At 42.3% G+C, this 121,896-nt stretch overlaps 3 protein-coding genes across 10 annotated transcripts in view; 1 reads left to right on the top strand and 2 right to left on the bottom strand.

Moving 5' to 3' along the window:
• Positions 1-280: 280 nt before the first annotated feature.
• nfyc (nuclear transcription factor Y, gamma) lies at positions 281-58,034 on the bottom strand. 8 transcript variants are annotated; one of them, XM_060942861.1, is made up of 11 exons: positions 57,930-58,034; positions 26,746-26,855; positions 24,978-25,049; positions 24,351-24,464; positions 19,704-19,799; positions 16,971-17,162; positions 11,586-11,657; positions 10,560-10,721; positions 8,798-8,905; positions 6,932-6,991; positions 281-1,476 (listed from the first exon to the last, which is right to left on the bottom strand). In XM_060942861.1, exons 2-11 carry the CDS (start codon positions 26,842-26,844, stop codon positions 1,354-1,356), a joined length of 1,098 nt encoding a protein of 365 aa, XP_060798844.1. In that variant the 5' UTR covers positions 26,845-26,855; positions 57,930-58,034; the 3' UTR covers positions 281-1,353. The 8 variants fall into 8 exon arrangements, with proteins under 8 accessions (XP_060798844.1, XP_060798849.1, XP_060798851.1 ...); XM_060942866.1 differs by having other exon boundaries at positions 24,978-25,046; XM_060942868.1 differs by lacking the exon at positions 57,930-58,034 and adding an exon at positions 33,201-33,330.
• A 9,551-nt stretch (positions 58,035-67,585) lies between these two features.
• Positions 67,586-88,370, bottom strand: si:ch211-13c6.2 (uncharacterized protein LOC100000125 homolog). The gene is made up of 13 exons (XM_060942860.1): positions 87,910-88,370; positions 87,640-87,708; positions 78,933-78,957; positions 76,654-76,740; positions 76,312-76,460; positions 76,049-76,165; positions 72,975-73,017; positions 72,078-72,849; positions 70,941-71,004; positions 70,770-70,832; positions 70,513-70,614; positions 70,108-70,423; positions 67,586-68,477 (listed from the first exon to the last, which is right to left on the bottom strand). The coding sequence occupies exons 1-13, from the start codon at positions 87,967-87,969 to the stop codon at positions 68,275-68,277; spliced, it is 2,070 nt and encodes a 689-aa protein (XP_060798843.1). The 5' UTR covers positions 87,970-88,370; the 3' UTR covers positions 67,586-68,274.
• A 26,887-nt stretch (positions 88,371-115,257) lies between these two features.
• Positions 115,258-121,896, top strand: part of trioa (trio Rho guanine nucleotide exchange factor a) — a 319,083-nt gene continuing 312,444 nt past the window's right edge. Inside the window, 1 exon segment of the mRNA XM_060942859.1 lies at positions 115,258-115,409. Coding sequence (XP_060798842.1) covers positions 115,280-115,409 — 130 coding nt within the window. The 5' untranslated portion in view covers positions 115,258-115,279.

The following is a 121,896-nucleotide window of genomic DNA, read 5'->3' as shown; positions in this document are numbered from 1 at the left end:
TGAAAAGACAAATACCACCAGAATGACCCTCTAAATATACACTTGACATTTTAAGTTGCAGCAAAAGAAATGAAACGTTTATGAGAGGAACTGAATCCATTCTGTGGCGTTTGCTTTTACTACAGCGCACTTTGTCTTTTTTAAAAAGGAAAAAAAAGTCAATGTACCTATAGATTACATACTAGACTGAAAATAGCAATTCCTTGACAATTAAAGAAAGGCACAATTTGTATTCCCTAATACGTATACAGAACATGGAGAGAAGGAGAACGAGAAAGAATAGTTTCATGTCTGGTCCCTCGAGAGACTTTAATGCACAATATCAAACACAACGGATACACAAACCATTAGACTCATACACCCTTTATCACCCCCCCCCCACACACACACACACATTTTGCATGTAGAAAACCCAACAGTAAGAAGCCCTTTCAACAATAATCACATCATCAAATTGCAGGTCTATACAATACAAGTAACTAATAAAATTGAAGTAATATGATTAAAATTGAATTTCAGAGTTATCATACAAACTACAGAGACCAACATGTACAAGATGTGTGGATTATGGCTTTAGCATTAAGTCTTGAATTGTACAAGAGACATGATCGACAAATTAGGGCTTAACAGAAACTTGAGCCAGGACAGACATTTTTATTCAGAACCACATAAATCTCAGAGACAGGGTTCTCCCCAGACCTCCCACAAGGCAGAAGAGCCTTCAAACAAACATTGATCAGACCACTGTCACCAATACATGCTCAAAGTACACTGCACGGAAGACTGGACCATTTAGAGTCTTTATACTTGGATCAGATCAACAGGGATCACTTGTACCCAAGTATCTAAAGAATTCCACTACATAAAGATGAGATGGTGTGAGTTACGTGATCATATAACCACATCAGTTTGGCTCTGAACACAATGTTCCCACCAACAGATCGGGAAAAACACAGCAACTTTGCTGACTGGCTACTTTGTAACCTTAATAATTAAAAAAAAATGCATTTAGAATAATGTGTTGTTTGGCTGAAGACAGGAAAGTGTTGTTCAGTGTCATGATGGGATAAACGTGTGTGTTGCCAGACATTGTGGTGGGAGCAGAGTGACAAAATCATCTGTATAATTTTTTTTTAAACTGCAGTCAGGGAAAAGTACGAGTTGTATCAAAGCTCTAAGGCTAAGTGCAGTTCAGCCATGTTGGCATTGCATATGGCTGTGCACAATAAACAAAATGGCGCCGTGTGTGGGTGCTGACAGTGGTGTGGTAGGGATCCCGCTGGTTGAGCTGGTCTGGAGCAGCGTGGTTATGGTGCAGTCAGTGCCTGGGCGTCAGGGAGGAAGTGCTGCGCATCAGTCAGCGCTGACCTGCGTGCTGACCTGGCCATCAGCTGTCTGGCTCGTTGACTGGATGAACATGGGCTGAGTTAGTTCCTGACCCGCTGGCATAGTCACCTGCTGGATCTGATACAACTGCTGCAGGGCCGAGAGAAGGGACAAAAGAAACCAGAGGATATAAAGCGACAGACATACGCAGTATCTCTATAATAAAACAGTGTAATATAACACACAGACAAAGCACAGTGCACAAATGAAGTGCTGTACGCAAGCAGGAACTACAGACGTGAGTGGAAAAGGTATAGTAAATTATTTGTCAAATAAGGAGTGTTTTGCGCGGCAATTACACTATAATAACTTCATAAAAGGTCAAACTAATCATGACTATTCCTTCAGCCTTAACCACCAGAGACATCAAATGATTTGTTCAAATCGCGTATTTTAGCTACCAGCCGCTATGGAGAGAAACAGGATTAACCAATAAGGATCACGCATTTGCCCCTCATTTCTGTTTAAAAGTCTGCTAGTTACACTCTGAGCAAAGGGATATCAAGGTGACAGGCAATAAAGTACTGGAGGTTTACAGCAGAAAAAGCAACGTAGATTTGGTTTTCAAAATTAATACCATTTTCAGTAAAACCATCAAAGGTATTTTATTTCCTGTGTCTATTACTGTTACCAACATGGCAAGACTGACTGTAGATCATCTCTTACATAACTAAATCACAAAGAAGCGGGACAGTTTCTTTAAACTCGATCTCTCCTTGTGCCCAAAATAATTCTTACCAATCCAGCCTGCTCCTGCAGATACGCTACCAATGGGCTACTTGCCCGACATTTCCACATTATACACTGCCAGGCCAAAAAAAAGTTGCCATTTTAATTTAAATAAGCAAACACTTAAGAGCCTCCGATTGGATATATCTCCAAGTGGATACTGCAGTGATTGTGTTTCAGCTCACAGCAAGTCTTTTAACCTTAAACTGATGCAGTGAGTAGCTTCTCATTTCTTAAAACAAAACATGTCAGAAGGTGTATCCTGTGGCTGTGAAAAAGATTTTACTGTGTTTCAGAAGGGGCAAGTTATCAGCCTACATTAAGTAAAGAAAACGACTAAGGAGCTTGCTGAAATGACTGGAATTGAGTTAAGAACTGTCCAACGCAGACTGACGGGTGCGTCAGGTTAAGAAGGGACACACATGAATCGATGACCTGAATCATCCGATTCACCAGCTCACCAGACTCTTGACCTTAAACCCATTGAAATGCGATGGAGAAGACTTTACAGAGTGGTTCGACTCGTCCGTCATCAACACAAGATCTCGGTGAAAAATTAACGAAGCTCTGGACAGAGTTAAATATTGTGACGCTGCATAAAGTTGTCACAGCAAATGCACACTACTCAAAGCTAAAAGCGGTCCAACAAAATATTAGTGTGCATGACCTTTGTTGGCCAGACAGTGTACTTAGAACAGTTCCTGTGTTTCTGGGTCATTCACCACAGTCGTAATCACAGTATTTTAAAGTCCGGTATATGCAAGAGCTCCCAAACAAAAGGTCAATGACATTCAATAGATATGCAAAAAGCAAGCTAGAGAAAGGTTTTAAACATCATAAATACACTACACTATGAAAATAAGAAAATATACATTAACAGAAACAAACAGCCAAACTCATACAGTTCACTGGAAAGTAGCTTGTGCTCTTGCTAATGGGATACCAACCATAGTGTTTGTTTCCAGACACATACATATGTGTTATTTACCAGCTGAGAGGTCCGTATCGTGAAATACCGTGACCGAGGTCTTGAAAGTACTGAGCAAGGCCCTCTGGGCCGAGGTCAGTATTCAAGGCCGAGGTCACGGTGTTTCACCATACGGACCGACCTTAAGCTGGTAAATAATACATTTATTGTTTCTTACAAAATTCTAACAGAAAACGAGAGTACCCGAAAGGGAAAACCGAGCCGAGCCGCCATTTTGAATCCTCATTCACGGCTGTAATGCAAATGGCTTCCTCCTCAGTATACAAGTGCACTTCCATGGCAGGGGGAAAAAAAAAACTACATTTTGCCACCTATGTAGTCCCCTATTTATACAAAATTGAGTCATTCAGGATTCAGCCATGTTTTTGCTCAGCATTAGCAAGTTAGAGGTTTTTAGCTTTCTCCTGCAATGTTTTCTTTTTTTTTCTTCTTCCTCAGGGTAGTAAAACTCGCTTTTGCTGTGAACACTGTCGTTATCGCTATCCATGCTGTAAAAATAATGCTATTTTGAATCCTCATTCACGGCTGTAATGCAAGTGGCTTCCTCCTCAGTATACAAGTGCACTTCCATGGCAGGAAAAAAAAAAAAACACTACATTTTGCCGCCTATGTAGTCCCCTATTTATACAAAATTGAGTCATTCAGGATTCAGCCATGTTTTTGCTCGGTGTTTTTGCTTGACCAAAGTTATACAGTATTATGACCTTTATATTGCATAAATAAAGCCATTTGGTGAAACTTTGAAGAAGAGATTGTACTGGTTCAAAGTTTTTACCTAACATAATATTATGTATTAGGATAACATGGTCCAAAATGGGTCTCATTAACTAATGAGATCAAACTGTTAGCAAGTTAGAGGTTTTTAGCTTTCTCCTGAAATGTTTTTTTTATTTTGTCTTCCTCAGGGTAGTAAAACTCACTTTCGCTGTGAACACTGTTGTTATCGCTATCCATGCTGTAAAATTAATGCTATTTTGAATCCTCATTCACGGCTGTAATGCAAATTGCTTCCTCCTCAGTATACAAGTGCACTTCCATGGCAGGAAAAGGGAAAAAAAAAAAACAACTACGTTTTGCCGCCTATGTCGTCCCCTATTTATACAAATAGGAGTCATTCAGGATTCAGCCATGTTTTTGCTCGGTGTTAGCAAATTACAGGTTTTTAGCTTTCTCCTGAAATGTTTTCTTTTATTTCTTCTTCCTCAGGGCAGTAAAACTCGCTTTTGCTGTGAACACTGTCGTTATCACTATCCATGCTGTAAAATTAATGCTATTCTCCTGAGAAATGCTGGCAAAAATTGATAAGATTTTTGATAATCTTATAAATAAATCTTGTAAAAAAAAAAGATAAATGTTGACAAAAAAAATGCTACTATGTTTGCTGTTGCTGTGAACGAGCGAGTCGCCAGAGGTCCATAACTGGGGTCCGTATCGTAGGATATGGACCCACTCACCAGCCAATCAGAGCACAGGATTTGGACCATGAAAAAAAAATAAATTAAATTATTACGTGTAATTTTCTCTGACAATTTATCCCATCTGTCTTTTTTTTTTTAAACCCATATACTATAAAGGTAAATACTACTAATTCTATAATAATAAGTTAATTTTGCTAGCTATTTATTATCCTGTGCCTTCCTCTCCCACACACTGGGTTGCGGGGTTTGAATATTGTAGCTGTTCCATAGCCCTGAGGGCAAGTGGCCCACTGAGACTGCAGCATTTCAAATGTCTTCTAACTGTTATGTGCAGGGCTGAGGATATTTTTTGAAAAAGATGTAAGGTACTGTCGTTCCTAATCTACAGCGTATTGTAAATGAACCTTTAATTTCAGGTTATGTTCCAGACTACTTTGTCTTGATCCAAAAACTGGCCTTGAAACAAGTACGTTATGAATCAGAAAGTTTTCTATGAAATAAGATTTTAAAGACAGTTGCTGCTGTTCAGCTGTTCTCTGTGCACTCTAACTGATCATCATTGGAAAAAAAAATACTGTCTGTATTTTGCAAAAAAACAACACTGGTCTTATAAGAGAATTAAATGACATTTTCATGCATGCGGACACTTTCGGATATTGTTCAAACCTACTGCAGCCTTTGATAGAAGCATTATGAGTAGGTTGTTGGTCAGTGGGTTGGCATTTAGCAGATAGCTCTAATTGCTCCTCATTTAGCTAAGAGCATGTTCTCTGTTTCTGTTGGGGATAAGGTGCTTTTTCTCATTGCCCTTACCTGTGGAGTGCCTCAGGGATCTATTCTTGGCCTCATTTTATTTTCATTCCATATGCTTCCCATGTGTGGTTTAACTCAGCATTTTAATGGGTCATTTCAGATTTATTCTGGCACACAGCTGTAGGTTACTTGTCAGTAAAAATGCAACAATTTCAGTAGCTTAGCCAATCTAACATGTTTTTAGCCATTAATAACTGGATGTCTTAAATTTCTAGCCTTAGTCCTTGTAAACTGGCTCAAATGCTAATTCTAGGGAATTGCAGGTAGCATTATTTTTGATCCGTCTTTGAATTTTGAGTGCATCACTCCAATCCCCATCTCCCTTTACAGCATACCAATGAAGTTTAGGGTTCGTTTTAAAAAGCACTGGTGCTGACATACCACGCATTAAACAGAGAAACTCCTGAATATATTTCTGAATTGCTGTCAGCTTGTAATCATGTGAGGTCTTTTAGCTATTCCAAACATGGGCTTTTTTCTCTCTCCCACACAGTCTAAGCTAAAAATTAAAGGGAAAAGAGCATGCGTCATCCGCGCCCCTACACTTTGGAACAGATTCTATTGTGACTTCTGTGTCCAAATGATATGGTATTTTACAACAGGGTTATGCTGGTACATAAGAATCACCAAGTGAGAGTTATCTGCTATTCTCAGTAAAGTAAAGCATCGACACCCTTAACTTTATTTGGATGTGCTTGCCACTACTTGTGCCCATCACTTGAAATGAGGAGTAGTTAAAAAAAAAAAAAAAAGTTATAAATATACGAGGAGTAAGAAATTCAATAACATGAAAAGTAAACAAATAGAAACCAGATACAACAGAACATGCTGACCTGCTATGGATTAGCAAATAAAAATAAACAAGAGTCATCAGGAGATGACGTATTGCCCCCCCGGCCCCCACTCCAAATTTTCCTAAGTTGACTTGGTTCTCATCTCATCTCATCATCTCTAGCCGCTTTATCCTGTTCTACAGTGTCGCAGGCAAGCTGGAGCCTATCCCAGCTGACTACGGGCGAAAGGCGGGGTACACCCTGGACAAGTCGCCAGGTCATCACAGGGCTGACACATAGACACAGACAACCATTCACACTCACATTCACACCTACGGTCAATTTAGAGTCACCAGTTAACCTAACCTGCATGTCTTTGGACTGTGGGGGAAACCGGAGCACCCGGAGGAAACCCACGCGGACACGGGGAGAACATGCAAACTCCGCACAGAAAGGCCCTCGCCAGCCACGGGGCTCAAACCCAGGACCTTCTTGCTGTGAGGTGACAGCGCTAACCACTACACCACCGTGCCGCCCAAGTTAACTTGGTTGCCATGGAAATACAGAAAAAAAAAAAAAACAGAAATCCCAAAATATCAAAAAGGCACAACTCCTCTAGTCACTTAACATAATTACCAGGTTTCATGAAAAAAATTCCTAACCCTTTTTGGATTATGCTCCGGAAACTAAAATGTTTACAGATGGACAGACAGACAGCTATATCCCCCCCCCGTGTTATATGCTGAGGGACAAAAGTTGAAATACTATGTATATCATGGAAGAGCGTGAAATTGTGTAATCGTTTGACTCTGCACCTTCCTTACCTGACCATCAGTGAACTGGTTGAACTGCTGCTGGCCTTGCTGCACTTCTGTCTGTGATACCTGCCAGCAGATAGAGCAAAATGCACATCATGACCCTGCACATCTGCTCTGTGTGAAAGGCATCCAAATGAAAATGACACTGCCCTGTTTAAGTATTCGTACTACAACACCGATTCCAAAAAAGTTGGGACAAAGTACAAATCGTAAATAAAAATGGAATACAATAATTTACAAATCTCAAAAACTGATATTGTATTCACAATAGAACATAGACAACATATCAAATGTCGAAAGTGAGACATTTTGAAATTTCATGCCAAATATTGACTCATTTGAAATTTCATGACAGCAACACATCTCAAAAAAGTTGGGACAGGGGCAATAAGAGGCTGGAAAAGTTAAAGGTACAAAAAAGGAACAGCTGGAGGACCAAATTGCAACTCATTAGGTCAATTGGCAATAGGTCATTAACATGACTGGGTATAAAAAGAGCATCTTGGAGTGGCAGCGGCTCTCAGAAGTAAAGATGGGAAGAGGATCACCAATCCCCCTAATTCTGTGCTGACAAATAGTGGAGCAATATCAGAAAGGAGTTCGACAGTGTAAAATTGCAGAGTTTGAAATATCATCATCTACAGTGCATAATATCATCAAAAGATTCAGAGAATCTGGAAGAATCTCTGTGCATAAGGGTCAAGGCCGGAAAACCATACCGGGTGCCCGTGATCTTCGGGCCCTTAGACGGCACTGCATCACATACAGGCATGCTTCTGTACTGGAAATCACAAAATGGGCTCAGGAATATTTCCAGAGAACATTATCTGTGAATACAATTTACCGTGCCATCCGCCGTTGCCAGCTAAAACTCTATAGTTCAAAGAAGAAGCCGTATCTAAACATGATCCAGAAGCGCAGACGTCTTCTCTGGGCCAAGACTCATTTAAAATGGACTGTGGCAAAGTGGAAAACTGTTCTGTGGTCAGACGAATCAAAATTTGAAGTTCTTTATGGAAATCAGGGACGCCGTGTCATTCAGACTAAAGAGGAGAAGGACGACCCAAGTTGTTATCAGCGCTCAGTTCAGAAGCCTGCATCTCTGATGGTATGGGGTTGCATTAGTGTGTGTGGCATGTGCAGCTTACACATCTGGAAAGACACCATCAATGCTGAAAGGTATATCCAGGTTCTAGAGCAACATATGCTCCCATCCGGACGACGTCTCTTTCAGGGAAGACCTTGCATTTTCCAACATGACAATGCCAAACCACATACTGCATCAATTACAGCATCATGGCTGCGTAGAAGAAGGGTCCGGGTACTGAACTGGCCAGCCTGCAGTCCAGATCTTTCACCCACAGAAAACATTTGGCGCATCATAAAACGGAAGATACGACAAAAAAGACCCAAGACGGTTGAGCAACTAGAATCCTACATTAGACAAGAATGGGTTAACATTCCTATCCCTAAACTTGAGCAACTTGTCTCCTCAGTCCCCAGACATTTACAGACTGTTGTAAAGAGAAAAGGGGATGTCTCACAGTGGTAAACATGGCCTTGTCCCAACTTTGAGATGTGTTGTTGTCATGAAATTTAAAGTCACCTAATTTTTCTCTTTAAATGATACATTTTCTCACTTTAAACATTTGATATGTCATCTATGTTCTATTCTGAATAAAATATGGAATTTTGAAACTTCCACATCATTGCATTCCGTTTTTATTTACAATTTGTACTTTGTCCCAACTTTTTTGGAATCAGGGTTGTAGTTATAAAACACAAAAATCAAGCAGGAGGAATGATAAAACAGCTGTTTTGACTGATACTACCACGGTTCCATCGGCAGATCATTTAATTTGTGGTTTTTACCTGCTGAGTGTTGGTTGCGAGTGTCTGTATTTGTCCTTGAACGACTTGTGCTCCTGAAACTGGCTGAGCCAGACGGATATACTGCAGGCCTCCGGCGTTCAGCTGCACCTGTGGCAACACCACCACAAGGAGGAGACAGTGAGCACACTCAATTACCTTCAAGTAACCTGCATCATGGTTTGTTAGCGTCTAGATCAATACACACAGACCATTATAGAATTCTTGGCTTATATACATGGACACACCAAATTCTAGGCTCATCAACAAAAATACTGACCATGTCTAATTCTAGGCTAACACACATGGGGCTTGTGAGACTCAAGGCTACACATGGCACATACACATGGGTCATATAGAGATCTAGATTAATAGTGTCAATACATGGGCCATGTGGGATTCTAGGCTAATACACATGAGAGATGTAAAAAAGTCTTTGCTAGTATTTTTCCCCCAAAATATTTCCACGTAACCTGAACCACAAATGAACATATGAGAAGTGACAATTGATATTAAAATTACCATAATGTGAAGCTTAACAAGTGGCTAATATTAGTTGAGCATGTTCGCCAAGCATTCAGCCACTTTTTTTTTATTAAATCTTAAAAATGTTAGTCTAAAAACACCCTGTAAATGTCACTATTAAACAACTACACACACACACTCAATATATTAGCTGCATGAGCCTCACTTTGCCAGATAACCTCAATTATTTTTAAATCCTGTCTTCATTTACATATTTTGCCAATGATCCACCTCTTTTGATGGAACAGAAATTTATTTCTGGGTTTGTCTCGACTGGTTCACGCTATTCTAAATAAAGTGTACCGTATACATGAACACCGATTCCATTCAGGCCATTATCTGGATTATTAGGCTGCATGTTAATAACACACCTAAACATCACAGAAACATTTGACTGAGGTGGGGAAAATGCATAAGCAATAATAGTAGTCGTAATGGAAATATGGTGACAAATGATTCTCCGTCTCATAATGACGGACACTATATTTAGGTTGTTTTGGGGTTTTTTCTTCCTCTCTCTCTCTCTCTACAGAATATTCACATTATAGCAGCTGACAAAATTACAGAATGTCACTTTTCCTCACCTGACCTTTTGCAAGTGAGAATTTTAGGACTGGGTATTTGAATGGCAAAGAGCTTAAAGACACTAGGATAATTCACATTATTCTATCCACATTCACTGGATATGAGCAATTGCGTGCTCTGATTGGCTACTCTACTACTAGGCTATCAGCTCATATACAGTGAGTAGAGAAAAACAAAATGTCGGCGCATGTTGCTGAACCAACTGAGGATGAAATAAAAACTACTTGAAAACAAAATCTCAAAATTACAAAAAAAGTGCACCAAAATATGGAATAAAGTATTTGATGGTCAGAACGTTTTGTTTTTTCAAGAATTATTATCAGAACATTTTTCACAAATTGCTACTGCCATTTCACTCGTTTGTTTACATTCCAAGCGGAAATGATTTTGTCGGACGTTTTGTATAAAGTTTTTATTTATTGAATTTGCAAAAAAATTAAAGTAAAAATGCTCAGTTTCTCAAAAATCCAGTGAATGTGAATAGAATAAAAAAAAAAGTTAATCCACTCAATCTCGTCATACATGGATTACAGCCAACTCGGTACTGTGTGCCTCGTCGGCTATCAGCTCGTGTATGACTTGATTTCGTGGAATAACTGTTAAAATATCAGTCATCACATTATCTGTGAGATAATCACAGTAGTGCAGCTCTTACAGGGATCTGCTGAATCTCTCCTGTGTTGGTGATGATCTGCTGCATGACCTGCATGGTCTGGCCGGCTGGTTGAGCTGCCTGGGTCTGAGCCTGGCCCTGCGCAGCCGCCTGCACTATCTGCACCTGCTGGCCCTCGCCCACCTGCATGGTCACTGGAGCGCTCTAGAACAGACAGAGTGGGAAGAAATAAGCGAGGCGGTGAGAAGTGTTAAGGTTCTCAGCAATGACGTTTCGCCCTGGGCAAAAGCACCCTATTCCTGTCTGATGGTTTTCTTTCAGCAGTGGTACTAAAACTTACAGTGCACATCACCTCACATCATCCTATGTTCTAGACAGACCTCTGAGAACCACAAGAAATTGATCCAAGCAATAAGAAAGAGGAGTGGGGCAAGGCTGTGACCTCTGACCTCTTGCAGCAAGCAGAGAAACCTGGGTGCTAAATCACCTAGGCATGAAAGGCGATCAGCCAAGTCTTCAGGGAAGGACATCCGATACACAAGAACAATTTATTCAGCAGCCTGGCATTATCTGCCTGCCCTGACCTCCATCAGTTGAAAAGTAGATGAACTATGGATACAGGTATTTACAGTGGGATCACTTCATGTCTTGGGGAATCCTGCCATTATTAATGCACTGATCAGCTTTCTCTTGGTTTACACTGATGTGATATTATGGAGCCTTTTAAACATAATATCCATGAATGTATTAATGGTGAACCACAAAACAAAATTTCCATTTGTGATCAAATATTAGGTGATACAGATTAGCCAATGACTGCCATGAAATACATCAAGAGAGAGGATTGGAAATGCATCCAACCCAAACTGATACCAACCCCAGCATTTCAGGTCAATATCAACCTGACACCAGTAGGCTGTATGAGATCGGTTCATTCCTATAATCTCATATAATAAATTATTGAGCTTTACACAATTTAATAAGGAGTCAAACAGCATGACCCTTAGTTAAAAAGCAGGTGCTACATTAGGGATAGACAAGATGCAGTTTGGGGTCTGAGTAGTTTACCGTAATGGGGGTAGCCTGTGATTGAGCTACCTGCACCTGCTGTAGCTGCTGCATGGTGGTCCCCTGCAACACCTGAGGATGAACACATGGCAAGAGGAAGAGAAAGAGAGACGGAGTGAGACAGAAAAGCTTGATCAAACAATACGTACATGCACAGCAAATGGTAAGTGACAGAGCATAAGAAGCAGGAACACAAAATGCTGAAGCATAGCGGACAATGGGTAGAACATGGAAATAAATAAATAAATAAAATGTCGTTTGTAAGCTCATGAATAATGGCCAATAAACAGCAATTTTGATTAAAGTGGTGCACTTGTCACAACTGAAGAGAGACTGAGCAAGCTGTGGGGGGGGGGGGGGGGGGGGGTTTAAAAAAAAAACAGTAACACAGAAATACCATGCTTTGTTCTTTCTCCATCCTCAGGGTCAAAACCACAGCAACAGACCACAGGCAGATCACACAAACAGCTGTGACTGAAATTTCTATACTTCCTTTTTTATTTATCATGTTTATTTCAGACATTTAAAATGCAGACACGAATTGAAATCCTGACATTATAATTAACTGCATCTTCACTTTGTTTAAACATCATGAATGTCACAAAAAAATTGCATACTTGTGTGTCTATATGGCTTTAAGCATTTTGTTTTCGTGATCAACTTTGATTTAAACAAGCCATGATGTCAGTTCACTAATCTAACCAGATCTATACACACTCCTTGGGGGCAGCCATGACCTGAAGGTTAGAGAAGCAGGCTTGGGCCCAAAAGGTCACCAGTTCAATTCCTGGGAAAAATGTGAGGGGAGTTGAGTGAATGAACAGCACTTTCCCCTCTCTCTGTATCATGGCTGACGTGCCCTTGAGCAAGGCACCCAACCCCCAACTGCTCCCCAGGCACTGTAGCATAGCTGCCCACTGCTTTGGGTATGTGTGTGTGCTCATTGCTCACTTGCGTGCATACATGTGTTCATTGCTTCAGATGGGTGAAATGTAGAGGAGGAATTTCACTGTGCTTGAGCGTACATGTGACAAAAATAAAGGCTTCTTCTTCTTTCTGATCTCATGTCCTGTAGCTAGTCTCTGGTCTGATGAGCCACGTTCAGCTAAATAATTTACATAAAATGTATGTGACTGAATACTTCACTCTCAGCCCTGCTAAATAGTCCCACTAAAGCAAGTAAGGGATCATACAGTGGTAGCACTGTCATAGGTAATACTCTGAAAATATGGCACCACATTAGGCGATACATAAAAGCACCCTGCACTTATCTGGATAGCCCAATATGCAAAAATCATGCCTTTTCCCCTGGTCTAAGTGACTCTGTGTTTTTAATGTGGCAACAGAGGGGTATTAATGATTTGAACGCCTTATATGTTGATGGTACATTTGCCTCTTTTGCCCAACTTCAGAGTTTATACAGTATTCCTATGTCAAATCTCTTCAGATATTTTCAAATACGTGAATTCACAAGAAAGCACATACCCAACTATCAGAATATCCTCCGCCATGAAACCCTTGACATCATCAAATTTAACCCTCTCAGTCGAGGGTCTGTATCTTACTTTTATAAAGCCTTGCTTGCACTATCACATACAGATACCTCTGGCCATAGACAGGCCTGGACCCTGGAATTGAACGAAGAAATAAGGGAGGTGTTCTGGGACCAGTGTCTGGCTAATGTAAATGATTGTTCAGTTAACACTGGACATACACTACCGCTCAAAAGTTTGGGGTCACTTTGAAATGTCCTTATTTTTGAAAGAAAAGCACTGTTCTTTTCAATGAAGATCACTTTAAACTAATCAGAAATGCACTCTATACATTGCTAATGTGGTAAATGACTATTCTAGCTGCAAATGTCTGGTTTTTGGTGCAATATCTCCATAGGTGTATAGAGGCCCATTTCCAGCAACTCTCACTCCAGTGTTCTAATGGTACAATGTGTTTGCTCATTGCCTCAGAAGGCTAATGGATGATTAGAAAACCCTTGTACAATCATGTTAGCACAGCTGAAAACAGTTGAGCTCTTTAGAGAAGCTATAAAACTGACCTTCCTTTGAGCAGATTGAGTTTCTGGAGCATCACATTTGTGGGGTCGATTAAATGCTCAAAATGGCCAGAAAAATGTCTTGACTATATTTTCTATTCATTTTACAACTTATGGTGGTAAATAAAAGTGTGACTTTTCATGGAAAACAAAATTGTCTGGGTGACCCCAAACTTTTGAACGGTAGTATAACCTCATACAGTTTAATACCATACACCGTCTATATTATTGTAAGATGAAGATTCACAGGTTTGCCCCAACATCACCTCTCTGTAACAGGTCTAAGATTGCTGAGGGGACACTTGCCCACACCTTTTGGTCTTGCACCAAGTTGTCCTCTTACTGGACTGATATTTTTCATTGCTACTCTAGGGCCTATAGAGATCTTGTATGTGACGTCACAGCCGATCCAGATTGTGACAGACGCCATCTTGTTGGTCAAACGCCATATTTCCGCCTTCTACCTTTTCTTCTGGAAAACCCTACTATATACAATTCTACTACAACGGCTGCGGCTACAAGCTCTCCCTACCTGTGCACGTTTTTTATGTTTTTTGTGTGTATTTTTGCGTGTTGTTCGTCTGTACCGGACTTCAATATCCACTACAACCGTATGGACTTACTGGACATTGGTTTCCAGCAGAAAATGACGGTTTGTAGCGATTTCCATCGCATGCACAACATTCCGGACGAGATAGCGAGACCAGCGGGGTCTCCGTGGATTGTTATCAGGTCTGGCAGGCGAAGGAGGCGGCGTCGGAAGCGGAAGCAAAAGCGAGGCTGCAGGCAGAGCCGGCCTGTTGACTAAGCTCAGAAAACAGCCACTCAAATCTCCACTGCCAAGCCTCTACCTCTCCAACGCCAGATCCATGGTAAACAAGACAGACAATTTGGAATTACAGCTGGAATTACCTTATTCTATAATCGGCTGGTCAGTGCTATACTAGATACTACTGATATATCTAGTATCAGTACTAGTAATACTTAAGTGACTTACCCGTCCAGTGAGGATTGTTATTTCCTTGTTGACAAGATGCCACATCTGAGGGCGGCTGACAAATCCTGAATTTCTGTAAAGATAACTGTCCAGAGATTTATAAGCACGCAGTGCTTCACCACTGAACAGCGAGGGAAAGTTAATGAGGTAATTATACACGTCTGGGTATTCCACCTCCGGCAGTTCAATATCCACCGACACGGTCGTGAAAACTCCGTCCGGTAATCGATAAGGGTCACTAATCTGTAGGTCGTTTATTTTAGACATATATCTAATTATCTGTTCATTAGAAAAATGAGCCGTGTAGTCCGTCGGTTGAAATTGATCCATTTTGTATACGAGTGCAGCAGTATTCAGCGGTGTTTTTTACCGACAAGATGGCGGCTGTTTACATTCCGGTCACGTGACTGCAAGATCTCTATAGGAAGACTTGGTCCCCAAGTCCTCTTGTAGCTGTCTTATATGGGATGGGTGCTTTACCTTTGTCTAACACTTATGAGGCTCAAGCTGTATCTGTGGGAATGGTTGTGGCAAGAAAAATCATACTGCGTATGTGGACAAGTGACTCTGCACCGACTTATGAGATGTGGCTGAGGGAAATGGGGAATGTTTTGCATCTTGAAAAAATTAGATACAATGATAGACTAAGGCTTTTCAATAAGATCTGGGATCCTTTACTGATGTTTATTAATGGTGAAGACTGACTCACTCCTACTGCTGTACACGTCTCTGTGTGTCAATTTTAATTTTTGCTCTGTCTGTAAACCGTGATATTGGTTTTTTTTTTTATTTATTTATGGGGTTTTTTTGTCATGTGAATGTGCTTTGTTTATACTATAGTTAAATAATAAAAATATACATTAAAAAAAATTTGTGTGATTGGTTAAGCTGAAACAGAGGATCTGCTCTGCCATTTTGGTTAATTTTTTTTTTTTTTAGAAAAGCCGAGTTGCTGAACTACAGAATTTTTTTTTCCTATATTCATCAGTTTTGCTGCAGTATTTTTTCAAACGAAATTCTTCGCTGGTTCTGCATCTGGACCAGTCTGTCAACTGACGACGCCTGACGTATAACCTGTATGAACTTGGCACTTAACTTTTTGAATATACCTGCTTAAAACAGATCGTAACCAAAATGTTTTACTATAATTAATTCTGCAATAAAACTGCTTCATATCGATGCGTCTTTGTAGTGCACAGGACGGCTACAACGAAGCTCATTCAAAGACTGATCTGCAAACTTAGCATGCACATTTCTTGTGAAGAAAGAGCTAGAGACAAGCTCCTGTTCTTTTCTCCATTACTTTTTCCCTGTGCATTCATCTCACCACCACCACCTGTGATGCCTCCCTTCTATGTCCCTCCCTGTCATGCTCTGTTGCTTGTTCTTCGCTGTCCCAAGAAGGCAAATGAAAGCACTGTTCACATCTCTGACCACTCAGCGAAAAGCAGGCATGCTGAAACACCGCTGACCCTTACACAGAGAAGAAGGTCCAGCGCTGAGAAAGACAGCAGAGTGTGAGAGAAAGTGTCTGGAAAAGATCCTGAATAAAGAGGAGTAGCTCAAGAGGGCACAAAGTGAAAGTTCAAGCAAACAGGGACAGTAAGAAAGATAAGTAGTGAGTGAATAGAACTGAATTAGGTTAATGATGAGGACTGAAAGAGAACAGGAGACTAAAAGATGTGAAAAGGATCGGCAAAGTACTTGAGGGGGGACACTGTGTAAGTGAGAATGGGGAAGGGAGAAAGAGTGAGTGTGTGTGTGTGAGAGAGAAAGATTCAGATACAGTGCCAAAAAGAAAGTGTATAAGACTACAGAGAATAAAGAGAGAAAACGACAGGAGAAGGGGCACAGAGTTCACATTCTGAGACTGGACTGATGTTACACGGGGGCGGATAAGAAGGTGACTGGGTTCCACACTTCTCATCTGATAGGAAAGTGTGAATGACACCACTCAGCATCCACTGTTAAAGTGTGGATCAAGTAATCAAAGTGGACTGAGCCCAAGTGCAGGGCCTTGTTTTGCGTGCGCGCCCTACTAGCATGGTAAAGTTTCAGGTACTTGTGTATCTGTCTGAGCTATAAGACCGAGGCAAACTCTGAAGCGTCACCTCAACTGAAAAAGCCACTAACACACAGCAATGTCCTAAATGTTCTCCACCTGCTCACAGGTAACTCAAGTGGTCAAATGCCATCTCAAGTCATCTTTGTTGAAACAAAAATGTGATCCCAGTGCAAATGTGACTGTATGTTGTTTCTGATAAGGGTAAGGTTATTGTCGAGTGTGTACACAGGAAGGAAAAGGTTGCACTGGTGTGTGTGCGCACGCGCATGTTACCTGGCCCTGCTGAGGCTGGGCAATGATTATTTGGCCCGGTTGGAGGGTGGTGGCAGCGGCGGCGGCGGCGGCAGGTGTAGCCACCTGCTGGCCTTGCTGCTGCCCCTGCACCTGTACAGCACCGGGCTGCTGTGCCAGCGTGAAGTAGTACTGCACTGGTTCTGTCGAGGCAACCGACTGACGCACCTCCTCCTACACACACACACACACACACACACACACACACACACACACACACACACATACATATATATGAATAAGGCCTATCACTAGGTTACATCTCCATAAATTATTTTAAACACTGTAATACTAGAGGCTGACCTCAAATAAATAAGTAATAGGAAAGGGCTAGGTAGAGTAATGCGAGATTTCATGCTGTGAACCAACAGGAGCTGCACTAGGCTTGTGCAATATGACGATGTACTGTAACTGTCCCTACATCAACTGCCATGATATCCAGTGACACTGTCTCCGATTAAACTACTTAACCTTAAAGCAAAAGGTATTCTGGAATTTAATTATTTTTACCTGGAAAAACACATGCTAACAATTTTTTTTGCCCTTATTTTTGAATTTACGACTAGCCTGTGCAAACGGCATGTCAAATGTGCCACAATATCAGTTTGAACGTCATCTGTTGTGGGAAAAATTACAACCCATTGACATCACTATCAAGGCAAGGTCACCGGGGCCATACTTGTGTTGGAAAGTCGTTGATAGGAGGATGAATCCACTAGTTGTGGTGATAAGTTTTTTCCATAGCAAAACTTAAGTACATACCTGTGTGTCTGTGTGCCACCAGAACTACATAAAAGATCCTTTAGAACCTAATTCAATCTAAAAATGGTGACAGATGAAAATACTCAATGTTCTCATGTTAAAGAACTGTTCGGGAGAAGAATGATCAGCTTTAGTTTTTATTGAGTGTGACTTTGGAGTCATTATTTATAAAAGTGTGTTTTTTGGTATTCAAGATACATCAGTCTATTCAAAGTTATATAAAAGGTTTTTTTATACACACACACACACACACACACACACACACAAGTTTGGACACACCATCTAATTCAATGGTTTTTCTTTATTTTTATTAATTAAAAGTCACTTCATGCCTTAAAGTAACGATGGATGTTGCTTCTCTTTACTTAGTTGAGCAGTTCTTGGCATAATAATGATTACTGCAGTTGTGGAACAGGGCTATTTACTGTATTTTTATTATTTACTATTCGATCTCAAACGCATTAAGGTGGCAAGAAATTGCGCTAATTAACTTTTGACAAGGCACAGCTGTTAATAGAAAAGCATTCCAGGTGACTACTTCATGAAGCTGGTTAAGATAACGCCAATAGTGTGCAAAACATCAAGATAAACGCTGGCTACTTTGAAGAATCTCAAATCTCATCTCATCTCATTATCTCTAGCCGCTTTATCCTGTTCTACAGGGTCGCAGGCAAGCTGGAGCCTATCCCAGCTGACTACGGGCGAAAGGCGGGGTACACCCTGGACAAGTCGCCAGGTCATCACAGGGCTGACACATAGACACAGACAACCATTCACACTCACATTCACACCTACGGTCAATTTAGAGCCACCAGTTAACCTAACCTGCATGTCTTTGGACTGTGGGGGAAACCGGAGCACCCGGAGGAAACCCACGCGGACACGGGGAGAACATGCAAACTCCGCACAGAAAGGCCCTCGCCGGCCGCTGGGCTCGAACCCGGACCTTCTTGCTGTGAGGCGACAGCGCCAACCACTACACCACCGTGCCGCCCAGAATCTCAAATATGAAGCATATTTTGTTTAACACTTTTTTTGTTCGCCACAATTATTCCATACATTTCCCATATGTTATTTCATAGTTTAGATGGCTTCAGTATTGTTCTACAATGTAGAAAATAAGTGAAAATCCAGAAAAACCTATGAATGAGAAAGTGTGTCCAATCACTGTGACGTCCCAGGTGTTTAAACGTAAACCATCTGCTGACACTCGGAGCCATTCAATGGATTTATAGAAAATTTGTCAGCTAATTTTTTTTTTTAATGTTGCAGACAATTAAATCACAAGAAAGGAAAAATCACTCACACAAGCCTGTTCTGCACCACTAGCTAGTCATTACCAACACTTCCCTTTGCTTCATAGAGCTATGCAAAATGCAAAACATACAAAACAAAGAACATTATTACAAAGCAAACCAAAAATATTTCATTTTAAAAAAAAAGGATGGCGGGTTTATAATGAGAAAGCGAAGATTAATTTGTGAGAAAGAGCGTAAACACCCCTCTCCCAGCTTTGTAATGTCACAGCTGAGAGTGTAGGATGTTTACACACCTGCTCACGTGCAAACATGACAGTGGCACCAGGAACTGTCTGATAACATCAGCCATGCTAATCAGAGATAAAACAGCAAGCTGTGGCCTATGCACGCTAAATTTGAGCTGCAGTTGAGGAGAAGTCTCCTGAGGAAACACGTGATCTGGAGGTCAGTGTGGCGATTTAGTATTTATGGCAATGATGGCGTGGACGGTCAGTGGAAGCAGGACGCTGCAAACATCCGACTGAAAGCCTTCACTGGCCTTACACCTAGCTTCCAGTCAAGGATGTTTACAGCACCTCCAAACTCCCAGCAGTGGTGTTGCATAGAGCTCTTCTTCCTCAGGATCATACAGGCAGTCACTTGGTTTCTTTGAGGATTTTACTTCAATAATAAAACACTTTTCCTGGGTTCCCACCTGTCGTTTGGGTGGCTTAAGGTCATCTCTTGGGACAATGTCAATGAGGAAGTCAAACTGGTCAAACTTGGTGATTGCCATGGCTATGTCATTCCTCTGATAAAGAAAGAAGGAAGAAAAAAATGAAATAAATACATAAATACACTCAATCTGATTAAGGTAATAGCAATTTGTAACAAAGGACAGCATCATTGCATGTACTAGTTCTAAAGGAGAAATAAAATCGAGCTAATAAGAATAGAATGCAACTAATATAGAGCTGGCAATATGATGATGTAATATTAATTACACTTTCAGAGATATCAGAGTTATCATGCATATAACAACACGGACTGATTACATGGATAAACAATATAGCAATGAGCTGATTGGACGATGTTTTTGCACCGAATGTGTCATTTCCCATGCTAATTAAATTTTTTTTAGAAATTAAACAAAATTTAAAAAAAAAAAACAGAAACAAGTACATATACAGCAATCAGACATAGCATCAGCGTAGGAAATGGGTGCCCGCCCCACCGCGGTCAGTTTGCAGCAAGGGCAGAATGAATTTATAAGTTGCCAGCCCCACGGGCGGTCCCTCTTTGAGGGGGTTCATCGTTCGCTCGATATTTCATCATATTGAAGGACTTTTCAAGACATTTTCACTAGATTCTGTTGGTTTGTTTACCAACGCGGGCGCGGCCATATTGTTTTCGCTTAGAAATAAAACGAGCTTTCTGATTGGCTGAACCTCCGAAGCAACAGCCAATCAGACAGCTCGATACACACAGCTCAGTGAAATTCACCCCAAGTCTCCCCAAGTCACATCCATGTCTGTGACTTTGAAAACGAACGAGCCAGCTAGCATACTACAGAGAGTGGGTTAGGGGTTGAAGGGTACATAATGTGCAGGATAGGGTACAAAGATAGCAGCGCTAACACCACATTATTTTTTGTTGTCAAATCAAACATAGGTCACATATACATTTATATACATAAACACCAGTAATAAATCATAAAACTAAATTGAATATATAAAATTACATGCATGATACAACATTACATGCACTGCCTCTTTTACAATTTTTCAAAAATTATGCGATATTACGGCGGATTAGAGTTGAAATCGGGGCAGGCAACTTTTGAGCAAGGCAGGCAACTTTTCAGAGTTGCCTGCCCTGTGGTCTGGCTGATATTTTCCATGAATTTCCTACACTGATAGCATTAAAACTACTGACAGGTGAAGTGAAGATCATTGATCTTGTTACAACGGCACCCGTCAAAGGCTGGAATATATTAAGCCTAGGTCACAACCGGACGTACGATTTTTTGGCCGTGCGATTTTTGGCGTTTCCCAAATCGCTGCGGTTTTTTTTTTGTTCATGGAGAAAGACGCGCGTTGGCCGTAAGTTTGTCTTGCAACCTGAAAAAAACGTAAGCGCCCGTAGAGTTTGTTTGACATGACAAAGAACCTCTGCGGCCGGTCTGCGGCTCGAAAATCAGCACGTCACACGCGCGCTCTTGTGCGTTTCACGCGCGCTCTCCGTGTGTTTCTTGCGTTTTTTGCATGTAGACCGGCCGTAGGAGCACGTACGGCCGGTTGTGACCGAGGCTTTAGGCAGCAAGCGAACAGTCAGTTCTCAAAGTTGATGTGTTGGAAAAAGAAAAAATGGGCAAGCGTAAAGGAAGTGAGCGATTTTGACAAGGGCCAAATTGTGATAGACAACTGGGTCAGAGCGTCTCCAAAACGGTGTCAGAACACACTGTGCATCGCAGCTTTCTGCGCATGAGGCTGTGCAGCCACAGTCTGCTCAGAGCCCCCCGTCTACTGCCACTGTATCAACCAAATATGGTCCAAGGAAGGACAACTGGCGACAGAGTCATGGGAGCCCAAGTCTCACTGATGCACGTGAGGTGCATAGACTAACCCGTCTGGCCTGATCCCACAGAAGAGCTACTGTAGCACAAATTGCTGAAAGTTAATGCTGGCTATGACAGAAAGATGTCAGGACAGACAGTGCATCGCAGCTTTCTGGGTATGGGGCTGAGGAGCCACAGTCTGATCAGAGTGCTCATGCTGACCCCTGTCTACTACCGAAAGCATCGACAGTGGGCACATGAGCATCAGAACTGGACCATGGAGCAACGGAAGGAGGCCTGGTCTGCTGAATCACGTTTTTTTTTTTTAAACATCATGTGGCTGGCCAGGTGCATGCGTGTCACTTACCTGAAGAACAGATGGCACCAGGATGCACTATGTGAAGAACGCAAGTTGACGGAGGCAGTGTGTTGCAATGTTCTGCTGAGAAACCTTGGGTTCTGGCATTCATGTGGATGTTCCTTTGACATGTACTGCCTATATAAAACATCGCTGCAGACCAACTACACACCCCTTCGTAGCAATGGTATTCCCTAATAGCAGTGGCCTCTTTCAGCAGGATAACGTGCCTTGCCACACTGCAAAAGTTGTTCAGGAATAGTTTGAGGAACATCATAGGAGTTCAAGGTGTTGACTTGGTCTCCAAACTCCTCAGATCTCAAACCAATCAAATATCTGTGTGATGTGCCAGACAAACAAGTCCAATCAATGGAGGCCCCGCCTCACAACTTGCAGGACTTAAAGGCTACTGTCTTGGTGTCGGATACCACGGCGTGCCTTCAGACGTCTTGTGGAGTCCATGCCTCAAAGAATCAGAGCTGTTTTGGTGGCACTAGGGGGACAGACACCACATTAGGCAGGTGGTTTTAATGCTGTGGCTGATCGGTGTATTCATAGTACAGTAATGATGTTTTATTTTTTGCCACGGGAGCATATTTCAGGCGAGATGTGGTACGGTGCGACTAGTAATAATCTGAAGCCTTTTCAGCTTCAAGGCTGTAACAGACCACCCCCACCACTTTTCCATGTGGTACTTTCCACAGGATACTAGCTGCCAAGACCATCTCCCCATTGTCACCCCTCACACATCGGCAGCTATTTTAAGCCTTGTGATTAATATATGGTTACTAAGGGTCATATCCTCGCAGTTGTTCTAGTGATGAGCGTCGTCAGGGTGACCCTGATTGACGCGAGGCCTTCACAAAGGCCAGTGCTGCAAACACACCGCCATAGCAACAGGAGTCAACACATGACAAAATTTACATACTCGGTGATGGTGTCCTTGATGTTACAGGTTCTGCCAAACTCAAAATTCTCCAAGCTTTATTGCAAAGGGCATCGATCCATCAAAGAAATAATTATCTTTCCAGACCAATAAATTTGAATATGAATGAGAAATGTGTAGACGATATTAGATTGGTAAAGTAGTGAATAGCAGAGTGACGAATCAATTTTTTATGTCTCAAAAATCTCTCTTGTTGAGAAATCTTGCTGCCTTTAAGCTTATTTGAAGTAGGGATGGCGAAAACTAAAAAAAAATCTTGACCGACCACCGAGCCTCATTAGCCGGTTAAAGTCGGTTAACCTATGAGTTTAAACAGGGATGCAAACGGCGCGCCTTTTTCACGGCTCGTGCAGATCCGATTTTTTTTTTTGGGGGGGGGGGGGGGGGGGGGGGCATTGGAGTGTCTGAATAATTTCATCAGAGTAAATTCTGTATTAAAATTACTACATAAGCAAATGCCGTTACAGTCCATGAAAAAGCCGTGAAAAAGTCGGCATCTGCGCCTTTAGTTTGTGTGGAGAGATATGATCTGCAATAACATGCATTGTTGGCTACAGACCGAAACATACTTTCAGAATGCACTGGCCAAGGCAGGACTAAACTCCATGTGCCTTCTAATAATAATTTAAAAAAAAACAAACAGAATAGTAATTTGTAAGCTAAAAAGCCTGTGTCTACACTTTTTTTCTTTCGCAGAGTGGCAGCTGTGTTCAACTGGGGCGGGACATGACTGAATGGGTGTTTCTGATTTGTCAGCTGTCTTTAACTGGGGCGGAAGGGCGGGACATGACTGAATGGGTGTTTCTGATTTGTCAGCTGTCTTTAACTGGGGCGGGAGGGCGGGACATGACTGAATGGGTGTTTCTGATTTGTCAGCTGTCTTTAACTGGGGCGGGAGGGCGGGACATGACTGAATGGGTGTTTCTGATTTGTCAGCTGTCTTTAACTGGGGCGGGAGGGCGGGACATGACTGAATGGGTGTTTCTGATTTGTCAGCTGTCGTCCTTACACCGCATGGCATGGCCCAAGTGTTTACAACACGGAATTCCAGGTTCTCCGCTCCAAAATCGGCAGCTTCAAAACGATTTTTTTTTTTTTTTTTTTCACCGACAACCAAAAAAAATTAACCGGTTGACGTTGATTCGGTCAACCACCGGTCAAACGGTCATTGGTTAACATCCCTAATTTGAAGTGATGGAACTGAGCAGACTTGGGCCGTGCAAGACTCAAATCTAGCGCTCCTTCCAGAACAGAAACTCTTTCACACGTTTGTGGCAGAGATGCACACATGCATTTACATATAAAGAAGCACAAGGTTTGTGTAACAGGTCTAACTGGCTCATATAAAAGTTACGGGAAGCAAGTGATTCTTCCATGCGGCCACAACTCAGGGTCAGCGTTCAAACTGGTAATATGATGATAGAGCCCTGACGTAGCAATGATCAGAATCCAATAGGTGATGGTAGGATCAGAGAAGAGAGGTTAAAGGTCAGCGGCTCACCTGTAGCGTGCGCCGTTTGTTGTCCTCGGTGTGAATCCAGGCTCTCAGAGTGAGCTCTGTGATGAAGATCTGAGCTGCTTTGGCAAACAGCACTGGAGCCTCAGCACTAATCATCTACAGTGGGTTGGCATGGAGAGGGTTAAATGATGAGCAGGCACATACACAAATTCTCATGGTCAGTGCACTTTTTGCACACGCGCACACACACACAAATAAGGCTGAACCACAGTGTGTCTCAAGGTCTTTTCTCATGTCAGTGACGTGGAGTTCTTAATTGCCTTGGCTTTCTGTTCCAGTTTAACCTTCTTTCCACTCTAAGCTTTGGTTTATTTTAAGCGTGTGAACACCACTCTAAATGAATGCATGCTTCCCACACAGGTCTAGCTGTAACTACAAAACAGTGCCACATAACGCGCACTCGACTGTGCAACAGGACAGGTCAAATAAGACAGGACTGAAGTAGAAGTGAAAGAATGGAAGGAAAGAAAGATTCCTCTCTATGTGCGCACACGCGCGATACTTTTATTCCAGAGGAATGGTGGAATGCAGGGTATGAGGAGGACATGGCTTAGGTGAGTGAATGTGACAGAACAGTGCCAGCTCGATCACTGATCCTGTCACTCTTACCTTTACGTCCTCGTCCAGCTTCATGATTTTCTTAATGCGAGCAAGTGGAAGCTCCTGCACGCGAAAATCCTTCTGAAACAGAGCGGGAGTGTGTCACAACAGGATTATTTACACTGAAACCTATTCAACAAAAGTAAACATCCACAGATATGCACTAACGAATACTGATTTACACACGTGTTGGACAAACAACTCCGAAGTCTAAAAAAAAAAAAAAAATTCGCTTTCCACCGGAGCACGGCGTCTACCATCAGAAATCATACAAGGGTTCTGAATAAAACAAGGTGTATTCTAGGGGTGTGTTCAAAATATCGATACAGGGATACATCGTCGCGGGCCTCTTCACGATACACGCATCGATACGGAGGCGTCAGTATCGATATTTCACGTGCAACAAACAGTTAGTTTATCAAGTTTCTGAAAACTGCATCTGACAACTGCTCCTTGTTATGCAATGCGCATTTCGACCGCACAAGGCGGTAGCGCCGTAAGCGGCAGCACTGCTAACAGTAGAAGTGAACACACACACACACACACACACACAACATGTACGAAGACAGTGAAGAGAAAATATTTTCGCCCCCAGCCAAATTCAAGGCACGGATTTGGGAGCATTTTGGATTTACCAAACAACAGGTAAAGGCGGACCTGGACATGACACACGCAGTATGCAAACACTGCCGAATGAAAGTTAAGTACTGTGGCAATACTACAAATCTGCACCTCCACATGACCCGACATCACGCTAGCATTTCGCAAGTAAAGGCCATGTTTTAAGTTTACTTTTATCAAAGCCATCTTTTTTTGCACTACAGCCTTGTTAAGGCCATGTTTTAAGTTTACTTTTTTCAAAGGCAGCTTTATTTCTGCACTACAGCCTTGTTAAGGTCATGTCTTACATGCACTACAGTGTAACTGTTGCTCTACAGCAAAATAAAAAAAAAAATAACATTTGGGTATACACATGTCTGTTTTCTTAAAAATGTATGTTAAGTAATGTGAAATATCGGGATACGTATCGCCTTGAAGACCATGTATCGGGATGCACATGTATCGCAATACGTATCGTATCGTGATGTGTATCGTATCGCGAGGTTGTTGGCAATACCCACCCCTAGTGTATTCAATGAGGAAAAAGCTGTATGTTGGGATTGCTTGGATTAACTTTCATTTTCTTGTTTGACTACTTCCACTAAACAGCGTGATACAAAACGGTCGTCGTTATTACATTTTTCCCTCCGCACTTTGTTTATTCTCGGTCAACTTGCATAACCAGGTCATCTTTTCTTAATTCCGCCTATTCAGGAAGCAAAAGCTTCATATACATTTCACTGAATCACAACTGGTTTTCGCATATTTTTTGGAAATGACTGTAGAAATGTTCCCAATTATTATGTCATCATAAGTAATGTAATATGATTGCAAAGTATGTAATTCAGGATTATCGCAGTTTTGTCTTTCTAATACAGACTAGCAAACTAGACGATTCTCCGTATGCTTCGAGTACAAATAAACAGCTGTATCTCCAGTTCCTGTCTGATGCCACGCCATTTGATGGTTCACATTTATAAACCAGCATTCGCTATGACTTGTTTGAACGTGCATACTTAAAAGTGGTTTACACCTAAAATGATCGCAATTTTATACCTCACTTAGAAAAACTGTGACTCATAATATCAGGCTTCTATCATCACAACCTGCTCCTTCTATTCTGAGCGAGTCTTGGGTATACTCATGTTTTCACCAAAGCTGTGTGCGAGTGTCATACCACAGTGAGGTTCCTGATCTCCTCCATGACCCTGGGCCAGAAGGACTGCAGGTTCTGCTGGGCATCTGTTCCCACTGCTCCGAAAGAGTCTCCTGACATCTCCAGATCTGCTATAAAGACACGGGAGACAGAGAAATCAAACTTTAATACCGCAGAAAGAGTGTGCATTTTTTTTTAAATAGACTGAAATGAAAAACTATAAACCGTTTTATTTTTAAATAAAATTCATTTCGAAGATCAAGCACTTTATCAACTGATTTGACAATCGTTGTGCCATTCAGCTGAATGTGAAGAGAAATTCATACAGCAGCACTGTACAGGACAGGAGCAACAGGGCTCCAAACTTCTTGTGCAACCTGGAATTAGAAAGCCACATCTGACTCCCCAGAGTCCTCGGCGTTTCTGAGACTCGGACCAAATGTGGTACGCTGACAGTGTATCCTAAGAAATCACCCATATACACAGTGACACGCACAATTGCGAAATGAGTGGGCTTGGGCTATCAGGCCTGGTGTTTAGAGAATCAAGCTGGCAGGTTACTATGGCATGACAGGAATTCTGCTAAGAAGTTCAGCCAACCTGCCTGAGCTTGTGCTCCTGGGGAACTCAGTACTGCTCACACGTTTTCCTTTTAACCACTCTGGCAGAAAAAAGAAAGCCAAAAATAGCTGGGTGGGGTGCTACTGGCACAGGAGCGAGAAGAAAGACAACTAGGCCTTGTGCAATACAACTATAATCCAAGAGCAAGACAAAGCGCTAAGGGCTTAAACATAGGAGCAATCAGACTTCGGTGTGGCATCACTATGTGGGTCAAATGCAGCAGGACACCCTCGCATACATTACTACACCCAAGAGGAGAGGCAGAAACACAGGCTTTCAACAGAGACCAATAACTGTGTACTTGCACACGGGATCTACTGCTTTTAAAATGAGAATATAAAGATCAATAGCACTAGAGCAGAAACAATACCAATAAATAAATCATGTGTATTGACCAGGCCTGGCTGCACGAAATATGGCCCCGTCAGTTTTTCCGAGTAGAGTTTAGCGTGATAGAAGAAACTAGAAGACAGCAGTAATGCTGAAGAAAGACAACTGGGTTTGAAATATCATTCAGAATGACAGAAAGAAAGGACAGCGAGTCTTGGTCAGAAGTGCTCTGTTGTTTGCGTTCGATTAGTTTGCCGAGGTTGATTTAAGAAACAAAAACGGCATCTGGCTTTGGTCTTGCAACTCTGATCCCTCTCCGAACGTGGATGACTGATTCTCAGTGGTAGCCAGAGAGAAGAAATGATAATTAGATCATTCACTTAACACCGTTTGAAGAACTAGCAAGCTAATTAACACGCATTAACAGCAGGACGACTGTCAAAGGTCCAAGAAATGGGGAGGCAAATTCAAACAGCAAATCCTCCATTTAAGAAATGATGCATCAATATAGCCAGGCTGGCTGCTTTAACTTGGAGCCATGTTAACCTTTCATTCTGAAATACGATACATGATAAACGACCCACCAACAACAGGCTATGTTCTTGATCTATCAGAAACCAAATGAATGGCTGATCATATTTAACACATCGTAAAAATGTATTGTGCACAGACCGGGTCTCAAAAGCCAGCAGGATCGAATATATAGAATCCCTAGACTTGCTTTCCCCACTGGATACACAAATAACCAAGCTGTCTGCATTTTTTGTGCTCACAAGCGTTGATTGCTCTTGCCCTTCAGCAAGCAGGGCAGTGGTGGTGTTGGATTTCTCCTGACCTGTGCGCCTGCCTCACTGGCAGTGTCTACCGCTCTTCTGCCTCTCGGAAAGTCGATGCTTCCTGCACGAGCTGAATCAGCAGGATGTCTTCTGCTAGTCCCGGCCTGCTCCATGCAGGTGGCCCGCAGCGCTCGCCAGTACCTCAGCAAAGGTGTGCGCCTCCATTTCACACCTCGCAGGGCTGCGTGGGTTGAAATGGTGGACTGAAATATGCTGCACTTAATTAGCTCCCTTATAACGGCTGCTGCTTCAAGTGTTACACAGGAGGACACGCAGAGCACGGCTCTTTTTGCGTCATGTGTTTGATGAAGCGGGATGTGGGGAGACACAACGCCAAGCCTCGAGAGCCACAAGGAAAGCACGTGCCCTCTGTGCTGACTCGAACACAATGAGAACCTCTACTCCCTGCCACATTTCTGTACTTTCCAAGTTTCAAATGATGGACTGCACAAACACTGGTGCACGCTGAACACAGTAATGTGACCACACACATAGATTTTCCAATCTGGAATGTTTAATTAGACTACCGATTACTACATCAGAGCGGTGTGGAAAAACTGAAGATGAAACTGAGACACTAGACATGCAAAGGGCAAAAAAAAGTGTTAACTGCTGTTAATTAATTACTGAAAATGCTCGTACGTTAAATTCTACTCTTCAAAAAGGACAGGCTGAGTGTTACTCAATGTCGAGAGAGCGTTTGCCCCAATTGTTTTCCGTCTTTTAAAAAAAGAACCAGTCACTGATTTACACTGCAACTCTTCTTGTTATGTCTAAAGTCCAAAACTAATGTCAACAGAGGCTTATTAAAACAACCTCGGCTTTATAAACGTACCACAGGACTGATCCTTCACTAAGCCCCACCCCTTAGTTACCGTTGCTATGTCTGGCATGCTTCTCATCTAACAAGTAGTATGGAATTTTCAGATTTACCACAAGAAATTCTTAGGATACGTCTGGAGCGACATATCCAAAAAACGCATATTTCCTTCAAGACGCGTCAAGCCAAAGCCAAATGCATCTTTTCAAACTGCTGTTCATGGGCAGCGTAACATACGCAGACGAAAGCGCCAACTACCCTTTTCCAGCTACATGACCTCACATAAATGGCGAGCGTCATTGCGACTGACGAGAGAGAGAGAGACAGAGAGAGAGAGAACGCCATTCCTCCCACCCAGAAAACATAACCAGTTTCACTCCCTTGGCTCCTGGTCACGGATGTGAACGTGCCTTTTGAAGGCTAAATAACTTGCCGGCCCTTTCAGCAGCATGTAACCACAAAAGGGAAAAAAAACTGAAGCTAAAGCCTTGTTTAAGAAGTCCACAACCTCATCAACAAGTGATTAATCTACCCAAGGCTTCATCGCAATCAATTTTCCCACATTAGCTCATACTTTAGCCATGTTTGGTCTTAAAAAGGAAAGCTTTGACAAAAAGGACTTTATCCAAGCTAGCGAGATGACAACTACGCAGCACATATAGATCTCCTCGCATACTGTTTAATCCAGATCCTACAGTGCAAATCCTCCCCCCGCCTCCAAACATCTAGGATACAAAGGTTTATCCAAGGTTCCATTGCCTAGTTACAGTTCCTAAGCTACGATTGGCCGATTCCTGTTTAGAGGAGGGGGGTCAGTCACTCGCAACTTAAAACGATAAAAACGTGATCAATCACAAATGAATCTAAACTAAAAACGGGCTTTTAAGAAATGAGGGAGGATTTTGCTACCAGTGATCTCTAGATCATGTTATCATTCCATGTCTTTCTCCTCCCCGCCCTCATTCCTTGAAAATGGAGCACTGATGAGAGCAGATATGAACGAGTAACACAACCTTATCTGACATCTAAATGCTAAAGGCGTGGGGAGGGGGACTGGCACTGAAAAATGGGTGCAGAACAATTTGGCACAAAGGGATTGTGTGCGTGTTTGTTTAAAAAAAAAAAAAAAGCAATAGCTTGTCTTGCAGATGAATCTGCAAAACTGAAAAGGTACACTTTACACATGGATTATATTAGTTGTGAATGACATGGCATGATAATGGAATTCTCTCTCAAGCGTTCCAAAACGTCCTTGACTTTCCAAACAGCTAAACGTGAAAACTAAATGCATTCCAAAAATAAACAGGAGTTGAGTTTCGATGCTACAGATCCAAGCAGATGCCTTTTTCCTCACAATTTGATACGGAGCAGCAAAGTCCCCATGATACGAAAAGGTCATCTCAAGGGTAATCAGCATACTAGTCTAGTGATATTTAGGACTCATTAACTACTCTAACATTCTCACACAGAGGACGGTCAGGAAAAGCTATCGTGGTTACTGGTTAATCATCAACCCCCGGCAAAAAACAAAACAGCGAGCAATACGCTACAACGAATTACAAGTTAACAAACAAATAACCTTCTGGCTTGTTGTGACAGCTGAAGACGGGTGTGATGAGATGACGGAAGACATAGCTGCGCTATATGACCTATGATTAATCACCGTGCACCTATAGCTCGCTCGTGCTAAATACGTCCTTGTTTCAGCCTCACACCAACTCCAGGAAGCGGTTACTGATTGCTCAAGGTCATTCAATAGAGGAGAGAGGGAGGGAAAACGAGCAAGGTAGGGAGGGACCAAAAAAAAAAAAGAGGGAGATACAGTAGCAGAGAAGAAAGCAAGAGAAGAACAGAGGACTCCTGCTGTAGCTCTCGCTGACCCCATGCTAAACCCAAGGAGCCAATTTGCGTGCCAGTGTCTCCAGAGAGCATGCTGATGCTCAAAGAGCCCCTCTTGTGCGAGGGTCTGTGAGGCATGCACTGTCCTCTCAGTCTCACGCTCTTCCTGCTGACTGAGTGAGCGTGCGAGCCGGTCTCACATTCTTGTGACCTTCATACGCCAACAGGCCCCACTAGCACAGACGGGTACAGCAAGCTAATGCTCGCTCCGGAGCAAACAGAGTCTACACCTGGCAGCTTCCTTTTCCAAATGAAAAGTGCACTGTCCTGAGTAAAAAGTGCCTGGGTCATCAGATAGAACATGCAAAAGGTCACCTTTACATGGATCTGCAGGATTTGTGACGCCGTTGCGTCCCACGCTCGTGTTTTCAAATCACTTATTTGGTTCCATGTTGCCAATGGAGCAGCGAGTGGCTTAAATGATATTCAAATCTCATGCAAACAACAAATCGCAGGGGGATTTGGCAGCAACTTGGAGCTATTTTTAGTTCTCCCCCCACCCTCCCTTCCTTCCATCAGGACTCTACTATCCGAGGTACCAGTGAAAAACTTTCAATTAGAGGCAGAACAGTAATCGGAATGGATCTCAGATTCGTTTAGTGTGCATTAAATGAGGAGAAGTACCCCAGTGGAGATGTTGAAACGTGAGTACGAAAAGACAAAACGAGCAGTTCCCACGAACCAACTCTAAACCTTATTGTGGGACCATCTCAAGTATGTCCCTGAGACGCTACCACCATATTTGCCCTCTGCTCTACATCACTGTCAGTGAAGTGTAAACAAGCCATGAAGGACTGGGCCTTGAAGGTGAAGCAGGACTTTGTGTGTCCTGCACAAATCACCATCTTCCCAGCACTCAACACACAAAAGAAACAACACACATTTCTACGAACTCCATTAACAGGTCCGAAACCAAACAACTGACACGGTGACACTAGTACAAAAAAAAAAACCCTACAAAATATTTCAACACACCGGCTTGAAGTGGACTTTTTAAAATGCATATTTTTAATGTTCTCTTAATATAAAAAAATGAAAACCCAAGAAGCATGAAAGCAGAGGGTACGGGGAAAAGGAAGAGAAGCATTGTGGAGGACAGAGGAAGCATCCCATTTCAGACGGACAGAGAGGCAGAGTGAGAGTAACAGCGCAAACAAACACCAAAGACAGGTTGGTTTGTGGGAATGCTGCCCAAACACAGATGTCACACTTACCTTGTGCCCTTCATAGTGCACTGCAGACTGGAGGAGGCTCCGAGCCTCTTTCAGAGGTGGACAGAGAAACTCTAGCCCACAGGCTCTGTCCTGGGAGCAAACAAAGGCTGTGTGTGGGGCAGGCAGTCGACATTGCACGCCGATCCCAAAGCCGAGAGGAAAGCAACAACCCCCCTTTTCAAAACCCCCCTCCGCTTTCACTCCTCCATCAACTCCTATCCCCCCTTCCATTTCTCCTCTGACTGACTCCACTAAAAGCACCTACAGCCTTCAGTCCGTCTGTGTCTGGCCACGCTTCTGTTTGTCTTTCAGTTGACCCCTGCTTCAATGTGAAGTCAGAGAGAAAACAGCAGAGAAAGTGAGAGACAGACAGGAGGAGAGCGACTGTAGATCAGTATAGGAAGTGCTGGACAAAAAAAAAAAAAAATCTCCTGCCTGCTTTCCCTTTAACACTTGAAAGTAAGCAATCTATCCTGCTACGTGATACTTATGGCCCGCCTCTCCTCCAGATCCCACCCTTTTCTTCTCTTCTCTTCAAAGCCGACAGAGCCCGTTTTCGCTTCCACTGGCTCAGCTGACTGTCCTTAGGCTGTGTAATTCCACCCTCCCTCCCTCAGCCTTTTTCTGCTCCACCCCTTTTCACAGAGAGTCAACTTCCTGTTTTAAGTTACCTTGAGAAGTGGGGTAGGGGTCAGGGAAGGAAAAAAGGAACAGCGAGAAAACAACAGACAAAAGGACGGAGTGGAAAAAACGGACATGACGAGGGTGGAGGAGGGTCTCTGTCCGTTAGCTTCACAAGTCTTCTCTGCCGATCTCGTCTCCTGCTGGAGCTGGACGGAACAACTGGCTTCTCACCAACAACTGTGCCTTGCTTATTTACAATGTCAAACAAAATGTCTCTAGAGCCTGCCCCTCCGATTAGCACACTGGCTGGCTGAACGGTGACGTAAATCACCTCGAGGCCACCGATTGGCTCTGAGGCGTGTCAAAGTAGCTGCCGCATGCCGTCGCCGGATGATTTAAAGTGGAATGTCACACAGGGCAGATAAGCCATCACACAGGCACACAAGGACATCTGTCCACTAAAAGCTCTGTAGAATGTGCAATTCGTTTATGCCATTTAACATAGTGTGAAATTAAAAGCAGCATCGTCTGACTAAATAACGAGAACACGGTCCTCAGAAAACACAGACTGATTAGAGGTGACCTTAAGCCGCTTCGGCCAAACATGCTGACAAAATCAGGAATATGCAAACACATCCTCCTGAAATAGATATGAGACCATGATGACAATCAGCAAAAAAAAAAAAAGAAGCCATCCTAGTGTCTGTTCAGTCGGTGCGGTTATTTCAATCCTGTTATGTATGTAATATTAGAAAACATCTTGTATAACAAAGGTTACTTCAAATGCAGTTTCCTGTTAAAACTCCAGCAGCTCATTTCATAGAAAGCGTGTTATTGATTTATACTGCATAATCTGCAGCTTCATAATCCGAGTCTTGCAAAAAAAAATCACTACAAAAAATATATTCTTCATAACGCAACATGATTTCGTCTAGTACAGTAGTACATTTTATCAAAATGATGGCATATCAACAAAACAACAACAGGATGACCAGAACAAATCTGGACCATTTATAGAGAAAATGGGGGCGTTTTAAAGGATGCCTGACATGGCGGAATGACCTCAAGGTTATCTTATCATTCCGGTAAATACCTGCTGTTTGGTGAGGAAGGGCAGGAGAGGACAAATCACTAGCCTGGGACAAGCAGGCATGGTGGTCGGGCTATTATTTTAGTTATTCCTAGTAACCTGGTGGACAAGCAGGTTTAATAACCACAGATGGTCATTTTGTGCACATGTTTAAACATAATGCCCTTCACAGTGATGCTAACAAACGAACTAATGTGACTCATTCTGAATGTCAGCACCTGCAGACCTCCAAACATCATCTGAGGAGCAGTCAAGCTTTCCTCAGTCAGGTATAATAAATGAAAACTTTGACAAAAAAAAAAAAAAGTAAGACAGGGCTCGACATTAAGCACTGCCCGATTGCCCGGGGCAAGTGAAACATTAATTCGGGCAAGTGGGATATGTCCCTGAAATGCCCAACCGGGCAAGTTGGAATGAGCATATATTACAAACTAGCACCACAAAAATTAGGCTTTTTGAACTTTTATTTCGGTTCCTAAAAGCGTCCCTCACTACGTATCCGTCATTATGTCTTGGCTGTTTTCTTAGTCTCGGTTTCATTTACTTTGCAAGTTATTTTATATACCCCCGCTGTTGTAGTATGGTACGCGTACTGTTTATAGACCCCTTGTGCATGACGTCACGCATCACGTGATAATTGCAGCTGGAGTCAGACAGACACCATCTTTCATGCAAGCAAGGCTTAACCTGTATTCAATATGGTTAATTTTTGCACTGTTTTTGCTTGTTCAAACAGAGAAATAGATAAAAGGCATTACCGTCTCCCCGCTATCAAGAAAAATGTTAACAAATAGAAGCAAATGCTTCAAGAACAACGAGGAAATGAGTGGTTAAAGAATACAAGGAGAGGAGCTCGGCCTGAAAACTCCAGAGAAATTCACGATTGTATTTAAAATGTATTTTACAAAAACAAAGTCAGAAGGGAGGATGGAAGAGTTTGCTTAAGAATCTCCTTTGATTTTTTTTTTCTGCTTGCATTCGAGTCAGCTCCTTAACGTAAGTGTTTGACTTTCTTAAAGGTGAAGCCACTTCCTTATTCGACACAGAAAACCCAGATTGGTTTCAAACAACTCTGGCATTTAAAAAAAAAAAAAAAAAAAAACCTCAACAAGGAGTGACATGTGCGATAAATCCTGAAAGAACAGAACAGATTAAGAGCAGAGAGAGCTGGAGCTTTGTTTCTGTTATCAGAGGAACACAGTCCTGTGCAAAATATTTATATATCCGGGGGGTGGTTTATTTTGTGTTTTTATTTATCTTTTTTTGTTACATTATCCACCTCTAGGTTTATTTAATAAAAATTTTTTAAAAATTAAAAAAAAAAAAATAACTGCGCTGCTTCATGACAAACCGGCTGCACTGATTCAGTTACAGGTTGCCAGGTCTGTAATAAAAACACACAACCTACAAACTAAATTTTAAACTCAAACATTATCCTGTCTGTCATGACACGTCTTTTTTTTTAACCTAGAGATGGATAACAACAACAAAAAAAGATATATAAATCTTCTCAAACAGTACTGTTCAAAAGTATTGGCACCCTATTTTCTTTATACAAACTTTGTTATAGATTTCTATTTTATGATTCTACATCATCAAATAACGAACCTACAGTCAGAGAGTTCTACATAAACACACTGAACTTCACAACAGCTGCATGCATGCATGCGACATGGAAATAAATCAACTAAGGCAGGAAAAACTATTTTGGATAAAATTGTTATTGGGCAATTTCATGTAAATGTCAACCTCACCATGCAAAAATAAAGCAACATGTAATACATCAAAACCACTCCCAGAGATATCACCTAGGCCTGTATTTTACAGATGTGAATAAGTTGAACCAATTTGTAACCAACCTAATATGTCACAGTCAGTCTTTCTTTCTTATAATGTAAAACCCAAGCTAAAATCAACTTTGATCATGTGCAATTCTATATTATTGCCACAAGCCACAGAAATGTATGCTAAAATCCACAAAACAGCAAAACAATAGCCATCCTAAATATTATTTAAGAACTTTGATAGTTTTAGCTGATATTTAGAGAGTTTTTCAAAGGGTTATGGTGGTTAAATTGCTGATTTTCTAAACATATGCCATGTCTATTTCAGACGCGTCACATCCATAACGAAATTTCGTCACATCCATAACGCTGACTTTTCCTTCCGAAACTCTGCATGAAATATAAAATATTTTAAACAAAGATTTTTTAATATTCGCCTTGGACCCCTCTATCAAATGGATATCTCCATTTCGACATTAGGTTTACGATTTCACAGGGTTTGATAAAAACGTACAGTCACCCAAGAAAAGTGATACTTTTTCTGTCACATCCATAACGCATCTTTTATTGGCATTTTCTGGCATGCCCTAGATGTACTATGGGAATTGTTCTTGTTCTATCACTTCTCCAGTATGGTACAGCCTTAAAATATGCAACACCTGTTTAAATACTGGGAGACAATAAAACATGCACTGGGTCATTTGTTGCCATTTTGAGTTCAAGTGTCACGTCCATAACGCTGGAATTGCCCTATTGTCCGTTACAAGTAAAAAGTGACCAATAACCAAACTAAATAATAAACTTAAATCAATAACCAAACTTTGACTCAATGTGTGATCTTCATTTTATGTTGCAATTCACAACTATTCTATGGTTTTCCTTAAAAAAAAAAAGTAGCACTTGCAAAATTGGGGTAAAGGGATAATACTGGGGGGCAAGTGGAAATTAACCCCCGCTTGCCCTGGGGGCAAGTGGGTTTAAAAGTTAATGTTGAGCCCTGAAATAAGAGCATGTGAAACACACAATGCTTGCCAGAGTCTAATACTAATTTTTTACATGCAATGTGAAAACAGAATGCATTTCGCAGCACTTGCTGATTTCGTCGACGATGCAAACACAATGTGCAACATTAGGAAATTGTTAGAAGAGGATAATGATCATATACGTATTCGGGTCTCTAAGCTTACATGATGTTAGCCACCACTTTTTAGCCTTGTAAGTTATGTTTCTGGACAACAAACACATTGCACTAAGCTTTTACTGCCACTCATCTAGCCAATTTATTATTTTTTCACCTTGTATAGAGGCAAAGTGTCAATGTTTTTCCATGTGGTAATAAGAAACAGCAGACTGGTGAATGATTGCACATCACTGGAGCACAACAGACTGTAATGTTCCTTCCTTTTACTGAAACATGATTCTTAACTTTGTTACATAGAAAAGAGCAAACGCTTCATCAAATTTAAACTCTTCCACTCACAGCTGCTTTATACTTCTGCACTGAAGCATATCTGTCAGATATTGTGGTTAACTGTGATGCATAAAGACATGCTGACACACGGGAATGCAGTCTTCCACAATCTAAATAGTGCATTATGCATATTTACAGTCCTGCGCATCAACCAGTGAAAACATGATGAGAATGCATGACCCCTCAACACATCAAATAATACTGAAAAGCTACATAATTCTTTAACCTGACATCGCTCTAATGAGCACAAAGCGTCCCAATAACTTGGCTGTAAGTCATGCTGTATACAACCCCGATTCCAAAAAAGTTGGGACAAAGTATAAATTGTAAATAAAAACGGAATGCAATAATTTACAAATCTCAAAAACTGATATTGTATTCACAATAGAACATAGACAACATATCAAATGTTGAAAGTGAGACATTTTGAAATTTCATGCCAAATATTGGCTCATTTGAAAATTTCATGACAGCAACACATCTCAAAAAAGTTGGGACAGGGGCAATAAGAGGCTGGAAAAGTTAAAGGTACAAAAAAGGAACAGCTGGAGAACCAAATTGCAACTCATTAGGTCAATTGGCAATAGGTCATTAACATGACTGGGTATAAAAAGAGCATCTTGGAGTGGCAGCGGCTCCCAGAAGTAAAGATGGGAAGAGGATCACCAATCCCCCTAATTCTGCGCCGACAAATAGTGGAGCAATATCAGAAAGGAGTTCAACAGTGTAAAATTGCAAAGAGTTTGAACATATCATCATCTACAGTGCATAATATCATCAAAAGATTCAGAGAATCTGGAAGAATCTCTGTGCGTAAGGGTCAAGGCCGGAAAACCATACTGGGTGCCCGTGATCTTTGGGCCCTTAAGGCCAATTTATGCTGACAACCCAGTCCTCGCAGATGGCGTCACAGATGGCGTCTGCGAAGCCCCCCCCCTTCGCAGACGCTCTGCGCGCACCTCCCAAAAATTGTGACCACCACAGACAGCCTCGCAGACAAGAGAGCTCTGATTGGTCCACTCTACATCTGCTGTACACGCACTTCCACTTCCCTACTTTCCCGGTTTGTTTTGTTTTCACGACCACCATTTTTAAAAACCCGAGCGAAGATGGAGCAGCACGAAGAGCGGTTGATCGAGGAAGTGAGGAAGTACGATCAAAGTGCGGACTCGTCCAGTTGCCATTGTTGTTGGTGTTGAATGACCTGTTGCTCCTCAGTAACCGGAGGATAAACACTCCACTAACCACACTCACCAACTACTCCTAGCGATTTCGCGCCCCCTTGCGTTGTGGCGGTGAATAACATCGCGCACGCCTATTACTCCCCGCTCAACGATAAATTACAACTGTCTGCGAAAAGCTATCTGCGAAAGCCTTGTCGCAAGAGCATGCAGAGCCCTTTAGATGGCACTGTATCACATACAGGCATGCTTCTGTATTGGAAATCACAAAATGGGCTCAGGCGGCACGGTGGTGTAGTGGTTAGCGCTGTTGCCTCACAGCAAGAAGGTCCTGGGTTTGAGCCCTGTGGCCGGCGAGGGCCTTTCTGTGTGGAGTTTGCATGTTCTCCCCGTGTCCGTATGGGTTTCCTCCGGGTGCTCCGGTTTCCCCCACAGTCCAAAGACATGCAGGTTAGGATAACTGGTGACGCTAAATTGACCGTAGGTGTGAATGTGAGTGTGAATGGTTGTCTGTGTCTATGTGTCAGCCCTGTGATGACCTGGCGACTTGTCCAGGGTGTACCCCGCCTCTCGCCCGTAGTCAGCTGGGATAGGCTCCAGCTCGCCTGCAACCCTGTAGAACAGGATAAAGCGGCTAGAGACAATGAGAATGAGATGAGAAAATGGGCTCAGGAATATTTCCAGAGAACATTATCTGTGAACACAATTCACCGTGCCATCCGCCGTTGCCAGCTAAAACCCTATAGTTCAAAGAAGAAGCCGTATCTAAACATGATCCAGAAGCGCAGACGTCTTCTCTGGGCCAAGGCTCATTTAAAATGGACTGTGGCAAAGTGGAAAACTGTTCTGTGGTCAGACGAATCAAAATTTGAAGTTCTTTATGGAAATCAGGGACGCCGTGTCATTCGGACTAAAGAGGAGAAGGACGACCCAAGTTATCAGCGCTCAGTTCAGAAGCCTGCATCTCTGATGGTATGGGGTTGCATTAGTGCGTGTGGCATGGGCAACTTACACATCTGGAAAGACACCATCAATACTGAAAGGTATATCCAGGTTCTAGAGCAACATATGCTCCCATCCAGACGGCGTCTCTCTCAGGGAAGACCTTGCATTTTCCAACATGACAATGCCAAACCACATACTGCATCAATTACAGCATCATGGCTGCGTAGAAGAAGGGTCCGGGTACTGAACTGGCCAGGCTGCAGTCCAGATCTTTCACCCACAGAAAACATTTGGCACATCATAAAACGGAAGATGCGACAAAAAAGACCTAAGACGGTTGAGCAACTAGAATCCTACATTAGAAAAGAATGGGTTAACATTCCTATCCCTAAACTTGAGCAACTTGTCTCCTCAGTCCCCAGACGTTTACAGACTGTTGTAAAGAGAAAAGGGGATGTCTCACAGTGGTAAACATGGCCTTGTCCCAACTTTTTTGAGATGTGTTGTTGTCATGAAATTTAAAATCACCTAATTTTTCTCTTTAAATGATACATTTTCTCAGTTTAAACATTTGATATGTCATCTATGTTCTATTCTGAATAAAATATGGAATTTTGAAACTTCCACATCATTGCATTCCGTTTTTATTTACAATTTGTACTTTGTCCCAACTTTTTTGGAATCAGGGTTGTACATAATCTATATGTTATGCCAACAGCAAGAAAACCATAACCTTGGGCCCAAAGAGTCGCCGGTTCAATTCCTGGGATCAGCAGGAAAAATGTGAGGGGAGTTGAGTGAATGAACAGCCCTTTCCCCTCCCTCTGTATCATGGCTGAAGTGCCCTTGAGCAAGGCAACTCACCCCCAACTGCTCCCCGTACCTCATGAAATTATTCATGAGGTACTTTGCCAATCATCACAATTTAAACCATGACATCTGAAGAAAAGAGCTCGCTTTGCTACACGATATGAAACAGCCAATTTATACTTTATCCTGATCATCCTTCATGTTTGTTTATATGTGCGATTCCAAACAGAGTTGAGCGCGGTGCCACATCCGGTGATCGTAGTCCATGCAAAAACTTCCCACGTCAAGAAATCATTACCCCCCTCATAAATTAAAAGGAAAGCAAAATGCTTTTCTATCCTGCATGTTTACGTAGGCTACAGTCAGTGCACTTTGAGCAGAACAGCAGTCACTTTACACCCACGAGCAGGCAGTTGTAATGTTTAAGTCATCAATCCAAGGACTGTAAACCGTCACTGCATTTGAGTTTATGTTGAAACTACATCACGTTAGGAGTTTAAAAATAAATCTAAACATGTTTCTGGTGTTCATCTGTGAGCTGGTGCTGTATTTTTGTTATTCATATGAGAAGTTAGCAGTTCTCTGCTGCTGCGATGTCACAGGACAACATTGCAAGTGCAGTTACAATAGGAGAAATAGGAGTTAACAGGAGCTCTGGCAGAGATTCGGCGAAGCTATTATGCTGTTAGAGCCAAAAGTGGAAGCTTTAGAACCTGATTTGTTTGAGCAGAGTGTACAGATGGCACGCAGAGAGCTTAAACCCGCTAAAGGTCAAATTGCACTGAAGGTAAGACAGGAAACTGTTAACCAAAGTGAACGCAAAATTATTTAAATTAGTCCTCTTATTTAAAGGGGGAAAAAAAAAAAAGTGTTTTTTCATATTATACTAACCTCCTACAGGGTTTTTAGACTGATACCCTCAGTCCCTGACCTAGTGAACCAGTATGAGGATGTATTTATTTATAGAGTTCAAAGCTGGATAAGGGCATCTGCCAAATGCCTTAAATGTAAAAACAGACCAATAATGAAAGAAGGTTAAACCAAAAGTATCAAGTGATGAGTTTATTACACATAAATCCTGAATACTGTGTTTATGAAAAATATTGATGTACAAATTGTTCAGGGTGGAGTTTTGCTTTAGGTTCTTCTGGCTTGACTGGCTGCTGAGCTGAAGGGCCGGATCACAATGACTGACGTTTATAGGTTTATTATAGGTTACATGGTCACAAGACCAGGTCATAATGATTCAAAAGAGCTCTTCAGCAGCTTTCAAACAACATGAGCGTCATTCTGCTCTGAGCTACAGTGCGCGAGAGAGAAGCGAGACAGATGCAAGCATTTTAGTCGACTTTGGAGCTCATTATGTTTCAACCACGTTCCTGTCATTTATGTTACAGCTATGTTTGTTATTTTGTACACACAACAAAACCGTCAATGACAGCCAGGCTTGTAGTACTCGAGTACAACTCGTGACTCAACTTGGACTTGAGCATTGATGACTCGGACTTGGACACAGACTCGTGCATTCACTGCATTCGGAATCGTAAACTGGAGATGAGGACTGATTTTTTTTTTTTGTAACATGCCATAATAATTTGGCATAAGATATTTATATCTACATTAATTTTTCTACTTATTTTGTGCAAGAGCGTCACACCTGCACGCCTTGGTGCGTGCATCAGATAGACTCTCGGGCACGCTCCAGACAGCGTGCATGCCAAGCGGACTCTCACACGTGCACCGTAAATGACTCACACCTGCACACGATTAAGGCGCAATCAACCTAGTCTGGCTAACGCGACTTCAAAGCTCTGCGAGCATTTGGTCTGGCAAAGATATTAAGCCCAACCGTTTCCCAAAGCGCGTGGTTGACCCACCTCCCTGAAATGCCTCAGTTTGCTACTGGTCGAAGCCAGAAAAGGCTGTGACGAAGCTTAAACCAATCACATCACTCTTTCCTCTGACGTATGTGACGCGACAGAAACTGCTTTAGTAACTGGTAGATTAAACTCTTACCGAAGCCGGTCAGGAGCAAGGCGAAAACGTCCTTCCTTTCAATAAATACCTCCAGGGCTGCTCTTTGCTCCGTTTTCAATGAGAACTTCCCGTTGAATGCTTTCAATACAGCATCTACCGCTGTAAACAATCTATGGCTTCCGGTCGCAGTTCTACTACGTCAGTGCCTTGAACACGCCTCTACCCAGGGCCGTTGGAGATGCTCAAAGTTGATTGGCTCCCGATTTTTCGGGAACTTGGAAGAGCTGGAGATAGCTTGCCTTGCCAGACTAAGTTCGCAACAGGCCCTCGTGTTGCGTCACGCTTAGGATGGGCGGGCCCAGGCTACAATCAACCCGCCTATATAAACACTGTGAAAACACACTTAGTTTGCAAAGTATTGAGTTGCATTGCTGACACATTACCAAGCCTTAGTTGCTTGTTTGATTTCCTGATGCCTGATTTCCTGTTTCCCATCTTTGATTCTGCCTCGTCTATGGTAGCCCGTTTGTGCCTCGCTCGACCTATTGCCCGTTTCACTGTTTTATGATCTTACCAGTCATTCTGCATTGTTAACCTGTTTTCATTTGTATTAACAAACATGCCTTTTGCACTTGCATCCGTCTCCCAACCATCTCTGACAGCATACTTCACACTCCCTGATAAACAGAATGCACATTCACCTGTTCATACGTCATGTCCAGGAACAAACTCATGTTAATGGCGCTAAAACATCCATCCATTATCTGTAGCCGCTTATCCTGTACGTGGTCGCAGGCAAGCTGGAGCCTATCCCAGCTGACTACGGGCGAAAGGCGGGGTACACCCTGGACAAGTTGCCAGGTCATCGCAGGCCTGACACAGACACACACAACCATTCATACTCACGTTCACACGTACAGTCAATTTGAGCCACCAGTTAACCTAACCTGCATGTCTTTGGACTGTGGGGGAAACCGGAGCACCCGAAGGAAACCCACGCGGACACGGGGAGAACATGCAAACTCCACACAGAAAGGCCCCCGTCGGCCGCTGGGCTCAAACCCGGACCTTCTTGCTGTGAGGCGACAGTGCTAACCACTACACCACTGTGCTGCCGGCACTAAAACAGCCACCGTCAAATGGTGCAATTGGAGCCTTATTCTCTGACCTCAACTCAGCTCAGTAGTGTACTCGACTCAGAATTTTTTTTTATGACGTGGACTTCAACACTAGAGACTCGAGACTGGACTCGGAATCGAAGTTTAGTGACTCAACTACAACACTGATGACTCTGTAGCTCACTCCATCCTCGTCTTGTCCGGAAGAAATTATCTAAAAGTGGGCCACACCTCGGGCAATAAATGTTGCAAGCTATAAAACACCCTAGGAATACCGACCTATTTGCCAGAAAGAATCCAAAACGGCGAGGAATTGACTGAGAAGCGATTTTTGTTGAACTGCTCATTAAGGCTTAATTAGTCCAATTAGTTGCCTCTCACCGATAGTCAGTTGGGATAGGCGCCAGCTTGCCTGCGACCCTGTCCAGGATAAGCAGCTGCACATAATGGATGGATAATGGATAGTCCATAACTTCATGAATAACTGTAATTAAGCAAATCTGGGTAGAAGTTATATGCACCCTAGGTTCCCCTACCTTCATGCCAGAAAGAATCAAAATCAGTGAAGAACTGAGGGAGAAGAAGCGATCTGTGTGGAAACTGCTCGTTAGGGCTTAAATACTCCATATCTTCATTATTAATTGCAATTATGCAAATTTGGGTAGAAGCTATATGCACCCCAGGCAGATCTACCTTCCTGCCAAAAAGAATAAAAATCAGTGGAGAATTGAGAAGTGATTTTCGTGAAATGTGGATGCCGCCAGACGGACAGCACATGATGGGATAAGTCGGCCGGATGAGATAATAATGGTAATTTTTAGAAGAAGCCTTTGTCACATATACATTACAGCACAGTGAAATTCTCTCTCTGCATTTAACTCTGCTGAAGCAGTGAACACACACACAAAGAGCAGTGAGCAACTGCTCTACTGTGCCGGGGTTGGGGGTTAGCTGACTTGCTCAAGGGCACGTCAGCCATGGATGTAGAGGGAGGGGAAAGAAGAGAAGAAGCCTTTATTTGTCGCATGTACACTCAAGCACAGTGAAATTCCTCCTCTGCATTTAACCCGTCTGAAGCAGTGAACAAACGCATGCACACACAAGTGAGCGTGCTGTGGAATAAGAGGAATAAAGCGCTTTAAAGGCTGAGAGAAATGCGTTTTTTTTGCACTTAAACAGAATAGCAGTTCGGCAAGGTTTACTGAGTCCCTGGACAGAAGCAACTATTCTCTAAACCACACGGAAGCGGATATATTCATATTCACGTTCATATTTAGCCCTTTTAGAACCGCCCGCCAAGCAACCAGAAGTTGCAGACGAGAGTCACGTGACGTCAAGAGTGTATATGTCGGCTACGAACACCACCACGAGCGACCAAAGTGAGCAGGAATTTAGTGAGGGAGAAAATTCAAGTTTTAGTAGTTTTTCGTCAGTTCAAGTTGATGACGACATACTGACAGAAGTAGTGGTGGCCGGGATTCCCTTGGCGGGAAATTTAAACTCGAAAAATTCTGAATGTTCCCGACATTTACGACGCGGGTTTCAATGATAAGTTTTCATTGTCGGGACTTGTACTATTATTATTCAAGGGGGAAAGGGGTACATTTCTATTGACCTTTAAGGATGTGCTGTTACTGTGAAATAAATGACAAAATAAATACCACTAATCATATCGCCCATAGTGGTTGATTATTTTCATGTAATGGCATACAAGATAAATACATCAAGTTTTATTCTAACTTGCTATACTCTTCAAAGACATCTTTTAAAGAGCAGGGAAACGTTCATTTGTAAAATAAGAGCTGAAACCTTTCATAGGTCTCAAAATAAATATTCATTAGCTCATGCTAGTGATAGTTCTTCTTATACCTGCATCTGTTTCACCCCAACAGAAGCTTCCCGCCCTGACAAGTCCGACAACACACAACTCTCTCTGAAACTGCAAATAAATACATACATCAACAAATATATTTATTCATTTCAAGTATTAACTGATTGTCTTACTAGTTACGTTCAAATAAAACGACATTAAGCCCAGCTAACATGGCCACTGAACAAGTTTCCCCCACGGAGAAAGAGAAATGTCACTTCCTGTGTTACAGCAACACCTACTGTTTTCACATACTGCCACTTAAGTGCTTAACGTGAGGTTTCACTCTGACTCACCAACAGTTTACTGTAAGAAAGAAAACTTACACCGTGCATCTAACAGCAGTAACAAATATTCGATAAAGAAAATCACACTGTATATACCCTAATGCAGGGTTTCCCAAAGTGTGGGGGGTGCGCGAGCTGCCACTAGGGGGTGCGCGAGATAAAAAACGTAATGGCGATTTTTAACTCTTCTTCTACACCGTAACGGTTCTGCAGTAGTTTGTGGCTTCATTCATTCGCGATGCTCAACTGGTTGAAATCGGCAAAACTAAATGCGCCACCACAAATCAGGGATGAAGGAGGAGAAACCCCAACAGATAGGGAGGAGCATTCACCGTGTTGCAACGTTTTAAAACTGTTACATTTCAATCAAATTCTATCTAATTCAAATATGAGATCGCATAATATGTTAATGTGATTCGATGTTCTCATTCGAGCACGACATGCTGCCTTTGTAAGAAAGCTTTGGTGTTTTTTTTTTTTCACTTTTGTGGTTTCCTGCAGGTGTGGCAAACGATGTTTGTTATCATTTTAGCACGATTTAAGATGCTGCCTTTATAAGAAAGCGTGTGTTTTTTGGAACTGGGGGTGTGTCAACCTGTTTGGAGTATAGAAGGGGGTGCGCGGCCAAAAAAGTTTGGGAACCGCTGCATGGAAGTAAACTGTAAAGACTGTGGAAAAGCTTATCATCAACTGCATCAGATTATTTACATGTTATTTTCAGATGCAGGAGTCGCAATGTCTGATGATCTGTATATGAAGTAATAATAATAAGTTCAATTTATATAGTGCCTTTCTCAAAACCCAAAGTCGCTTTACAATTATAGGGGGGAGTCCACCAAATAGAGGTCAGGATTTCATTCCAATGGCGTAGCAGCCAGAGTCCCACCAAAAGGCGCAAGAAAACAAGTCCCACACCACCAGCACAGCCGCCGCGACGCCGCTGGGCAACATTACTCGGAACACCATGCCATGGATCCACAAAGCGAGCACAGACGCACCGCCACGCAGAGCGCTGGTATGTCCCAAACCGCCTGCACAGCCACCGCAACACCACCGAGCAACACTGCTCGGAACATCACGCCAAACACTAAAGCACAGCGCTGGACAACCACGATGTTAAAATGACCAACGAGCTCACTGCAGTCCATAGCGAGGAGCGCAGGCATCACCCACAGTGAACCAAGGCCTGGAGGGAACCGACACCCAAAACTGGGTCTGGAGCTACACCACAACCGGCGGACAAAACACTCAAACAAAAACAAACATCAAACTACACAAAAATAAATAAATAAAAATAAAAAGCTCCACTAAGTGCAAAAGTTTGCACACCCTTACTTCAAAATGACACAAAGGCATTTTATGCGAGTTGGGTGTTACAGATAATGCTTTACTATCACAAACTACAAGAAATGTTAAAAGGATATTAAGGGTGAAATAGTCAATATTTCTGAACGTTATATAAATGTGGATTTTTATCCACTGGACTTCATGTCATGGATTTTTTGCAAATTTGCTCAGCAGTATTTTACCTCAGCTGCTTGTTTGTGTCTTTATGTCCGTGTTTCTGAATGGTATATTTTTATTTATTTATTACTGTTGGTAAACACTGAACTCTTTTATACACTAACTTTATATAAAAATAAAAAAGGTCATTATTTGCATTTTTGGTCTTGTGATTGCTTCTTTTAAACTCAGCTGCTCATAGCAAACTGTTTACAGTCTGTTTGATATTTTTATGCTTTATAAATAAGACTGATGCCAGGATCAGCCTCGAGGATATTTTTGTCTTTCACGATGGTCACCATGTCAGATTAGGCAATCACAGTGCCATAGATTCTTACCATGTCTTGCTGAGGACAAAACACTGCAAGAATTTATAGGACCACAGCACTATGTGCCATTTGGGATGCCCCACAACACTGACGAAAAGTTTAGCGTCAGACATTTTTCAGAATCGTTCACATGTTGTCAGGAGGGTCAAGAAATGGTTAATTATGGCCATCAAGAAACACGTTGTTGGAGTTATCAAACTAGGCAACTAAGTACAAAAAAAAGGGTTACCAGGCAAAACAAACTTCGCCCAGTAGCACTTATGATGAATATGAAGGAAGATATTGTGAAAAAATTATTTTGACTTTTTCAGTGACCTTGTGTATGAACATACTTGGCCAATAAACATGGTTCTGATTCTCTGCTGCTTTCAGCCAATCAGAACACACTGTACTGCACGACTGTTACACTCTTACAGCACGATGACATAGTGGCGACCGCCTCTATATGAAGCAGTAGCCACAAAAACCTTGACCGGATGACCCTCAAAACGTTGGAGGTTCTATTTGAGACCAATGCCCATCTATCCTGAAAGTTTCATGAAGATTGGTCCAGCCGTTTCCTGTAATATCGTTAACAAAAAAAATAAACCACTGAAAACAATACCTCGCCCCCTGGTGGACTCCGTCCTGGGCGAGGTAAAAAATATGACATGCTAGACTTTTCATTGGAGTCTCGTGGGGTGTCCCAGACTCCACATAGCTGTTCTTCAATTACATCATGCTACAGGGCCCATTTGCTGTCCCCGGTGTTCATACTCCAGCCAGACACTGGAAATTTGTCTGCCACAACAAAATCTTGTAAAAACCAGGCTGAATGCGTGTTGCCACACACCATAATGAGGCACATTCACATATATTAACTAGTTCTGAAGTTCTCATAGTATTTTGTAGCCAGAGACCACTTTAACTGAAACCCCCCCACACACACACACACAAATTCATTACAGACTTAATTCACAGGCTCACGCTGGCGCTCGTCACACTTGTCATTGACAAACATAATCCATCAGTGACCAAGTGAAAATTACTAGCTGTCGTCATAGTGACGAATGTAGGTGTCATCTTTATCATAATTCATCTTTTCAAGAAATCCCTCTACAAATCTATCCGTTTGCTGAAATCCAACCCCAGTAACAAGACGGCAGGAAGCCAGAGTGTAAACAATGAGCACGTGCTTGTGACCAATAAAAATCGACGGCACATAATGACCAAACGAGCGTCAAGCTTTTGACCAATCGCAGAGCGTCTTAACCGGCCTGGTGTGGTGGTGTAATTACCTCTGTGCAAACTGACAATAGCACAGTCTAATGGCCTCTGCATGCTCTTGCGACAAGGCTTTCGCACATAGCTTTTCGCAGACAGTTGTAATTTATCGTTGAGCGGGGAGTAATAGGCGTGCGCAATATTATTCACCGGCACAACGCAAGGGGGCACGAAGTTGCTAGGAGTAGTTGGTGGGTGTGGTTAGTGGAGTGTTTATCCTCCGGTTACTTATAATGACTAGAACTTTTTTTTTTTATAATGACTAGAACTGGAGTCGTATAGATGTACGTACTTCCTCACTTCCTCAATCAACCGCTCTTCGTGCTGCTCCATCTTCGCTCGTGTTTTTAAAAATGCCGGTCGTGAAAACAAACCAAACCGGGAAAGTAGGGAAGCGGAAGTGCGTGTACAGCGGATGTAGAGTGGACCAATCAGAGCCCTCTTGTCTGCGACGCTGTCTGCGAGGCTTCTGCGGTGGTCACAATTTTTGGGAGGTGCGCGCAGAGCGTCTGCGAAGGTGGGGGGGCTACGCAGACACTGTCTGCGACGCTATCTGCGAGGACTGGGTTGTCAGCATAAATTGGCCTTAAGATGACGAAGTTTTTTGGATGGGCTGCTTCAAGCACTGAAGATGATTTAAGGGCTGAAACGGTCATAGGGAGGCACACTCAGAGCCCCTACTGCCCCCAGGCACATCGGACAGGGTCAGTAATAGAGGGGTCAGTAAAAACCGCCAAGTGAAAGTGATGTCAGCCGACAAGTGACTGAAGGGCAGCGCGGTGGGTTGCGTTCCCGTGGCTAATGCTGTGGTATCCTTGAGCCTCATCACTCAGGCTGTAGCCCCCGGGTATTTTCACCCTCAAAAAAAATCAATAAAAATAAAAAATAAAAAAGTGCCATAGAATACTTGGACTTGGACGCCATCTGGGATTTTGAATCAGAAATCAGAATCAGAAACACTTTTATTGCCAGGTGTGTGGACACGTACGAGGAATTTGACTCCGGTTCACTTAGCTCTCATAGTACAAAAACAGATAAAAAAGCGTATACACAAAAACAAGCAAACAACAACAACAAAAATAGGTGCATAGGTGAATGCTGTAATATAATAATTTGGCTTAGAATTGGTATCTTCGTGGTCCTAAAGGAGAGAGATATAATGGAGGACGCGAGTGTGCGAATGAAACGTGAAAGACCGACTACAGTGACGGAAAGTGAGAAAAGACGTTATGTTGTGAAGGAAAGGAAACGCAGGACCAATCTAATAAATATCGGCGGTCAGCGAGCACCTCGGTGTGATCAGCTGTTCATTTAGCGACAGAATGATGGAACTGTCAGTGTTGCATTACCTGTAGATAGCAGTAATGCAACACTGTGGATGCCAGCTGCCGTAAAACCCATTAAGGAAGGTAAACCTGCGCATGCCACTGAGCTCTATATAAAATCTGGAGAGCTCATAGCATATTCCCGGCTGTAGAGACGAGTGAAGCCATCTAGCCACCATATTACCACTTCCATCGTGTGTATTTGGCTTATGTATTAAACCGTGGTATCCAATCAAATTTGCCCTAAGAAAAGTATCGCCTGACTTTTTTTCCCCCTCTTTCATTACCTCTTCTTATTTTCTCAACTTTACCCACATTCCTTACATATCTTTATAGCACTCCCCTTCACTGTTATTACCTCGCCTGGGACGGAGTCCACCGGGGGCGAGATATCAGCACATCCAAGAAGGACACATCCAGGCCGGACAAACTGATCAGGCGGGCCGGGTCTGTGGTCGTCATGAAGCTGGACTCTCTGGTGACGGTGGCAGAGAAGACGACTATGGACAAAATACTGAACATCATGGACGATGCCAGTCACCCTCTGCACACCGTCATCAGCAACCAGAGGAGCCTGTTCAGTGACAGAATACTCCTTCCCAAGTGCAGGACTAACATACATAAAAACTCCTTTGTCCCTCACGCCATCAGACTGTACAACTCCTCTCTGGGGAGGAGGAACAGGAGGACAGAGGACGGGACGGAGCAGTAGCCTAGCCTAACCCGACAATAAACAATACTGGACAATGTGCAATATAATGTGCAATACCTCCCCTGCTGGACTTTTTTTTCCCTTTCTTCTTTTCCCACATACAAATATAAAAAAAGAACAAGATATGTAAATACTTAATTTAATTTATCTAGAAGTTTTCTCTATTTTCTATTCTCTGTTTATCCTGTAATGATGCTGCTGGAATTTTAATTTCCCTGAGGGAACCCGCCCAAAGGGATCAATAAAGTTCTATCTAATCTAATCTATTGTTTTTGGGTTTTTTTGTTAACGATATTACGGGAAAACGGCTGGACCAATCTTCATGAAACTTTCAGCATAGATGGGCATTGGTCTCAAATAGAACCTCCAACATTTTGACGGTCATCTGGTCAAAGTCAAGGTGACCAAAAAGGTTTAAAAAAAAAAAAAAAAGCTCAGACTGCAGGAGCGCTGCCTCGGAAAGAGTCCTCCCACAAACATGCTGATTGGATCACTACCTGCCTCATTTGCATACACTGCTGTCATTAGATGGTTTCTTGGTTCAGTTCCATAAGCAAAGGAAGGGGGTTTGGCCACGCCCACTTTTAAACCCCACTGATAAAAACTGTTGATTTATTATTATAAATATAAATTATAAATAAAAGGACTAGACTAAAGAAATCGCTTTCAGACATGTTTATGCTCATTACAGAAGGAAAGCGCGTTCCACTGAGCTCTAGCGCCGGGCCATTTCCGGGAAATAAGAGTTTTGGTCATGACGACAGCGTGTGTATGTCAGCCTCGGTTTGGAGGTTTCGGTTTCAAAAACTGTAAGAGGTAAGAGTAGAATAATATAACGTACAGACACTTGGTATATTTTACTTCTGTGATTTTTAAATTGTTCATTTTTGGATTACACTTCATTTTTGTGGCTACCGCCTCATAGAGTAAATATATACGCTATATTTACTGTATGGACATGGGATCAGAAAACAATTTATTTATAAGCAGTAGCCACATGTATCTATAGGGTACCTATTTTTTTTCCACGACATCTTCCTTCATATTCATCATAAGTGCTCCCGGGTGAGGTTTGTTTTGCCTGGCAACACTTGTTCTTTCTCCTAGTGACCAAACTAGAACAATAACATCTTTCTTTTTATTTGCATCCCTCACTGCTATTTCTGCCCAAGGCTATAGTCCTTCTTTCATTTAGGTTACTGAGGCTAATCTACTCAGTTCATTTTTCTTTTTGAATTTGAGCCGTTAAGCTTGAGCTCTCACATTCAATATCAAACATGTCGAGACGCTGGCTTTGGTCTAGTCTGGGACATTTCCACTGAAAATCTGACACAGTTACAGTTTTCATCCCAGATACCAATGTCAGATTTTCAACAAAAACAGACAAGATGATGAGACAGATTTTTTTTTTTTTGCTCTTCCTATAGGGGGTCCACGCAAATGGTGCTGTGCACACGTGTAAAAATGATAACACACTAGCTATCAATACTCACAGGTGAAACGTCCATCCACAACCTTTGACCTGACGATTTGTACAGTTCACTGCTGCACATGCAGGCATTTTTCTTCTAATTTTTCACACCAACTACAGAAATAACTTGTCCAATTTTGTGTAGCTTCCAGTAGTCTATGGCCAAGTTTACATTAGACCGTATCTGTCTCGTTTTCTTCGCGGATGCACTGTCCGTTTACATTAAACCGCCTGGAAATGCCGGGAAACAGGAATCCACCAGCATCCACGTATTCAATCCAGATCGTGTCTGGTCCGGTGCTGTGTAAACATTGAGATACGTGGATACGCTGTGCTGAGCTCTAGCTGGCGTCGTCATTGGACAACGTCACTGTGACATCCACCTTCCTGATTCGCTGGCGTTGGTCATGTGACGCGACTGCTGAAAAACGGCGCGGACTTCTGCCTTGTATCACCTTTCATTAAAAAGTATAAAAGTATGAAAATACTGCAAATACTGATGCAAATACTGCCCATTGTGTAGTTATGATTGTCTTTAGGCTTGCCATCCTTCCACTTGCAAGTGGTAAGTGACGCGCATGCCCAATATGCACCGAGAGCACACACACAGCGGCTCAGTCCCGAATTACTGCTCGTGCGCTTCACTCGCGCGCTCTGTGAGCTGCGCAGGGCCGGAGTGCGCACCCTCCAGAGGGCACTCGCTGTTCAGGGCGGAGTGATTTGGAGCGCAGGATGCCTGCGGAGCCGAGCGTATCCGTGTATTGGCGTTGCTGTGTGCAGGCGAATCGTGTATTGGCGTTGCTGTGTGCAGGCGAATCGTGTATTGGCGTTGCTGTGTGCAGGCGAATCGTGTATTGGCGTTGCTGTGTGCATGTTAATCGTTTTAAAAACGTTAATCTGATGATCCGCTGATACGGTCTAATGTAAACCCCACCTAAATGACAGTTCCGCTCCACGATGGGAGTGGTAAGACGGCGGCCAGCTGGCTTCACTCTGACGAGCCTACGAGCTCTCCAGATTTTAAATAGAGCTCAGTGATGCATGCGCACACGAACTTCCTCTGTCTGCTTGGCTGTGCAAAACGAGTGATTTCATGTACATTATTTGCTCGGGAACCCCCTCAAATTAAATAACTTCCCAGCCACAGAATGGCCTGATATTTTGAGAGATATTACAGAAATAAACATATATTACAATGACCAAATTTCAGAGGGAACCAAATTTCACAGATTTTATGAAATCGAAAGGCCGAATAGCCTTAAACTGATGATAAATTTTACTAGTGATATTTAAGTCAATTGACACGTGCCTCAGTTACTTGAGACTTTATGGGTGTTAATAATGAGACAGAAACTGAAGTGACTTACATACATTTAAAAAGAGCAATGCGAAAAAATCAGTAATGAAGATGTCATAACCTTTGAACGTGTGTGGGTGATAATGTCTTGTAAAGTTAGATATAACCTCACAAACCTATAGATGCCAATCTCCCTTAAAAATACAAGCCCCAGGAAAACCTGGCTGAGCCCCGGTCTGTTCAATAGCTAGAACAGAAACACTCCTGGGCAAACGAACTTACGATTAAAACCGCGGTGTCATTCTGTGCTCAGTTTGTAAATCAACAGGAAATTCTGATTCCCTCACTGTTGGTTGTTCCCAGACTCTTCTTGACTCTGTTCAATAGTAAATTAAGTTTTGTGTTGAAGTAAAGGCTAAAGGGAATCCTAACACCTCTTTTGAATAATTCCATGCTAAAATAACCTTAAAGCTCATAGGCAACGGTTTTAATTTTATGCACATTTGAAACTTTATATGTTAAAAACCCTCTGTAATTTTCTTCTGCTCCCAAGCAGTATTGTTAATAAGTAATAATTAAAATAACTTAGCGCGGATCACGGCGAAATTCTGTTCGGCTATTTTCATGACCACTCGGCGCGTGACGTCACTTAAGACAAACAAACCGCTTGAGTTGAGTCCACTTCCGTTTACTTACATTGCCGTTCGGCTTGAGTGCAGACATGCGTTCAGGAATTTCCAAAGAAAAACCCCATGCCTTATTGTTGTGCAGTGAACTGTAACAACAGGACAAGTTGAGGAAGAAGTTTATACCTTTTTCCAAGAGAGGAGATGAGGTGGAGAGAGTGGGTTGGCTTTTTCCGGAAGAGGAGACGAGGTGGAGCGAGTGGATTGGCTTTTTCCGGAAGAGGAGACGAGGCGGAGAGAGTGGATTGTGCACGTGAAACAAACTCAAGCAGTCAAAGAAGAAACGGAGCAGCAACACTCAAGCAAAAAGGAGAAGATTGGAGGTAAACATTTTTACTTTTGCTTGCAATTGACAAGTCAAGAATCCTGAGGGATCCTGTACAATCATTGTGGAAATGAGACAAAGGGATATTTCCTCGCTCAGAGTAGGCTATAAATAGTATAATGCCGCGGATGGCAGGCTAATGTGGCCTACCGGCGCACTGTCAAGTAATCGTTCCCTATATCCACTAGGGAGGGCGGTTTAATTATTCTTCAAAAGGGCTCTTATTTAGTATTACGACAAAAGTAGGAATTTATCATAACTACCAGGATAAATCGTTTGGGCGCGAGTCTTGTTGAGGTCCGGGGTCACCGCGATCAGAGTCGGCCGAGTCGCTGTCCGATTCCGAGGCCGCACGGTCAAACCAGTGAGCCACATTCGCCGATTGCTTCGCAACAGCCATAGGTTCATACATATATGGTTTCACCTCTCAATATTCAATTTGGAGAGTTCCTGCTTCAAAATCGCTATCGCTTTCAGACATTTTACACAACCTCTCACGACCAAAGTCCGTACACGTGTGCTCGGTTCGCAGGTAAACACAGAGCTGCTCTCAGTCTGTTTGCCTTAAATGACGTCACGATGACGGTCCCCTGGCAGTGAAAGTGCGCATAAGTGAGATGTAAACAAACCTTCAGAAATTGGGCAAAACAGTATATTTTAACCGTTTTATTCAATTTTAGGGTGCAAATTAGACACTAGGAAGATTGAATTCGCTTTTTGGGTCGTTCTTCTAGACAATAAAGTTGATATTCTACATTTCACCTCCGACTGTTGCCTATGACCTTTTAAGTAAGCTCAAACTAAAGAGGTTTATTTTAGCCTGATGGTGCACAGGGTGCCCAAAAACAACTCTCTTATTAGATGCCTATGACCTTTAAGTAAGCTACCCCCCCCCAAAAAAAAAAAAAAATCTGTCCCTCTGATACCCCTTTTCCACCAAAACAGTTCCAGGGCTGGTTCGGGGCCAGTGCTGGTTCACAACTCGCTCAACTTGCGAGCCAGCTGAGAACCAGTTTGCTTTTCCATAGCTCGCGGTGCTAAGAGAAGACACGTCATTACGTCGCTGTATACATCAGTTACGTCGTTGTATACATCATTACGTTGCTGTATACGTCAGTTACGTCGCTACGTTTGCATAAACCTTGGCGCGAATATCGAAGCAAAAACAACACAGAAGAAGCAGCAGCAACAACAATAATAATAATGGATGACTTCGCATTTGTACAGCTGCTGCTTCTCGTCACTTAAAAATGGCGGTCTTTTGCAGTCTTGTTATTGTTGTTGGTCTTAACAACTCTGCTCCCCCGCTGACGTAAGCGGTTCTTTCTTCTGGCCCAGCAGAGAGTTGGTGCTAACCTGGAACCGGTTCTTCTGGCCCCAGAGCCAGTTCTTTGTCAGTAGAAACAGAAAACCCGGTTCCAAACTAAGCACTGGCCCCGAACCAGCCCTGGAACTGATTTGGTGAAAAAGGGGTATGAGTTACATATCGGTCCTGGGCTCGAGATGCTGACCTCTTCTGCTCCTCGGACCTGCCTGATCCATCCTGGTGCCCTGTGTCTGGTTGGAATCTCATCACATCGCTCCTGTGGAGGCCGGCCCCATATGGACAGTTGGGGGTCGCACCTGGAGGACGCTCTGGACTCTTGCAGTGGTGCTTTTGTGGCTGGGGACTGCAGTTGACTTGCTGACTTTAGGACTATGGTTGTCGTGAACGGTTTTGCGCTCGGGTTTCCGTCGGTGGGGGGTTTATAGCATCAACGAAGCTGACTTTATGTTAGGACTGTTAATGTTATAGTCATGTTGTCTGTTGTTGCCCAAATGAGGATGGGTTCCCTTTTGAGTCTGGTTCCTCTCGAGGTTTCTTCCTCATGTCGTCTGAGGGCCTCTGCATGCTCTTGCGACAAGGCTTTCGCAGACAGTTGTAATTTATCGTTGAGCGGGGAGTAATAGGCGTGCGTGATGTTATTCACCGCTACAACGCAAGGGGGCGCGAAGTCGCGAAATCGCTAGGAGTAGTTGGTGGGTGTGGTTAGTGGAGTGTTTATCCTCCGGTTACTTATAATGACTAGAACTGGAGTCGTATAGATGTACCTACTTCCTCGATCAACCGCTCTTCGTGCTGCTCCATCTTCGCTCGTGTTTTTAAAAATGGCGGTCGTGAAAACAAAACAAACCGGGAAAGTAGGGAAGCGGAAGTGCGTGTACAGCGGATGTAGAGTGGACCAATCAGAGCCCTCTTGTCTGCGAGGCTTCTGCGGTGGTCACAATTTTTGGGAGGTGCGCGCAGAGCGTCTGCGAAGGGGGGGCTGCGCAGACACCATCTGCGAGGACAACTGCGTTGTCAGCATAAATTGGCCTTGAGGGAGTTTTTCCTTGCCACCGTCGCCACAGGCTCGCTCATTGGGGATCGATTAGGGATAAAATTAGCTCATGTTTTAAAGTCGTTCAAATTCTGTAAAGCTGCTTTGCGACAATGTTTATTGTTAAAAGGGCTATACAAATAAACTTGACTTGACACAGGACTGACTATGTTTTTCATTTAAATAAACACACACCCATCCTGATGTATGGGTTGGGATCTAGTCATTAGTCCAGTTAGCTGGTTACAAAGCAAACTTTAAAGGAAAAGTGACTGAAATGACTGGAGTTAACCCGCCAACTGGCATTTATTCTCATTTAATAATGTCTTATACAAGTGCTATTCAACAGTTTGGGACTTTAGGGCGAGTTGAGAACAGGAGAAAGAGGGGATTTTTGACTCCTCCATCAGCTGCTTTACTCGAGCTGAACAAAACCAGACAACGGAGCATTTATGTTGTAATTAGAATAGAATATAAAACCAGACTGTAACCTTGTGAAATGCCAGTCGGGGAAACGGACACACGGTTAAAACTTTGCAGACACCGCTCGGTATTCTGAGCAGGCCGCAAACATACTGTCTGTGGTCTTCAGTAACCGCTGAGCACCGCGGCCACACTCACACAGCTAGCCCTCTGCACAAGTTTCTTAAATGTTTGTAAAGTCGTGAAACGCATACTAACCAATAAAGACTACGTTTGGATCTGTCCTTCAGACCAATCAAACCTCGGACTACATTCCACCAATCAAGGTTTCTAAGGGCTCGGATAGTTGAGAAACTAACGCCATTTCGGCTCAACAGGACCCCCTTCACGAACAGTACACCATGGGTAGGAAGAGCCGAAATGGCGGAGCGTGTTTCACAGTTTCGAGTCGCTTCCACTCCTTTCCACTAGCCACCAATAAGCGCCTCAGAGAGCGAGGAGGGAAATGGCGCCTATGTTCATCCTCCAAAACAATCGTTCATTGGCCGAGGACTCCCGCATGACCTTAATCTAAACTCTTCACACGATAACAAGGAAACGCGAGCATGTCGAGACACTTCAACTCTGTACTTACTTTCCGTGACGAATTCGTAGAGTAGTCCTGTTCGGCGTTATTTTTTATATTTAATTCGGTGCGCTTACAGGAGCCAAGATGGCCGCCGCTTTGACAACTGGTTTAGAAACCGGAAGTTGTGTGACGTATAAGTGTGACGTCGAGTACTGCTTTGAAACCTCACACTGAAAGTTTTGGAGACGCTTCAACAGCGTTGCTCACTTTTAATTTGACTGCTCACACTGATGAAACTATTTTACATGAGTGTATTTATCTAAGTACAATAAAACTAGTGACATTACTAAACTGTGTTTCTTTAAAGTTCAAAGTGTTTATTGTAGGGTGACCAGATTTCCCGAGTCTAAAGCCGGGACGCTTTGCGCGTGACCGTGATACTCGTGCACACGCACGCGTTTTGATGTGTCGGCTCAAACCATGGCTCAGACAGGCGCTTTGATCATTTTGTAGAAGCTCACTTTTATCAACATCTCATCTCATCTCATTATCTGTAGCCGCTTTATCCTGTTCTACAGGGTCGCAGGCAAGCTGGAGCCTATCCCAGCTGACTACGGGCGAAAGGCGGGGTACACCCTGGACAAGTCGCCAGGTCATCACAGGGCTGACACATAGACACAGACAACCATTCACACTCACATTCACACCTACGGTCAATTTAGAGTCACCAGTTAACCTAACCTGCATGTCTTTGGACTGTGGGGGAAACCGGAGCACCCGGAGGAAACCCACGCGGACACGGGGAGAACATGCAAACTCCGCACAGAAAGGCCCTCGCGGGGCTCGAACCCAGGACCTTCTTGCTGTGAGGCGACAGCGCTAACCACTACACCACCGTGCCGCCACTTTTATCAACATTTCAGAGAATAATCAAGTATTTTCTTGTTATCTACATGTACTTCTATCACAATTCAGTTAAAGTAAGAAAATCAGACAACAGATGTGATGATGGGGAATAGGCCAACAGCCTAAATTTCAACTGATTTATTTCACCTTTGTGAAAACGCCAAGAAAATGCATTGCTTGCATATTAACATCAACATTTTATGCGATGAACTTTTTTTTTTTTAAACAATAGGCTATGCATTGTAACAGGAATGAGCGCATGAGCCTACACTGCAAAAAGTAACCTCTAACCAAGATTAAATATCTTAAATCAAGACAAAATATGCTTATTTGTCTGCCAAGATAATTCTCCTTTCCAGGCAAGTTTTGTGTAAGAGTATTTCACGTACTTTAAAAGGATAGTTCGGGATTTTTGACATGAATCTGTATGGCATCCCCATCAATAGTGTCGTGCAAACACACTGACTTACCCCTGACAGCATCCTGTGAGTCCAGTTCTTGTCCAGTTTTGGTCCAAACGAAAGTAGTCCGGCAAGTTTGTTGGGGTCATGAAAGTAAAACGTTTTTCGTCTCAAAACAGTATGTGTTCAAAAGAGTGATATATTTGCATCACAAAACCGTTGCCAAATAAAAAGTCAGACCTCGAAATCGCTTGGCACTATTTTCTCTCCCTTCTTATCACTGCGCGCTGCCGCCAGGTGACAGCCACGGCTATTTCATTCATTGTTTACTAGTGATGGGAATTTCGGCTCTTTTGGCTCTTCTTACTATAAGGAGCCGGCTCTTTCGGCTCCCAAACGGCTCCTGAGATTTTATTTTTGATTTAAAGGAGTACGCCACCCCCAGATGAAATTGAGTCAGTCCCTGCAGTCCCTAGAGTTGGATGAGTAAGCCAAAGCGTTTTGTAGCTGACCCAGCCATTGTCCTGATCTATAAATGCCCAGGTTAGCTTAGTTTAGCGTAGTCGCTGTAATCCGGCGTGTCCAGCTAGCATTGTCGTTGCAAAAGTGAATTAAATAACTCAAGATTTTCTCATCTCATCTCATTATCTCTAGCCGCTTTATCCTTCTACAGGGTCGCAGGCAAGCTGGAGCCTATCCCAGCTGACTACGGGCGAAAAGCGGGGTACACCCTGGACAAGTCGCCAGGTCATCACAGGGTCGACACATAGACACAGACAACCATTCACACTCACATTCACACCTACGGTCAATTTAGAGTCACCAGTTAACCTAACCTGCATGTCTTTGGACTGTGGGGGGAAACCGGAGCACCCGGAGGAAACCCACGCGGACACGGGGAGAACATGCAAACTCCACACAGAAAGGCCCTCGCCGGCCACAGGGCTCGAACCCGGACCTTCTTGCTGTGAGGCGACAGCGCTAACCACTACACCACCGTGCCGCCCCGTTCAATTTCATATTCATGAGAAATCCAGTGTAGGAGTTTGTCATGGAGACCACAAACATTGGACTCAAAGATCCAGAATGCACTGCAGAATATGACACAGTTATGTGAAATTAAGGAAAAGAGTCAGCTCATCTAGTTTGCAATCTATGAGATGGCAAGCACGATGGCATTCATGGTGGTATTAACATGATTTTTTTGGTAAACCTTTTGTGCTTGAGTGGAGTGTACAGATGAAGTGAGAGAGCTGGACCAACTAAACGACTACAGGACGATGCACTAGAGGATAATGCACTGCTGCATCATTCACTTGGGGTAAAGATGAAGCATGAACTAAATCACATTGGCACCGTTGTCAGCAGGTAGTCAAATGGAAGAAGGTTACACCAAAAAGTCAACTCAGAATTTCATCACAAATTAAATCTTGGATTCCACTGAAGATCACATGTTAATTCTAAAGATTACTATGCCTGCTGTTCTGGGTAGGTTTTTCCTTTCAGATCATGGCCCATAAACTAGAGCCTGTATACAACAAATTAGAGCAGAGTGTACTTCAGTTAGGACTCATATGATTAGGATATTAAACAAATGGTATAAATGACACTTGCTTCAGGCAGCACGGTGGTGTTGCCTCACAGCAAGAAGGTTCTGGGTTCGAGCCCAGCAGCCAACGGGGCCTTTCTGTGTGGAGTTTGCATGTTCTCCCCGTGTCCACGTGGGTTCCTCCGGGTGCTCCGGTTTCCCCCACAGTCCAAAGACATGCAGGTTAGGCTAATTGGTGGCTCTAAATTGACCGTAGGTGTGAATGTGAGTGTGAATGGTTGTTTGTCTCTTTGTGTCAGCCCTGTGATGACCTGGCAACTTGTCCAGGGTGTACCCCGCCTTTCGCCAGTAGTCAGCTGGGATAGGCTCCAGCTTGCCTGCGACCGTGTACAGGATAAGCAATTACAGATAATGGATGGACACTTGCTTCATAACTAGTTGACCCTGAAATATTTTTCCCTAGTGATATCAGATAGAGGTAAATTACACTTTCGATCATCCCTACAACGGGCCATAATGTTTCGCATTCCCTCATTACACATTCACTGTGAAGAATATAAATAAGTAAGACTTTTTCTTTGTGAATTATAGCCAGTTAGCTATAAAATGGAACTGTTTTAACTGCCTTATAACTTCACCATCCCATTAAATTTTGTGTAGAAAATAGTTTTGAACATATACAGTATATCAGGTAACATTAACTGTTTAAGTTCTCTTGCTAGACATTGGCATGGACACCCTCTCGTTTGTAGCCAAGTTAATTTTCATTCTACTTTTTTATGACTCAGTAGGCTAGGCTAGAATTAGCTAATAAACACCAGAGATTTAGCTTAAAAGAAACCTTAGACATCAGGCTTGTGTCTACTGGCATAGGAAAACTCTAATAATAAGTGGCCTATCATGTTAGGATGCCCAGGATGGTGTGTGCTCTCGCCTGAAGCAGTCAGCATCCAACAGCGTCTGTGTCTTGGTGAGTTTTGCTCTACAACTGTGTTTGAAATACACATGGTTGAGTCTATTTCTCAGTTGCATCTGATTGAAAGTCTGTGATCAATGTGCAATCGGCACAATCATGGAGGTCCTCGACAAAGGAAGGTATGAAAACAAGCAGTGCACAATAAGTGCACTCCTTCATGACGTACTTTCAATCCATACAAGTTTTCATAGCATAATTTCACTACGATTTTCTGCTGCCAAGTTATCGTCTAGCATGAGCTGTAGAAGTAAAAGCATCCTTCTGCATTTCTCATAAAGGAGAATTGTGTGGAAGAATCAAGCTCACTACCTCCAGCAGGTATACAAAACAAGTGAAAAATGGTCAGTGTGGAATGTTTCTTCCATACTGCAACATGGGTGGAAGCCCAAGCCAAATTTCCTACAATACAGGACAATAAAGTGAATCTTGGAACATTAGTTTTGGCCGAGTACCACCCAAACTGATAATCAAATCATCAGTTTTTCTTTGGCTTATCAGACACAAGGTATGCCACCATTCTTGCTGGAGCAGTTGGGGGTTAGGTGCCTTGCTCAAAGGCACTTCAGCCAGTTCTGCTGGTTCAGGGAATCAAACCAGCAACCTTTTGGTCCCAAAACTGCCTTTCTAATTATTTGGCCATGGCTTCCCTAAAACTTTAACCAATATTTTCATGTAGTTATACAAGCCATTATACAAGTCTGTGAGAGCGATAAGAATATTCTTTTAACCAACAGTATCAGCATAAAGTTAAAAGAAAGAACCACTGAACACCACTTCTTGGCTAATCAACTACATTTGAAGTTTGAGAGAACTGTGTAAATTTCATTTTTAGCCAAACTATTTCTATAAAGTTAGCTAGCTAACCAATAAATCCTGTTTTCTTGGACAAGTCCCTGGTTGCCTGTGCTAGACTGTGGACATTTCAACAAGACATTTCAGCCCAAAATATAAATACAATAACATAGAAACAGATGCAGAATTCCTTTAATAACTACAGTGGTGCATGAAAGTTTGTGAACCCTTTAGAATTTTCTATATTTCTGCATAAATATGACCTAAAACAACATCAGATTTTCACACAAGTCCTAAAAGTAGATAAAGAGAACCCAGTTAAACAGATGAGACAAAAATATTATATTTGGTTATTCTGAGGACCTCAGATAAAGCATTGTTGATGCTCATCAGGCTGGAAAAGGTTACAAAACCATCTCTAAAGAGTTTGGACTCCACCAATCCAGTCAGACAGACTGCGTACAAATGGAGGAAATTCAAGACCATTGTTACCCTCTCCAGGAGTGGTCGACCAACAAAGATCACTCCAAGAGCAAGGCGTGTAATAGTTGGCGAGGTCACAAAGTCCCCAGGGTAACTTCTAAGCAACTGAAGGCCTCTCTCACATTGGCTAATGTTAATGTTCATGAGTCCACCATCAGGAGAACACTGAACAACAATGGTGTAAATGGCAGGGTTGCAAGGAGAAAGCCACTGCTCTCCAAAAAGAACATTGCTGCTCGTCTGCAGTTTGCTAAAGCTCACGTGGACAAGCCAGAAGGCTTTTGGAAAAATGTTTTGTGGATGGATGAGACCAAAATAGAACTTTTTGGTTTTAATGAGAAGCGTTATGTTTGGAGAAAGGAAACCACTGCATTCCAGCACAAGAACCTTATCCCATCTGTGAAACATGGTGGTGGTAATATCATGGTTTGGGCCTGTTTTGCTGCATCTGGGCTAGGACGGCTTGCCATCGTTGATGGAACAATGAATTCTGAATTATGCCAGCAAATTCTAAAGGAAAATGTCAGGACATCTGTCCATGAACTGAATCTCAAGAGAAGGTGGGTCATGCAGCAAGACAACGACCCGAAGCACACAAGTCGTTCTACCAGAGAATGGTTAAAGAAGAATAAAGTTAATGTTTTGGAATGGCCAAGTCAAAGTCCTGACCTTAATCCAATCGAAATGTTGTGGAAGGACCTGAAGCGAGCAGTTCATGTGAGGAAACCGACCAATATCCCAGAGTTGAAGCTGTTCTGTACGGAGGAATGGGCTAAAATTCCTCCAAGCCGGTGTGCAGGACTGATCAACAGTTACCGGAAACGTTTAGTTGCAGTTATTGCTGCACAAGGGGGTCACACCAGATACTGAAAGCAAAGCTTCACATACTTTTGCCACTCACAGATATGTAATATTGGATCATTTTCCTCAATAAATAAATGACCAAGTATAATATTTTTGTCTCATCTGTTTAACTGGGTTCGCTTTACCTACTTTTAGGACTTGTGTGAAAATCTGCTGATGTTTTAGGTCATATTTATGCAGAAATATAGAAAATTCTAAAGGGTTCACAAACTTTCAAGCACCACTGTAAATGAAAAAAATATTTGAAAATCTCTGTTCATTACACCCTGTTGAGTAAAGATAAGAAGAAATAGCTGGCTCTATTTGGGCAGAGGTGGTGCAGTGTTTAGCAGTGGTTCGAGCTTCCTGGCCGACTAGGGCCTTCTTGTGCCTGTGTGGGGTTCCTGCAGGGGCTCTGGTTTCCTCTCACAGTTCAAAAACATGCAGATTAGGTCAAATGAATACTCTAAATTGCTCACAGGTGTGAATGTGGTCGGTTGTCTCTGCGATAGCTTGGGGACCTGCCCAGGATGTACCCTGCTTCTCACCCAAAGTCAGCTGGGATTGGCTCCAGCTTTCTCGGAGAGCCTGACAGATAAGCATTATAGATAATGGATGGGTGTTCTCGCAGACAACCTAGTTAGGCATTCCTTTTTATAGAAATACGTGTAGCAGCTCTTCTTTTGTTTCTGTTTGCTTCTGGAGCAGGTTACTTGGAACAAATCAAACTTCTCAGAGAACAAAAATCTTCAAAGAAAAAAAAAACCTTTGCTAATCCCATATTGAGAGTTACAAATTACAGTTGGTTCATTAGAATTTGTCAGAAAACTCTTACTCTGACCGTCTTATTTATTCCCACATCCCCGACACTAAATGGAATGTACCATTACAATATCAGATAGGGGCATATTTTATCCAAGCAAAACCACTGATGCAGGGGGTAAATCTTAACTGCAACAGCAATATAAGTATGTATTAGGGCCAAACAATGTTTAACAGATTACTAAATTAAAAGAAAAACAAACCTATACTGAACACCATCAGTCTCTTAAAATGGCTCCTACAGTACAGCAAGTCAGTAACCCATCTGACTCAACCCATAGTTCAAGGTATGCTTATTTCTCAAAGGGATTTTTACAGCAAGGAGAAATTTCCTTCAGCAAAATCCATTAGTGAAACTGAGAAAATTAAAAACATTGACTAAAATTAGTCTAAAATTGACTTTAACTGACTAAATCTTGACTAAAACGAAATCAACAAAAAATTGTGTGACTAAAACCGATTAAAATTTTCAGCAAATGACAAACTAAATTGAAAATTCTTGCTAAAATTAACATGGAAGAAATCCGCTTTCCCCATATATTGGAGCCTAAAATACATGATGTTTGAAAAAATTTGATATAATTTCACAATCTAATAACTTTGCCAATTCTCGTTCAATTGACCTCAAATTTTAACAGCATGTGTAGAAACAGGTCAAAACTTTGTTTTTATCTTTTTAGGTAAAGAAATGCCATTCACTGGAAAAGGCGTTTTGTGTGTTGAGTACGCTCGAACAAGATTGCAGCATGCGTTTATGACAGGGTTTCCCCAGGTTTGACCACCATAAATTTAAGACTTTAAGACCTTTTTAAGACGACTTAAATGAGAATTAAGACCTACATCGCACCCATTATGCGGTCGTAGAACACCAGATCAAATTCCCAATAATGACAAATGTTTTATAATAAAAGTATTTTTACTTGAAAGTTATATACTTAAGTCATTATGTGCATTGCTTGTCGAATCTTCACATTCAAGACAAAAAACAACTCTAAACCTGGAAGAAAGGAGCACGACGTAGGGTCCACCTCATGGCCTTAAAGGTACGCAAAAATGCACTAGGCATACCAACACATTAATGCCAAAGGTGTGCACTCACCAATCAAAAAGCCAAACTGAGGGCCTCACTCGAGGCCTAAAGAACTGTCTCTGAACTATTTATGACCATGCACCCAGAGATGATACTTAAAATAAAAAAGTGATATGGGTGGGTTTTTTTTAATAAAATACCAAAACATTCACAACACTCTAAACAGACAAACTCTTTGTCTTAGTTTCTCAGCACTTGCTTCAACCATTTTACATTTTGTACCCTTGTAAATGAGGGAGGGAGAGATACACAGAGGGGCATAGATAGATAAGAGACGAGGGGGATAGATGGGAAGAGAGATAGAGATAGATAGATCAATAGAAAAGAGGTAAGCCGAAAGTCTCTTAAAGGTGCACAAAAATGCAATTGGCGTACCAATACATTGGTACATCGGTGTGCACTCATCAGCCAAAAAGCCAAACTGAGGGCCCAACTCAAGGCCTAAAGAACGGTCTCTAAACTAATTATGACCATGCACCCAGAGATGATAAACAGACAAACTCTTTGTCTTAGTTTCCCAGCATTCAACTTGCTTCAACCATTTTACATTTTGAAGAATAAGAAATGTAAATACTCCTCGTAAACAAGGGAGGGAGGGAAGACATAGATGTGGAGGTGGATAGATAAGAGACACAATGAGATAAATCCACCACTTGCCTCTTTAACGTCTTTGACCAGCTCCTTCGTTATATAAGGAGCAAGACCGAATTTTGTTATGTAAGACGTTTTGTTTTTTCCACAGGAGAATGTTGTAGCAACTTCCGAGTCTGGGAACACCGCCTTAAAGAGTTCACTTATGCCCTCATTCGAGCTGTACGAGTGGTGTTCCATAATTGTTTTTAAAATCCAGAGCACCTCTGCCCGAAGTGTCGGGGTTCCACCGACACCCATCATGCCACTGCTCGGCCCTTGTGTTGTTGCTAGCCTTGCCGATGATGTCTGGCTTGGCTGATGCTGCTGACGTTCGACAGTGGTGCTCGTGCCAACTCCAGGTGCATTCGGAGATTGAACCGTGCAGAACTGAGCGATGGGCTGGTGGCGGTGGAGGGCAGATGCAATGTGCTTTGAGCTCTTCATGTGAGACTCTAAAGCGAAATGACCTATAGTGGACAACTTGAAGGCCTTTCGACAAACACAGTATCTTGCTTCAACGTCACTTCCAGGAACCTCCCTCACCCAATCACAATATCTTTCATCTGAAAGCCACTGCTGATTAAAACGACACTTCCCCATGCTGCGATTCGCGGAGTCTCCTCTCCACCACGGACTCCGACGATTGCGCCGGCGCGAAAATGTATCAATATTGTTTCTTTCTTTGCGCATACTCCAAGAAATTCACTGATGTTACGCAAAACCCACATTTTCACATCGTAGAATAGTATGAGTAAATTTAAAGACCTTTGTTTAAAAAATTAAGACTTGGGCAAAGCAATTTAAGACTTTTTAAGGCCTTAATTTTGGAATATTAAATTTAAGACCCCGTGGCTACCATGTATGAGAGAATTCTCTATAAATGCACTAACTGCAATGCAGATTTGGACACGGCACAAAAAGTTCAAAGAGGAAGGCTGTCTGTGCGTCCGTGTCTCAGGCGGCGCGCATCTTGAAAATTTGTGAAATCATTCATGGAATCCACATACCTTTGAATTTCTCATTCAAATTGAGGAATAAATCTTATATTGCTCAACATTAAGCCTGTTCAGTTTCATTTGCCTCGACTATGTAGTTTCTGGGATATTTACATCTCAAATAATTTTTTTTTTTTTGAAACACCCTGTACAACTCATTGTATGAGAGAGTTATATGTTCCTGATAGCTGCCAAATGCGAGTGGACTTCAGTGAAACATCAAACCCAGTCATGAGGAACAAAGACTGTTTATTACCACCATTTTGCACACCAATCAGTACTACATAAAATGAACAAATGGCATCATCTTATCTTAAAAAGCTTTTTCTAGGATTAAACTAACAAATGCAAACATCACTGAATGACTAAAAAATTACTACGTGTTATTTCTGAACACTAAGCTCAAATATAAACAAAAATATCAGCCATGGCACACCATTTTGCAGGTTTAATAACTAATTCTTTCCCTTCATTCCTACTGAAAGCCTATCGGCTGAAGTAAACGGGACAGTCCACATGCACAAATCACTTCACAGGGAAAAGCTTAATATTGTGGCAAACTCTAAAGGTGCCAATAATTGAAACAATTTGCCAGAGGAAAAATGGTACTACTAAAAAAGTGTGTGAAAAGACAAGAACATTTTCCCCCATATGTTGTAGCCTAAAATATAACTCACCAAGTTATACGTTGTTGATGGCTGCCACATTTGAGTGAATTTCAGTGAAAAAGAACCCAGAAGTGAGGAACAAAAAACGTTTATTACCACCGTTTCGCACACCCATCAGTACTACATAAACTTAAAAAAAAAAGCGTCATCTTAAAAAGCTTGTCTAGGGTTAAACTAACAAATGCAAACAAGACTGAACATCTAAAGCATTACTACACAAATCATTCATAACATACTGATTCCAAGGGTGCGTTTAATTTGTTTTGCGTGCCACCAGTTCCAGGAGTGTGGAGGCAAGCTTGTCAAGAGTGGAGGAGGTCGATTCCATAGGTGGAGATGATGAAGGCTCAAACGGGTCATAGAGATCGCCACCAGAACGATAGTCATGCTGATAGCGATGTTCCTCAGTATAGACCCTTTCTTCCTCTCTGAGAGGTCTGGAATTCCAAGCACCCTCTGAGAAAGAAGAAAAAAGTTTCAAGTATGGAGTCATTTGATTTTTTTTTCCAAGTTGCTTTTACATGTGTAGCTTTTAGTCCATAGGGATTGAACCCTGCAGCCTTTGCTTCTTTGGTGGTGTTCATATACGCATCTCAGGCGCTGTTTACACATACCCGGGGATTTTTAAAAACGCATATTTTCTAAACTCCGTTTTCCGAAATAACTTCGTGCACACAGCTGCGTTTTTTTTTTTTTTTAATTACGTTTATATTGATCCGCATAAATACGCTGTCAAGAGCTGTTAAACTCACAGGTAGCTTGGATGTTTAGGCTGAACCTCCCTTTTCTATTAATGTAATCTGTGGAATTGACAGACGGCTGCTTTATTTCCACATGCGTGCCATCCACAGCCCCTAGGCATTGAGGGAGACCATGCATTTCCTCAAACTTGGCGACGAGGTGCTGTACAGATTCCTCCGATGTGGGCAACTTTATGTACATGGGGCCAATGTGGATGGTAATTGCTCGACATACTTGTCTCACTATGATGGACACTGTTGAGCGAGCAAGGCCGAACGCATTAGCTGTCTTGCACAGTCTACCCTCGTCAGCCAGGTAATAGAGTGTGCAGACAACTTTTTTGACAACATCGACAGAAGCACGCATGTGAGCACACTCACCCTGTATGTACGGACGTACCAACTCTGCGAGTGACAGGAGTGAGGATCGCGACATTCTGAAATTTTCCTGCCATTCCTCCGGGACGAAAACGCCATTCTCGAAATTCTCCCACCAGATAGCAGTCCGTCCAGGTCAAACCCAAAATCGCCGACGCTGGCGGTGGTACGGTCGGGCTCTTTTGGTCACCAGAAGCTCCGCAATTGCTGCCCTCTGAGCCCTAATGCGTCCCTGCTGGTCAATGAGCTTTATTCTCAAAAGCAAACAGGCGAATATAGCTCTTAATAACAGAAATGCTGCTACTCTGAGTGTTTCCATGCTTGTCATATGTACAATGGTCGCTCTTTTGTGGCGCGAAGATTGCCTAAAACTCCGTTTTGGTCTCTTTACACACAAACGCAAAACGGAGTTTTCAAAAAATCTCCACTTTTGCCGGGGTTTTTAGAAAGAATCGTTTTCAGAGGAAAAAACTCCGTGTGTGTATAAACGAAAGGCACAAACGAAGGCAAAGGTCTGCGTTTTTAAAAATACCCGGGTATGTGTAAACGGCGCTTCACTCGGGACCAAAATGAAAGTGAACACTAGCACATCCCAATGCAGCAAGTGCTTCAACCCAGAACTGAGCAAACTGCAGGAAGTGAACTAAACATGTATACGCGCTGCTAAACTGAGCTGAAAGGCACAAGCTGAACCGAAGCACAGAGCTCGACTGCTGCAGAAATGCTGCGTGTTCTGAAAAGCAAAAATACTTTGAACTAGCTATTCATATAATCATCCAATAGTTTCATTATGGGTATTGTCAGACCAATCCAAACAGCAAACAAGCCAAAAATATCAATTTGAATGTAAATGAACAAATAGCTGTGAAAGCACCCTTATCCCCCCACAAAAGAACCAAACCGGCAATATTTCTGCTCCAAGAGCAACAAATGACGTCAACAAGGCAAAGAACTGCTCATCAGTTTACCTCGGTAATCTCTTCTGTCATCTGTATGGCGAGCCATGCGTTCATCAGATCGGCCAGCTGAGCCACCTCTGTAAGGATCCCACTGGTATTCAGGCTCTTCAAGACCTCTGTTCTGCCTCATGATTTTTGGATCTTCTTCAACATGCCTTGTATTTAAATATTCCCTGGGACCCTGCAAGTCACGATCGTATCTTGCAGGCTCCTGAAAGCCTTGGTCATCGAAACGTCTTGATTCCGGCATCTCTCTGCGTTGCTCCATTTTGCTACCACTGTGATAACTGTCTGTGAAATCTGTGGAAGTCTGTGAAACCTGGACCTTTTGCAAAGGAAATGAAAATAAGAACTTAGACTGCACAAGTCAACAGTCTTACTGAAGAGAACAAATGAAATGAATTCAGTTCCTACCTGAGAGCGTTGAACTTTACTGGACTGGAACTCTTTAAGAAGGGTGCATAACTTATCCTTTAAGAAGTTAGCCTCTTGCACATTCTCGATCTGGATGTCATTCTACAAGCAAACGTAAAAATATTCAAGTAAAAATTAAGTCATGTTTATTTGCTATTTGTTGAAAGGCAAAAAAAAAAAAAAAGGGGGGGGGGGGGGGGGGTCGTCCTGTCACATTGACAACGTCGGACCAAGCAGGGGTTTGAGTCTGGACTTACCAGGACATCCAAAACATTTTCCATACGTGGAGTTACAGATGAATCCATGCTGTATCCAGAGGCCTATTAAAACACACAAGGTATTTTAAAAAGGCCTGGAAATTTTACTATACATGAAACATATGGAGGTTAAACAAAACAGATTGAGCTTGTATAGCGCTGTTAGCTTACCTGATTCTTTGTGGGACCTGCTCTTCCTTTCTGTTTATATTTTAAAATCATTTCATCAATTTGGCTAAAGAAAAAGAAAAGTGATTGGTAAAATGCCAAAAAAAACCCAAAACAAACAGTTCATCTAGTAGCTTTACTTGTTAACGACAACTTGACTGGTTTAAGGCAAGCTTTTTCCCCTATTTTTCTCCCAGTTGGGTCATGTGCCAGTTCCCATCCACTGGTTATACTACATGGCCAAATGTATGTGGACACCTGGTCATTGAAAATCCCATTCCATGAGCATTAATAAAGAGCTGGTCCTCCCTTTACTGCAAAAAAAGCCTCTAGAACTTTTGTAAGGCTTTGCAATAGATTATGGAATGTGGCTGTGGTGGCCTTCAGGGAGTTTTTCCCTTGCCACCATTACCTCAGGCTTGCTCATGAGGGATACGCGTTCATTCATTCATTTAAAATTTATATACATTTCTGTAAAGCTGCTTTGTGACAATGTCTATTGTTAAAAGTGTTATACAAATACAATTGAATTTGCTCATTCAGCTACAAGAGCATGAGAAATTGGGCGCTGAAGTCTTGCAAGAAGGCCTGACATGAATTTGGTTTACTAATTATAATACCCACAGGTATTTAGTGGGGTTGAGGTCAGGGCTCTGTGCAGACCACTTGAGTTCTTCTATACCAGCCTTGGTAAACCGTGTCTTTACAGACCTTGCTTTGTGCAGAGACATTGTCATGCTGGAACAGGTTTGGGTCCTTTTGTTCCAGTGAAGGGAAATTTTATTACTACAAAGACATTCTTTAAAAAAAAAAACCGTATTTCCAACTTTGTGGTAATGGTTTGGTGAAACCACTCATATGGCCGTTATGGTCAGGGGTCCACATACTTCAGGCCATATAGTGTAGCTATCAAAATGATAGGGTGAGGACTATGTGACCATGGCTGAATGGGCACAAAGCAGCTCTCTTCTGTATACATGAATTCCGATGCCCACAATTGGCTCGTGACGCTCTGATTGGGATTGGAAGTAAAGCCATATCTCCTTCCTGGAGAGCATGGCCAATGTCGCTCTCTTGGGCACCCAAAGACATGCTCATCGGTGCAACACAATACGCAATCCTAGTAAGGTCTATCCTCACCTCTTCTGTGCAAGCGCCATCTCTAGTGGTGAGGCATCAGAGAATCTGCTCTTCCTTTTCTTTTTTGCAGGCACATCATCTTCAGTTGAGTAGTACCTTTCTCTTTTGTTATAGCCTTCCATCTCATAAGATCCACGCCTTTCATCCACATCCTGGAAACGTTCCCTTCCTTTCTCTGTATACGACAAGCTTCTGCTCTGCCGCTGCCTTTCATCCATGCTGGATCCTGTTTCATGCTGTGACGTGTACATCGGCTCTTGCATCCTCCTACTCTCTTGATAGTCCATTCCGGACTCCCCAAACCTGTTTTCTGAAATGTTGCCATGATAATAATCATCGCCTTCTCTACTTTTATATGGCTCTCTGCTGGAATTTGTTTCTGGGTACCATTCATCATGGCAAGACTGTGGAACATCTTTGTCCGCATATCGTCGATCGCGATTCCCATCGCCTGGAAAAGTCGCCATGTTCGTTTCATCTTCCCGATAAGGTCTATCCATGTAATCTCTCTCTCGATAGGACCTTCCCTGCCCACCATCTTGAGAATATGGTGCATCATATCGGTTATCCCCTGAACTGGACGAGCGGTAAGTGACATCTTCTCTAAATGATGACTGGTCATATTGGTTATCCTCATGATAATGAGATGGCCTCACATAAGCATCACCCTCTCTATATGATTGTTTGTAGATGTTTTGCTCTCTCCTGTCTTGCCCAGAAGAGGCTCTTCCTCGAGCATCAGACAGACGGTTATGTGCTGCTCCATCATATGCTGTAACAAAACAAAAGAAACCCCCGCCTTTTTATATATTAATATAATAAATCTAGCATGAAAAAGGTACAAAAGTACACTAACATAAGAGTGTACTCTGCTCCAGTCTGAAGTATACCACTGACCTCGATTTCTCAGTGATCTTCCTTTTTCTGATCTGATGAGTGGCTGAAAGGAAAAATTAGAATACATTATTCATACATGCTCAATGCTGAAAGTATTATACATATATTTATTTTATCCACATTCACTGGATATGAGCAACAGCGTGCTCTCATTGGCTACTCTACTACTAGGCTATCCGCTCATATACCGCGAGTAGGCAGATTCTACCGTAACTGGATCCATTAATCACTTGCCCACAAAATAAGAAATTTTTCTTGTCCTTTTTTCAGTGAGGTAATATTTTCAAGATTGAAAATATGGTATTTGGTCTTCTAAAACAGCACGTCATTTAAAAATACACTGAGTATATCAATAAAAGATTTTTAAAGAATAAAGTTCTATTTCTTTGACATATCTGACAGACAGAACTCCCATTTTAAAAATCCCTTTCATTATCCCTGTTGCTATCGTCAGTGAATTTCTGTCAGATGACCTGACGATAGACTCGGCCATTATGGATCTTTGGTAGTTATCGTGTGGAAGCAGGCTTTATCATTTTTGGGTGTCAACAGATAGAGTTGAAATAGATTAACAGCGAAAAAACTATTTCGTTCACGAGAGAAGCCCACAGTTATTTTTAAAAAATGCTATCGTCAGTCTGTCAGTCAAATGCACCTGACGGTAGCAAAATTGAAGCCCTCACCACGCACACGTTGACTGACGCAAAGAGGAAATTCTACTGCGCATGATTTTTGTGACAGCAGACATTTCCTTGCGGGCAAGACTTGGAGTTCTGACAGCTAGATTTCATCAAATAAATCAAGGTAAGATTTTCAGTCAGCTATCCTGACGATAGAAATTTTTGACGATAGAAACATTGAGAATATATTTGTGCATTCATATTTACATTTTTCTGGAGGAAAACTATCGCAAGTTGAGATAAATCAGAGCCGCTTGCGACCCTTTCAGCCGACAGGCCGTTTCAATGTGTTATTTCCCCGCGAAAGTGACACAGTCATGTCTATCGTCACTGTTCTGACAATTCTTGTTGATATTTCAATTTTGAAAATAATTTTTTTTTAAATTTCAATATTTTATTTTATTACTTGGTTCTAGTGATGAGATATTTAATATTATTACTAAATTTGTCAGATTAATAATGTAAGAAACAGTTTTGTTGCTATTGTCATCCAGAGTGTCTGTCAGAATATGATGGTAGACGTTAGTTTGTCTGTCAGATTTTGATGATAGAAACCGATGTGTTTCTGTTGTCATTTAGCATGTCTGTCATGTCAGGCTTTTATTAATTAGTTACCAGGACTACTGTCCTAAAACTTACTGTGAATGTCCAAGACCCCAAATGCTACTAGAAAAACTTAATAGAATGATCAAAATAATCAATTCAGCAATTTAAGGAGATGGGACTTAACTGGCCTCTGTTATGGTAGAATCTGCCAGTAGAGGAAAACAAAATGGTGGAGCGTGTTGCTGATAAGAACGTCTTTTTATTTTTCTAGAATTATTATAGCATTTTTCACAAATTGCTACCATCATTTCACTGGTTTGTTTATAACTTAAAAAAAAATTGAGATTTTATTTATTTATTTTAAACTGGAACCTGAACATATACAATAAACAAACATCTGACACTGAAATTATTCTGAAGGGTTTTTCCTGGAAGGCAGGATATGATCCTAACCTCGGTTTCAACCTCAAAAGCCCAGTCCAAGGGTGGACAAATCAAATGTATTAGTTAGCCACTGGGCAAGTAAAAGCTCCAATGTGCTACCTAGTCCCATGAACTGAATACCTGGAAATGTAGACTTTAAAATAAATACATAAATTGGGGGGGGGGGGGGGGGGGGGGGGGGGTGTAAATAATATATGACTAGCTTGCTGAGTGCATTAATACAGACAAAAGGAAAATGAGCGAACGTGCCATCATGAAACATCTTCATGCCCTCCAACAAAACATCCAGAAGTCGTTGGTCAAGGTTCTGGCTGAGAGATCAGGTGTACTCACCTTGCATCACTCATGAAAGATATTTAAGTACTGCAAGCATTTTTATCTCTGCAATATCTTTCAATGTGAGATGACTGCATGGAGTAAGCAGAAGAATGATATAACTGCTCTGCAGGTGATGGGAGTCAGAAGCATCACAGTGCGTCATATAAATACGAAACGCATTACGTTATTGTTCTTAGAGCAGAACGTGCATTATAAATAAAAAAAAACCTTCTGTACTGGGAAAATCAGGGAGTCTTTTTTTCCCCCGCTGTTAAGTATACTTATCCCCTGGGCAAATACAAATAAACTCAATCTGGACACAATCTGCTTGCCCAAGGCGCCTGGCTTAGTGATTTGTCCACTCTTGCGTCCCATGTATGCTGCTGTTTTTATACCACGTCTTTCAGTTTTGAGTGAAAATCCATTCAAGTCACACATTTCCACTTTCTACATGTTGTGAACTACTGTACATTTAAAGTCATAGTGAAGTCTGTCGTGTTTGTACAATAATTATGCTCATTTCACAAACATAGGGAGATGTACAATACTGTGCTCAAGTCTTAGGCATTTGTAAAGAAATGCTGTAGACCAAAAATGAGCTGTAGGTTTTACTGAGCACCTTGCAGAACCAGCCACAGTTCTTCTGGACACTGTCACACTTGCTTCTTAATTTCGCAGCAAAACCCAGTAGCCTTCATTATGTTTTCTTTTTTCATCTGAAAAGTCGTCTCTTAAGCTGCTCAGATACAAACTTTTCTTCTCTAACATTTAATTTTGTGCTGGAAAAACAAACGCTTGGAACTCAGATGTTTTTGTACGGACTCAGTAATGTAGAAGTCATAAAACAGAAATCTAGAACAAAGTTTGTATTTAAAAAATAAATAAATAAAAAAGTGCCTCAAACTTTTTCCACAGTACTGTATTTGCATAAATTGTCCTGTTTATATAATAAAAATAAAAATAGCATGCTGTTATGACAACTGCACTTGCAGATGACACGCAAAACCAAAAGTTAACAACCTCCATTCTTAAAAGTAATTAGCAAACCATGTGGCAGTCAGAAAAGATAAATGTATGAATACATACCACTGGGTTTCCCCATCCCTCTTGCTTTTCTACCATTGCAGCCTTGGCCCTCGCAACAACACCTGCTTGCTTCTCGGAAGTCTTTTCCCATGTCACCAAGTCTGGCCTATTTCGCTCCTGAAAACAGAGAATTAGACTGAGGCCAAGAAGGAGAAAATGTTTACCTTACAAACAACTAAATACTTATTTCCATCCTAATCCTATATTTTGGTAGAAGAAGGTTTGTTCCTGTCCCACAATCGAAGAAAAGGTCTCAGTCTTACCAAATATTTCTGCCGGTGTCTGCGACCCACTACATGAGTGGTCATGTCATAGAGGTCCATCTGGACTGCACACAATCTGCACCTGTACCGCAACACGGCTCTGCCATCATTCGAGAAAAAATCCTCATCTTGTACCAAGGCACTAAGCCCTAAACATAGATGGCAAAAAAGTTATTACAAACTCTCTGACAGTTCATGTTGTTCTTCCAGAAAACGTCATAAAATATATTGACAATTGAATTCACTTGCCATTAAATAAAAGCATTCACATTTTGAACTTTCATATTATACACGTTTTCTATCGAACACAAAGTATCAGCACACATCACAGCTCTGTCTTACCAATAATGGGCTCATTAAGATTCAGGTACGTCAAGTACTCTTTGATACTGGTCCACTGTGGCAGTGGGACTGGCTTTGGGATGAGGCCTATAAGATCATTACAAATTAGTCATCCAAAATATTAAGAGAAAAATTAGTCAGTAATAAATCTGGGGAACACAACGCTGAGGACTTTAAATGAACTTAACCATACGGAGTTTTGTTTACACAGGTCTGGAATACAAATGCTAGCTGAAAAAGCTTTGATTTAAGTAGGTCTTTATGTACTTGCGCCATTTAAAGAGGGGTTTAATGGTTGAAGCAAACAGTTCGTCATGTTATCAATGGTAGTCTTCCAGTAATAAACTCCAACACTCATAGTTTAGATCACAGACCTGTACTGGACAGCTTTGTGAACAAAACCCTGTGGAGGGAAAAATGTAACCGAGACATTCCGCAATACATTGGTTTCAATCTTCAAAACTGGGCTATTGTGATGGTGTTTCTTCCATTTGGAGATTTCCAGTTACAGCACAGGAACAAGGCCACAATGTTGCAAGGTTTGCAACAAGCTGCAATGGAAAGAAGAGCGTGCATCAAACAGCTGAATCTGAAAGCCCTAGCACTGCATGCCAGGACGTACCCACACCAGCTCTTTGATCCAGAGCAAGTGCTTATTTCAGTGGGATTGAAAAACCTGCCAGGAAGAAAGAATTCAACTGGCAGCACGAACTAATCCATGTCCAAGTTCTTGTATAAGAGCTAACCTAGTCTTGGTACCAGATGGCTTGAGTTCCACAAACGCATCTGGCTACTAGATATAGCTCAAAGTGCTTGTCCATCAGCAATCGAAACATCTCATGGCTGCATTGCTAGTCCATCCATCAAATAAGCCTTGGTAGTCACAAGGAAGAAAAAACATCTGATCTTAGGGCTTCGGTATGTTCTCTCTCTCTCTCAGGAATGTCAGATTCATTCAACTGACTCCAGAGTTTCAATGCCTTTGTGTAGGTTTGCTTGACCTAAAGGAGTACTTGACATGTTTACCTTCACTGTGGTCAAGTCATAACCACTGAACAGGGAAACATTTCACTGAATCCGCCTGCATCGCATCTCCACCTTTTTTTTTTTTTGTTCAGCCCTTTTAAAACACCCACAATGCCCTTCAAGAAAGAGGGCTGGTTCCACTGAAGGAACATCATGCATCCAGATGATATCGTATCACCTGGGCTTCAAGACTGGAGCAAACAGACACTGGACAAGTAACAGTTCATCTTCGAGCCCCACAGTCAGGATAACAGTCTTTTGCTTCCTTTGGTAGAAAAGGTGCGTCTTCTTCAGCTCGGAATATCACACTTTCGGAAAAAATTAAAAAACCCAAAACATTAGCTGAACTTTGTCTGACGGACAATCCCACTTAACTTCTCAGTCCAGTATCAAGGTCTGCTCGATTCATTTGACTCCGGGATGTTAAACTGAATCAACATACTTGGAATTCAACACAACTGGTTGATTTCAGAGTTATTGCCTTGAGATGTAAGCAGAACTGTCTGTAGACCTTAAAAGGCACGTGGTGTCCAATATGAATCCTGGTCTCTGATAATGTGGATAATAATCTAGGACCCAAGGCTCCAAAATGGCTCAAATTCTCAAGGTTGAAAAGCAGTGATACCACAGCTATGTGTGGTTAGAAGTCCACGACAGCACAATGAACCGTGCTCTCTTTGGGTGGAAACAATTCCTATTTCACTCGCCTTTGTTAATACAACATGATACCAAGTGAGCGGCCGCTCCGTTTCTCCTCAGTCTGTGGAGATGCAGTCCCAATGGGTCACCTTCCCCGGTCCTGAAAAGGCAGGCTTTTTAGTCAAGAAGGGCCTGCACCATCTAGGGACCCATTCCAGAGAGCCCCATTATTTGCTTTGCAGTGATGTCTATAGGCAGTCTTTAAAAGAAAAAGGTGCCTTGAAGGAACAGGATAAATATACCAGACTGGTTGTCCTCTTGTGTTTAAGAGGAAACTAACACTAGGAGAAATGTAGGTTAAAATGCATACAATACACATTTGAGAGCTGAAACGTCTTCGTAAAATTGACAGAACATCTTAAAAAACAATGAGTGTTTTGGACAACATGTACAAATGCTTCCTTAGATTTTAACGCACCATTACAAATGAACACACAACTGTCTTTTTATGGCCTTTTTGTTGTCCATAATGAGATTTAGTGGTAACTGCTATTCAACAGAATGCTAAATGGTACAAATGCTCAAACTTGTCTTGACGCATTAAATGGACTTACCCTTATCAGCTAGGGCTCGCTCCCTCTTTGTAGATTTAAGGCCAAAAGTGCATGAAAAACAGGTAGAGGTGAGTAAAGCATATCAGAGCAGAGTCTTGCCAGCAGTTTCTCTCAAAAACAAAAGTAAAACATGTTAACTGCAACAAGTGAAAAAAGCAAAGTCAGCTTCAACACTTTGCCCTTTTGACCAATATAATCCATCCAGAAATCGTGTGTAATACCCACCTTACATTTTCATGACAAAGTACAAATTTGACATTTATACTTCGTCCTGTGTAGTGAGGATGCAGGAAGAAAGCAAAACAAGCAGAACTTGGTGAGCGATAACCACAACAACAATCGTAACATCACAAGGCATAAGCAAGCGTGGAAGTGACTGGACTGTGCAGAAAGGAAAGGACACTCTGCTAATAAAGTCACACTGGTACCATGTACTCTGAAGTGTGATCAGAACTAGGGGTGGGTGATCTGACCATAAGATCTTATGACCATCTTTTGGGGTAGAATCATGATCCATGATCTGAATCCCAATTCTCCCCACAGATTTAGTTGAACTCGTGATCACATGATTTTGCTCATATGGTTGCGTGGATACAAAGCCTGTCACTTTAACTCAAGGCTTAAGGCCCAACTCACAAAATCTCTGCATCCTGTTTTTGCTCCGATTTTATTCTGAAGGTTCTGACCGAAGTGCCTCGCATCTCTGCTGCTTTGATGCTTCTTTCAGGTTGTTGGTCTGCTCGCCGTTATTCTTCATCCATCATGCTGTCTGTTTAAAAATGAGTTATCCCTGGATTCCACCGGGTGTGAGGACATGAGATCCCATATACTCACAGCGACAAGATTTTGTTCCATTCTCTGCACGGCTTCAGACCCCACCAGGAGCGTCTCAGAAGCGGCACGCTTCGTCTGGCCGATTTTGCTGACTTGCTCATTTAGTCATTTTTCCTTGATTTTTGTGCTTCTACCACCTCCTGCTCTGTGCGGCATGAATGCAACTTCCGTCAAAAATAGATTAGCCGTGTATTTTTAGAGGACGAGCAGAGCGGACAACTCTGGGACGCTTCTGAAATGCTCTGCAGCACATCTGGTGGAGCCACAAACATTGACTAGACTGGCAGCGATCAGCTTTGGCAGCCACGTCGCAGCCAGGAATGCAACGCAGCCGCCCCCGGTAGAATCCAGTCCATTGAGCGTAGTCCCAATTCTGTCACAACCAATCACGCTTTTGTTTAGCTCCTGTGGTCCCTCCTCCTCTCCGCTCCTGCCCAGCCTGCTTAAGACAGCTGTCTGTTCTCGCTCCCCGTTAGTGGAATGACCTTTCCATTGAGGTCAGAACTGCCGACTCCCTGACCACTTTCAAACACAGACTGAAGACTCACCTTTTTGGACCGCACATCTCCACTTCCTCCCTGCCCACTGTGTAACTGCATATCGGTCTAGACCAACCCAGGTTGTGTACTGTCTAACCTGGGGTTAGCCGTTTTGAATCTTATTTTTCTCTATTTAGTTGCACTTTGTATGGTTGAATTGTTTTTCCTTGGCCGTTTGCTGAGTATTGGTACTTCAGCAGAATAATACACCAAGTATTATTCTGCCACTTGTTCAGTTGGCACTAGAACTTTCTTGTCTAGAAGTACAGCACTTCATGCACCTGACTTTTGCACTTCTTGTACGTCGCTCTGGATAACAGCATCTCCTAAATGCCACGTAATGTAACAATGCAATGTGGAGTAGGAAAGTTTGAACAGCGCTGTTAATTATTTAAAAATGCAATCTGTATGATTTCTCTGAAGAGCAGATCATATGCCAAATTAAGATCGGCCATGATATAAGATCATCAGATCGCCCACCCCTAATTAAACCTATACATTTCAGCACGCCAACCGTCAGTCACATCGAAATTAGTCTCTGCCTCAGATGCTCCACATGCAGCTCACTGAGCGTTTCATACATTTTATACACTTGGTTGCTCGCAAACTTCAGAATCTTGAAGTAGTCAGATTGGATTTCCACTGGGAAAAACATTCGAGTAATGACAATGATATTTCTAGAGCAAGATTTAGTCATAGAATTAAAATAAATAAATAAATAAATCTCAGGCGGCACAGTGGTGTAGTGGTTAGCGCTGTTGCCTCACAGCAAGAAGGTCCGGGTTCGAGCCCCGTGGCTGGCGAGGGCCTTTCTGTGTGGAGTTTGCATGTTCTCCCCGTGTCCGCGTGGGTTTCCTCCGGGTGCTCCGGTTTCCCCCACAGTCCAAAGACATGCAGGTTAGGCTAACTGGTGACTCTAAATTGACCGTAGGTGTGAATGTGAGTGTGAATGGTTGTCTGTGTCTATGTGTCAGCCCTGTGATGACCTGGCGACTTGTCCAGGGTGTACCCCGCCTTTCGCCCGTAGTCAGCTGGGATAGGCTCCAGCTTGCCTGCGACCCTGTAGAACAGGATAAAGCGGCTACAGATAATGAGATGAGAATAAATCTCACACATCAAGTCCTCTTAGACTAAACCAAATAGAGAGCTTTGTTTGAAGCGGTTAGTGGTGAGAAAACATGTTTGGTTCTTTGCAGTGCCAGCTAAACAACCTCTTCCAGTGAAAGGCGGTTGTTCTTGGCCAAGTTTAGGGACAATGTACCAGAATCTCAAGCAAAAAAAAGTTAGAAATCTGGCTTTCAAGATGATCCAGAAAACAGAAGTGGAAAAATGATTTCACAAAATGGACCATAATTCAGCAGTTCATTTAGAAGGCAAAACTGCATAAAATCTGACGAGGAAAAAGAAACGGTAAAGCTAGAAACAGGTTTGTGCCGAATCAAATCTTTGTTCCGTAGATCTTCCACACACAGGGTCTTGGTATATGCTCAATCCTGCTGTGCTCTTTTAGAACATCATTCATTTGATTTGTACACCATCATCTTCCAATGGATTCACCCACAACCTTTTCTACTTTAATGAAGGCTCTCCAGACCCCAGAACAGGGTGTGGCTCCGGGAAAATAAGACACTGGTCAGTTTAAACCTGACAGTGATTGGCAAGTGCGCAGCATTTCCTGTCATGTGAAACAGGCCAAGCATAAGGAACTGCAGAGACAAAACCTGAGCCCAAAATATGGCAAGTCTTCCAGTGCAAGACAAAGAATTGGCACTGCATCAAGGGAATAAAGTTCATATGAGGAGCTTGATTGAAGCATCAAGTGGAACTGATCATCACAAGAACATGAAGGAGACACATCTGGAGGCTTCACACAGCAGGCGTCTTCAGATCGGAGGAACTATTTCCACAGCTCTTAGAACTGTTGGAGGAAGTTCCCCCTTTTTGTGTCTCCGCACTGCAGGAACTAATTAAAATGATCAAAGATCTTAGAATGCCATTTTGAGGGACTCGTTTTAGCTCCCACTTCAGGGTAGGTACTCTCCCAGCACAAGCGGAACCATGAGTGACGTACGTGTACCATGACTGGTCCAGACAGGAGTATACATTGACTGACCACTGGCAACTGCCATTTTTAAAAATCCGTGCAAAACATTAGCTGTGTGAACAACAGCTCTTAACTTCAGCGCTAAAAATGAAGGGGGGTGGGACATCAGAAGAAATACAGCGCGATTTTGACACTGAAACCAAATATAGATATCTTCGCTAGCATTTCTTGCTAACGCCACACTAGCAAGCCATCTTGCGTCACTTCAGTGTTCCTACTGGGGTTGTGAATGCAAACAGAAAAAAAAAGCCTTTGAAGGCATGTAGTTGTCAAGGAGCTCCTCAGTGGATAGTAACGGCATCATGGAGGATCCGGTCGTCTACACCCGATTATTTTAAAACTGTGATAGTTTTGGAGAAACCCAAAGACCGAGCAAGACAAATGATGTGATCATGCTGAAGACAGATGGTGGGATATTGTTTGGAAATGTAGAGAATTTTGACAGGCCAGATAACTGGATCATTGAGAGAAGAAACATGTTATAAATGTCAGCACACAATGTTGTCATGACAATGGAACAATTTATAATAAACAATAAAGTGAACCTTCTTCCATTGTTGTTTCTCTTTCTATCCATCTCAAATTATCTCGATCTCTCACCATATTCATCTCTCACGATATCAATCTCTCTCTTTACACCCAGCTATCTACCCATCTATGTCTCCGTATTCTGTTCTCTCTCTTTTTTTTTGTGTACACACACTTGTCTATTGCCTGATCCCATACTTGCCAACCCTCGCGATTTCGGTGGGAGGCTCCCGATTTTAGCCTCCGCCTCCCGATTGTATTTGTTAAAAACTGGATAATCTCCCGGTTTTGGGAAATCCCTCCCGCCAAGTTAAAAATACTCCCGATTATGTCCAATCGGAATCGTATGAGAAACACTGCTGACGTCAACTGATTTTTAACCAATCAATGAACAGAATGACAGTCATTTCCGTAATGTAGGATTCACCCAGGCTGTCCGACATTTTTTACAAGCATGCATTCATCATGGCCACTAAACCCAATACCAAACGGCAAAAATATGAATGCATGGGAGAATACCAGGTTGCATGGGAGAATGAATTTCCATGGATAAGCAAATGTTCGACCAGCCAGTTACACATTTTAAGCTAAAGATACCTTAAATCAGAATATAATGGGCATTTGTGTGTGAAATTAAACTAGTCTTCCAAACCATTTCAGAAACAAACTGTACAACTTCTAGTGTTTAGTGAAATTTTGCATGACAGAGAATTTGTTTGGAGAGTGTATTTGAATAGTGCGGTCGTGTCTTAGTGCTATTTTGAATGTGTGTTTAAAAGTTTTAAGTGAAAGTTTACAAGTGAATTATCTGGAAAGTGATTGATTTTGATAGAGTTTTGAGGTTTTAAGTGAAAGATTACTAGTGAGTATTTTGGTTGTACTAAAATTTTGCATTCGAGTGAATTTCTTTGTGGAGCATATTTTGATAGTATGGTAGTATTTATAGTGCCATTTTTAAATTTTGTTTGAAAACTTTCAGTCAAAGTTTGCAAATGAGCAAATTCCTTTGATGCATTCCGATAGTATTTCGATAGGATTTCTAGTGCTTTTTAAAAATTCTGTTGGAAAGTGTTTAGTGAGAGAGATGCATTTTAGTCGTACTAAGACAGTGCAGTATTTATTTAATTGAGTTGTTACTATTTTGGTTAAATCTTAATAAAATTTAATGTATATATGATGATATAGTTCTCTGTGTTTTTACATGAGCTTACAGAAGGAAAACACATTTGATGCAATCCAATAATACTTTCATTCACTGTGACTATTTTAAGAAATGATAAACATTCTTCTAAAGCATCACTTGCGTTATTTTCTGTGGGTCTCTATGTATATAATATTCAGGCATGAGATTTTTCAGCTAAAAATCTGATTTAAGACTTTCCTTTCATTGTTATTATTTTAAAATTCAGATTTTTCACTCTGAGCTCTCTCATGCCTGATACATGAATCTCATAACCTATAGTAACTGATAGAACAATATCAACAATTCAAAAACTCTTTAATTGTATAAATTTCAAATGGTTTGCAATTAATTGGGATCCACTATCATTTCAACCGCACATCAGACCCTCGTCCAATTGAAAAGGTCGTTCACGCACTTTTCTCCCCCATGACAATTTTGAAAAGTTGGCAAGTATGTGATCCATACATCTCAATATCTACCTCTCTCTCTCTCTCTCTCTCTCTCTCATGTTATCCATTTCCATATTGATACATCTTTCCATCTTTCTACATCTACTGCTCAATCCATCTGGTTAATTGTTACATACAGCTCTATCCAGGGGAAGCCATGGCCTAATGGTTAGAGAAGCAGTTTTGGGACAAAAAAAGGTTGCCAGTTCGAGTCCCTGGACCAGCAGGAATGGCTTAAGTGCCCTTGAGCAAGGACGTAACCCCCAACTGCTCCGGTGTCACGGTCTGATCGTGCGCTGTTATAAATTTACCATGCGCAGACCGATTTTTTTTTCTCTGTCAACTTCCGGGAAGTCTAAATTTACCATTTCTTGCTGCGATTTTGTACCGAGCATTTCAACACATTTATGGACTAATAGAACGCAAATTGTGACTACAATTATGAGATTTGATTATACAAGAATGGATTGGATTGAATCTTATTAGTATGTGTGTAAACAAAGTTAATAAAGTTGTTCAAAACACTTTACATTCTGACTTCGTTCTTTCATATATACTTAAACCAAAATTCATGAAGATAAAGTTCATCATTCCTGGCTGCTGGCTGGTCCTGATCAGCCTACTTAGTGCATAAACTGGAACTAAAACACGGGTCATTCATTCATCAAGATAAAGTGAAAATTTATTTGTGGATCAAGTATGAACGTAAATCCCATATCATATCGGGCTGGTAAATTCTGACTAGGCCCAATGACAGGAGTCTAATTATACCAAGTTGGTACATTTGAGAGAATAACTCAATTATTATAATCATGAGGAGTCTTACTTAAACAAATCAATATTCATCAAGATAAAGTAAATAATTCAAGTATGAACATAAATCTCATATTAGGCTGGTAAATTCAGACTAGGCCCAATTATTCTCGTAGTCGGCGTGACGTCACGAACACATGACAACAGGCCCAATATTTGACTAGGTGAAAACATGTTTTACCCAACTTTGTTAGTGTTCAGTGTTTTAGTAAGATTTTAGTAAGATTTTGATAGTTTTAGCTTAATATACTCGTAGAGTGTCCTACCAGTATCAAGATAGTTTAGCTGCTGAGGATCTAGCTTGTTATAAATTGAAAATCAGTGCTGTTGGACTGGAGTTATGTCCGTACAAGCAAGGGTGGGACAGGTGTCAAAACAATGGTGACTTATGGGTTTTTGCAGACAGATTTATATTATGAAGCGTCAGCAAGTTTTCAGAATGTTTATTGTGGCAAATTCACCTATTACTGCTCATCTGTCGGCAATTAACTCATACAATAACAGAGCTGTTACTATCACTTAAAAACTCATGTCTATTATAAATTCTTTTCTTCACTTACCATTGATGAAATGACAAGCACATACATATGTATAGTTAAATTTGGGTTTCCATAACTTTCCATAGTTAACAGATCCATCAGCTCTCACTTCACACCTGTTTACAGCCCTCAACCATTTTTCTCTCCTTTTACCCGATAATGGTATCATATGAAACTTTAAATCTTCATTTTTTATTGAATTGGCTGTACAGCCTGCTACACAACACCGTTTCGGCATGCTAATAGCATAAAAAAAACTCTCAAATTTGAACTAAATTGCTATAATACACAAACAGGCTTCTCCCTCCCTTTCACCTAAACCAATATGGCGGCTGGGTTGTCATGGAAGTCAAATGACCAGTGACCTGGATGTCCGACTTCGAGAATACCAAGTTGGTAAATTTATAGTGTGGTAAATTCAGACTGTGGCTGCTACAGTTTAAATTTACCTGGTAAATTCAGACCGTGACACCGGGTACACTGTTCAAGATAGGAGTGTCTGCTAAATGCCTGTAGAGTAGAGTGGGGGAAAAAGCCCCCGTGGGGTAATATGCCTCCGGCCTGTTTTACCCAAAATAACCACCAGATGGCGCAAAGTTACATTTCTATTGTTGCTATGGACTGGCTTGACAACAGGGATATACAAATATCCACTGTGGATTGCATATCAGCAACGCAGGAGAGAAATCAAATTTCATGGTAAGTGATATAATTTTCAGATATCAGTAAAACTGTATTTAGATAGCTGCTATTTCGTCAGATATCACAGCTGTGTATGTGGTATGAGTAGACAAGTCAGTAGGTTAAAAAAATACATTAGGTATAAAAAGTTGAATCACATTTTGAAAGACAGACCCTTTTTTGTAAAAGTGTAGTCTGTGGGGTAAAATGCCCCCTTAATGGCAGGGTAAATGGCCCCCAGGGGGCATCGTTTCCTTTTATCATAATTACTGTATTTCATACATTTCTGAATAGCAGATACATAGTTTTTAATAACATCTCGCTTACCTGGTTGAGTAAAGCAAGTAATCTGAACTTAATATTAAAAAATAATATTAGCATTATTTATTGATGCACTTGTTCTTTGTTAATTCATGTTCAATCCACACAATTATATTGAAATTAAAATGCGAAATATAATAAAATAATGCATCTATTCATTAATTCAGGGATGTTTTCTTGTTTCTTTCACATTATAGGCTTAAGTAAACACTTTTGCTATCCAAACAGCTTTTTTTTTTGAGTGAGGGGGCCTATTGCCCCACCTCAGGGGCCTTTTACCCCACTGGGGGGGGTAAAAGGCCCCCTTGGCACAATGTTTGTTTTTGTTAAAAAAAAAAAATAAGTATTAACTTTAGGTGGCATTATTGTTCCTATCACTGTTGTCAAAAACTATGATTAAAACAACACATGGTTCATTTCAACTTGGAGAAAAACTGAATTTTCCTTAAGGGGGGCTTTTTCCCCACTCTACTTAATGTAATGTAGCTATTTCTTGTGCCATCCATTTGCCCCTCTACCCAACATCATATATATCTGCCCATCACTTGTGGCAGTGATATCTATCCAAATCTACCTCTCTGTACCTACATATTTCTATCCCTCTAGCCACTTCTCTCTCTCTCCATCCACCGACTGCTCTGGTTTATTTGCAGTTGATTATGTGGTCAATATCAGTAGGAAGTATTTCACACCAACCAGTTTAAAAGGGTACATACCTTCAGATGCTGTAAAGTGGTCAGATGGATCTTATAGTTTGTATCCCCTCTTATTCTTTTGTCACAAATCTGTAAAAAATAAAAATAAGAGACACTTCTTTGTATGAAGTCAACTTAACAATATTTTCAGTTTCTCACCATGAGAATCAACACTAATCCGGGTTACTGTGTCTAGAATTAAAAACACTTCCAAGTCTTTACTAGGTAAACCTCGGATTGTTTGAGATAGCTGTTTAAATGTGAAGATATGATCAGAAGAGATTCCGTTACCGTGCAGTCGATAAACGTGTTGGACTCTCCGTCATCGTACACAGTGAGGAGGTCGGCCATTACTACCCGCCGGCTAAACACACCCCGCACTCACAAAGCGAACAAAAAGCGACTGCTTCGAGAATATAATCAGCACGTTAGTGATGTGTTGTGAGTTAAATGATAAATTACCGTCTTTTTGCACAGTAAACAAGTTAAACAAAATATCTTTCTAAGGGTTTGGAAGAAACTAGCTGTAATGGCGGTCGCTGTCTCGACGAGGAGGACGAGTTAGCGGATGCTAGTTCGCTAACTTCCGGAATAATGCGGAAACTCGAACAGAAGCAGGATACACTGAGTTTATAAATTTACTGAAACTACGGAAACCTAAAAAATTATACTGAATATTTTACAAACACCTTCTTGTTCAAACCACCGGTGGGCTAATGTACGGGTATTTTCTGTTATTTCGCCTCCTCCGCTAGTTTTCACTACAGAATAAAAGCTGGATGGAAACCGGAAGTTGGCGGTGACGTGCGCGAGAGGCAACAGGAAATACTATACACGACACACTACACACTGCACCAGATTATATACTGTACACTACACACTGCCCCAGCATATATACTGTACACTACACACTGCCCCAGATTATATACTGTACACTACACACTGCCCCAGCATATATACTGTACACTACACACTGCCCCAGATTATATACTGTACACTACACACTGCACCAGGATATATACTGTACACTACACACTGCCCCAGCGTATATACTGTACACTACACACTGTACCAGGGTATATACTGTACACTACACACTGCCCCAGCATATATACTGTACACTACACACTGCCCCAGATTATATACTGTACACTACACACTGCCCCAGCATATATACTGTACACTACACACTGCCCCAGATTATATACTGTACACTACACACTGCACCAGGATATATACTGTACACTACACACTGCCCCAGCGTATATACTGTACACTACACACTGCCCCAGGATATATACTGTACACTACACACTGCCCCAGCGTATATACTGTACACTACACACTGTACCAGGGTATATACTGTACACTACACACTGCCCCAGGGTATATACTGTACACTACACACTGCCCCAGGGTATATACTGTACACTACACACTGCCCCAGGGTATATACTGTACACTACACACTGCCCCAGCGTATATACTGTACACTACACACTGTACCAGGGTATATACTGTACACTACACACTGCCCCAGGGTATATACTGTACACTACACACTGCCCCAGGGTATATACTGTACACTACACACTGCACCAGCATATATACTGTACACTACACACTGCACCAGCATATATACTGTACACTGCACCAGATTATATACTGTACACTACACACTGCACCAGGATATATACTGTACACTACACACTGCCCCAGCATATATACTGTACACTACACACTGCCCCAGGGTATATACTGTACACTACACACTGCACCAGCATATATACTGTACACTACACACTGCCCCAGCATATATACTGTACACTGCACCAGATTATATACTGTACACTACACACTGCACCAGGATATATACTGTACACTACACACTGCCCCAGCATATATACTGTACACTACACACTGCACCAGGATATATACTGTACACTGCACACTGCACCAGCATATATACTGTACACTGCACCAGATTATATACTGTACACTACACACTGCACCAGGATATATACTGTACACTACACACTGCCCCAGCATATATACTGTACACTACACACTGTACCAGGGTATATACTGTACACTAGACACTGCCCCAGGGTATATACTGTACACTACACACTGCCCCAGGGTATATACTGTACACTACACACTGCACCAGCATATATACTGTACACTGCACCAGATTATATACTGTACACTACACACTGCACCAGGATATATACTGTACACTACACACTGCCCCAGCATATATACTGTACACTACACACTGTACCAGGGTATATACTGTACACTAGACACTGCCCCAGGGTATATACTGTACACTACACACTGCCCCAGGGTATATACTGTACACTACACACTGCACCAGCATATATACTGTACACTACACACTGCACCAGCATATATACTCTACACTACACACTGCACCAGGATATATACTGTACACTACACACTGCCCCAGCATATATACTGTACACTACACACTGCCCCAGCATATATACTGTACACTACACACTGCCCCAGGGTATATACTGTACACTACACACTGCACCAGTGTATATACTGTACACTACACACTGCACCAGCATATATACTGTACACTATACACTGCCCCAGCATATATACTGTACACTACACACTTTACCAGGGTATATACTGTACACTACACACTGCCCCAGGGTATATACTGTACACTACACACTGCCCCAGGGTATATACTGTACACTACACACTGCACCAGCATATATACTGTACACTACACACTGCACCAGGATATATACTGTACACTACACACTGCACCAGCATATATACTGTACACTACACACTGCCCCAGCATATATACTGTACACTGCACCAGATTATATACTGTACACTACACACTGCACCAGGATATATACTGTACACTACACACTGCGCCAGGGTATATACTGTACACTACACACTGTACCAGGGTATATACTGTACACTACACACTGCCCCAGGGTATATACTATACACTACACACTGCACCAGGGTATATACTGTACACTACACACTGCACCAGGGTATATACTGTACACTACACACTGTACCAGGGTATATACTGTACACTACACACTGCCCCAGGGTATATACTGTACACTACACACTGCCCCAGGGTATATACTGTACACTACACACTGCACCAGCATATATACTGTACACTACACACTGCACCAGCATATATACTGTACCCTGCACCAGGATATATACTGTAAACTACAGACTGCACCAGCATATATACTGTACACTGCACCAGCATATATACTGTACACTGCACCAGGATATTATACTGTACACTACACACTGCACCAGATTACATACTGGACACTACACACTGCACCAGCATATATACTGTACACTACACACTGCACCAGATTATATACTGTACACTACACACTGCACCAGCATATATACTGTACACTACACACTGCACCAGATTATATACTGTACACTACACACTGCACCAGATTACATACTGTACACTACACACTGCACCAGCATATATACTGTACACTACACACTGCACCAGCATATATACTGTACACTACACACTGCATCAGCATATATACTCTACACTACACATTGCACCAGCATATATACTGTACACTGCACCAGCATATATACTGTACACTGCACCAGGATATATACTGTACCCTGCACCAGGATATATACTGTAAACTACAGACTGCACCAGCATATATACTGTACACTGCACCAGCATATATACTGTACACTGCACCAGGATATTATACTGTACACTACACACTGCACCAGATTATATACTGTACACTACACACTGCACCAGCATATATACTGTACACTGCACCAGGATATTATACTGTACACTACACACTGCACCAGATTATATACTGTAAACTACAGACTGCACCAGCATATATACTGTACACTGCACCAGCATATATACTGTACACTGCACCAGGATATTATACTGTACACAACACACTGCACCAGATTATATACTGTACACTACACACTGCACCAGCATATATACTGTACACTACACACTGCACCAGGATATATACTGTACACTACACACTGCACCAGCATATATACTGTACACTGCACCAGGATATTATACTGTACACTACACACTGCACCAGATTATATACTGTAAACTACAGACTGCACCAGCATATATACTGTACACTGCACCAGCATATATACTGTACACTGCACCAGGATATTATACTGTACACAACACACTGCACCAGATTATATACTGTACACTACACACTGCACCAGCATATATACTGTACACTACACACTGCACCAGGATATATACTGTACACTACACACTGCACCAGCATATATACTGTACACTACACACTGCACCAGGATATATACTGTACATTACACACTGCACTAGCATATATACTGTACACTACACACTGCACCAGTGTATATACTGTACACTACACACTGCACCAGGGTATAAACTGTACACTACACACTGCACCAGGGTATAAACTGTACACTACACACTGCACCAGGGTATATACTGTACACTACACACTGCCCCAGGGTATATACTGTAGACTACACACTGCACCAGGGTATATACTGTACACTACACACTGCACCAGGGTATATACTGTACACTACACACTGCACCAGGGTATATACTGTACACTACACACTGCACCAGGGTATATACTGTACACTACACACTGCACCAGGATATATACTGTACACTACACACTGCACCAGCATATATACTGTACACTACACACTGCACCAGGGTATACTGTACACTACACACTGCACCAGGATATATACTGTACATTATACACTGCACCAGCATATATACTGTACACTACACACTGCACCAGCATATATACTGTACACTGCACCAGCATATATTCTGTACACTGCACCAGGATATATATACTGTACACTACACACTGCACCAGGATATATACTGCACACTACACATTGCACCAGCATATATACTGTACACTACACACTGTCCCAGGGTATACTGTACACTCCACACTGCCCCAGGCTGTACACTACACACTGCACCAGGGTATACTGTACACTACACCAGGATATACTGCATACTATACACTGTACCAAGATATACTGTCGACTACACCCTGCACCAGGATATACTGTACACTACACACTGCACCAGGAAATACAGCAAGCTACCTACAGTACCAGGATATACTGTATCCTACACACTGGGCCAGGATATACTGGACACTGCACCAGGAGATACTGTACACTACACACTGCACCAGGATATACTGTACACTACACACTGCACCAGGATATACTGCATACTACACACTGTACCAAGATATACTGTAGACTACACTCTTCACCAGGATATACTGTACACTACACACTGCACCAGGAAATACAGCAAGCTACCTACAGTTCCAGGATATACTGTATCCTACACACTGGGCCAGGATATACTGGACACTGCACACTGCACCAGGAGATACTGTACACTACACACTGCACCAGGATATACTGTGCACTACACACTGCACCAGGATATACTGCATACTACACACTGTACCAAGATATACTGTAGACTACACACTGCACCAGGATATACTGTACACTACACACTGCACCAGGATATACTGCATACTACACACTGTACCAAGATATACTGTAGACTACACCCTTCACCAGGATATACTGTACACTACACACTGCACCAGGAAATACAGCAAGCTACCTACAGTACCAGGATATACTGTATCCTACACACTGGGCCAGGATATATTGGACACTGCACACTGCACCAGGAGATACTGTACACTACACACTGCACCAGGATATACTGTGCACTACACACTGCACCAGGATATACTGCATACTACACACTGTACCAAGATATACTGTTGACTACACACTGCACCAGGATATACTGTATACTACACACTGCACCAGGATATACTGTATACTACACACTGTACCAAGATATACTGTAGACTACACACTGCACCAGGATATACTGTATACTACACACTGCACCAGGAAATACAGCAAGCTACCTACAGTTCCAGGATATACTGTACACTGCACAGTACACACTGCACCAGGATATACTGTTCAATGCACCAGGATATACTGTACACTACACACTGCACCAGGATATTCTGCATACTACACACTGTACCAAGATATACTGTAGACTACACCCTGCACCAGGAAATACAGCAAGCTACCTACAGTACCAGGATATACTGTATCCTACACACTGGTCCAGGATATACTGTACACTACACACTGCACCAGGATATATTGTACACAACACACTACACCTAGGATATACTGTACACTACACCCTGCAGCAGGATATACTGTACACTACACCAGGATATACTGTACTTTTCACACTGCACCAGGGTATACTGTACACTACACACTGCACGAGGATATACTGTACACTGCACCAGGATATATTGTAGACTACACACTGCACCAGGATATACTATACACTATACCCTGCACCAGGGTATACTATACACTACACCCTACACCAGGATGTACTGTATACTACACACTGCACCAGGACATACAGCAAGCTACCTACAGTACCAGGATATACTGTACACTACACACTGCACCAAGATATACAGCACACTACCTACAGTACCAGGATATACTGTATACTACACATTGGACCAGGATATACTATACACTTGACCCTACACCAGGATATACTGTACACTACACCGTACACCAGGATATACTGTACACTACACACTAAACACTGCACCGGGATATACTGTGTACTACACACTGCACCAGGATATACTGTATACTGTACACTACACCAAGATATACTGTACAGAGAGGAAAACATACAGCCTACTGCTGCTTGACAACCCCATCCCCCATCAACTGCCAACCAGGGATGAATGCACAGTTTCGGTGCCTAAGGCAGTACTGCCATCCTTGGTGCCACCAGCAGCATCAAGCCACTGGGGGGTGTCTTTTAAATTTAGTCCTGTCAAGTCAAGTTTATTTTTTTAATAGCGTTTTAACAATAAACATTGTCGCAAAGCAGCCCTGTGATGACCTGGCGACTTGTCCAGGGTGTACCCTGCCTTTCGCCCGTAGTCAGCTGGGATAGGCTCCAGCTTGCCTGCGACCCTGTAGAAGGATAAAGCGGCTAGAGATAATGAGATGAGATGAGATTGTCGCAAAGCAGCTTTACAGAATATGAACGACTTAAAACATGAGCTAATTTTATCCCTAATCTATTTAGCCATCATGTTACAAGTTATGTGCTTTGAACGAGATCCAACTTGATGCTTTTTCAGCTGCTGCACGAAGCTGCTTGGAGGCAGATATTATAGCACATGAGCTAAGACCAAGTTGGGACAGGACGGCTGTCATGGACCTCCCCAGGAATCCCCGCTTGCCGACTTCCACTGGCCATACTAAGCATGCCCACCCATTGTCCTCACAACTCATACGCAACTGCTGATACCTCATTCTCTTACATTCAAATGCCTCCTCCATATTTTCCTTCCAGGGGACAGTCAGTTCTATAAGATGTATACATTTTAACAATTCAGACCACATGATCACATGTGGTTCCTCATTAGTTACAGCAATATGTGCTGGGAAGATTATTTTCTCACCCAAGACAACAGCAACTCGCCAATCCCGAGCACCCGCAAGTAACCTTGATTGTTTAGTCGGTTTCCCATGCTGAGCTGGACATTCACCTTCTCGGCAGAGCATCATTTTAAGAGATGTTCTCTGCACAGGATTCTCATCGATGTATTTACATTGCTTTTTCACTATTTCCACTAATTCTACCAACACCTGGTTGTGGCGCCAAGTGTAGAGACATAAGAGTTTTTTGCACACTGACAGCATATGGCTAATTGTTCCTTGTCCCACACCTTAGCAAAGGCATACATCAGACTGAGAATAGCCCCACAACTTGAGTTTGACTGGTGAAGGTAGGAGATGATACACTGATCATAGAAGGAATGATATTGCAGGTTGGTCCACTGACCAAAGTTCTGGCCAGGAAACAGATCTAGACTCCACTTCATCCCATCTCATTCATGCACCCTGCTTTCCATGACCTGCAGCAGTTGTGAGACATGATTCTTCCTCAAAGGAATGGAGCTCACTCAACACCGTCTCTCAGTACCCTAATATGCTCTTGCGAGAGAACCACTTATGGCATACATTACGAAGACCAGCTCTTCCTGTCTGAAAAGCGCTGACAGCATCTTTTGTCTGCAGCCTTGCTTCTATCACTTCCACAGCATCTTCAGTTGCCCATTTCCTAGCAGTTTGCACATCTAGCTGAACATCCTGAATAACTTGATCAGGGGAATCCTGCAGCATTAGATGTAGTTGAGCTTTGCCAATTTTAAATTCTTTGACAAGTGAAAGAAAAGGTAAGTTTAATTTACCTTTCTTCATATATAGACCAGTAGTTGAAAAGCAGGGTGGGACTCCTAGCCATTCGCGCAGGTGCTTGCTAATCTGACGCTGAATGATTTCCACTCGAGAAAGAGATACTTCATACACTTGTAAACACCACATAATCTGTAGGAGAAGACCAAACTGGAAGCACCAGGCTTTCCATTTACCTGGCGGAAGGGTATTGTCTATTACTCTTAGGCCTTTCTTCATCTGTTTTTCTATTTCCACTTCTCGATGGTGATCTGCTAAAGGGATAGCATACCACTGACCCAAACTCTTTACTGGTTCCTCTCTGATGGTGAGAATCTTGTCATGGCCGATGTGGAAAGGGATGTCTTTCACCTTACCATGCACCAGAGAAAAACTACGGCTCTTCTTTGCCTTTGGTTTCAACCTGGCCCACATGAACAGTTCTGAAAATTACTGTAGCAGCTCCTATGCCACAGTTTTGTCTTGGACAATCACTATGATGTCATCCATAATTGCCCGGTTAGGTGGAGGAGTTGGACCATCTTCAAGCACTTCTCCATGAGCAGCTGACTCAGCCCCTATTAAGATAAGCTCCATTGCCATCACGAACAACAGTGGAGAAATAGTGCAACCCATCATTATTCCCATTTCAAGAGGTTGCCAATGGGTAGTATACTTTTTGGTTGTAAATCTCATATACACAGACCCAAAGTATAAGTGTAGGATCTCTTGCACTTTTGTGGGGACTAATGCCTTCTGCACAAGCACATGTGGCACAGAACCATATGCATTGGCCAAGTCCAGCCAGATTACATGCAGCTCACTCTTGCTGCTTCTTGCATTCTGTATTGAATTCCATATCATCTGAGCACGTTCTAAACAACTAGGGAAGCCAGGGACACCAGCCTTTTGGACAGAGGTATTGATGTAGCCATGGTTTAAAAGGTGGTTTGTCATCCTCCAGGCTGTTATGCCACAGAATATCTTTCCTTCTACATTCAGTAAGGAGATAGGATGAAACTGCCCAATATCTACAGAGTTTGGAATCCAGATCTCATCAGCTAAGCACTAACTCTGCGGGACAACGCCTTCTACCCAGGATCTCTTTAACAAATCAAAAAGGAGATGACGCACACGTGGGCAGTTCTTATACAACTTATATGAAATAGCTAAAGGACCCAGAGCGCTCTTTGCCCAAGCTTTCCTAACAACTTCCTGCACCTCACTGAATCACTACACACTGCACCAGGATATACTGTACACTACACATTGCAACAGAATATACTGTCCACTATACACTGCACCAGGATATACTCCATAGACATGAGTGGTTTACTGGAAAATACACCACTCGTATTTTTCATACAAACTACATCCGGGACATGGAGAACCAAAACCATGACATAATATGTACTTATTGACTAAGTGGGAGGGCCGGATGGGAAGTATTTGGCTCGAGGTCAATACAAATGACCAAGAGCCAAATATCTTCCCGTCTGGCCCAACCTAACTCAGTCAATAAGCATTTTATTATATGATGTTTTTTAACTAACATACACAGTGGAAAACAATGAACAACGGTGTATCTTACTCTTGTTGTTGTTGTCAAGGTAGCATTGAATACTTTGCGAAAAGGAAGGCAAAGTGTCAGGTTTGTAGTCTAAATTTATTTTTTTTCTTCGCTTGAACAGAGAAACTACATAGCAAGTTGTCTAACTCCTTAGAGGGGATGACTGTAGTCTTTTTCCTCCTTAACTTCAGCATTAAATCTGTTGAAAACATTCAAGTCATACTTAGGGTTTTTTTTACAGTGTTTTCTTGTTATTGTCCTTGTATAAACCAGTGAATTTCTTCGATTGAAAGTACATTTTTATCATTTGCTTTGACAATTTCAGCTTGTTCAATTAGGTCTGTGTCTGATAAATCATCTGGATACTAAAATTCTCTTTCACTGTGCTCAGTTGTGTCGCTCATTTTTCAAAGTAACAATTCAGAGCAAAATGAAAACGGCACGGTGGTGTAGTGGTTAGCGCTGTCGCCTCACAGCAAGAAGGGTCGGGTTCGAGCCCCGTGGCCGGCGAGGGCCTTTCTGTGCGGAGTTTGCATGTTGTCCGCGTGGGTTTCCCCCACAGTCCAAAGACATGCAGGTTAGGTTAACTGGTGGCTCTAAATTGACCGTAGGTGTGAATGTGAGTGTGAATGGTTGTCTGTGTCTATGTGTCAGCCCTGTGATGACCTGGCGACTTGTCCAGGGTGTACCCCGCCTTTCGCCCGTAGTCAGCTGGGATAGGCTCCAGCTTGCCTGCGACCCTGTAGGACAGGATAAAGCGGTTAGAGATAATGAGATGAGATGAAAACAGCAAAAGTGAGGGAATCAGGTCTGGAGCTGCATACAACTTTTTCTGGACTGGATTAAAAATCCATATCTGCCCAGTCACATGACTTTTCCCAATGGTTTTATTAAGAGCGCACGTGGATCCATATGGGTCATATGATAAATCTCGATATGTCACTCATGAGGATATCAATGACTTGTTTTGATAAATTTGGGTACTTTTTGTTTGTGAATGTGTCTCAAAAATAAAAAGAAGATCACACATTGGCTTGAATATATGAAATTTATCTTCTCATTTTGAAAACCTTGCATTTTTCATATGAAATACATTGCGGATCTGAGTGATATATTTCCTGATATTTCACTCCGATGATGTCACTCCCAGTGTTTTCCCACTGACTAGGCGTGCGTTGTCAAAATGTGAAAAATATTTCACTGATTTGCTTCACTCCCTTGCGATATACACATTTCATATCTTCATGCAACCATGTAATATATATATATATATATATATATGGGTCTGTCTCAGAAACTGGGTACTGTGGGGGTACCCCACTAAATATACTCACAGTCAATAAACTATACGGTTTTGAATGGTGATGTTGGTTTTAATTTGAAATAAAATGAAAGAAATAACACAGATAAAACTAAATCTTTGATGTGAATACTCTATTCAGAATTTGGCAAAAATTCTGCAAATTTGTGGAAAAATGGCGGCTTGAGCTGGGACATGATAAATGGTTGACTACATCGCATTCCCTTAAAAAGGTTGTAGTCCACTGAAAAGTCTACAGTTATCACTAACTGTATTTTAAGTTGTAACTTTATACACCTAGGGATTGGTGCACTCACAGAATAATCATTACCGTAATAAAACATCATGCAAAATATTTGATCACCATTGTAACTCCATTTTCCGCATACCCAAAACCAATATGATCGCGTGTTTTGATCTGAACGGAAAGCCTCAGGGTCAAGGTCACTACCTCACCAAAAGTAGTAACTTAAAATCACTACGCCATATAAAAATGTAGTTATAAATCTGCGATTTTGTTTTTTAAAATGAAAGCTGAAAGTTAGGTATAGAATATGTTTCTTACAGAATATGTTACGATGGTAGCTGGTCTTGTATGAATTTCTGAGCTATAAAATGAGTTGTGGTCTATTTTTTACCGTAGCGTGTTATTTGTGTGCGGGGAAGGGCACACATTAACAATTTGCATGTGTAGAATGGAATTTTCCACTCCAACAGTTAGAAGTTGATCGTGCTTCCATTTGCGGGCTTTCTGTTACGCGGGTGATCTGTTTGGATGTTATCACTGAAAAGGTGAGTTTTGACAGTTTTATTTTGTTTTAGTTTTGCAGTATAAGGCAATAGAATGTTTCTTTTTCATCTTACTTTCATATTTCATAGTGTTTGCATATTTTTGGCCAATATTTTGCAACCATGGTCAATTTAGATCGAATTTTTGATAGAATCTACGGCCAGTCATTTTGCCCCGTCCCTGCTCCGTCCGGTGCAGTAGTGATGTCCCGTTGCTACCATTTTTCTCATCTTTCCCGTGTTTTCTTGATTTTTCCATTGTGTCCTATTTCACCATATCAAATACCCAAAATGTATCATATTATTCATATTTAAGTGAATAATCAATTCAGTCATCATAACTTGGCATTTTTAACCCAAGCAATCAAAAAGAGGAAATTTATTCAATATTTTCACTCATCTGTGAAGGAGGGGCTTTAATTCTTCATGATGTAGTCATTTTATATGTAAATCAATTTTACAAAAGCATTTGAATTGTAATCAAAATTTTCCACAGTGGAGGCCAGATAAAGCAAGATACTATCTTTATTCTTATTAAACATGACAAAAGAAACACTGAGTGTTAGGTAAATGCAAAAAAAAAATAGTAAAATGAGAAAATTAATTTTTTGACCATAATGTCCCAAATGAGAGACCAGTTTCTGAGACGGACCCATATATATGTCCTACATACTGCACCAGGAAATACTGCATACTACATCTGCCATCTGATTATGTTAAAGGGAGAAGAGATGTGAATGCAGACAGGCCTTAGCTGGGGCCAGCTGGTGACAGCAGCCAGAACAGGCAGCACTCGAGAACCATTTTCAGTGGCCTATGCTCCAGAATGGGTGATGGGCCTAACCAATCAAACACCCATCTAATTATGTCAGACCAGTGCTCTGGGCTCAGTTTTCTGCAGGTGGCATTCAAATTAGTTTTTCGAAAGGGTCCAAAGGCAATAAAGTAAACCTAATCATAAAAGGCCCCTTCACCTCCATTATTAACCATATGCCCTAGTCAAAGTCTTTATTGCCTTGAAACCTGCAATCTGTACTGTGTTTAGCCCCTATGATTTATTGATGTGCCTGCGGTGCTACTTATTATTTTGTTTGTCACTTTTCCATGTTGGTTTTCAACCCAGCAAGTTTACCTGGATAAAAATACTGCAGACAACAATCCCTTTTTATTTTTAAATCAGAATTGCTTCCTATGGAAGCCCATTTCTGCCACATACAAATACTCCACAAAGTCAAAATTATGAAAAAACAATCATAATTTCAAGATACTATATCATGGCTTTTAAATGGTAAGTCATAATTATGAAATAAGAATTCATCTCATCTCATTATCTCTAGCCGCTTTATCCTGTTCTACAGGGTCGCAGGCAAGCTGGAACCTATCCCAGCTGACTACGGGCGAAAGGCAGGGTACACCCTGGACAAGTCGCCAGGTCATCACAGGGCCGACACATAGACACAGACAACCACTCACATTCACACCTACGGTCAATTTAGAGTCACCAGTTAACCTAACCTGCATGTCTTTGGACTGTGGGGGAAACCGGAGCACCCGGAGGAAACCCACGCGGACACGGGGAGAACATGCAAACTCCGCACAGAAAGGCCCTCGCCGGCCACGGGGCTCGAACCCGGACCTTCTTGCTGTGAGGCGACAGCGCTAACCACTACACCACCGTGCCGCCCCGAAATAAGAGTTATAAATACAATATAACAGGGTCATCATTATGAGATACCATGTCAAAACAATGACATACATACTGTTGGTATGGTTCTACCCAAAGGTAGTATCTCAAAATTATTAATTGTAATCAGAAAATTATGATTTGTTGTCTCATAATTTGGTATCTTAAAATTATGACTCAGTATCTTATGATTATGACTCGGTATCTCAAAATTATGACTCAGTATCTTGAAACGATGCTTTTTAAAAAAAATCACATGATCTCATAAATATGACTTAGTATCATGAAATTATGACTTTGTATCTCATACTTCTGAGACAATACACAGGAATTTTTCAAGGATCAGACAATTATTACTTCCATAAGACTTCTGAATGCTAAAGACAGTCAGTAAATCAGTGGTGGTATGTTGAAAATAGCAGCGTCAATGGTTTATACACTCACTGGCCACTTTATTAGGAACACCCACCCACCTGCTGTTTGATGCAGTTCTGTAATCAGTCGATCCCTTGACAGCAGCACAATGCATAAAATCATGCAGATACAAATCAAGAGCTTCAGTTAATGTTCACTTCGAACATCAGAATGGGAAAAATTCTGATGTCTGTGACTTTCACTGTGGCATGGGTGTTGGTGCCAGATGGACTGGTTTGATTATTTCAGAAACTGCTGATCTCCTGGGGTTTTCACACACTCTAGAGTTTACACAGAATGGTACGAAAAACAAAAAAACATTGAGCGAGCGACAGTTCTGCGGGTGCCAGTCACCAAAGAGAATCCATAATTTCAACCGGAGCCTCTCGGTGCATGGTATATTTGATTAATATACCCTTCCTGGGGCGGCACGGTGGTGTAGTGGTTAGCACTGTCGCCTCACAGCAAGAAGGTCCTGGGTTCGAGCCCCGGGGCCGGCAAGGGCCTTTCTGTGTGGAGTTTGCATGTTCTCCCCGTGTCCACGTGGGTTTCCTCCGGGTGCTCCGGTTTCCCCCAAAGACATGCAGGTTAGGTTAACTGGTGACTCTAAATTGACCGGAGGTGTGAATGTGAGTGTGAATGGTTGTCTGTGTCTATGTGTCAGCCCTGTGATGACCTGGCGACTTGTCCAGGGTGTACCCCGCCTTTCGCCCGTAGTCAGCTGGGATAGGCTCCAGCTTGCCTGCGACCCTGTAGAAGGATAAAGCGGCTAGAGATAATGAGATGAGATGAGATATCCTTCCTGGCTGCTTGAAGAAATCTGACCATTGTCCTCTGAGCTCTCTTATGAAAAAGGCATTTCCACCTCCAGATCTGTAGACTCAATGTTTTTTCGTTTTCCTGCACTATTCTGTGTAAACTCAAGATACTGTTGTGTGTGAAAATCCCAGAAGATCATCAGAAGATGGCACCTACAAACACGCCATAGTTAGTCACACAGATCCCTTTTTCCCTTCATTCTGTTGTCTGATATGAATATTAACTGAAGCTCTTGACCAGTATCTGCATGAGTTAAAGCTTTGTGCTTCTGCCACATGATTGGATAATTGCACAGAATACCTCATCTACAGGTGTTCCTATTAAAGTGGATAGTGAGTGTACAAATACATAATAGAAAATACATACAGTATAGGTTATCTTCAATAAGGCAGTATCTGTCTTTGGAAAATGCTAAACAACTTGCTACTACTTTAGTTCTCCAATACTTAGACTACTGTAACTCCCTGCTGTCTGGAATTTCAACTGGTCTTTTACGAAAACTTCAGCTTATCCAGAACCGTGCTGCCAAACTTGTCCTCAGAAGGAAACGGTCTGACAGTGCCACTTGTGCACTATATAACCTACACTGGTTGCCAATTGCCTTCAGGATTGAGTTCAAGATCACTCTCTTAGTTTTCAAGTGCCTCTATAACCTCGCCCCGAAGTACCTTATGGCCCTTTTCCACTACCCTTTTTCAGCTCACTTCAGCCTGACACGGCTCGCGTTTCGACTATCTAAGAACAGCACGACTCAGCTCGCTTCAGCCCTGCTCAGCCCCCAAAACTCGCACGGTTTTGGAGTGGGGCTGAAGCGAGCCAAACCGAGCTGAGTGAGGCTAGGGGCGTGAGGAGACACTCCCCTGTGCACTGATTGGTGAGGAGGAGTGTCCTCACATGCCCACACACGCCCTGCGAGCACGCTGGGATCTGTAAACACCGCAAACCCGGAAGAAGAAGAATTACGAGAATTATGAAGCCTTATGCGCCTCGCCTCATCTATACGCTCTTGCCAGTATCTGTTGGCGTTGTCGGCGACAACAAGCCACAGCACCAAGACCAGCAACACTAACGACTCCATGTCCTCCATGTTTATTGTTTACTATTCGGGTTGTGAGACTACCGCTTAAAAGATCACTGATGTCACTGTTTGCGCCGTGTAACGACATCACCTGACGTCCACCCACTTTCGCTAACTCCACCCAATGTGTCCACCCACTTCCAGCCAGCACGGTTCAGGGCGGCTGTAGTCGAAATGCAACTCCAACAGCTCCACTCAGCTCGACTCAGCCCAACTCAGCACGGCACGGCTCAGCCCGACTCAGCCGCGTTGGTAGTGGAAAAGCGGCATTAGTGACTTACTTCGTGTCAGGGAATTTACGAGATCAGCTTGAGTATCAGGTCAAGGTCTTCTTCTGACCATTCCTAAAACTACACGGAAGACCTTTGCTGACAGGTCCTTTAGTGTTTGTGGTCCTAGACTATGGAATAACCTCCCAGTATCCTTAAAATCAATTGACTCTTGTGAGGAGTTTCGCAGCAAATTGAAAACTCATCTTTTCTCCAGGGCTTTCCATAATATGCTGAGTTAAAATTCAAATCATAAACAGTCCCGGTCATGTTCATACAAACGTGGCCAGTGGATTTTTTAAGCTCTTAAGTTGTTAAATTACCCCTTAATTTCTATTTATTTTCATTTTATTATTCTTAATTTCATCTCATCTCATTATCTCTAGCCGCTTTATCCTGTCCTACAGGGTCGCAGGCAAGCTGGAGCCTATCCCAGCTGACTACGGGCGAAAGGCGGGGTACACCCTGGACAAGTCGCCAGGTCATCACAGGGCTGACACATAGACACAGACAACCATTCACACTCACATTCACACCTACGGTCAATTTAGAGTCACCAGTTAACCTAACCTGCATGTCTTTGGACTGTGGGGGAAACCGGAGCACCCGGAGGAAACCCACGCAGACAACATGCAAACGCCGCACAGAAAGGCCCTCGCCGGCCACGGGGCTCGAGCCCGGACCTTCTTGCTGTGAGGCGACAGTGCTAACCACTACACCACCGTGCCGCCCCTTTAAATTTTATATTTATCATTATTTTATTATTTAAAATTATATCTAGTTTTATTCTATGTTACTTTTTACATTTTGTTAAGTGCCATAGTGTGTATATATATTGTACAATTATGTGCGCTATATAAATGCTCATAAACTTAAACTTATTTGAAGGTATCATGTATAATTTCTTTACACTGTTTATCTCTAGTCTATAAAGTTTGTAATCCTAATCTATAAAACATTCCAGTGTCAGATGTAATGGTACTCTTTTCAGTTTTGTTGTTTCTGAAGTTGCATCCTTGCAAACATATCCACACTAGTAATAACAACGCATTTAAAAGATGCTCTGTTTTGAATCGAGACACAAGCAAGCCCTGGTACTACTGAAGCATACTTTGGAAGACGGCAAGGAGTCACCAAGCAGTTTTCTTCTCCACATTTCTGTGGATTGTAACCATCGCTGACTGATATTTACTGTCAAACATTCACACAGACATTTGAAAGATATTGAGGAGAGAATAACCACAGTTAAGCCTACAGCATTCAAGTACCGAAAACATGACGGCTAACCAACAGCACAGCCGCCACGTTCTAGATTCTCACATCTTGTATTATATTTAACAATTAGTTATTTCAGGGTGGCACGGTGGTGTAGTGGTTAGCGCTGTCGCCTCACAGCAAGAAGGTCCGGGTTCGAGCCCCGTGGCCGGCGAGGGCCTTTCTGTGTGGAGTTTGCATGTTCTCCCCGTGTCTGCGTGGGTTTCCTCCGGGTGCTCCGGTTTCCCCCACAGTCCAAAGACATGCAGGTTAGGTTAACTGGTGACTCTAAATTGACCGTAGGTGTGAATGTGAGTGTGAATGGTTGTCTGTGTCTATGTGTCAGCCCTGTGATGACCTGGCAACTTGTCCAGGGTGTACCCCGCCTTTCGCCCGTAGTCAGCTGGGATAGGCTCCAGCTTGCCTGCGACCTTGTAGAAGGATAAAGCGGCTAGAGATAATGAGATGAGATGAATTAGTTATTTCAGAACTCCAAACAAAAAACAGTGCATTTCTAAATAAAATTTGATTGATTTTATTGAACTTGATTTCCAGCCAACAGAATAGAACCGCAGTTTTAGTTAGCATACACATTCTAGTATTTTATGTTCTAATTTGATGGATGTTTTCACCCAAAATAAATAAGAAGGCAAACTTTGACCATTGAGCTATCAATGCTCCCAAATCAAATAACTACACAGACATGACCATTTACTATAGCCTTTATTTGACTAGAATTATTTCAGTATAAAGCAGGACATGGGACTAAAACATGCCATGCTCATCTCATCATCTCTAGCCGCTTTATCTTGTTCTACAGGGTCGCAGGCAAGCTGGAGCCTATCCCAGCTGACTACGGGCGAAAGGCAGGGTACACCCTGGACAAGTCGCCAGGTCATCACAGGGCTGACACACAGACAACCATTCACACCTACGGTCAATTTAGAGTCACCAGTTAACCTAACCTGCATGTCTTTGGACTGTGGGGGAAACTGGAGCACCCGGAGGAAACCCACGTGGACAACATGCAAACTCCGCACAGAAAGGCCCTCACCGGCCACGGGGCTCGAACCCGGATCTTCTTGCCGTGAGGCGACAGCGCTAACCACTACACCACCATGGCATGCTGTTATAAGAAAATAATTAACAATAGGGTCATGAAGTGTTTTATTCCTTTTATACCACAACAATTTGCAACAATTACAATTTAAAAATTTTAATGAAAGGCGTGAAGTGCTGAACAGTTTATAGTTACATTTAATAGTATGGAACAGCAGTGCATTGGGCAAGTGATGGATTAATGGGTTAAAGCCCTTGGCTACTCAAAAGGGTATGAGTTCAAATCCCAGCACTGCCAAGCTATCTCTGCTGTGCCCTTGAGCCAATTCCTTATGATGGTTGGTGATTTGAACCTCAGCACTGCCAAGCTTCTATTGTTGGGCTCTCAAGTAAGGCCCCTAATCCAGTTTACTCAACCTATCAACATGTAGAACTGGGAATATGATGAAAGAGAAATGTTTATGAGACAAGTTAGTTACTGTTATCACTTGTGTTAGAACAGCTATAACTAGTTCTTCCTTCACCAGCCTCTCTTTTGCAGAAACGCAGCTTTACATGTTAATAAGAAAGTGTGGAATTCTCTGTTCTGAAGACTCTCCCATGAGGAAAACCTACTAACTGTAATAAAGTACAGCCACTTGTTGGGTTGGCTTGGCTTAGCCTGGCTTGACTTGAGTGTGGTAGCTTGATGGTTAAGCCAGAGGACTCTTATTCAAAAGGGTGTGAGTTTAAATCCCACCACTGCCAAGCTATCTCTGCTGTGCTCTTGAGCCAATTTCTTAACCCTCAGTTGTATAAAATGAGATTCATCTCAGTCATTTTAGATAAGGGTATCTGCCAAATCCCTTCAATGCGAATGAGCTTCTGTAACCTTCCATAAATATCTCCTTAAATAAATCTTCACCATATCAACAACTGCTCATTTTCTTTGCTAAATGACAACACATTTTAATCCATTTATTATTAGGCTGAGTACAGTGGTCTAAATAACAATAGTGCCAAGTTACTGAGTGAAACATCTCACCAAAAAGGGTGTAATGGGAGAATTAACCACCACAATTAACCACCAGGGGTCAGTACAACTCTGACCAAACTCATTGATAGATTGTCGCCTTCAGCTCCAACGAGGGAAACCCATTTTCTCAGAGAAATATTTTTTTAATTATTTTAACCTCCATTTTAACCTCCATTTCTAATTGCACAGCTAAAAATAAATAAATAATAATACTCCACATTGTGCTAATAGATTAGAAGGTAGATTCATGCAATAATGTAGCCAAAGTGGAGAATTATTAGTCCATATACAGTGTCTTGTAAAAGTATTCATCCCCCTTTGTGTTTGTCCTGTTTTGTTGCATTAAAAACTGAAATTAAATTTGATTTTTGGAGGGTTATCACGATTTGATTTACACAACATGCCTACAACTTTAAAGGTGAAAATTGTTGTTTTATTGTGACACAAACAATAATTAAGATGAAAATAACTCAAATCTGGAGTGTGCATAGGTATTCACCCCCTTTTATATGAAACCCCTATAAGAGCTGGTCCAACCAATTCACTTCCTAAGTCACATAATTAGTTGATTAAGATCCACCTGGGGCGGCACGGTGGTGTAGTGGTTAGCGCTGTCGCCTCACAGCAAGAAGGTCCTGGGTTCGAGCCCCGTGGCTGACGAGGGCCTTTCTGTGTGGAGTTTGCATGTTCTCCCCGTGTCCGCGTGGGTTTCCTCCAGGTGCTCCGGTTTCCCCCACAGTCCAAAGACATGCAGGTTAGGTTAACTGGTGACTCTAAATTGACCGTAGGTGTGAATGGTTGTCTGTGTCTATGTGTCAGCCCTGTGATGACCTGGCGACTTGTCCAGGGTGTACCCCGCCTTTCGCCCGTAGTCAGCTGGGATAGGCTCCAGCTTGCCTGCGATCCTGTAGAACAGGATAAAGCGGCTAGAGATAATGAGATGAGATCCACCTGTGTGCAATCAAAGTGTCACATGACCTATCACATGATGTCTGTATAAATCAGCCTGTTCTGGAAGGACCCTGACTCTGCAACACTACTAAGCAAACAACATGAAAACCAAGGAGCCTCCAAACAGGTCAGAGACTAAGTTGTGGAGAAGTATAGATCAGGGTTGGGTTATAAAAAATATCCAGAACTTTAAATATCTCAGGGAGCACCATTAAATCCATTATAGCAAAATGGAAAGAATATGGCACCACGACAAACCTGACAAGAGAAGGCCGCCCACCAAAACTCACAGACCGGGCAAGGAGTGCATTAATCAGAGATGCAACAAAGACACGAAAGATGACACTGAAGGAGCTGCAAAGATCCACAGTGGAGATGGGAGTATCTGTCCATAGGACCACTTTAAGCCGTACATTCCACAGAGTGGGGCTTTATGGAAGAATGGCCAGAAAATAGTCATTGCTGAAGAAAACACATTTGCAGTTTGCCCAACAGCATGTGGCAGACTGCCCAAACACATGGTAGAAGATTCTCTGGTCAGATGAGACTAAAATTGATCTTTTTGGCCATCATGGGAAATGCCATGTGTGGTGCAAACCCAACACATCGAGAACACCATTCCTACAGTGAAGCATGGTGGTGGCAGCATCATGCTGTGGGGATATTTTTCATCTGCAGGGACAGGAAAGCTGGTCAGAACTGAAGGAAAGCTGGATGGCACTAAATACAAGGCAATTCTGGAGGAAAACCTGTTTGAGTCAGCCAGAGGTTTGAGACTGGGACAACGGTTCACATTCCAGCGGGACAATGACCTTAAACATACTGCTAAAGCTATACTGGATTGTTTTAACGGGAAACATTTAAATGTCTTGGAATAGCCTAATCAAAGTCTAGACCTCAATCCAACTGAGAATCTGTGGCATAACTTGAAGATTGCTGTACACCAACGCAATCCATCTAACTTGAAGGAGTGGCTAGATGTGCTAAGCTAATAGAGACATACCCCAAGAGACTTGCAGCTGTAATTACAGTAAAAGGTGACTCTACAAAGTATTGACTTTGGAGATGAATACCTATGCACACTTCAGATTTCTGTTTTTTTTTTTTTTTCATTTTAATTATTGTTTGGGTCACAATAAAACAGTTTTCACCTTTAAAGTTGTGTAAATCAAATGGTGCTAACCCCCCAAAAATCCATTTTAATTCCAGCTTGTAATGCAACAAAACAGGACAAAACACCAAGGGGGATGCAAACTTTTGCAAGACACTGTAATAAACAATAGGCTCTTGAAATAGTATGTTATTTAGCCTCATCTCATTATCTGTAGCCACTTTATCCTTCTACAGGGTCGCAGGCAAGCTGGAGCCTATCCCAGCTGACTACGGGCGAAAGGCGGGGTACACCCTGGACAAGTCGCCAGGTCATCACAGGGCTGACACATAGACACAGACAACCATTCACACTCACATTCACACCTACGGTCAATTTAGAGTCACCAGTTAACCTAACCTGCATGTCTTTGGGGGAAACCGGAGCACCTGGTGGAAACCCATGCGGACACGGGGAGAACATGCAAACTCCACACAGAAAGGCCCTCGCCGGCCACGGGACTCGAACCCAGACCTTCTTGCTGTGAGGCGACAGCGCTAACCACTACACCACAGTGCCCCCCCCATGTTATTTAGTATTAGACAGAAAATATTTAATATAAATTTAGTACAATGACTTTTTCTTAGGGCGGCACCGTGGTGTAGTGGTTCATGCTGTCGCCTCACAGCAAGAAGGTCCTGGGTTCGAGCCCCGTGGCTGGCGAGGGCCTTTCTGTGTGGAGTTTGCATGTTGTCCGCGTGGGTTTCCTCCGGGTGCTCCGGTTTCCCCCACAGTCCAAAGACATGCAGGTTAGGTTAACTGGTGACTCTAAATTGACCGTAGGTGTGAATGTGAGTGTGAATGGTTGTCTGTGTCTATGTGTCAGCCCTGTGATGACCTGGCGACTTGTCCAGGGTGTACCCCGCCTTTCGCCCATAGTCAGCTGGGATAGGCTCCAGCTTGCCTGCGACCCTGTAGAACAGCATAAAGCAGCTAGAGGAGATGAGATGAGACTTTTTCTTAACAGGTTTATGACAGGTTTTCAAAGTGCTTAATGGATACCTAGCAATGTGTCACGTACAGCAGAGTGTTTTTTTCCTTTTTTTTAAACAACTACAAACTAATACAATTATTTTAGAGAATCTTTTAGTTACATTACAGGCATTTAGCAGACACTCTTATCCAGAGCAACATACAACATACCCAGGGCAGCCTGGGGATCAGTTGGGGGTTAGGTGCCTTGCTCAAGGGCACTTCAACCATTCCTGCTGGTCCAGGGAATTGAACTGGTAAGCTTTTGGTCCCAAAGCTGCTTCTGTAATCATTAGGCCATGGCTTATATTCATAGTTATTATGAATATAAGCCTAACTAACCAATCACTTGAATAGTTGACACTTATCTAGATGTCATCTTTAGTAATTGTTCCATTTACTTTTAGTAACTGCTTTATCCTGGTCAGGACTGTAGTGAAGCCGGAGTGTGTCCCAGGAACACTGGTTATGAGGCAGGAACACAACCTGATTGAATACCAGTCCATCGCAGGGTTATATAGGATTAAAATCACTCCAATCACACAGGTTTTTTTTTTAATGTAAAACTCAATGTCTCTCTCATTTCAACACAGCAGAACAAGTTTTGGGTTCTGTGTGTGGGAAGTACAGGAGTACTCTAATGTCTTTTAATAAATAGATAAAACATACCGTATTTACTTAATGTGCTGAATCTGTAAGGAGCTGGGTTCTATTCATAAAACTAATCTGTGCTGCAGTCATACACAGAAAAGTGCTGCTGACTTCAAAAATCAGAGAATCTCTTAATGATGAGCTTTTGTTTCAAACATTTTGTATTTCTGAAATACAGCAACTTGCATAAATACTCACTCCCCTTGAGCTGTTCCACATTTTCCTAATGTTATAACCTGGAATTGAATGGACTTCTATTTATTTATTTATTTATGCAGACTCCAGGCTATTGATTTTGGGTGGCATGATGGTACAGCAGGTAGCGTTGCTATCTCACAGCTCCAGAGTCTCCGGTTTGATTCTGAACTGATGCTGTCTTTGTGGAATTTCACGTTTTCTCCCCATGTCTGTGTGGGTTTCCTCAAGGTTCTCTGGTTTCCGCCCACCTCCTGAAATCATTTTACATTACAGGCATTTAGAAGGTGTATTACATTACATATAGGCATCTTATCCAGAGTGATGTACAACAAGACCCTGACATCCCCACAGCAGTGGGCAGCCTGGGGAACAGTTGGGGGGTTAGGTGCCTTACTCAACGGCACTTCAGCCATTCCTGAAGGGAATTGAACCAGTGACCTTTTGGTCCCAGAGCTGCTTCTCGAACCTTTTCAGCCATGACTTCCACTCTGACATGCCAGGAGGTTGATTTGCTGTATGCTAATCTGCCCCCTTTGTGTGAATGTGCGTCTGGTCCCTTGTAAGGGACTGGTGTCCCATTTCAGAGTGCATTCCCTCTTCACCTTCAGTGTTCCTGCAATATGCTCTGGACTTCCTGCACATTTTCAGGTTTTAACACTACAAAAAAGTGGAAAGGTGTCAAGGATGCTGAATATTTATGCAAACCACTCTAATTGTTGAAATGTTTGTGTAAGGTGTGTATATGTAGGTAAGTGTGTATGTGTAGGATGTGTAGTACCTGTAGTCTCTAAGTGTAGTGTGTGAGTATGTATGTGTAGGGTGTGTGAGTATGTAAGTGTAGTATATGTGTGAGTATGTATGTGTTGTGTGTATAGTATGTGTAGGGGGTGTGTGTGTGTGTATAGTGTGAGTATGTAAGTGTTGTATGTAAGTGTAGTATGTATGTGTAGGGTGTGTGTGTGTGTGTGTAGTATGTGTAGGGTGTGTGTATAGTGTATGTAAGTGTTGTGTGTAGTGTGTGTATAGTATGTGTGTAGTGTGTAAGTATGTATGTGTAGGGTATATGTGCGTAGTGTGAGTATGTATGTGTAGTGTGTGAGTATGTAAGTGTAGTATGTGTGTGAGTATGTATGTGTAGGGTGTGTGTAGTGTGAGTATGTATGTATGTATGTATGTATGTATGTATGTATGTGGTGTGTGAGTATGTATGTATGTATGTATGTATGTATGTATGTATGTATGTATGTATGTGTAGTGTTTGAGTATGTAAGTGTAGTATATGTGTGTAGTGTGTGAGTATGTATGTGTAGGGTGTGTGTAGTGTGTGAGTATGTAAGTGTAGTATGTGTGTGAGTATGTATGTGTAGGGTGTGTGTGTGTATAGTATGTGTAGGGTGTGTGTATAGTGTGAGTATGTAAGTGTTGTATGTAAGTGTAGTATGTATGTGTAGGGTGTGTGTATACTGTGAGTATGTACCGTAAGTGTAGTATGTATGTGTAGGGTGTGTGTATAGTGTGAGTATGTAAGTGTTGTGTGTAGTGTGTGAGTATGTAAGTGTAGTATGTATGTGTAGGGTGTGTGTATAGTGTGAGTATGTAAGTGTTGTGTGTAGTGTGTGAGTATGTAAGTGTAGTATGTATGTGTAGGGTATATGTGCATAGTGTGAGTATGTATGTGTAGTGTGTGAGTATGTAAGTGTAGTACGTGTGTATGTATGTGTAGGGTGTGTGTAGTGTGTGAGTGAGTATGTATGTCTGTATGTATGTCTGTATGTATGTATGTATGTATGTTTGTATGTATGTGTAGGGTGTGTGTGTATAGTGTATGTAAGTGTAGTGTGTGAGTTTGCAAGTGTAGTATGTACGTGTAGTGTATGTGTAGTGTGTGAGTATGCAAGTGTAGTATGTACGTGTAGTGTGTGAGTATGCAAGTGTAGTATGTATGTGTAGGGTGTGTGTAGTGTGTAAGTGTACTACGTGTGTATGTATGTGTGGTGTGTGTAGTATGTGTAGGGTGAGTGTGTATAGTGTGAGTATGTAAGTGTGTGTAGTGTGTGAGTATGTAAGTGTAGTATGTATGTGTAGTGTATGTGTATAGTATGTGAATATGTATGTGTAGGGTGTGTGTAGTGTGTGTATGTATGTATGTATGTATGTATGTATGTGTTGTGTGTGTGTAGTATGAGTATGTAAGTGGTGTGTGTGTGTGTGTGTGTGTGTGTGTGTGTGTGTGTGTGTAGTATGTGTGTGTGTGTGTGTGTATAGTATGTATGTGTAGGGTGTGTGTATAATATGTATGTGGAGTGTGAGTGTATAGTATGCATGTGTAGGGTGTGTATAGTGAGTGTGTGTGTGTGTGTGTGTGTGTATAGTATGTATGTGTAGGGTGTGTGTGTATAGTATGTATGTGTAGGGTGTGTGTGTATAGTATGTATGTGTAGGGTGTGTGTGTATAGTATGTATGTGTAGAGTGTGTGTATAGTATGTATGTGTAGAGTGTGTGTGTGTGTGTGTGTGTGTGTGTATAGTATGCATGTGTAGGGTGTGTATAGTGAGTGTGTGTGTATAGTATGTATGTGTAGGGTGTGTATAGTGAGTGTGTGTGTATAGTATGCATGTGTAGGGTGTGTATAGTGAGTGTGTGTATAGTATGTATGTGTAGGGTGTGTGTGTATAGTATGCATGTGTAGAGTGTGTATAGTGAGTGTGTGTGTATAGTATGCATGTGTAGGGTGTGTATAGTGAGTGTGTGTGTATAGTGTGTGTGTGTGGAGGGTGTGTATAGTGAGTGTGTGTGTGTATAGTATGTATGTGTAGGGTGTGTGTGTATAGTATGCATGTGTAGGGTGTGTATAGTTAGTGTGTGTGTATAGTATGTATGTGTAGGGTGTGTGTGTATAGTATGCATGTGTAGGGTGTGTATAGTTAGTGTGTGTATAGTATGTATATGTAGGGTGTGTGTGTGTGTGTATAGTATGTATGTGTGGAGTGTGTGTGTATAGTGAGTGTGTGTGTATAGTATGTGCAGGCTGTGTGTGTATAGTGAGTGTGTGTGTATAGTATGTATGTGTAGGGAGTGTGTGTGTATAGTGTGTGTATAGTATGTATGTGTAGGGTGTGTGTATAGTATGTGCAGGCTGTGTGTGTATAGTATGTATAGTGGGTGTGTGTATAGTATGTGTTGTGTGTGTGTATAGTGGGTGTGTGTATAGTATGTGTAGTGTGTGCATAGTGAGTGTAGTGTGTGTATAGTGAGTGTGTGTATAGTATGTGTAGTGTGTGTATAGTGGGTGTGTGTATAGTGAGTGTGTGTATAGTGTGTGTGTGTGTATAGTATGTGTAGTGTGTGCATAGTGTGTGTGTATAGTATGTGTAGTGTGTGTATAGTGGGTGTGTGTATAGTATGTGTAGTGTGTGTATAGTGAGTGTGTGTATAGTATGTGTAGTGTTTGTATAGTGAGTGGGTGTGTGTATAGTGAGTGAGTGTGTGTATAGTGGGTGTGTGTGTAGTATGTGTAGTGTGTGTATAGTGAGAGTGTGTGTGTGTATAGTATGTGTAGTGTGTGTATAGTGGGTGTGTGTATAGTATGTGTAGTGTGTGTATAGTGGGTGTGTGTATAGTATGTGTAGTGTGTGTATAGTGAGTGAGTGTGTGTATAGTGGGTGTGTGTGTAGTATGTGTAGTGTGTGTATAGTGAGAGTGTGTGTGTGTATAGTATGTGTAGTGTGTGTATAGGGGGTGTGTGTATAGTGTGTGTGTGTAGTGTGTGTATAGTGAGTGTGTGTGTATAGTATGTGTAGTGTTTGTATAGTGAGTGGGTGTGTGTGTGTATAGTATGTGTAGTGTGTGTATAGTGAGTGTGTGTATAGTGGGTGTATGTGTAGTGTGTGTATAGTGAGAGTGTGTGTGTATAGTGTGTGTATGTGTAGTGTGTGTGTGTGTGTGTGTAGATGAGCCTCAGCCCCAGGGTTGAGTGTAGCCCCGCCCCCTCCCCCTCCTGCGCGAGCGGCCTCCAGTCGGCTGCGCTGCCGGCCGGCGATAGTAAATGTGTTTCACCCAAGATGGAGGACGGCTCGCGCGCCCGGGTCTAGCAGCAGCGCTTCCTCTCCTCTCCCCTCCCCGCCCCGCGTCTCTTACAGCACACGGCCGGGCTGACTCCCTCCGAGCCCTCACAAGTGAGGTGGTTTTTTTGTTGTTGTGCCGTTTGGATATTAGCGCCGCGGTTTTTCCACAGCCATGAGCTCGGGGGAAGGAGCCGAGGAGGCGGCGAAGGACGCAGCCGAGATCGCAGCCTTCTTCAAATCCGGTGAGCGGCCGATGAGCAGGGACCGAGACCGGGCTGAGCTCCGGCTGGGCTCAGCTTCACATAGCGCTGCCGTCAAACGCCACTCTGTAGAGTTATTATTGTTGAAAAGTGGGTGAATGAAGCGGAAATAACTTGGTGTATTTGTGTATTTAAGGTGTGTAAATGAGCCGCTGCTGGTTCGCCGGCTCTGGAGCCGCTAACAGCACTCACTCACTCACTCGCCTCACACCCGGCCAGCGAGCACATAAACCCGCTTCACACACTCTAATATACCGCCGGGTGATTTTTTTTGGGTGCAAAAACCATAATTTGTTGATTTTATTAGACTTATTTTGAAGTGGGGAAAAATAAAATAAAGCCCCGGCTAGCTGCATTACCCTAGCTAACTGTGGCCAGCAGGACGGCTAGCACTGTAGGCTTAGCCTGTTACCGAGAATGGGTGGGTGTGTGTGTGTGGGCCACCTCGGACCTCTTCTACAAATTATTCTTATTATTCCAGATAATCCATATGATTATCATTTGCTGTCCTGATCCTCCTAAAGCTAGTCTGAGAGAGAAACACTGCTGAGGTGTTTTATTGCATTAACCTCATTCAGTCACACAGCTAAACCTACAAACACACACCTTACACACTTCACTGGGTGGGACTCAGGTGTTTGGGAAGGTAGATGATCATCTTTTATAATATTCCAGACTGTCAGAAACGATGCTGGATGAAAACAGGAGTGTGTTTTAGCTAGCAGTGTAAACAATGACCTGGCGTGGCACAGCCGCCTCGGATTGCTAGCAGGATGCTAACAGTTAGCGCTTGAGATGTGCACAGGACAGAGAGAGAGAGAGAGAGTTTATTGTAATAATAATAATGTTTTAAAGAATATAGATGAGTGAGGTGGTGCGATCATAGATATAATGTAATCTTGGTTCAAATGGTGAAAGCTAAGAGCTCATCTGGTGTGTGTGTGTGTGTATGGGCGGTATCCTTTTACAGCCAGCAGTCCTGTTTTTAGGTTTTTAAGATTTGTTGTGAACATCATCTGTAATTGGACATTCAGAGTTAATTAGTGAAAGTAATATGTGATTTCAGGGTTAATTGTGAAACACTGGACGTGTCTGAGCCTGTTGTTGGCTGGATTTTGCCACCTGACTGTGTGTACAGTGTGTAGTTCACTACTGGTGTGTATTGACTTGTAGTCTGTGCGGTCAGTCTTATCTAATCTCAGTAAGGTATGGCACACTTCAGGGCGTGCTGTTCAAGGAAAATAATCCACGTCGGTGTAAAGCCATGTGGCTTGACCTGACCCAGAGATGAAGCTGATTTTATCCAGTAGTTGTCCTGTACTAGGCATTGTGAGTGTGTGTGTGTGTGTGCTTGTGTATCTGTGTCACTCTGTAGTTACACCACCAAAGCACTAGTTGGCAGTAGGGTTTGCGTGCCACGGTGTTGTTTCTTCATGTACTTCCAATAAAAACGACTAAAACTGTTGCCCCTTTTCCACCAAAGCAGTTCCAGGGCTGGTTCGGGGCCAGTGCTTAGTTTGGAACCGGGTTTTCTGTTTCCACTGACAAAGAACTGGCTCTGGGGCCAGAAAAAACGGTTCCAGGCTAGCATCAACTCTCTGCTGGGCCAGAGGAAAGAACCGCTTGCGTGGGGCGGAGTTGTTAAGACCAACAACAATAACAAGACCGCGAAAGATCGCCATTTTTAAGCAATGAGAAGCAGCAGCTGTACAAACGCGAAGTCATCCATTATTGTTGTTGCTGCTGCTTCTTCCGCATTGTTTTTTTGTTTCGATATTTGCGCCAAGGTTTATGCAAACGTAGCGTAATGACATATACAACGATGTAATGACGTGTCTTTTCTTAGCACCGTGAGCGATGGAAAAGCAAACTGGTTCTCAGCTGGCTCGCAAGTTGAACGAATTGTGAACCAGCACCGGCCCCAAACCAGCCCTGGAACTGATTTGGTGGAAAAGGGGTGCCAGCACAAGAGTGATAAGTGTACGGTGACTGGTCCAGACGTAAATGAATAATCGGTCAAACATGAGCCAATGTCGCACTGGCTACTGCTGTTAGCCATGTAAACCTTAAAGGATGGGGAAAAAAAGATCAACAGTGAAGTCCAGGACTTATTGAGTAGAACCGTGACACGATTTTGACGTGTCTAAGTGAACTATAAAAATCGCTTGGATTCCCTGCTAACATTATGCCTACAAGCTGGTTTATGTCACTTCAGCATTCCTACTGGTGGTGCGAGTGAAACCAGAAAGAAGCGGGGGGTGGAGTTGTTAAGACCAACAGCAATAAGACCGCGAAAGGTCGCCATTTTTAAGTGACGAGAAGCAGCAGCTGTACAAACGTGAAGTCATTTATTATTATTGTTGTTGTTGCTGCTGCTGCTTCTTCCATGTTGTTTTTGCTTCGATATTCGCGCCAAGGTTTATGCAAACGTAGCGACGTAACTGACGTATACAGCGACGTAATGACGTGGCTTCCCTTAGCACCGCGAGCTATGGAAAAGCAAACTGGTTCTCAGCTGGCTCGCAAGTTGAACGAGTTGTGAACCAGCACCGGCCCCGAACCAGCCCTGGAACTCATTTGGTGGAAAAGGGGTATGAGTGGATCAGTTTGGAGTTGGAGCTAAGAAGAACAAGTTTATTCATCACATGTGCACTTGTGAACACAGACCCGTGAGCAGTCATGGGGAGCAGTTAGGTGCCTCGCTCAAGGGCACTTCAGCCCAAGGCTGCCCCATGTTAAAGTGCATATCACGGGTAAATTCATGAGCAAGATCAATGTAATTCTCCTATTTTATATTAAACTTAAGAAGAAGAAGAAACCTTCATTTGTCACATGCACACTTCAAGCACAGTGAAATTTATCCTCTGCATTTAACCCATCTGAAGCAGTGAACACCCGCCCAGAGCAGTGGGCAGCCACACTGGAGCAGTCGGGGGTGAGGTACCTTGCTCAAGGGCACCTCAGCCCAAGGCCGCCCCACGTTAACCTAACTGCATGTCTTTGGACTGTTGGGGAAACCCAAGCAGGCATGGGGAGAACATGCAAACTCCACACAGAAAGGCCCTCGCTGGCCACTGGGCTTGAACCTAGAGCCTTCTTGCTGTGAGGCAACCGTGCTAATCACTACACCACTGTGCCAGCCTGTTACAGATATTTGGTCAAATATCTGTAACATTCTGCATTCTCTTGCGCAATACCAGAAAAATTCAGTTGAAATCAAGCCGCTTGAGGCTAATTGGTCCGCCTCTGAAAAAACTTTGCATTTGGATTTCCCAGGAAACACTGATTTTCATGACGTCGCGTGCGGGACGCCTCCCTCTGAATCCTACGTCAGCGCTGGTTTGTTTATGAGAAAACGACCTGGTGGTTTTCTGCAAATTTCTTCGTTATCACATAATTATTAAAATGATAAACAGATGTATCGTAGCAGGGTGTAGCAACACCAATCTTGATGGGATTAGTGCTCATCGTTTCCCAAAAGACCGGACAGTGAGAGAGAAATGGGAGCGCTTGGTCTACACAGGCTGTGCACTGAAACCATGCAAAGCTCGCGCAGCCTGCTTACACTTCCGCAGGTGACGTCACGAATCTGGCTCCAGACTCCCTTGGGATTTTTCCAGACGCGTTTTACTTTATTTTTTTCTGCTGTAGACAGATGGCCTTGTGCAAAATTACCCTTCTGCATGAGTGTGTAAAGGGACATACTTTTATATAAAAAAAACCAAACAACGAAATTGGTCCAGAATATGCACTTTAACCTAATCTGCATGTCTTTTGGAAACCCATATAGACACGGGGAACATGCAAACTCTACACAGCAAGGCCCCTGTCGGCCGCTGGACTCGAACCCAGAACCTTATTGCTGTGATGCGACAGCGCTAACCATTACACTGCCGTGCTGCCCCATAAATGTCGAGTAGTTACTTTTGCTGAAATTTCTGCAACGGAGAAAGGAGAGAAGACGTCAGAGGAAATGGTGTGGATGACCATTGAGCCAATTAAAGTGGAAGGAGTATGAAATCCTCTTTATTATTAATTTTTTTTTTTTTAAACATCTCTTCGATTTGGTCCATGTTTGTTCAACTCAGTTTGGAGCAGGAGGAAATGTGATGTGACCAAGCAGACCAGTCAGTTGTTCTGGTTTGTGTTGCTGTGACATGTACCATGGAGCGCTGTTAATACTATGCTACGCAAACCATTGTAAAACAGTCAGCTCATGGCTCCCAAAATTTTAAATTTAGCTTTATGTAGCTTCATTCAAGAACTCAGCAGGCTCAGGCTCAGAAGAAGTCACTTGAAAATGCGTGAAGATGGTTTGAATGCAGCGGTATGTCTGCGGCCAACGTCATACATCTACGAAACGTGCTTCGTTTTGTCCGACTACAGACTCACACGAGATTTCACCAAACAAGTTACAGACTTTGTCAGTAAAATCTTGGACTAAAATGTGCTGCGTTCTGCGCTATGCCTGAACTGTGCTTGTTGCACGATAATGATCCTTGTTCTATTCTTTGAACACTTCTCGTTTACTATTTAGTACATGCAGTTAATTATTACGCGATGGCCCATACGCTTCTCACTGCTATTATAATTTTGTATTGACTTGTAATTAACTTGGTGGTGCGACTACACTGGATAAAATTATGCTTACAATTCTTCGGAGCAGGCCAAAACTTGTATTTTTAATACCTTGCAATGCAAACATAGGATGTCGCTATGGAAAAAGCAAGTTTTGTAAAGAATAAATAGATTTTATATCTGCATATACATATGTAAATAAAATTTATTTAAATAACACACACAAGCATCCATGGCTCTAATCTGGGACCGGTGCGTCGAATCAGTTTTTGAGAAGCGTGCTGCTCAGGGTGCGGGAGCGCGCGAGTCAGAGTTCGAAGCATGCTGATGTGACGGGCAGCAAAATACTAAGGCACGTTATTTGTTACATTGACCGTCAACAATAAAAAAAAAATATATATATATATAATTTATCAACATGGTAAAAACGATTGTAGTTCTTGCAATTTCTTTGTCGGATATCTTCAGGGAACTGGTTTCTCCAAAAAAAAAAAATAAACCTCATAGAATGTTTTCTGCTCAAGCCATGCCAGATTTTCCATCCCGTTATAACATGGTCGGATTCTTTGGATCCCAACTACCGTGTTATCGTGATGCTCCACTAAAGTTAAATTTCTGGCGAGGTTCACGTCAGGCTAAAGCGTAGTGTACTTGGCTACGGCATAGTCTGCGCACGAGGCCTTTATTTTACTCAACATAGGCCTTTACTTTTAACCCAGTGAAGTAGATTATTGTTTTAATAACAGCATGTCCAATGTGTTTTATTCCCATTATACAACAATTATTCTATCCACGTTCACTGGATATGAGCAATCGCGTGCTCTGATAGGCTGCTCTACTACTAGGATATCAGCTCATGTACGCTGAGGAGAGAAAAACAAAATGGTGGCGTTAATAAAACACTACTTGAAATGGAATCTCTACTCGCAAACAAAAACCCCAAAAAATAGAAAAAAAATCAACAAAATATAGAATAAAAGTATCTGATGGTAAGAACGTGTCCTTTTTTTTTCTCCCAACAATTATTAGAGCATTTTCCACAAATTGCTACGGTCATTTCGCTGGTTTGTTTACTTTCATTTTTTAAGCATTAAAATTTATTTTATTATTTTTTTAAGACTGGTTCTGAGGAAGAATGAAGTAAATGTCTAAAGTTATTCTATACCTCGGCACAAGAGCACGACAGCACTTTCTACAAAAAAACAACACAAGTCAATTCATGCAGTCATCGATCGGATTTTAAGAAGTCTGCCTAAGTGGAAATGATTCTGTCGGACTTGTGTGTAAGGTTTTAAATGATCGAATACGCAAAAAATAAAAATGCTCTTTATTTTATTAAATCCAGTGAATGTGAATAGAATAAAACAGTTATTTCACTCGATCTCGTCGTACATGGCTTATAGCCGACTCGGTGCGACGCGCCTTGTCAGCTATCAGCTCATGTACGACTCGATTTCGTGGAATAAAAGTTAATTAGCCAACCAGTGCAATTTTAATATAATTAATAAACAGCTCGGTGATTTTATAGATCTAAAGTCCTTCCCGCACCACATGGCGCATTAGGCGGCGCCGATCTCCGTTTCTGTAGCCCTCGGCCTCTCGCTTATTACGTAGGTAGGGTTACGGTGGGGGACTGGTCCTCTGGTAACCGTGAGAGTTTGAGATTTATAGATGGGCTGTTTAATGTTGTGGAATTAACATTACAGTACAACAGTTTAATTCCTGTTATCGCTTACATTATAGCAGCTATAAACAGCCAT

This window comes from Neoarius graeffei, chromosome 16, assembly GCF_027579695.1.
Source record: "Neoarius graeffei isolate fNeoGra1 chromosome 16, fNeoGra1.pri, whole genome shotgun sequence".
NCBI lineage: Eukaryota > Metazoa > Chordata > Actinopteri > Siluriformes > Ariidae > Neoarius > Neoarius graeffei.
The sequence above is the reverse complement of the archived record's forward strand: the minus strand, read 5'-3'. Positions and strand labels throughout refer to the sequence as shown.

Excerpts from the sequence above, each read along its gene's own strand:
- nfyc (XM_060942861.1), bottom strand. The coding sequence starts at position 26,844 with ATGTCAGGAGACTCTTTCGGAGCAGTGGGAACAGATGCCCAGCAGAAC. Across the intron at positions 8,906-10,559 it reads GAGAGATTCAGCAGATCCCT|GTGCAGCTGAACGCCGGAGG; the intron begins GTAAGAGCTGCA and ends GTGTTGCCACAG. Across the intron at positions 6,992-8,797 it reads TCGCAACCAACACTCAGCAG|GTATCACAGACAGAAGTGCA; the intron begins GTAAAAACCACA and ends ATCTGCTGGCAG.
- si:ch211-13c6.2 (XM_060942860.1), bottom strand. The coding sequence starts at position 87,969 with ATGGCCGACCTCCTCACTGTGTACGATGACGGAGAGTCCAACACGTTT. Across the intron at positions 72,850-72,974 it reads AAGATCACTGAGAAATCGAG|CATATGATGGAGCAGCACAT; the intron begins GTCAGTGGTATA and ends GTTTTGTTACAG. Across the intron at positions 70,424-70,512 it reads GTAAAGTTCAACGCTCTCAG|GTCCAGGTTTCACAGACTTC; the intron begins GTAGGAACTGAA and ends CCTTTGCAAAAG.